The sequence below is a fragment of the Oryzias latipes genome, chromosome 1 (genome assembly GCF_002234675.1).
Source record: "Oryzias latipes chromosome 1, ASM223467v1".
Lineage (NCBI taxonomy): Eukaryota > Metazoa > Chordata > Actinopteri > Beloniformes > Adrianichthyidae > Oryzias > Oryzias latipes.
Window position 1 is genome coordinate 16,052,886 of NC_019859.2, and position 144,179 is coordinate 16,197,064.

General features: G+C 39.5%; 5 protein-coding genes across 12 annotated transcripts; 3 read left to right on the forward strand and 2 right to left on the reverse strand.

Moving 5' to 3' along the window:
- Positions 1–14,836: 14,836 nt before the first annotated feature.
- On the reverse strand, positions 14,837–37,720 carry papss1 (3'-phosphoadenosine 5'-phosphosulfate synthase 1). Its single transcript, XM_023957410.1, has 12 exons — positions 37,463–37,720; positions 36,225–36,339; positions 35,903–36,138; positions 35,627–35,765; positions 30,133–30,251; positions 28,646–28,759; positions 28,328–28,439; positions 23,764–23,969; positions 19,164–19,299; positions 18,250–18,518; positions 17,661–17,890; positions 14,837–15,798 (listed from the first exon to the last, which is right to left on the reverse strand). Exons 1-12 carry the CDS (start codon positions 37,520–37,522, stop codon positions 15,660–15,662), a joined length of 1,875 nt encoding a protein of 624 aa, XP_023813178.1. The 5' UTR covers positions 37,523–37,720; the 3' UTR covers positions 14,837–15,659.
- Positions 37,721–37,773: 53 nt separating this feature from the next.
- On the forward strand, positions 37,774–52,152 carry sgms2 (sphingomyelin synthase 2). 3 transcript variants are annotated; one of them, XM_023957417.1, is made up of 7 exons: positions 37,774–37,859; positions 38,077–38,257; positions 45,760–46,249; positions 47,051–47,168; positions 47,651–47,804; positions 48,028–48,194; positions 50,910–52,152. In XM_023957417.1, exons 3-7 carry the CDS (start codon positions 45,801–45,803, stop codon positions 51,093–51,095), a joined length of 1,074 nt encoding a protein of 357 aa, XP_023813185.1. In that variant the 5' UTR covers positions 37,774–37,859; positions 38,077–38,257; positions 45,760–45,800; the 3' UTR covers positions 51,096–52,152. The 3 variants fall into 3 exon arrangements, with proteins under 3 accessions (XP_023813185.1, XP_023813184.1, XP_023813190.1); XM_023957416.1 differs by having other exon boundaries at positions 37,808–38,257; XM_023957422.1 differs by lacking the exons at positions 37,774–37,859; positions 38,077–38,257 and adding an exon at positions 44,055–44,147.
- Positions 52,153–53,223: 1,071 nt separating this feature from the next.
- LOC101167098 (cytochrome P450 2U1) lies at positions 53,224–59,754 on the forward strand. The gene is made up of 5 exons (XM_020703523.2): positions 53,224–53,769; positions 56,868–57,518; positions 58,360–58,521; positions 58,613–58,780; positions 58,865–59,754. The coding sequence occupies exons 1-5, from the start codon at positions 53,343–53,345 to the stop codon at positions 59,062–59,064; spliced, it is 1,608 nt and encodes a 535-aa protein (XP_020559182.2). The 5' UTR covers positions 53,224–53,342; the 3' UTR covers positions 59,065–59,754.
- Positions 59,755–61,482: 1,728 nt separating this feature from the next.
- On the forward strand, positions 61,483–64,811 carry hadh (hydroxyacyl-CoA dehydrogenase). The gene is made up of 8 exons (XM_004065897.4): positions 61,483–61,647; positions 62,238–62,366; positions 62,444–62,601; positions 63,092–63,218; positions 63,295–63,384; positions 64,203–64,275; positions 64,355–64,471; positions 64,554–64,811. Exons 1-8 carry the CDS (start codon positions 61,531–61,533, stop codon positions 64,670–64,672), a joined length of 930 nt encoding a protein of 309 aa, XP_004065945.1. The 5' UTR covers positions 61,483–61,530; the 3' UTR covers positions 64,673–64,811.
- A 1,990-nt stretch (positions 64,812–66,801) lies between these two features.
- Positions 66,802–106,551, reverse strand: lef1 (lymphoid enhancer binding factor 1). Of its 6 annotated transcripts, none has more exons than XM_011476197.3 (11): positions 105,648–106,551; positions 104,241–104,307; positions 103,017–103,159; positions 85,123–85,255; positions 81,917–82,007; positions 80,990–81,109; positions 80,204–80,366; positions 79,450–79,557; positions 77,208–77,250; positions 76,654–76,695; positions 66,802–68,188 (listed from the first exon to the last, which is right to left on the reverse strand). In XM_011476197.3, exons 1-10 carry the CDS (start codon positions 105,849–105,851, stop codon positions 76,661–76,663), a joined length of 1,107 nt encoding a protein of 368 aa, XP_011474499.1. In that variant the 5' UTR covers positions 105,852–106,551; the 3' UTR covers positions 66,802–68,188; positions 76,654–76,660. The 6 variants fall into 6 exon arrangements, with proteins under 6 accessions (XP_011474499.1, XP_011474507.1, XP_011474491.1 ...); XM_011476205.3 differs by having other exon boundaries at positions 77,208–77,256; positions 103,017–103,141; positions 105,648–106,550; XM_011476189.3 differs by having other exon boundaries at positions 77,208–77,256; positions 105,648–106,550.
- Positions 106,552–144,179: the final 37,628 nt, after the last annotated feature.

A 144,179-nucleotide genomic window follows, 5' to 3' on the forward strand; every position in this document is an offset into this window, starting at 1 on the left:
AAAGAAAAAGTTATCCCGAATTCTTCCCCTGCTGCTACGGGTTCTCCCTAGGGGTGGGGTTGTCTGAAATAGTTTATTAATGGCTAACCCTCAAGGCGGAGGGTTAACCGAGCCCTCCGCCGCGAAGGTGCTGTGCCGTGGAGGAGAAATGCCTTTCTACACTTGGGTGTGCTCTGATGCACAGAAGTTTAAATTTAATTGTAAGTAATGACTTTTTGTTTTAGCATGAACTTTTTAAAATTATGAAACCAACGTTTCTATGTATTTGCAAGCCCTAGTAGCTCTGCACTAACGTAGCTAACCCCTGACTATTGATGACATCATCGAGAGGGAGTAACTCTATTTTTCCATACCTCTCCTTTTGGAGGGCTAAAATTTAGGAGTAGGTACAGGCCGTAGGGGTATGGGAAGAATTTGGATTCGGCTAACAGATTCCACTCTCCACAATGGAGATGTCCTCCAGCTCACATCAGGATCCCTTCTGCTGTGTCAATTTAATCAAAAGTCCAGCACTGCTTTCAAAACCTCTTTTCACTGCACATTCCAGGAAGATCAACTGAAGGCTGCAGCCAGCGGTGAGCACGGCTCAGTTTAAAGGACATGCTGGCAGATAATTGTTCCTATCCTCCCATTTCCACGGAAGATGGATTAGCCCATTTCCGAAGACTCGGACCTTCAGATGGGAGTATGAATGCGCCCTATTGCTGCCTTGAACCGACTCAGATTATTTAATCGATAGCAGTGACCCCTCACTGGCGGAGTGCTGACCACATGAAAGCATCAAACACTCTGGGATGCAGATGCCCAGAAGGCCATTAATGCTTCTAAATCAAACTGTGCCCTCTCTGCCTGGGGCTGTGGAAAACAGTGCAGAGCACTGTCACTGCTCCGCCTGATATTTGAAGTCGTCTTTAAAGATGTGACTCCTTGTCCCCTTTTTTCTTTCCAGCAGAAAAGACAAGCTTCATGGAGGATCATATGGGAAAATAGGGTCATAAATATGAGCATCAAAAGACAATAAAGCGCAGGTATTACACCGAACAATACTTGAAAGCAATCATTTGCTATTTATGTTTTAATTCTGAGATTGCCTGGATCTGAGAGGATTTAACACAATTGTGCTAAGGTTTGCATTCAAATAAATTTCTGTCTTTGGCTCACATGCTCATGAACCATGAATAACAGGCTCCAGGTAAAGTTTTAACAGAACCCCAGAGACAGGAGCCAGAGTTTGGCAACCCACAACCGCTCCCCGAAAAGAGATTTATGATCTGATCAGCATGGGCTATAAATACCATATTCTCACGATAAACTGCGATTTTCTAAATATTTCATTGAATCAATATGGTAAACCAGAAAATTAGATAATACTGACTGTGGATATGAAATGGCACGCCTGGACCTCAGCTATGCGTCGACAGGACAGATAAAAATGTACACTTAATTGTTGCCGCTGAGATCCCATGAGGAGTGTTGATTAGTTCTGACAGTAATAGTGTTTTAATTGGAACCAGCCTCGGCCAAATACATGAGAGCCCGTTAGTGTACATGCTATGTCTAGTGCGGGCGTGCTTTCTGCAGTTTACCTCAAAGTGCTGCTTTAAAATGTCTGCAGTAATTACAGCCGCATACAACTGTTGGCTCGTAACTCCAGGACCTGTCTGCAGACGTTGAGTAACACTGTTTCCTGGTTTCTGGCGTGAAGCTGATAGCTATATCAGTGTGTCAACAAGTTTTAGGACAAGAGTTACACAATGTGCTTTATAAGTGGGCAAAGTGTTTGCAGAAGTCTAAGCTTGAAAGTCTTGGAATCTAACTTTACTTTAAAGTTTGTTTGTTATTTTATTTATTTAAATATATACATTTAAATCAACTACATGTACTTTTCTAAAACAAATGGGCATGTCTGTTTGTCAGAAAATAGTAGGCTACTGCAGCTCTCCCTGTTGGTGTCAAAAAAACAGATTTCAAGTTTTTCCCACTTAAATATCCTTTCTTTGTCAATTTATTTGACAAATATTAAATAAATATTTGGTCATTGTCTTGCCTATCGTTGTGGCCACCCGGCCACATGTCACTGAATTTTGTTTTATTTTTAATTTGATTTAAAACTTTAAATCAAATATTGGAAGAGTGAAAAAATTTCCAGACCCATCTCAAAGAAAATTCTGGTTTTGGTGTTTTTTCACATATTCTTATGTCATTTTCTCATGATGGATGGCATATATTAGGAAAGTTAATCTTAAAATTGCATTTCTGGGTATTACTTTATTTAAAACCCTTGTGCTATCTTAGATGACCCCACCCTTACATTGACGTGTTCTCCCTACCATGACAAAGGTGGATAAAGGTGGACAGATTTCATGTAATCCATGGACACCAGTGAAGATCACAAATCATCGAAGAAAAAAGGTTCAGAGCACTGTCTAGTGGGTCTAGATGACCCAACTCCCAACGTTAAAGTGCCTAGGATAGCACAAGGGTTACACCGTTGTAGTTCAGGAGCAGACGATAAAATGCTGTTTAAAAAAAGTTGTAGCAGTGACATAGGTGATTCAGTTGATGGCCCACAAGCTCCCTGCAGACAAATACATCCATGAACGTCTTTGTTTTTCTCGTCTGACCTGGAATCTGACTCAAAACTCCAATACTGCTCGCCACTTTTGTTGCCCCAGTAATGTTAGGTTGGGTTGTGAGGGACTGTAAGCTAGCGGGAGAGCTTGTAAAAATAATGAATGGTGGGAAGTTGGAGCGGCCTTACCAACATGGGCAAATTTCTAATGAACCACTGCCGCTCTACAGAAATATGTCCTAGAAAACAATTCAGTTATTTTTATGGCTAAAAACAGTATAATCACAATTTTAAAAATCCGTTGGGAACTTTTTGACAATAAATCAAAAGATGATTAGAATGGGACTTTAAAGAATTGGGACTAAAAATCTCTTTTTTATCATTTTGATTTGATGAAGGCAATTAATTGCCTTATTTTGATAACAACTGTATGTCTCTCTTGTTCACATGTCATTTAGTTTACTGTAGGCTGCACACAGAAAAGAAACACATGAGCTTCTCTGGCCTCCTCACACCCGCTGCTTATCCATTCCAGGATTCCAATTTAAATTTTAAATCATTGTGAATCAGAGGAGCAGGAAAACAAATTTCATTTGAAAAATAACTTATTTGTGACAAAGAAAATATGCGAGGCAGTCCTCAAGCACCTTGCTCTGCCTCCATTCTGATTCATCCACTTGTAGATTAGATCCACTTATGTCTTTGTTTTCTTAGTCCGAGCTGGCATCTGGTTCAAATCTGTACGGCTGGATAGCTCAGATATTGCCATTTTTGTTGCACTGGTAAAGATATAGGTTGGGGGTGTGAGGGGCTGTAAGCAAGCGGGAGAGCATGTGGACAGGTGACGGGAAAGGGGAGTGGGGGGGTTTTTCGCCAAAGGTTCTGCCAACAACTCAGAGACAAATTTCTAATGGACTGGTGTCACTCTGTGTCCTAGAAAACAAATTCGATTTTTAAAATGTTGGTTAAAAAAAGGCCTTTACAAGACTACTGGGAATGCTTTTACAATCAAAAGATGGTCAGGGTGGGTCTTTAAATTGTAGGTTTTTTTTGGATTGTAACAACAAAAGCCTGAATGCTGAACTTTTGCAATAAATTTTCAGTTTTGCATGTTTGGACTGTGTGTAGGAATCTGCTCCATTCACATTTGTAGTTATCCTGTTACCACCTCGCTACTAAATGATCAGGAATCACTCAGGTATTCTCTGCATCAAAGACTCTGGTAAAACTACATTCTCTAACTTTTGTTCTCTCATTTCTTCTGTCTAAACCAAGTTTTACACAACACTTAGTTATTCTAATGTGTTCAAATAAAGGTATGGATCAAAGAGAGTATTCGTTTTAGTATGCACTGAGGTTTCAAGTTATCTTCTTCTAACCCTGATCCTGTTCAACTAAACACAACATGAGAATTGTAAGACTCTCTCCTGTAGGCGTCAATCTGACTTGGGCCTGTCCATCCTGGAAAAGTACTTCTTTGTTGTTTCTCCAAGCCGCTGTGGTTACATCAGCTTTACGTGTTAACTTGCTATCAGTGTTACTTTGTTGGCCAGGATTAAATGGCAGGACTACAATGCTCCATTGTGCTTAAACCTGTGATGTTGGTGCACATCGAGGTAACAGAGGTGGACCTCGGAAACACAATGTTCTCTGCAGCTCCTTCTTGTTTGATCTCGGCGCTGAAAGTTTGGCAGACAATTCTTGTAAGATAATAATTCAAAGGGTGTAAAAAAAGAAAATAGTAAGTATTTTACTGCAAAAAAATAGTTTGTCGTTGGGTTTCATGAGAATCATCATTACATTTTTACAACAGCATTTTGAACTGCAACTTAGTCTAGTAACATCTATAAGTGAGTCAAATGAGATATAAAAAAAAGATTCTTGCTTTAATCAAATTACTATTAAACCTAATCTAATGTAAAATTGTGAAAAAAAACTATGTAAATGTTCAAAAATAATGTTGGGAAATGACTATTTTTCTTTTAATGCATTTTTAAGACAAAAAAACGCACATTTGCTCTCTACAATTTTTTAAATTTCAATTAAATTGATACTTTATTTATCCCTCAATAAGGAAATTCTTCTCTGCATTTTGACCCATCCCCTGGGGGGAGCCGCACTTGCAGGGGGCGACAGCTAGCTGGGGAGTGCAGGGATTGATCCACCAACCCTTTGGTTGTTGGATGACCTGCTCTACTGCCTGAACTAAACTGCTGCCCTATTTATTTTATTTTTTTTTTGCTACATGTTCCTGATTTACAAATGTTGGTGGAGATATGATAAAGCTATAAAACTCAGGCTCGTCATTAAAATCGAATTAAGTCAAGTTACGTTGCATCGCATCACAGTGGCGTCTCAACATGACTGCAACCAACCGAGGCGCTGTGGCTCTTATTACTCATTTTATCGAATTCTTATCTGTCTTTTATGTATCTTATTGCTTGTTATAAATGTATGCTGCTCTTTTTAAAAAAACAAAACATTTTTGTTATTAATTTTAAACTTTTCTTTCCTTTTTTTTCCAGAATGCTGGACAGCTCAGTTGGTTAAGTGAAGGACTTGCTCAGTGTTCAACTCCCAGTATGGGTCCTTGGGCAAGATCCACTACTGCCGAACTATGTAGGAAGTCTGGGTCCCTGTGTGCCGGTCCCCAGCCCGGCGAAAATACAAGGTTGTGTCAGGAAGGGCATGTAGAGTAAAAAAAACAAAAAATACTCTGCCAAACCACCCATGTGAATCTGTGAAAGCTGTCAAGCACATCCTCTGAATTTAATCAATTAAAAAGTTAAATAATGACAAACAAAACAAGTGGCATCGTAAAATAATAGCACCGATAAAAGCTCCTACCATCTATTTGTTCTAGTTAAGTTAGATCAGGGGATACCATTTTAGAATGTTTTTATCAACTTTATTTTCCAGAAATCTCACCCACCACTACATTAAATGTCAAAGCTGCTGTTTTGTTTCACGGGTAAAACAGTCTGCTACTGATGTGGCCTGGTACAAACAGAAGTTCCAGCTCTTTTCAACAACTGTTCAAAGTAAAAAAAAAAGAGATACAACTGAATTCCAGGAAATGATTTTTATTTTTAAAGACAGTTTTTGCAATGATGCATCCATCCTAACACCACAGGCATGTGCAACTTCATGTCAGATGCTTTGGCATTTAGTCATGGAACGCTGCGATTTAATGGCTGGTGTTAAAATAGTTCTGGTTTGGACAAGTGTCAAGGTAATCATCTCGAGCCCACATGATTCGACTTGACCACCAATAAACTCCCCGTAAGGGAAGTCTATTGTTCTTAGACAGACAGTTTAAAACACCAACCACTCATTTAACATTTTACTTTTTGCCTCAGAATTTTAAACAAGACATACTCAGATGCCTCAAAAGCAAGAATCTGTTTGTCTCTCATTTCCGGTCATTCAAATATGATAAAATGATACATAAATGATATTTAGTGGTATTATTTAAAAGTGATGTAAATGTTACTAATAGGGAAAAAAATCAAAACGTGACATACCTGACCTTACAGTTTCTTATTGTAACTGTGACAAAACAGCAGACAAAACCCTGTTGTCTGTTTTTCCGTCAAAGCCCAGTGTTGCAGTTCATGCTCAGTGGCGTAACAATGAATTATGGGGCCCTTAAAGGGCTGTTATTTCTCCAGACACCCACTTGTTTTAATAAAATGATCCTCCAGGAATTTCTCTCCAGCTGTGGGCCTTTCCATTGTCATAACCTTTCATCTTTCTTCCATCTGCAGTTACCTGGAGTCTAAGGACCTGACCTATGGACACCTGCTGGGCTGCAGAGATGTGTTTGACGTTCATAAATCACAGAGTGACTGCTTTATACTGTTATTTTTCCTGGTCCTCGCTGTTTTTAGGGGTTTGATGTGACCGGACCATATTCATGGGGGTACGACTTTAAGCTGGAGAAACTCATTTGTCTTAGTTTCACATAGAAATTCCTTTAAAGAGAGGAACAAGATGGTGCATGTTATTTTTGTGTGCTTCCTGCAAGACAAAGTTACACAAATCAATCAGACTTTATTTATGGAGCACTTTGAAAGAGCCACTCCTGGACTAATGCGCTCCCCGTAAAAGGTAAGAATAAAATCACTTACGAGCAACGCAACTCTTAAAAAAAACAGGAATAATCTTTAAAAATGTTACAAAATGCTTGATCTAAGCAGCAACAAACCCTTACTATAAATGAGAACCCTTTACAATTTGACACACCTGGTTAAGTAAAGGATTTTATCAAAAGTCAGTAACAAAAATGTTTGGAAAGAGTATCCAGGAGATTGCACAAAGAAAAGACAACAACGCTGCTCATCCTATAAATGCATGATGCTGACAAATGACCTCTGTTGAGTGACGTCTGTGCCTTTTTATCAAACCAATTGATCTGTACTGTCCTTCATCCTTATATATGACTTGTTTAGAGCAAATAAATAACTTTTATGTGTTACATTTTGCAGATTACCAACCACATGTAACCAACAAAAGTTAGAAGAACATGGAAATTGACAATTAAAACTAATTTTTTCATTGATTATTTTCTGTATTTCCTTAGGCTGAGATGTTGTCAAACCAATGTTACTCTAAAAGCTGTTGATAATTTTGCCCTGTCCTGGTGCAACATCAGACTGCGACAAATTCAGGATTTTTACTCAGAATTTGAGATTTCCATAGAAATTTGCTGAATGCATAAAACCCACTAAAGAAAACAAACATGGTGGTGCCAAACAGATTTGCAATGATCAGTCCATTTGATCAGTGTTATTAAGAAGGAAGTATTGGCTGAATATTTAGTGTTTTTATCTAATGATTGAAGGGGGGTCTAAGGGCAGGGATGTCCAGTTTGGCTTAGTCAGTTTGTTAGTTCAATTTAGTACTCTCCTACTGAATTCTATGGATTCATGATCCTTTTGATTTTATGTTTAACTTTTTCAATCACCGATACGAAGCCCATCGAGACGACTGTTGTTGTGAATTTGGGCTATACAAATAAAATTAAATTGAATTGAATTGAATTAAATGTTTTAGAATACAGTTAACTGTAGTAACTGAGCAACATTTTCTCACTTGTTTTTATTGGACAGTAAAAAATCATTTGGAATGATGATTTTCTCCTTGTTTTTTTGTAAGAAATGTTTTAAAATAAAATATTTCTTCAATCCAGTCATTCCAAAAGAAAAAGGGAAAATAAAGCTTCCCATACGTGATGGCCTTCCAAGAAAGTAGAAACTAAAATACAAGGTGAAAAGATTTGCCGATGACGCCTTGTCAGACATGTGCACGCAAAGAGGAGACCAATGACAAGACTCAAAGTGTGACTCAATAGGAGCCAACAAGTTCTGTGATCGTTTGTTTACAAATTAATCCCAGACGCAGAGCAGATAAATACATATATTACAATAGTTGACCAGGCTTGACAAACAGATTCTGCCCTGATGCAGAAATACACAACAAATGAAACACCAGAACTTCTGTGATATGAAGTGACCCCTCTCAGTACAAGCATGGTTACAGAGGAAGGGTTTGGCTTCATGGAGGTGTGCTATTCACAAGATATTTCAGCCCTGCTAAAGTCAAAAACTTTGATTTTGTCCAAACGAAATGACCCTGGATGTATGAATGTTTGTGAGACAATCCAAAACAATCTCTCCAAACTCTGTTTTTTTCATAACAACAATAATAATAGTACATTTTACTTACAAGACGCCTTTCTGAGCACTTAAGGTTGCCGTAAAACATATATACGGTATATAAAATACAATAAACAGTTAAAACAACAGCAATTTAAATCCTTTAAATACAAAGGATGCTTCTGGAACAGACTTGAGTTTTTATCGACATGCGATCATGTTTCCTTCGTCCATGTGCACTATATTTGTTGTGATGTTTCTGACAGGACTTGCATGCTCCAGAGGTGTTCCTGAAATCGGGACAGGCATGTTGATCCACTCCCAGCAGGCAGCTGGGATGCACATTGGTCTAGTCACCACTTACATGCAGTGGGCGTTTGGTTAGAATTAGGCTTTGAGAAAGGGAAGAAAGTGTTTGCGGTCAGGCTCACAAAGAGCATCCATCCATGGTGAACAGCACAGAACAAAATGTACTTTATTGCCTGTAAATAACATTCAAATTACTTCCTTAAAGCAGCTGCTCATCCTGTGCTTGAAGTAGAAGAATATATGCTACATTCCACCTGACAGGTTTTGCTGCAGTTTCTCAAAAAAAAAAAAACTGAACTGCAGACCTGTTTTCTCTCAGGACTAAAACTGAGCTATCAAATTCAGAAATGTTTCAGCTTCAGTTCTCATTTGAAGCAGACGAACAGGGGGGCAAACTCTCATGAATTGGCCCCTTACACGCTGGCATCTGAACACACCACATCATAAAGTAATGACCCCCCTCAGGACACATACTTGATACCGGCTGCATGCACATTTCCTTCTCTGTGCTCTCAGGATGTTTTCCAATAAGAGAGTTCGTCAACAGAATCCAAGTGTTGCACAATTCATTTGCAAGGCTAGAGTTTATTCTTAGGTGGATGTTCACTTATGTTCTTTTTACGTAATGAGTTTTTCTGAGGAACTGGCAAAGGCGCACTTAAACTTTTGGCCAGGTTCAACAAATGTGCTGCAGCAGTTGAAACCGTCTTTTAGAAACTTTAGTAACAAAACATTTCATCTAAAACTGTAAATTATGGGGTTCAGTTCTTTTAGTTTCTTTTTTGCATCTCCTGTCCCTGTTTGTCTCTTCTCTTCATGACACATGGAAGCCTCTAAAATAAGCAATTCATGAACATTGTTCCAAAAAGAAGAAAGGTAATTTGCAAATCCAATCAACAAAATTAACCTATTTTTTTTCAGAATTTTGAAATAATCTTACATTGTTTCACAAAAATTTTGTAGCAATTTTTATTCAAACGTTATCTGCTTTGTCACATGTTCATTTGTCTGTATCAGTATTTCGGCGGAGCATCTCTTTGTACACAGCAAGAAAAAAGCGACGGCTTATCAGCTTTAGATAAGTGATCTTTTGGAAGTGTTTGCTAGGAAACGGTGGCAAAACCCAGGAAGAAGCAGATCTCACATTGTTCGAAGTTTTATGGTTAAAAATAGAGAATCTTGGGAATTTGTGTCACCATTTTTTTAAAACCTCGTTGAGATTCCATCCTAATATTCCTTTCCTAGAATCAGAGATTCAACAATTTCTGCGGAGTCAACAAGTAATGGAAAAGTGCTGCCGGAGTATGTGCGGTGTGTCAGCTGGGATTCCTGCGTGTTTTTTTGTTTTGTTTGTTTTTTTGACCTGAGAGGACTTGTGAAGGTGGCTCAGCGTGACATTGCAGCAAGTGGAGGGTTAAATCTGCGTTCCTCCATAAAACCCATGGAAAAATAATGAATCACTGTGCAGCTTAGTAAAGCATTCCCTTTATCTGTGCACCACGATCTACTCAGACATTTATGTCAGCTCCAGAGCAAAAGGTTCAAAAGGAAAGGACTACAAAAGTAATCTGGTTCTGTTTCGCTGTACTCTAATTTGTTAAGCGATCCACTGTTAGATGGGTTCAGCTTGACAGTTGTGGAGAAAAAAAATAAAATCAAACTTTTACAGAGATAATTTATCATCTCGTTGGTGGTTGCTCATGTGGGGCGGGGGGCTTTGTGTCTGTGCTTGTGTACGATGTGGCTTCTCCTGTTCCACACATTGTTTCCAGAAGGGAGGATAAGGCCCAAAGTAATTACTGCAATTTATGATCAAAGCTGGAACAATGTCCAAGACAAATACAAGCGTGGCATCGGGTAGCAGCACATCTGAAGACGCGGGGAGAACTTGAGATCGCCTGAGTAAGAAGTGCCAGTGAATGGCTGAAACCACATCACTGTGTTTGTTTGTGAGGAAGAAGCGGCTGGAAGTTAATCACAGGTGCTCATTACGCCCCATGTACAAACTGACCTCATGGGTTCTTAGTGAACTAAGATGCGGAATGCTGAGAAATGAAAGGGATTGGTTTGGGCTCAGTTTCCTGTAGTCATATTTTTTTTCTTCAAATATATATATATTTTTGATCATTTTGCCACTTTACTGTACATTTGACCATTAAAACCTTCTGAATATTTACTTTATCGCTACACAGATCAGGAGAAGCTTGTGCCATTTCTGTGCTAAATGATGCAGAACTCACTAGAAAGCATTTTTATGGCATCAACAAAGCTGTTTCGCCTGATTTCAGAAGGTAAACGGACAAGAAAAACACAGTTGTGCTTATTATTTTTCTTTATGGTAAAACTGCAAAGTCTTCCCTTTGGACCAAAATAGCTATTCTATGTTCTGTCGTGAGATGGGGCTGAGAAAAGGCCTCAACTTTGGTTTCTTCCCAGCAGTAGGTGGTCCTGGTTAACTTTTTAGGGATAAATCATTTCATAGAATTTTCTCCAACAGAAAAAAAAGCAGATGTGTTGATCTGTGTTTAGCACACACCACAACTAAACAGAGAATATTATATATACAGAGTTCATGCAAAGTTATCGTTGCTGTTACGGCTGCTTTCTTGGTTTGTGTACTTTTAGGGAATCAACCAGTTATTTGAATATTTGAAGATCCGCTTCAATAAAAATTGTGTTTATGGTATTTTTAGCATATTCTTACTGCATTTAGCATACTCTTGCTGCATTTTCTCATGACGGAGATAAAAACTGTTGTTCTCAGTATTTCTTTATTCAAATTGTTGGGAATCAGGAGCAGATGATGATAAAAAAGGCCGAAAATGATGTGACGTAAAATACAAGTATCATCCAAGTAATGTTATCTTGGGGTTGTGAGGCGTAGTAAGCTAGCAGGAGAGGGCGTAAACAAAGGGATGATGGGATGATTACTCCGTACCAACAGTCCCGCCCACAACTCAGAGGCAAATTTTAATGAACTCCTGATGCTCTGCAGAAACTATGTCCTAGAAAACGACACAGGTTTTTTTATTTTACCTAAAAAACAACATAGTTGTAATTAAAAGACCACTGGGAACGCTTTCAAAAGAGATCAAAAGATGATCAGAGTGGGACTTTGAGCAAAGAATCTCATTTAGGTGGCCTGAAGATGGCAAGGACTCCAGAAATCAGCAGCTAAGGTCCAAAGAAAGGCTTAAAGACGTTTGCTAAAAAAAACCTTTATCCCTTGTGCTATCCTATGGGGTCAAGATGACCATTGACGTGTTCTCCCTACCAAGACAAAGGTGGATAAAGGTGGACAGATTTCATGTAATCCATGGACACCAGTGAAGATCACAAATCATTGAAGATAAAAGGTTCAGAGCACTGTCTAGTGGGTCTAGATGACCCAACTCCCAATGTTAAAGTGCCTAGGATAGCACAAGGGTCAATTGGAAATAAAAGAAAGTCCTGCTCCTTGGATTAAACAAAAATAATAATAATTTAGGTCATAAAATGTTCACATTTTTTTGCTCAGTATCTCCCACATCTACAAATCGAGGACACATAATGAAAAAGTCAATCACTGGATGTTTAACATGAGACCTGTGAGCTTTTTTTCCCTCCACAGATGAGTTTCTGATACAACACACTGTCAACAGAATGGGAAACTTTGAAACTGAGACTGCTACCGAGCTCCTGAAATGTCTCTCAGTTTGCCTAAGGAGCCCGTTGTCCTGCAGTTGTACCCCACTAAACCTGCCTTCAACTGTACGTGAACCTCTGACCGCAAATATACACCGCCGAGTCCTCCAAGTGGTGACAAGTAAAGATATACAGTTTCCTTTTTCAGACACCCTCACTCTGTATGAAGCGCAGAATTCGTATTAATTTGCTATGAGGTTGGGAAACTGATGCTTTTTCTTTGATGTGTGCACGACTCCACTTTTGATGCACGACCCCTTCATGCTGGGCTTTCGTCTCATAAGTTAATGTCTCAGAGGCTGTCCGGCCTCATCCATAAACGCCGGCTTGACTGCGCCATAAATGGGAATGATTTATCCAGCCCCTGTAAACTTGGAGTAATGAACTGTTGCATGAAGCTTCCTGCACTGCAGCTGTTTGAGTCAAAATGAACATATCCGGAAAGTTCCCCCTTGTCCCTCCAAGGGAGTCCACATTTGGGTCTGTGGGTCTAACGTTTAAAGATACTTTGTCATTTCCAAGTATTTGAAGTGATGAAAGTGATGAAAATTACTGCAGACTTGATGAAAAGATTCATGAATATTTAATGGCTGCAATGCAAAAAGAAAAACCAAATAAGTAGTTTTGTGACGTTCCAAAATAAAAGCATCAATTGGATTAGCCTTGTTATACCAAATCGCTCGTCAGACATCCACTAAACTCTTCATTTTGCCTTTGAAAACCCAAACTTCTTCCTGCAAATGGGCACCAACTCTGCCCCACAAATGCTAGTCAGAGCCAACACAGAGGAATGCCACTTCCCCTGAATTTTAATCATGTCCTGTGTCTTTGAATCGCATATTTCAAAGTAAAGCCTGTTTTTGTCGTGACCGGCTTTGACGGGAACCCAAAACAGATGGAAGGAAATTGGAGATAAATGCAGATGGAGTCCATGTGGGATGGGATGAGACAGTGATGATGTCAATAAAGGCATGATGCTTGCATCTATAATGGTGCACAGGAGCCACATACATAACTTCCTAGGCTGCATTAGGTGATGTATGGAATAAAGATTCTTCCAACTGCAGTTTGATGTCATTGCATTGATGTCTTCTAGCAGCTTTTCGAATCAACCAAATTTTGTTATTTACTGAATACTTAAGTCTAACTTCTTACAGTTTCAGTTCAATCTTTTGACCTGCATAAGTGCAACAAAAGCACAACCTATGAATGATAGGAGGTGGAGTACAGACAGACCCTCCGGCCCCTGGCACCTGTAAGCTCACTCTGTGTAACACCCTCCACAGCAATTAGCCAGTGCACACAATAGCACCACCCAGAGAGCGCATATCCTTTACAGATAATTAGGTTGACATTTATGAAACATCTCTGCCAAAATCGTATCATTTTGATGTGGTACAAAAGTCTATCACATCAAAAGCATATCAGAGATTAAACACAACCTCGTAGAAAACACTTTAAAAAAACTGTTGGGAGTATTTCTGACAGAACTTTTCTCAATCCTTTATTTCCCACTTCTGCATCTGGGAGCCAGCTGTGGCTCTCTGTATACACTGTGTGAGGGGTGTTTAAGCCTGATTGAGGTCAACAGGAGGTTTGTCTAATATGACGGACAGCTGATTGACCAAATGAGAGGTCACCACGGCTTCCAGCGGGACAAAGTGACATTTTGAAGAAGGGGGATGCTGAAATGAGGGCAGCTGCAAGGACAAAGAGATGAAGAGGTGATGAAAAGTCAGAGTTTCCAGTTGTAAGAGCGGGAAGCTGCCATCCCAACAGAAGAAGAAGAAAAAAGATTTTAGTATTTACTAAATAAATTCTGGTATATACAAATACTTTATTGAGCAGTGATACAGTGAAGTTTTCTAATGGAATTGTTTAGTTTGCATGTGCAGACAAATATGAAAAAATTAGAAAACTTTTTTACCTGCAAACTCATAAAAAATGTAACACCTTAAAGCCTAAATGTATTTCCAGCTATGGAAAAAAAATCAGTTTTGTTTTCTTGCTGTCATATAGATGCTGAATTAAGATAATTTTGGAGTAGGTTCATGCATATCTGCATCAATAGGGTTACAGTGTGAAAAAATATATGTAATTACAGTATTTCTGACAAAAAAACAATTTTAATTTATTTTTTTTATCTAAAACAGTCTTAAAGTCCCAGTTTTGCAAATTGCCAACAGCAAATTAAAGATTTAACATATTCAGTTTGTCACTGGATGAAGTTAACCTATGACCCCACCCTTACATTGACGTGTTCTCCCTACCATGACAAAGGTGGATAAAGGTGGAAAGATTTCATGTAATCCATGGACACCAGTGAGGTTCACAAATTATTGAAGAAAAAAAGGTTCAGCGCACTGTCTAGTGGGTCTAGATGACCCAACTCCCAATGTTAAAGTGCCTAGGATAGCACAAGGGTTACCACAAAAAACCTTCCTAAAGACGCGTAAAAACAAAGTTTCTCACATTTTACTTCAGCATTTCAGCTCAGTTTCAGATAAACAGCTTCGTGTTCAAAGCTTTGCTTTTTTTCTAACATTAACTTACTGGATTTGGAGTTATTCCGAGTAAATAAAATTTGAGAAAAATACCACAAAAACTGAAAAAGTGAGTTATTTTTTTTTCTAAAAATTGTTTATTGGACAAGGAATAGAATTACCCCATCTCCAAACACCTAAATATATAGAATACCAGGAAAAATACAGAAAAATATTAGCAGATACAAGAAAAAAAGGTTAAATATATGACATGTAAATAGTTACATGCAGAATGAGGTTAATATGATGGAAGACAATTTGAATTAAAGAACTGACCACTACATGAACAGCTGGGACAAAACAAATAAAAACAATTAATAAAGGTTCTATTTGTTCTTTTTTAAACAAGACGTGACTGATTGTGAAGACCAAGGCACTCAACTCACACTTTTAATACTTGTGCACACATCTTTTGTCTTTTGCACAAGGAAAATACAAAGAAGCTTCTTTGTGCCGCAGGCGTGCAAAAGGTGAACTCCATTAGTAACACTTTAGATGTGGACAAAACTCAAAAGTCATTCCTGAACATTCTAGTACTGTTCAACAGTCCCGTCCATTCAGGTCATCAGGAGCTTCTTGCATCTTTGATCATTTTTGTACAATCGTTTTAAACCAGATGTTAGAAAATACAGTTTAAGTGTTAATGAAACACTAACGCCTACTTTTATAAAATGTCATGTTTGCAGCAAACCGACTTCTCTCATAGTTTTTAAATGCAGATAAATAAAACACATACAGCTAAAACGCAGTCAAGACAAAACTAAAAACAAACCAGAAGCATAGAGCAGGAAAGTGACAGATAAAAGGTTTGTGTTATAGACGTGAGTGGTCCCCTCCTTTGGAGCAGAAGCTGTTCCCATTCTTCCCGTCTTGGTCGTGCGAGGATCAGCACCTTCAGGCCTTCTCCAGTGACTTGTAGTACTCTTTCAGCACAGCCCAGGCCGACGGCGCCATGAAGCCATCCGGAGGGTTCTGTCCCTCACGAGCCAGCTTACGCATGCGGGTGCCTGAGATGAAGTCATAGTCTTGATGGCTGGAGAGGAATAAAAACAAAAAGAAAGAAAGACGATGAATAATAAATGTGGTCAACATGAACGATAGGAGGCAGCTGCTGTCTGACCATTGAATAGCAGGTTCTCACCAACAGAAAACTAGAAAAATAAATTTGAAAAATAAAGACGTCTTATCTAAAAAGAAAGGAATGAACAACTAGAAATTTAGAGAAGTTTTAACAAGAGTGAATAATGTGTTTATAACAGAAGGAACAACAGCTTTAATGTCCATTTTAGTTTTTGAAAATGGACTTCTTTTAGCTCTGAAAACGCTCCATTTCTTTTCTCTTGGCATCCGATTAAACACACAATTAATACTAATTTTCTGTCTTTCTTTTTATTGAAACACGCTATTTTTCAAAGGAAGAAAAACCATTTAGGTACCGCAAAATAAAACACCCATCTGTCAGAGTGAAGAAATTCCATTGGCTTTTATTTTCGTCACCTTCTCTTTCCTGAGTTTAACAAATGAGCCTCTGAGCTTAAAATGAAGAAAAAAAAATGTAACAAACTAAGAAAAGCTATAAGAGGATTTGCAGGCAGCAAGAAGCCAGAAACCTTTGAAATCTGTCCCCAGTGAAGCCCTTTTATGGCTTCTGAAAGTTCCCTCTCTACACTGAAGTTAATTTTGACTATAAATACGATCATAAACTGTGACTAAAAATACGTTTTTGAGTTCTCTAAAAAGTTTAGGGGAAAAAAAACAACATCCATACCACAAAAGCTGGTGAGCAGCTTGCTCTGATCTAAGCATGGACACTTCAGAGAAAGACTGAGAGGTGTTGGTGATTTAGATGCTCATCTATAACCTGCCTTGGAAGAGCCAGAAAGGCCACAAAAAATGCCATAAATTTACTCAGAATGGCGGCAAACGTCTCTGAGATGGAATTTGCTTTGTGGCAGAAGCCACAAGATAAACCGTTTCAGAGCAGAGAATGCACTTATATTCCTAAAAGTTATCCAAAAAAAAAAAAAGGGTAAAAAAACAACACCCATTGCACACTTCCATTTGGTCGGCAAATAGGAATCTACTTTGAATCTTTTGCGGTTTAAAAGACAAATGAAGAGCGATGTACGGCTGAGGGAAGGATTGTAAAGCTGTTAGTATTTTGTTTTTGGGAAACAATCTTTCTTTTAAAATCAGATAAACATATAAAATAGTTATAAATTCCCCTGCCTGATCATTTGGTTGGACTTCAAACAATATCAATAGGAGGTCTTAGTTGTCTCATTTAATAGAAAAGACAAAAAGAACTGATTCCAGTTTGGGGAAACAAAATCTTGAAGATTTGCATCATGGATAATAAAGCTAATCTTTTGATTAATCCTAATATTTCTGGTGTAACACAACTACAGTTGCATAACCCAACGTAGAGCTTTTTTTTATTAGACCTGGATAAAAAGCAAAGAAACAGTATGATTAGTCATTATACACAGTGTCTATGTGCAGACTTTAATCAACGGTAATTTCCTCAAACATCAAAAGTCATACTAATCCTCAAAGCCTTTTAAGTGTATAGGAACGAAAAGCAGCTGCTGTTATTCTTGGCTCAATATTTCAACTCAGACAGCGTAAAAAAAAAATAAAAATGAATGGAGGTCTTTTCTGTAAACAATAAAAAAACAAGAGAATGCCATTTCTGTTTAGGTTGTTCAGCCTACAGTTGAAGTATTAGTGTGGGCTAAATCCATAAATAAGTTTAGAAATTAATTCTGTGCAAGCCAGCACTTCCTGCATACCTCCCCTGTATCCTATTACTTTAATAAATTACCTTCAAAACTACAGGAGACAAAAGAGTCCACTCCTCAAAACGGCCCTTCAGACTATAGAAACAGTGCTTACTTCTTGGGGTCATAAAAGTCCATGGCTCTTTTGATCTTGTTGTAAGCAGCAACCTTGAAGGGTACTATCTCAAGGCTGATGAGGCCCGGAGCCATGGTGAGGACCTTGGCTCCATGACTGGGCTCATACAGGTCCTTTCCTGTGTCGGGGTGAGGCATGCCTGCAGGGTCTCGGCCAACGATGTAGAAATTGGCTCCAGCCACCATGCGCGCTCTGCAGTGCCACTGAACCTGAGACGATGGGTTCAACCGCACGAAAACACATTTAAAAACGTAAATGAAGGATTAGGCAGGAAGCATTTGGTGAATAACAAACAGCATCTATATCCTAAAAGTCAGAAACTTTTACACGTTGATGTGAATATACCTATGTTAGGTTTGTCTGAAAACACTGTAAAGTACGCATCTTTAACCAATAGTAAATTCCTCTTTTTGACATTTGCTTCTCTAAAACAAAATGAACAAACGCTTTGACTCTGATTGTGTTTTACAGAAACATATTTGCTCAGTTACTTCTGAGGAAAACATCAACGCTGTGTTCAAACAAATGTCAGGCATGCAACTGCAAACATCGTGGCCTTGATTATTACCTCGGTTGGCCCCGCATACATCATGGGGGAGGGAAAAATTGCAACAATGGTGGAGTCTGGATTCAGCACGCCTTCTTCCATCACTGCGGCATGCTGCTTCATTCTCCATGGTAGCGGCACGTCGTCGTCCTTGGTCCAGCCCCCCAGCGGGTGGAGCAGCAGGACGGGCCGGCGGTAGCCCCGCTCGATCAGTCGCTTCTGGGTGTCCTGCATTAGAAGGGCGTGGCCGTTGTGCACTGGGTTACGGAGCTGGAAGGCGAAGATGGCGTCTAACAACAGAGGAAAACAAGAAAAGGTTATTAAAGGCAGCCTGACAGTAAAAAAAATGAAAGAAAATTGCTTGTAGCATTTACACGTGGCCGGTAAGAGATCAGTACTTGCACCTTAAGGACGATCAGAGTGAGGCATAGGGGGCGCCATACGACCGCATCACCCGAATGTCAAAAAACGAGTGCAGCTTCCATTTTCCGTACAAATACTTCACAATATATCTACCACACGCACAACGAACATTGTTTTTCCCTTTCAACAATGAATGAGCCCCAAGGGAATTGCAAGACACGCCCCCCCCTTAAGATGTGGCCTGTCCTCTCTACGACCCTCCATGGGCCCAGACAACCCAATGACCTCCGACGGCTGTACGCGGGTCAACCCCATACTGCTACATGTGGCTAAGGCTTTAGTTCCTTAGTTGCCTATTTTTGCAACATATAAAGGATCAACATTCACCAAAGACTAAACAATAAAAGTTAAACTTTCATCTTCCCAAACTGCAGAATTAGTATAAAGTTCTGCTTAGTTGCTAAGATAAAACAGAAAAATCAGGAAAATCTGCTGCATAGTCCTGTTTCTCCTTGGTTCAGGTAGGGTACACAGAATATTCTGTACAAAATAACCTTCTCCTGTCGCCATACCTGCATTCATTTCTTTAAACTTCTGCCTCAGCTCGTTGGGAGTTAGGCGGTACTGGTCAAGACCATCATTCCAACGAATCCTGTCCAGAACTTGCAGGTCTCCACCTACCAGCCAATCTCCACCTTCCATCACCATCTGCAGTAGTAACAGTAAAGGTGATCACAACAGTGAACACAAATCAGACTGGGTTTAGATTTCAAGCATCGCAGACCTTTCATTTCTTTGTTTTATTGCCGTCAAGCTTTCTAATAGGACGATAAAGACAGTATAGTATAAAACAGTCAGTAAAATGACAGAATCTGGACGTTTCTGCTTTTGATTAAAGTATCTATTTTAACTTAATTTTAACTTTTTTTTCATTTGAAAATAAACTTTTACAGCCTTAAGAAGAAAAAGAAAAGACTGCACCTTCTGCCGGGGGCAGACAAAAAAAGACCAAACTAAATTGAACTAAATGTCTTCACAACTAAAACGACTTTATGAATAATATTCATGAATAACTTAGATAAGAAATAAAAAATTACTGCAAATGTGTTTAAAGAAACATGTTTTGCCCTGTCTTCTTAAATGTCCATAGAAAACACATTTTATTGTTTTGTTTCTGCACACCAAATTAATTATTTTTCCCTGCTGTGCTTTGACTGACGTTAAAGAAATAGATTGTGTCAGGTAGGCAAAACAGCATTTTTTTTCCAGAAATTACACTTATTTTCAAATAAGACCATGTTTGGTTTACTAGTTTGAAGTTATGACATGTACAGAAAAGCTAAAGCATGCAGTTGCTTTTTTTCTGTGTAGTTTTCATTTTGTAACATATGCTAAGCCTTTCAACAGTCTTTTGTATGGAAAGCTGAGTTTCTTCCAGTCATTTTGACACGCTGGATGAGAGGACTGGATTTGGGAAGTCGCTTCCAAAGTTATTAAAAACTAATTAAGTCAGCACCCCTTGTCAAGATAGAGTCCTGACTTTCAAATTCTACTCATCAACTCCAAGTAAAATTGGAATAGTGTTATAAATGGAGACATTTTATGAACTTAACACACTGATAAAAGCTTGTGACCACATTCACCAGAGAGCTTCCCCTTGTGGGATTCATCAAACAAAGTCATTCAAGTGCTAAGGAAGCAGGAACCGGCTCCTTTGGTTTCAGGCGCTGTTTCGCCTGCCTCCTGCCGCACTCATGAGACCAAAGATAGAATTACAGAAATCGCTGGCCTGTGCTATTTTAATATGATACAAAGTGACAAACTTACATGGAAAAATCCACCCACGTCGCTGAATTCACTAGAATGTAATCTATCATGTGAAAACTCTTTGATATTTATACTTTAAAAGCAGACGTATTAACGTATGCAATGCAGATTAAGAGTGGTCTGCAGCTTTAGCATCAACACAACTTCACAGAAGGTTGCTTCAATCATTGCACAAATACATTGTTTTTCAAACCTGTTTTTCTTTTCCACGTTGTCCACATCAACGATGAAAGATTTAATCCGTGTGCAGATAAACTGTCATGTGAAGCATGTACACATGTAGCATGTTTAGCAATGCTAAGAGCCTAACCAAACAAACAGCTGCAGCAGCATCGCTTCCAGCAAAAGCAGCTCTATCTGACACACAGGTAAACAGGAAAGAGTGGATTGACTGTTATGCAGAAAAAAAAGCTCTTTTTGTGACTAGAAGGGGGCACAAAAAATAAAGAATAGAAGTTGTAGCTGTAACAGTAAATGAGCGCTGACAGAAAGACTCCACCACACTAAGCTAAACATATACTGATGTGTGCAAACACACAACTTTAATGGGTGAGACCTTCATTGGTGAACTTGGGTTAGGTTTGAGTGCCTGAAAAGAGAAAAACAAAGGTACAGCTTTCTTATCACATGTGCTAAAATACATTTAGCACATGTGCTAAGGAAGCACTGACACATTAGGTCAGGGGTGTCAAACTCATTTTCACTGAGGGCCACATCAGCACAGTGGTCATCCTCAAAGGGCCAGTTAGACATCTAACTGAATGTAATGAAAAATGTATGCAACTATTCCTTAATGTTAAATAACTCATTATTTATTTATTATAACTTTTAAAGTGACAGTTACAGTTGCATAGAAAACACATGTTTACTTGTTACTCTAGCATAAATCCTTTTACATTGGATTCTGTCAGGTTAGGTTATATGGACAACCTTTAAGTCCTAATGTATACCGGTAGTTGCCCAATCCGATATTTCAAGTTCAATTCCCCCTAGATATGAATAAATACACACCAATTTTTATTTTAAGAAATTAAAAACTTTTATGCTCTCGCAGGCCACAAAAAATGACACGGAAGGCCACATTTGGTCGGCGGGCCTGGAGTTTGACACATGTGCATTAGGTGATGACAGTGTAGAGTTATGGTACCAGTATTTGACATTTTCAGATTGTATTGCATTAGAAAACTGCCAAGCCAGATTTTACCATTAGAAATAAGGAAGAATAACTGTAGAACTTGCCGCTTTGTCATCAAACTAATCAGAGTAATTTTGTTACTGTGCTGATGAAGCAAAGTAAAGGTTTTAAAATGGGACAGCATGAGTTAAGCAGGAGTTAAATGTGTTCATTTATGTCAGGTAAAAGCAGCCAACTGAATGTGTTCATTAAAAACCCACTCCAATCATCTTTGGATCAGTTGTAAAAGCATTTTCCCAGGGGTCTTTCAACTAGGATTATGCCGTTTTTGGCCAAAATCCAAAAACCTGTGTCATTTTGTAGAACATAGTTTCTACAGAGTGGAAGTAGTTCATACAAACTGGGACCAAATGCAATTTTAAGCTTAATTTTCTTTATCTTTGTCCCCCATCATCAAAAATTCCACAAGAACACATTAAAACATCTAAGATATCTTTTTCATCAGATTGGATCTTTAAAAACATAGTAAAATTAGCTGGCATTTTACAAACCAGCCTGCATTATTGCTCAACAAGTATTGAATATTTAAAATAAATAAAAAAAATAAACTATTTGTGTCAGTAACATGAGCCACATTCTTGTATAGAAACAAAGCCCTGGCACTTTGCACAGACCGTGGAGGATCATTTCTGGACACCGTCTCCCTAAAGGGTCTACCTGAGCCCCACCGGTTAATAAGAACTGCACTAAAGAAAGAAAAAGAAAAAAAACGGGCTAAATTAGGAAAGCGAATCGCCAAGTGGAAATATAGATGGGTGTGGACAGATCAATGCAATCTCAAAAACATATTTTGGTGCCGGCCGAGCGGGAGAATCGACCTCCAAATATAACACCTTCAAATGTGGGAGGACCAAAAGGCTTCGAGTGATTACACTGAACGTTTGTGCAGAACGATAGAAAAACTGAGCCCTGAAAAGCTCAGTTTTTCCAGAGGTAATATGAAAATAACAGATGGGATCTCTGTTCTAACAGAGGGAAAACTGGGAAAACAGTCTGCTTTCAAATTAAAAGCATGCAATAATTAGGCCGAAAAACTGAAATTACAACAAATTAACTAAATGAAGCATTTTCCATTTTCGGTATTCGTTTTTTGAAAGGTACAAAAGATCTATACATAGAATGCAGTTGGACATCGGTTGTTCAATCAATTAACATCAAAGAAAACAAAAGTTTTCTTTACTTGATGTATGGGAATGGTTTGCAGCTTTGAGACTCATTTCACTAATAAATAATATGTGTAAGCCCTTTCAAACTTCTTAAAGCTTTGGATTAAGTATCAAAATGACTGATTATAGTTTGTTCTGGCAAGCTTTACTCAAAAAAACGAATGTGGCTGCCAGCAGAAAAAGTGTCCACTCGATGTAATCAATAACCACTTGGCTTGTCTTTAAGTTACTCTTAAGAGTTTTTTTGTGATGTCCCACACTCTAAGCAGTTCAACCTGTGTGCAGCTGGCAGCAGGACAGCAATGAAAGATGCTTTGCAGTGTTTTTCTTTTGGAAAGGCCGGCAGCGTAAACAGGCCAGATCTGATTTTCCGTACTAAGAAGAATGGGAATTGCACTTTGTATGAACACAGAAGAGCTTCACCAAACAAGAGATGCTAAAATGCAGTTTATGAAATATTAGATTTTTCTTATCCTGAGCATTCTTTGTAAATGGCTTTAGAACTCAGAATTTAAAAAAAGTATTTGTTTTAGGAAAAGTGGGTTTCAGGATAACTCACTACTGGACTTTCTGTCTGTATTTCAATTCCCACATTTGCTTTTAGAACAAGCTGAACCTAATGCTACGTTACAATGACTGACACATGTCTGACACTTGGTTTTCAATAACTGAACATACAACATGTGTTCTAATGGGTGACATCACACTTACTTGATCCAGTTCTCATTTACAGTCAGTGGTCCAAAACAGCTGTGTGATTTCCCATGAAGCACTTCCAGACTCACACTTTTGCCCCTCATTTTCTTAGCAACTTTGTTTTGGCTACCTTTGCTGCACTTTAGGAATTATTCAGTTTTATTAAAAAGAAGAACAGTAATTCCAACTTTCACAAATACCCAATACTTTTAGATAAAAAGCAAAGCAGGTGCTGTTTGGTGCATCAAGGTAATTCTGAACAAGCAGGAAGTCCCATCAGACACTCACCTTAATGTAAGGGTGGTCTTTACAGGTAGTCCCCCACTGCCGAGCACAGCGCTCTTCTTTCCTGTGTTCATAAAACTCTGGATTACGAAGGATGGCCACTCTTTTGCCCTCGTACACCAAGGCCATAGCGGTGACGCCATCCAAACGCTCCTTATCGGCAGTGGACACCGGCAGCACCACAGGCACAGAAAGATTGATCACTCCACCTGTTGGAGACGGGGTGTTTAACTTATTACTGCCTTAACCCTTGGGCTATCCTATGGGGTCGAGATGACCCAATCCTTACATTGACGTGTTATTCCTACCATGACAAAGGTGGATAAAGGTGGAAAGATTTCATGTAATCCATGGACACCAGTGAAGATAACAAATCATTGAAGAAAAAAGGTTCAGTGCACTGTCTAGTGGGTCTAGATGACCCAACTCCCAATTTCAAAGTGCCTAGGATAGCACAAGGGTTACCGTGACCCTGAAAAACAACTCGGCACTTAACTTTTACAAATACAAGCAGAAAAAATGTGTCCAAATGCTAAAGAGGATATCTACAACAATCTTTCAATTCCAACTTCATTAAACTGTTAATAAAACCCTTTCTTTTCCCCGAAAAAAAAGAGAAGGTTTCCGATCCCAAGTGCCATTGAGCTCATGAGAGGAAAGCCTGGACAGACCACAGGGACAGTCATCCGTCAAAATTTCTAGACTGTGGGAGGAAGGCATAAAGCCTGAAAGGACGACAAAGAGATCTTGAAAACTTCACACAGAAAGAGGCCCAACCAGGAAACAAACCTCCGGCAGTCACGGATGAGCGATTAAGTTATGGCGTCTGCACAGTAGTGAAGGGGAACTTTTTCAAATAAAAGAATGGAGAGTGAGATTCTCAATTCAAAAGGCCCAATAACCAACCAACACAGTCCTAATGTGATATAACTACACCATCCAGAATGCCTAGAGCGACCAAGAAGCAAGCGATTGGTCAGAGGGATTGATGGGAAGTTTTTCAAGTGAACGGTGTCCTTATTTATTCAAAATCACATAAAATACAAAACAACACAGCTGTGATGTTTCAACAGTCTATCAGGTGGTGAAGAGCTTTAATTAATCAAACCTTGTAAATTTTTGAGCTTCGTGTTCCACAGAAATTCAGCTCCAGGTCAGAAAGCAAAAGAAAAATTAAACGTAGGCACACCAGGTAATTAGGTATGCTGTCACTTTTAATGGTCTAACAAATTGTACCTGTTGTTATTAGTACAGTTTAGGTGTTTCCCTTGACCACAGTTGAAAGGCAATAATGTACCAAAAAATACTATATATAAATGTACAGTGTAAGAAAACATGTAAAGCCTTCTTTGTTGTGAAGAATCATGTTGTAGACCCTCGGGCCACAACAAGAACGCACATCCTAAAGGCTGTAATTTAAGAAGCTCAAAGAAGAATGGAAAGAATGGAAACTACACTAGATCTTGTCCCACTACTATGTCATACTTTGTCTGTGTTCTTCTAGTTTCTCAATTTTTCAATAAGGGTGAATAGAAGGTTGAGACCTGAGCACTTTTTACAAGATAAATGATTAAGTATATAGAAATAGGGGTGGATGCCACCAGCTTCTGTCCCAATCTCACAGAACAGCTGGATACAATAAAACACACAGCAAAACGTCAGAATGTGAGAGATACGCGCTTGAACTTGGATGTCTGTTTATGTTTCTTGGCTTTTTGTTTGGCCAGAGCAGCAGTTTTGTGCGTTAGAAGCAGTTATAGAATTATGTTGTGTGTAATCGATCCCCTTCCTGTCACATTCAAAGAAGGAAGTGAAAATGAACAAATAGCGGTGTGTGGTGTCAATCAATAAAAAGCTTCTTCCTCCACGTCTTTCACTCTTAGAACTAACAGGAAACTTAATCTAGACTTTTTAGTCTAAATATATTAATAGATAAAGTATGTAGAAAACAATGTAAGGTACACCCCCTTTCCTGTTCTGGGATTATATATTTTAGAACACAATTTTAAAAAATGCCACACCAGCTCTTAAAAACGTGACTTCTTTATAATAAGTCACAAAAGTTCTAACCAACTGCGTCATGATTGGAGACCATCATAGAATCTGGAGTTTGTGTAAGCAAGTCAAAAATTCATTTCATTGTAATTAAATAAACAAGCGCATGACAGTGCCAAAGATTTGCTTGAGAGGGACTAGTCTTAAAAGGGAGACTTTGACATTTTGTTTTGTTTGTTCTTGTTGGACTGCGACAATGATTGAAAGCAGGGAGGCACAATATTGCCCTTTTTTGCCAAAATCTGATATGTTGATATTTTTAAAGACATGTTGGCCAATACATGGGCAATATTTTTACCGATATTTAGATTAAAATCATACTTGAAACTCCACTTGAAGATATTCCTCCCAAAAAACGGCTTTGAACAAAACAATAAGACAGTTCAGTTCCAAAAAAACTAAAATTCTATTTTACTCATGATTTGCTTCAGCTTTACTTGATCTGTTGTAAAAAAAAAAAAAAAAAAAAAAAACATTGGGGGAAACCAAAGAAGACTTTTTTTCTGCATCTTAACCTTTTTACCGTCTACCAATCCAGTCCAGTCAAGATTTTGGCACTTGGCAAGTTTCGTGATTTGCCAGAATATGAGATGGATCAGATAAAGTAGATTAACCTAAAAGGATGGTGAGAGGATTGATATCCAAATATTTTTTCAATTTTCCTAAGCACAAGAGTTAAGTGTGTACCATTTCATGTTCCTGTCTAGCATTGTTACCTGTGTTCTCTGACATAGCTGTCCACTCTCCCAGTTGGTTTACCCACAACTGTGAGCAAATGTCTGTGCCCCAGGTAAACAAACAAAGGTGTGTACATTTAGAGAAGAATGCAGAGAAACAGCCCACCTGTTCCATGTTTTTCATTCAGGTGCATTGATACATTTCCAATTATCACGATGGCACAGTCAAAGCAGAATTGCACCAGCAAGAACTCTAAGCAGGAATGTTGACATAGGCTGACGTTCTATTGAATTTTTATAAAATGTGCGTAAAATCCATAATTTTCTAAGAGGTTTAAATAGACCCCGTCTAGACTGTAGTTTCCAGCTCAATGAGCTTCATTGATTTAGACTGCCAAACAAACATGTTTTAAACTTTGTCCAGTCGTTGGAGAAAGCGGTTTCACATCAAACCATCACACAATAGGCTCTTTCAAAGTGGGCGATATAAGGTTAGACCCTGTTCTAATAACCAATTCGACGTATTCCAAATATTTTGTCTCAATAACCTCACTGCATCTTATGCTACATTCACATTGGGCATGTGACGCGCTAAATAGCCCACAGTGTTCACACTGGGTGAGCAGGGCAGAGACTTGTTTTCCTATTTCTACGGTTTACCAGCGCATGTCCACCATCCAAAGGTTGGAAGAGGTTTGATGCCAAATGTCAAAGTGGTGCAAATCTTGCGATTTTTGCCCCAAGCTTTTTCTTTTACAGCTCTATTTTAATATATGAAAGACTAAACCTGCAATTAATAATTTCTCCTCCATGATCAATTTTCAAACGGTGGTGACTGAAAACAGACACCATTCATACGTCACTACCAAATCAGAGTCCCTGGTTGGCCAAAGTTCCATCTGGTTTAACTTTTTTCGTTTTTTTTTTTTACTTGTCCTGTCCAACAGCTGAGCAGACAGACAAGAGCTGAAAGTCTCTTGTGTTCGACAGATTTTACTGTCACAATAGGGGTTATGAAACCTTTGACACACTATATGTATATTTAAATAAACCCCTTTTGTAATTTAGCCTAAACTTTATTCATCTTACTCATATCTGTAACAGTCTTTTGTTGGACCGGACGGAAAAGAAAAGAAGGGAAGAAGAGAGAGGGATCCGGGCGGGAATTAAAGAGGAGGAGGCGTAGAACCGTTAAGCAGCATAAAGCAACAAGTTGCTAGATGTTTACAATCATTACAGTCTGGTTTATAAGTTATATAAATCCAAAAGGGGGCGGGGCCTGTCTACACACATACACCCAAATGCCACAAACATACCTGTGGGCTCCGAAAATTCCCACATACAAAACATGTCAACATGTACACAAGACAACTGATGTTCACACACGCATACTTATGCATTTGGATCGACCCATGTGAAATATTTCATTTAATAACTCAAACCATTTGTGCAAAGGTGAGATAGCACCTGTGCTTGAGTGGGTCTTCATGTTCTTCTAAAGTGGATGATGGAATGTAAGAAGACGGAGGGAGAGTACCCAGCCAAATCTAGATTTCATCCATCAATGCAGATAAACTAAAAACATTTTTAAGGTAAAAGAAAAAGTGGAATACATTAAGTAATACAAAGTCCAAAGACTATAATAAACACAAAACATTAAAAAAATACTAACTTGAGTCAAATTTGCTATGAAAATTTAGCTTGTCAAGAAATGTATCCGAGTTTTAGTGCATCCCAAGCCAAAGATACTAAAGTTTGAATAAAACATGCAATTAAGTTCTTTTCACTGTATGTTTTTCATTTGACACAAACTGCTGTTTTGAGAAACATCTTACCATCCAGCAGGCAGTCAAAATGAAGACACTGCAGAAACTCTCTCTCTCTCATGAAGCCATTCAGAGGAGTGGCCCAGCCTTCAGCCAGCACCTGCACCCACTGCATGTCCAGCTGAAGAGGACAGTCACATCACCATTCATGAAAGACTAGAAATAACCAATCGGCCCTCTAATTACAGTACATTTAAATCTTAAAATGTACTTTCAAATCATCATTTGGATGGATGGACTTTACCACCCTTTTTACAATATGATAAAATAATGTCAGAATCAAATAATTCTTCTAAAGTAAAAAAAGATAGAGCCCAACATACGTACTTTTCCAATCTGCACAGCAGGGAGGGTCTCTGCGTCAGCCTTAGCAAGATCCAATTTATTCTCCTGAACATACAGCTCTTTCACCTCATAGGAACCATCAACCGGAACGATATCCTGCACAGATAGATGTCAAGAAACAAGGTACGTCAAAAGAAGTTCATCATAAGTGCTCCTTTTTTTAAATAACTTTATTAACAAACTTTGCTCATACAAAATACCAAACACAAAACTCCACACTGTCTGCATAATACAATTTTCAAGTTTGCCAGGAAAATGAACAAAAAAAAAAAATCAAAAACCCATAATAATAACAATGTAAAACAGGTTAAGCAAAAATAAAACAAAAATAATAAAGGCAAAGGAATCTGTTAAAGTTTCAAAAGAGACCATATTTCAACTGTTATGACAAGGATTTTATACTGTTTACATACAGTACCATTTCTTTCTGGAAAACATAAAATACTGTTTTCTGTTGGCATATATACACTTGTGTTTAAAGTATTTAGCCATAATTATAAGTAAATTCACTACATATATTTTCTCTGCCTTAAGTCTCCCTTGTGTAAAATATCCAAAAATAATGTGCTCATAAAATAATCTATAATCTTCACATAGATGAGTTCTTATAAAATGCATCAAATCTTTCCAAAATAGTTGAGTGAAGGAGCAATTCCAAAAAAGATGAGGCACCGTTTCTGGTGAGGAATGACAAAATGAACAGTTTATGTCCAGATCTTTTTTAACCTTGGTATGTCCAGGTGTTTCACTGGATAAAATGTATGAAGAATTTTGAAAGAAATTTCTCTCATTTTATTGGTGATGAAATACTTTTGGGGCAGGGACCAAACCTTTTCCAACTGAAGTCTACAGCCAAACCTATTCTAGTAGGAGATAACATGCGGTTTTGTGGCAATCTCATTTTGAAACAGAGAACGGATCTTTGATTATTCCTGCTAGCTGAAAAACATATCTTCCTACACCACAATTCTGTTAATTTGGGAGGAGAACATGGAGTATCTGAAGGAGAACTGCTACACAGAAGTCTAACACCAACTGGGATGGCTCCAGTAACTTATAACTGTAATGCAAACTCTGCAGGTGAAACATGCAGACTATAGGTGCACAGAAACTCAACATATGACATCAGGTTAACTTGTGGATTAATCCGCTTGTCTCACAAGAGAAATGTTTTTTTCAAACCAATTTTCAAAAAAATAATCTTGTTTTTGCATAGAATATCTGAATTATTCCAAATATAGTAGCGATGAGGAGAAAGATTTTGTTTGTAGATCAAAGTCCGTGCCATCCTGTGTCCCAAGAGCCATAACAAGAGCAAATATGATGCTCTCACGCTCCCTGGTGGCCAGTGGCAAAATTACAGCACTATTTTAACAATCAGGTCAGAAATTTCTACGGAAGTGAAAAAAACAAAAAAAGAAAGAAAGTACTCAAATGTAACATCACATCAAGCTATTTTTGGCCCTTACCCGTTCTTGAAGCAGGTCAACCAGCTGTTGGATGGACTCATTCACACTGCAGGAGTCAGTCTTCAGCACCAGCTCTGGAGCTTCGGGCTTCTCATACTCTGAGTCGATGCCAGTGAATCCTATCAAAGCAGAAACAATTTCCTTATAGCTTTAAGCTGTGCTACATTCCAAATGTTCCATTCCTGAGCAAACAATTCAGGGAAAAACCCTTATATGATGATCCTTTGTTTGTTAATAAAGTCAGATATATACTGCAGCCGTTTTTAAATGCTTAAAAATAAAGAATCATGAGAACTTTGCTCATTGTACATGCATTTGTGGTTCATAAAAACTTACATTTTTTGGAAACTTTAACTTGTTTCAAGGTACAGAAAACTAGAAGAGTTTCCCATTTTGTGTTTAACAATTTTCAAGCTGGACTTGTATACAAAAGCAGCCAAAATGGCTTGACACTATAAACAATAAACATAAGAGCGACTCCTGGTATAAATCTCTCCACCTGTCAGCACCCACCTCACATTTTGTCTATATACAAACTTTTGCTTCTGTGCCACAACCTAAATGTCCTTGAGGGGTACAAACAAGGTCACACTGGAATAACTCAAAACATTTTTTCGAAGAAAATAAAAGTGGAGAATAGTGCAGCACTAAATGATACTGATTTCTAAAATGTAAGGCCTTCTGCTATTCAAAAACAACATAAAAAAAGCACTTCACTTTTCAGTTCACTGACAACTATTTAAAAATATATAATAATAATAATAATACATTTTATTTAAAAGCGCCTTTCAAAACACCCAAGGTCATTGTACAAAGTTAGAGGTAAAACACAATAAAATCACAACATGTTAAAAACAATAAATAAATTGGATTCATTAGTATAATCAGCTGACAGAGAATGAGTGCCACAAAATGTCTTTTTGTGGTATCATTCAGCAAAACGGCTCACAAAGGCTATATATATTCTTGCAATTAAAGGCTATATTATGCTCCTATTTATGTGATCAATTAATTAATAATTGATAACAAAATCCTATTGATCGTCTTACCACAAGTGAGCAGTGATGTGAGAATGGACTGACAAATATACCTGTGACAACACAACTGAAATAAAAAAAGAGGACTTTTTTATTTATTTGATACGTATAAAAAAAATAAACTCCTGCAGTCAATTTTGTGCACTGTACATAATCATAAATTATGGTATTACTTTACAGTCAGTGTTTGTGTTGTATGTTACGGAAGAACAGTTGTGTCCTTTAGCATGCTCTTCCTGCACATATGTAACACTAATGGACTCTGAAAGAATGACTCTGCAACGCTGTGGAGTGATAAATGTACTCAGTAATAGCAGAAGATGCAAAGTGAAACACCATATTTAATGGTGGCTGTTATCGGTCAGCCTTCAACCACTGAAGGAATTTGGCTGTTTGCATTGTTGATGATCTTTAATCTTTTTATATAGGAATCCTTTCGTTATAACCCTTGTGCTATCCTAGGCACTTTAACGTTGGGTGTTGGGTCATCTAGACCCACTAGACAGTGCGCTGAACCTTTCTTCTTCAATGATTTGTGATCTTCACTGGTGTCCATGGATTACATGAAATCTTTCCACCTTTATCTCCTTTATCATGGTAGGGAGAAAATGTCAATGTAAGGGTGGGGTCATCTAAGATACCACAAGGGTTACAAAGAAAAATGTTCCATTACTCGGCAAAACAAAGATTGCCTTCATTGATATTCTTGTGAGTAAGATAATAATTTAACTATAGTTGTATTGAATGGAAAAATAAAATAAAATGTAGAGCTTAACATCATCTTATAAAATAAAGAATTATAAATTTAGAAAATAGTTTTCCATTAAAATATAAAGAAAAGAAAAAAATGTGTATACATTTTACCGAAATAGGTGAGAAAAACAAACTTGATTGATTTTGCCATCTTTCCTCAATTCATTAATAAAGATAAATGAATTAATAAAGCTGCTCAATATTTTAAACAAATAAATACTGTCATCTATATTGTACAAACTGTAGTCTATATCAGGGATTATTCGAAGCCAAGGAAATGGTTTAGAAACCTCTAAGTCATTAGTCTGGCTGAACTACTAGATAAAAAGTCTTCAGGATGAAAACAAATATGTACTGAATGTTATTCACTTTAATGCAAAACATATTAGAAATACATTATTTTAAAAATGCCTTATGTTTGCAAATAAATGCTAAACATGTTCTCACTCCAATTTAAGAAATACAACAATAAGGCTCCCCAAAAACAAAAGTGTCAAAAGTGTCTAAAGTTTAGAATTGGAAACTTGAAAAATAATAGAAGTGCTTTGTTTTATTGCTACTAATGTGAAATAATAGAACATTCTGTGGGCTACTGACATTTTTTTTTTTAATATTTTCATGCAAGTATTGGAAAATATTCTTGTGGAATACATTATTTTTTAGTCTAGAATGTAAGAATGTCTTACAGACATTGACAAAGACCATCCAGTATAAGGCAGGGCTCCAGACTGCGACCATTTGGTCGCATTTTGCGACCAAAATTTGAGAATGTGCGACTGAATTTTACATCCAGTCGTACATGTGCGACCAGTAAATTTGCCTCCCCCACCCTCCGTATTTTTTATACATTAAACATGGAAGGGGCACGTCAATGATCAATGAAATAATCGATGAGATGCGAGCGCACACGCACACAAACACACACACACACACACACAAACTAGCACACATACTCATGAGACGCGAGCGCGCACACACACGCAAACACACACACTCGCATACATACTCATGAAACGCGAGCACACACTCGCGTGATGCCCGTCTGTGAGGCGGCCACTGCGTGTGAGAAGAATAGGCAAAGCCACTGTAAGTGGCTAAATGCGTGGCGGGGGAGGGGCCTAGAGATAATCGATCGCGCGTAAACATCTGTAGGAAGGAAACGGAGACAAATATCATCACAACCTGATATGTGCGTCTGAGCTACGAATAAGCGAACTATTGATTCGTTCTTCCGACCTGGTACACTGCTAGTGTACCAGTGCCAGAGTCTACAGCAGGGGTCTCAAACTCGCGAACCAAATCACGGCTCTCATGCACGGCTCTAACGGAAGCACACCGCTTCCGCGGGAGATGGTCAGCTGAGGAGCATAAATGTCCCACACCTACATGCGTGAAAGCTAACGGGGCTCTAACATTAAACACGTGTGAGCGACAACACGATTTAGTCTTAGACACATTTAAAACACGTGGGGAAAATGCAACAATAGACGTGTTTAAGTTGAACCAGCTCCGCGTCTGGATTGTTGGGGTGACCGGGGCGGGGGGGGGATGAAGGCGAAGCTGCAGCGAGACTTAAGGAGAACAGGAAGTTGTTGTCCTTAAGATTCAATTTACTTTTAATATGCCTCTTCCCCTTAGTATGATCTGTGATATTATATCTTTTATAATTATTTTAATGTTTTGTAATGTATGTAGCCTTTTTTTAATCAGTTGGCATATTAAATTATTTTAATTGATCACTGAACTACAAAAACCCAGCCGGACACATGTCCCATAATGCATTGTTTTGTAGTCATCAGGGCAGCTTTCATTCAGTTCAGTACTAAATTTCCAGCTGTGTACATGTAGGTTGGGGCCTTGCTCCCACCCCTTTCTCGTGATATTTCTGTTTTGATTGACAGGTGATGTTAGAGCAAAAACAAAAATATGTCTCACACCAGGTGATCTGTGCAGCGTTGCCTCCACCTGGGTGATCTCAAACACGCTCATTGTGCATCTTGGCTGCACCTATTTGGTGTCACCAAGATGAATTTCCATCCCCTAATGTTTACATACATTTAAGTATTGTTTGAAACTGTGAAATGACCGAAAGGTTACTACGGTAATCACTTTGTTACTAACCGCTTTTTTTTAATTCTAAATGTATGGTATTTTGTTTACTATTTGTACTGTCATGACAGCGATGGTGCTGTCAGTTTACCTTGTTGCTGCATCTTCAAAAGTGCAGAATAAAATGTGACACTGAATTTGAAACAGCACATTGTAATTTCTGCATCTATTATTAAAGTATTTATTAGTAATACAGTGGAAATTAGTAGATTTGGTTAGAATGTTGATTTACGGTATGCGCCCCTAAATTTTCTGGTTGTGCCCCTAAAATTTTCAGTTGGGGGCCACAGTGCTCCTAGTGAAAAAAGTTAGTCTGGAGCCCTGTAAGATGTAATTTTGGGAGTATTTAGGGTATGTTAAGTGAAGGAACTTATATGAAACAGCATAACTATTAAAGTCGTTGTCTGGGTTTAACATTTTTACTCCGCCTCTTCCTCCCCGCAGCTACTGCTTTCTAATGAAAACGTAACCAGCAACATAACTATTTCCTAACTTTAGAAAATCATCTGGTCTATAAATTTGCAATCATAGACCCCTAAGCCAAAAGTGCTTCAGGGGTTCCCCCCAGCATGACATCCAGCCTGGTCAAGCAGATCTGGGTTCTTGTGTGAGCGTGGATTTGAATGGACAGCACATGGGGGAAGGTGCTGATCAGTACTAAAAGATACTTTACTGCGGCATGCAGATTAAAAAAAAACATTAATGAGGACTTTAGCAATGTTTTTCCTCCTAAAACCACAATAAGCCAGGAAGCATTTTGGGATCACAAATATGTTAGAGGTTGAGCCCTTTTGGTAAAGAAACTGCAAAAGTTCAGAAAAAAGATGATGTGTCACCCTACCAGTATGAAGCAATGAAAAGCCATGACAGGCATTTCCTCTATGTGAGGTGTTGGTTTGCATTTGAAACTAGGTTAAAAAAATAAGGCAGTAGGATAACACAAGAAATACAAACTGTTTTAAAAGTACCAGTTTAGGGATGCACTGATTTATTTTCCCCACAACATGGTTCAAATTTTAATTTTTGGATCAAAGTTTTCTTTCGGTTGGAAATAAAGTTGTGTACGACAAAACAACAACAACAAAAACTAAAAATTTAGAAGAAAAAAAATGTTTTTCTTTGCGATTAACCAAATAACTACAAAGAAAAAACTGTTAGTTGGTTTAAACTGAGCCTGATGCAAAAACCCAATAAATCCCAGTAAGACATCCTAAATTTAGCACAACATGTATTTAATACTTTCAACATTAACATATGCAAATGAAGTGATGCAACAATTCGCTTTTCTCAAGATTTGGTGGCATGGTATAGCGTACGGTTTGGCTTTAGGCCAAGAATTGTGGGATCCCTACTAATAATATATATTTTTTCAGCCTGAAAAAAGTATTAGAAACATAAATTTCTTCTTAAGGACACTCTCTTATTTAATGCTGAGATGTTTCTGGTATTAAATGCTGTTCAAAAATCAAGATTGTCAGCTACAATGTGACTTTTAATTCTATCTGAACCCGAAAGTAATAAGGATTTTGAGGGCATTTTACTGCTTTAGTTCTAACGTTGAACCGATTTAAAACTTGAGCAGAATTGTACTTCACCTCTTATCTCCCCTGCTCTGGCTCTTTTGTAAAGGCCCTTCACATCCCTCTGCTCACAAACGTCCAGCGGGGCATCTACAAAAACCTCAAAGAACGGTAGTCCCGCTGCTTCGTGGATCTTCCGTGCGTTAAGGCGATCCTGTCAGTGAAACAGCGTTGGACAAACATTTATTAAAAGGTACACTGTCCTGTTGCATTTTTTTAACTTAAAAAAAAAACACATCTTAACACAGCTAGACCATTTCACATGATTCATTTCTCTCCACATTCACTCACTCTGCTGTAAGGAGAAATGAAGCTTGCGATGCAGACCAGTCCTGCATCAGCAAAAAGCCGGGCCACCTCAGCAATCCGCCTAATGTTCTCTTCACGGTCCTCTGGGCTGAAACCCAGGTTCTTGTTCAGACCTTGACGAATATTGTCCCCATCCAGGGTGTAGCAGGGGATACGATGACAAACCAGGTACTCCTCCAGAGCCATGCTGACTGTTGTTTTTCCCGCACCAGACAAACCTTGGCAAGAAGCAAAGCACCACTGTTATGAATGTCAAACAGCTAATTAAGGGAAGAGCCAAATTGGCATTGTAATGTTACCATACCAGTGAGCCAAACAGTGCACCCCCTGAATCCTCCTCTTGTGCCTACAACCTGACCTCGTTTATTTCTGCTTACATGATGAGCCTGATAGGTGACATTAGTTGCACGTTGCATTCCCTGGAATATCACAGATTCAGTGAGAAACTCAAGAGTTCCAGAAACACAAACAAATTCGAATCTAAAATAAGAGAAAAGTCAACAAATGTTTTAATTTTGTTTCCAAGTGAACTATTTATCAGTACCGATTTGCATTACATTCAATATATAATGCAAAGCTTTCATTTCCAAAACCTTGGTTTGAAAACATTTACATTCCTGGAATTAGTTTGCATTAGTCTTAGTCTTTCACCAAGCTAGGTAAAAAAAACAACACAAAACAAAAATAGTGATAAATCAGAGCTTCAATTCAAATTAGGGAATCTGTGGAAAATCCCGGAAGAGCATCTTTACATGACCCCAAATCTCATAACTGGATGTAGTCACATAACTGCAATAAACATATCAAACTAATTTACCTGCAGAAATCACAGAATTAAAAAATGATGCATGTGCATGAGAAGACATTAGCACTTCTTAATGTTCTTTTAACATCTAATCTGAAATTGTTCAACCTTTGTTAACGTTTTTTTTTTAAATCTCTTTCTTGTCAGAAAAAAAAAATCAATGTGCTTTTGTAGCATTGACTGTATAGAATGGAGGACTTGTTTTCTACTCACTTTTTTGCATTTTTCAAACACATTTTAGATGTAAATGAACATATACTGTTTATATTAATTGATATATACGTGCATAAAAAGATTCATTATTGGGGAGACATTTCTTCTGAAAATCAAATAACTCAGTTAAGATTTACAACTGAAAACATATTATATATTTAACATGTTTTTTATGCCTTAAATTAAAGTTTACAGTCAGTGTTAATAAAAATAAATATGTTATGTATGGCATCATTCACTGAGGTCTGAACAAAAATATTGTATTGACTGCGTTGATGTTGGCAGAAAATTCGTGGGATAGTTTAGTGGAATTAGCTAAAAATTAGCAAAAAAATGGCTTTAAATGAGGAGCTAGGCTACAGCTAGCTAACTGGCTAATATTAAAAACACTAAAACATCGCTTCCAGGTTGGCCGAACTCACAGCGCCTTAATCTACAGCTTTTTTTAAGTGAGCACTCATGTTGACAGTATAACTTAGCGATAAAATATCAACACATCGAGGAAAAATATAAAATAAACTCACCCAGCTCTCAGGAGCGTTGCTTAGCTTCTGTTTTTTATTCAAATTACCCTCCGTTTCCATTGCTTAGCGGGGGGGGGAGCTAATTTAAACAAATTAGCACTTAAGTAGGTCAAGCACAAACACTAGAGCGAATGTGGCTTTTTTAACAGTACAGGTGGGGCTTCTAAAGCATGGAATGCAGAAGCCACTGGCTTTGGCACTACTACAAAACGAGGCGCCGGTGCACCAGCAAGCACTACTTCCTTAGCGCCTACGTCACGAGTGACGTAGCATCTCGGAAGAAAAACTGGTCTGAAATCAGTTCAGCATCACCGTCTATCCGTTAGAACTGCGAATGTCCGGGTAACCGACCTGATCTGAATCCGTGAAGGGTTCACACTTGAAAGGAAAATTCCAGGTGAATTGAGAAATATTGAATATATGTAGAAAATATAGAATTTTTACATTTAATACTTGCATTTTTCATGTTTCTTTAGTTGTATTGTAATAAATAAATAATCTGCTAGTGATACATAAGCAGATTTCTACAAAATTGAAAACATCGCACGCCAACTCCAGGAGCAGCAATTTCAAAAGAACATAGTTACAGGGCGACACACATGCGCTGATTACAGGACAGCCGTGAATTACAGAGGGATACTGGCGCGCTCGTGGCGCTTCAGGGAGGAGCGCCTCAGCAAAAGCTACAGACAGCTCCGCGCATTGGAACAGTGCAACCAGCGGCGGACATTCGGGCAGCATCTGGAAGCATCAGGGATTCCGAGGAGGACAGCAAGAAGGCCCAAGCAAGGAAAGGTAGGATGCATAAAAAACACCGGGAAAAATAAAGGAATGGACAAATCTTCCATGCGTTTTTGGCCTATTCGCGATGCGTTTGTAACGGTCGGGATTCTGTGGTGCCCAAGGGATGAAATCCAACTTTTAAGCCATATGGGGATGTAAACTGTACAGAACGTCTACTGCCAAACTCGTGTTTTGTTTAGATTAATGCCAAATATGCCGACATTTAGTAATAATTTGTGCATGATTTACCATTTTCCAATTAAAGGAACAGTCTATTTTATTCATTTACTGAAACCGCACAACTTTAGTTGTGATTTTCTTCTATTTTTAGATTTTCCGTTAACAGTTCTCTTTTTAGACTTGGGATAACCTGTTGCCCCACCCTCCAAGCCTTATGCATAACCTTGTGTTTAACACTGTGTGGGGTCACTGTGCTACACCCCAAGAGTAAACTTCAGAGGTGGCTGTGGTCCAAGCATCACATGTGCCAAATTTCCCACTCTATAATATGTATGTAAGGCATTTAAAAAAAGAAACACCCAGCCATGTCATTGACAGTCCTTTCCAGCATCCCTCATCATTTGTGGCTTTGGTACCCAGAAAAGAATGGATGTAGGGTTCTTGGACTAAGATATATCCAAGCTCCATGAAAAGACTTTCAAAATAGTGACTAAAGCAACCTTTAGTTAACCTAAAATGAATGTTAAGAAATCGACAAAAGACGATGACAATCTCTGAATCCAACAGAGCAATCAAAAATGATCATCTATGCCTATTTCCTGCCATGTTATCTTTAAGATTTAAAGATAAATTATTATGAAAGGTTACACTGTCTTTGGTCGGTTGTTGAGAATCCTCTTGATGTTCACAGAAGTGGTTTACGTTCAAGGCTTTGCTGCTCTGCTAATGGTGGAGCATGGACATTAACAAGTGTGAGAGTGGCTTTTAATTGCTTCCAAGCGGCAGTGGTTCCCTTTAATATCCTGCCGGTCGCCACACACCTTGCTTCAAAAGTGGGCATTGGCTTTTTTTAGGCTGAGCACTACTGTGAAGGGAAACATTGATCTTCAAATTCCTCCATGTGTGCAAAGCCCATCCTAAATTCTTTCTCAGAAACAGAATTTTTGCATTCCATCCCTTTGAATTAGAACATTTTTCTCCAATTTTGTCTTGTGCAAATGACAAGTTGATTTTTTTTAATATGCTGAGCTGACCTCCCTTTAAATTCACCAAGGACTTGCAACAAATCTGAACATAGTTTAATTTTCATCTACGTAGAACTTAAAAAGAACCTTACATATTACATAAATTATATATTTATTTACCTATAAACCTATTTACCTATATATTTATTGACCTATAACACTCCTAAAATATCAAATATGCTTTCATTTCATTGATTGATCTTTTTTTATTTGGCAGTTGTATTTCCTTATAGAATTCAACATGTCTAGGACTGCGCCCTGTACCGGTCCCCAGCCCGGATAAAATACAGTCAGGAAGGTCATCTGGCATTAAAAAAAACTCTCTGTCAAACCACCTATGCGAATCCGTGAAAGCTGACCTTTGAAGGGATAAGCCTATCGTTTAACAACATTGTTATAATCACTATTGATTTTGCTGTTATGATCCCAGTATATTGTCACAAAAAAATTGTGCAATGGGATTCTCCTTTCACTGCTCTAAAGAGGGAGATTCTTTAATGGGAGCTACAGTTTTGTAAACCAATGCAAGTCTGTAAAGAGCTAAAAAGCCCAAGCGGGCATCACGTTACATCTTCCTCACTACTTTTGTTGTCAGCTTATCTTTGGGTGTCACTGGTTCGTAGGAAGCAGGCCCTTCTCTGGGGTAGCTTATTTTTGGCCATTTGATGAAGGCCCTACATGACGGCGAGATGAAAATGAGTAGGTTGTAGGAGCAGCATGTTATTTAGAAGGACCCAGAACGAGGCGAAAACTGTGTGTCCCACAGTAAAACGTAGCCCTCAAAAGCAACTGGTAGACCCGAAATAGCTTGGGTGTGTGGAGGCAGCAGGGTTATTCATTAGTGCAGCTTGCGTCCATGCTGAACAGGGTTTTCTGCCAGCTTTCCATCACCACCCATCCCTTCAGAACACTGGCGACTGGGAAAATACTGTGCACTGTACAGCAGGGAGGAATGGACTGGAAAATTAGCCAAATGCAGACTGTGCCACTGACCTGCCGCCACACTGCACAGGCAGTGCAATTTAACAGTCACTAACCCCTTCCTCAAATTAGTGAGCGCCTCAGTACGTTAAAGCATCATTGGTGTTGTGTTTGTTCAACAAAACTGAACAAAAAAAATGGTGTTTGCCACATCTTTCCTGTTTGGCTTCAAAACAATAAGCTTCAAGAGTGATATGCACAGGACAAATGACGGGGTATTATAAAAACAGTGGTGTTAATTTCCCTCAGGCATTTGGCTCTAAATGGTGATGTAATTGGTGCATCTCTAAAATTCGTCTCACACAGAATCTGGCTCTCCCCTAAATGCCCTTCACTTCGCAGCTTGCAGCATAGCTCATGCAGAGCCACGACATCGCAACCCAGATCCAGCACAGTAATGGACTTATTTTGTCTTCTTGTTTGTTCTGATTTAATTTTCCATCTTGGTCAATATTAACATACCTTATGAACCTAGAAAGGTAGTCAGAGTTTTTGCTCTGTAGCCGTCCAACAGTTACATAACTGGGATTGAATCTGCTCAGTGAGAGTGCATTTTAACTTGAAATTTGACTGTTCTGTCAGGTATGAGCCGTCCTAAGAAAACATTTGAGAGCTGCCCTGTAACAAGCAGTACCTTCCTTTTTTTTTTGCTATTGAGTTTCTTTGCAAGTAAACACATTTGTGCTTTCCCAGAGGACTTTAATCGTAATGCATTCCAAGCGCAAAAGCAACATTTGGTCTATTAACAGTGCTGTTAATGGTACTTAAGTCTTTTTGAAATGGTCAACATCTCTGATGACACAAAGCACTCTACGATTAAAGACTGTAAATATTTCAATACCGAACATTTCTCTGGCTTATTTTCAAATTAGTATTGATTTTTGATTTGATTTTGATTTTATTGATTTATTTCAAGCATTGTAGTCAAAGCAATAAAGAATTTACACATATTTATCAAACTCATTACAGAAATGATGAAATGCATAGATTAAAAAGACAGAAAACAAAACAAAAATGTCATTTAAATCATATTTGCTTAATTAAATACAGTGATCAGTATAAGTAGAGTTGGATTTATTGCTTGAAAAGGAGTGGGAAGAAGCAAGCTTATATAATCCCACCCCTACTGAGTTCATTCATTTGATAGTTTTACAGTGTTTTAAATCCGGTTCTGATCAGATGGATTCTCTTCAAGTAACAAAATCCAGTGCCTAGTAATTCATTCATGATTTCAGTAAACAGTAACGGTACCGATATGTAATAATAATTGATTATCATTAGAACACATGATAACATTAAACCAGAAATTATTGCTACACATTGCAGATCAAGTAAACAAAATCAATAGCTTATTGATTGTAATTTAAACATTTCAGTAATCATTATTGCACATTACAATGTAACACTCTTATCTTCATATCCTGAAATAAGAGTTTCTTTATACATTTTCTTGAATATTTGAATATTTGAACATTTTTTGAGCTCATTACTTAAACCGTTCCATAGTTTAGTGCCACACACCGACACACGGAAACTTTTCTTTGTGGTTCTTATCAATTTGATCTTGAATTTCCTACATTCCTTCAGTCTGTAGCCTCCTTCATTTTCTAAGAACTGTTTTTGGATATTGAATGGTAACGATTTCCAACTGGCTCTGTATAAAAGTTGCGCAGTGTAAAAATCCACAAAGTCAGGCAGTTTTAAAAGTCTTGATTGATAAAATAGATTGTTTGTATGATCAAGATATCCGGCTTTATGTACAATTCTGAAGGCTCGTTTTTGAAGTAAAAAGAGAGAATGTAATGAACTTTTGTAATTATTCCCCCAAATTTCTATACAGTAGATGAAATATGGTAATATTAAGAAGCAGTACAATAAATATCTACTGTTGTATCCTAATATATGTTTAAATACTTTTTGAGACTTTAGTTTGTATGTGTCTGATGTGTGGCTTCCAACTCAGTTTGTCAGCGATAAAAAAAAAACTAAGAATTTGATTTCTGTAACACTTTCGATTAAGACATTATTTATTTCAATTGAGAGCTCTTTATTTGCGTTTTAGTTTCCAAAAAACATCACTTTGGTTTTATCTAGGTTCAAAGATAATTTGTTGTAATCCATCCATAATTTTATTTTGTTTAACTCTGTGTTCACCACCTTGATAAGTTCCCTATAATTGTCTATAGAATAGAATATATTTGTGTCATCAGCAAATAATATGAGTTTCATAAGCTTTGAAACATTGAATATGTCATTTATGTAAATATTGAATTGCAGCGGGCCCAGAATTCATCCTTGTGGGACACCACAACTTATCTCTTTGGTTTCAGATGTATATTCATCAATCTTGACAAATTGTTTTCTTCCCGTTAAATAGCTTTTGACCCAAGCTAGCGCTAGTCCTCTTATCCCATACACTTCCAGTTTTTCAAGTAGGATGTCATGATTGAGATTGTCAAATGCTTTTTTTAAGTCAATGAAAATTCCAGCTGCATATTTCTTTTTGTCCAGAGCATTTGTGATTTCCTCCACAGCATCAATGATAGCCAATGAGGTTAATCTATTTTCTCTAAAGCCATATTGGTTTTTTAATTCATAATGTTGTGTTTTTCAATAAATAAAGCTAATTTATCATTGAATATTTTTCCTAAAATTTTTGAGAATTGTGGAAAAAGAGAAAATATAGTAGTATCTATAGTTTGTAAATTGGTGTTTGTCTCCACTCTTATAGATAGGAATCACTTTGGCTATTTTCATTTGGTTTGGGAATCTCCCAGTTTGTAATGATAAGTTACATATGTATGTTATAGGCTTAGATCCACTATAAATGATTTTTTCATCACCTTCATATCTATATCCTCACAATCTTTTGAGTTTTTACTCTTGAAATTATTCACAATTGATATCAGCTCATTTTCGTTCACATCAGAGAGAAAGATTGACTGTGGGATCCTTTCTATGGGTGGATTATTGTCTTTGCTGGTTTTGCATTTTGGAATTTCCGCTGCCAACTCTGGACCCACATTTACAAAATAGTTATTGAGACCATTTGCTGCTACATTGATGTCATAACTTGACCCTTCTCATCTGTAAGGTAATCTGGATAAGTTCGCTTTTTTGTCCCATTTTTAATGATGTTATTTAATATTTCCCAAACTCGCTTTACGTTGTATTTAGTCAAAGTCAAAGTCAAAGTCAAAGTCGGCTTTATTGTCAAATGTACTGCATCCATAAAGACATACAGCACAGATGAAATTGCTTTCCTCTCACCCCACAGTGCAAGCAGCATATAAAAAATAAAGAAATAAATGACTTAAAAAATAGATAAAAAGACAGCAATAATAAGAAGAATAACAGGAGTCTAAACAGTGCAGAGAGCAATGAGATGGTTAAAGTGGCAGTTTAAAGTGACAACAGTGCTGAGAACAGTAAGTGGATGAGTTAGTGATGGCAGTCTTTGGTGAAAGTGGTGATCTGAACTGTTGTGAAAGTTTTCAGTGTGGGCTTGTAGGACGGAGTGGAGGGGCCAGAGGGGGGAGGGCAGGGAGGGAGTTGAGTGTCCTTATCGCCTGATGGAGGAAACTGTCTTTTAGTCTGCTGGTTCTGGCCTGCAGACTTTGCAGCCTCCTCCCTGATGGCAGCAGGTTGAAGTGTCTCTGGGATGAGTGTGAGGGGTCCCCTGCAATCCTGATGGCTTTGCGGGTGAGGCGGGAGAGGTAAATGTCATTCAGTAGATTATTGAAGTACACTTTTTTACTGTAACGTGTTATTTCAGTTAGTTTATTTTTATATGACTTATATCTTTGTTCAGTTTCTCTTGTCCTCTGTTTTAAGAATTTTTTAAAAAGGTTATTTTTCTTTTTACAAGCATTTTGTAGACCGGTGTTTAACCAAGGGCATTTGGCAAATTTGTTCTTGAATTTATAAATTGGACATTTCTTATTGTAAAGTGAGCTAAATATTTCTAAAAAACATTTATAAGCAATATCGACATCTTTCTCTCTGTACACAGACTTCCAGTTTTGTCTGGACAAGTCATTATTTAGAGCATTCATGGTTTTTTCATTTCTTAACCTTTTGTAGACTGGTTCTTTTATAATTTTCTTTGTCTTCACATTGATGTCAAATAGTGCAAAAACTGGTAAATGATCAGTTATGTCACATATCATTAGTCCACTCATATGAGTGTATTCTATATTATTTGTAAAAATATTATCAATGAGAGTAGCACTTTGCGTAGTGATTCTGCTGGGTCTTGTTATGGTTGGATATAAACTCATAGCATACATCCTGCTGATAAAGTCGTCGGTGGCTTCATGTTTGCTGGGGTTAATCAGATCGATATTGAAGTCTCCACAGATGTATAATATTTTGTTATTTAGAGAGGTAAACATCTTTTCCATCCAGTCACTGAACACTTCTAAGCTTGACCCTGGCGACCTATAAACACAGCAAACAATGACATTTTTCCCTGAATTGTTACATATTTCAATTGTGAGACATTCCAGTATTCCATCCACTGCGACAGACAATTTATCAATTACCGTAAACTTCATATTTTTTCCACATATACTGCGACTCCTCCACCTTTTTTGTTTACTCTGTTCACATAGTTAAGTTCATAGTTTTCCAATTCAAAGTCAGCGTCCTTGTCGCGGCTGAACCAAGTCTCAGATATGGTTATGATATCAAAAGGAATGCCCGATGTTCTGTAAATAGTCCTTGATGTCTTCAAAGTTGGTATACATGCTTCTGCTGTTAAAGTGAATTATTGACAGTTTTTCTTCTGGGTTAACTGAGTTTTTAAAGTCATCTATGCTGTAATATTTGCAGTCCATATTAACAGTGGAAAAGAACTGATCAGGGTCGATGTCTTGAAGGTTGTTGTCATTATCACTGAATATTTGGAGGTCGGTTTGCTCATCATTCAGATCTCTCTGAGAGTTGTGGTTGCGGGTGACTGTTGAAGAAAAAGTGTTGTTTTTTTTAGAAGCCATGGATAGTAGAGTTTGTCTCCTCATTTCGTAAGACCAGGAACTTCACGTATCTATTGTTTAGACTGTAGTGGGTAAATATTTTTCCAAATCTTGCAGGCTCCTGATAAGAACAACCTTGGACTGCTCAGGGGAGCCACAGAGTTTGGCATAAATTTTACAGTCTTTTACCCAGGTTCCTTGAATTTTCCCCTGCTTTTTATACAGTTATCTAAAATATGTTTTAAGGAAAGAAAACAGATACATTTTCATTTTTTCCCTTTAATGCAACCAAGCAATAAAAGCATCCTCAATAATTCCACATCTAACACTTTTTTTTTCTGTATCTTGGCAGCTGGAGAGTGTTTCTTCCTAAGGTGGACTGAACAGACACTCATGGCTTCACAGGAGCTTGGAAACGCCAGGGAGTCTGCCACTGATAATCTGAAGCCAAAAATTGACAATGATGCCGAGCCCAGCACCACGAAACCCTGCCCCGTCCACGCTCCGAGTGGCGAGGAGGCCAAGAGGGGTTTCCGGAAGGGCATGAGCAGACACAATGACTATGTGAAAATCACAGTGCCTGAGTCTAAAGTCAACCGTCTCCCCACCGAGTGGTGGAAGACAGTGATCGCTTTTTTCTACGCTGCTTTTAACCTGGTCTTGACAACCGTGGTCATCACCGTCGTGCATGAGAGAGTCCCACCTAAAGAGACTAGCCCACCCCTGCCTGATAAGTTTTTTGACTATATCGACCGGGTCCAGTGGGCCTTTGCAGTGACAGAGATCAACGGCATGCTGCTGCTGGGCATCTGGATGATCCAGCTGTTTTTCTTCAAATACAAGTAAGAACCATTTGGTTTTCTTTTGATAGATTTGTGATTGAAGGTGAATGACTTCTCATTGTAGATTCTGCTTCCCAAAAAAGGTTTTTTATGTTGTTCAAGTTCTACAGCTCATAAAAGATTAATAATTGATTTTTTTGTATTTTAATGTGCCATACATTTACAGAGAAAATTACAAGTATCATTCAAACCAAACGTATTTAAATAGACACTTAAATCAGGATCCGGATGGTGGGTGAATAGACAAAAAAATATCTAGCGTGGATTTTAACGTTTCCTTGTAATTTAAAAAATAAAAATCATCAGTTATGAAACTTTAATCCTTTTCTTTTAATGACCCATTGCCATATTTGTATAATTTTCAGTCTGGTTTGTTTTTAATTTAATCTAAAATAAAAACAAGAAGTGTTTACTCCACCCTATGATTTATATAGATGGAAATAATAGAAGGATATGGACTATATCAGGGAACCTAAAACTCTAAAGCCATCCCTAAATGTTATTCCCAACATTTTATTAAAGTAGATCTCTGAAGAAACTGCTTTTTAGTCAGGAACCTGATACTTTCAGAAAACCTTCCCTTTTTTAGGCAATTAATAGGATCAGAAACTTAATCCAAAGTTCCTCCTCACCAATTTATGATTACTGTTAAGTAGAAAATAAAATGGCATCAAACCAGAATCAGATTTGGGAAAAATGTGTGATTAGGTATATTACTCAAAGCAAAGTTGTAACCTTCAATAACAAGTAAAGAAGTGGAAGTGTGCACACGAGTGACATGTGCTTCATTTCCATCTGCAGGTCTATTGTGTTCCGAAGGTTTTTCTTCCTCATCGGCACCCTGTACCTGTACCGTTGTGTGACCATGTACATCACCACCCTGCCTGTGCCTGGCGTGCACATGACCTGTGCTCCTAAGGTGAGCATCGCTAAAGCAACATCTGGTATTATTTTTGGACATTCACGCAGCAGATGCTCTATAAATGAAAAAGCAAGAAAGAAAGTCTTTTATGGCCTCAAGTGCACCAGGGATATTGAGGTACTTCCATGTCTGATCTGAAACATGTGCTTTTGGCATTTGCTTGCTGAGTGAGTGGTACAAAAACATCATACAGCTGCACTGCAGGACTTTTTGACCCAATATTTTTTTAATAGAAGCGCAGTAGAGGGTTATATTAAATTCTTTGTTTTCAATTAATTTCCTGTTTTAATGTGACAACTATAAAGTTATCATGCAAGCAGAGAGAAACGGCCAATTTGAGTTGTAAGTCGAGGATCTCGAGGTGTTAAATAGAGACTAAACTCAAGAAATAAGCTTGTTATTTTCAAAATGTTAGACAATTCAGATGTTTGTGTCCTACAGTACTTCAAATAATTGTTTGAGTTTGTTCCTTTTGGCAGCTTCACGGAGACTCCCAAGCAAAAATTCAGCGAATTCTGCGGCTGATGTCAGGTGGAGGCCTGTCCATGACAAACTCGCATCTGCTGTGTGGAGACTTCCTCTACAGTGGACACACAGTGATGCTCACCCTCACCTACTTGTTCATTAAGGAGTGTGAGTACCATTTTAGTTTTGCATCACACAATAATGCATGGTCCTCCTAAATCAACTTGTTTGTTTTAGTATTCAGATCTGAATTTTCTTTGTATATTACTTTTTTTTTGTGGTGTTTGGTGTAAATTGTCTGCTAAAACCCTATCGATACAGGAAATGTGTTGTCTTTGTCATTTCAGTTAAAAGGAGTCATGTTTTTTTTTTTTTTTCCGTTTTATGTTAGACTCGCCGCGGTCGTTTTGGTGGTACCATCTCATATGCTGGCTGCTGAGTGCCGTGGGTGTGGTCTGCATCTTGGTGGCCCATGAGCACTACAGCGTGGACGTAGTCGTGGCCTATTTCATCACATCCCGTCTGTTCTGGTGGTACCATACCATGGCCAACCTACAGGTCAGGATACTGAGCGGCAACATGCACCCACAGCTGCAGGACACAGCTCTTTATTTGGAAGTCTACAACAAGTTTACTATTACTGAGAATCATATAGTTAAGAGTTTCAGATGCTTCACTTTTCAATGTTTTATACTTATAAAATATACCTTTTAATGTCTGCTTTCTTGAAATTACCATTGAGTTTTTGAAGTACTCCCTCTAGTGGAGACTGTAGAAACAAACTGCTTTGCAACGAAGGTCAACTGTCACAATAGTTCAATAAAGAAGAGCAGCTATAAATAGATTTACATTGAAAAAAGTTTTAGCAAAAATGGAGAATAAACCAAAAAATATGCCGATATATATTCAACATTTTTATCACATCCTGAAACTTAGAAATTAAGGTCAAAAGGAAAGCTCAACTTTAGTCTGATTCTGCCTTAAAATATAAGAGAATTTGAATGGGAAATTGATATAAGAAATTGTTTGGAAAGTAGATTTTTTTTTCATTTTGCCTGAAACATCCTTTCTGCTGGTCTAAGATGACTTTGATTTGTTTTTTCTTCTGTTTTGTCTGTTAATGTTCAGTGGCATGTTTGCACAAGTAAGATCAAAAAGTAGCACAGTCTCCTTTTTTACACGTTTTACTAGAGATGGGTAGCAACAAGTTACATTTATTTCAGTAACTTTTTGCACTAAAAGCACAGCTTAGAGTAGTTTTACTGAAACCCACTTTTTACTTTTTGCAGAGGCAATAAACAGCACTCTTACTCAGCTACGATTGTCGATCAAATAACTTTATATTTTTTGCAATATTTGCATCATTTATTAAAAATGTGTACAATGGTATCTGCCGAATAGCAGTATCATTAAAATGTTGCATGAATGGGTTAATAATGAACGGTGGGAAGTATAGAGACTTTTGGAGAATGTCTTCTCAATACAACTGAAGTTTGACTTTATACATTAGCACATCAGCAAAAATATTTCAGTAAAACAGCATGTGGAGGTTAAAGTAACAATGATTTAACACTACAAGCTTGCTGAAAGTTTTTAAAAACGGCAGAAACTTTATGCTGCACTTTTAAAAATGGAAAACCAAGTTTTTGATCGGTTTTCATTTTTGTTTTGTTTTCCAGGTTCCATAAGTTTTAGATCATAAATCAGACATGTTCAAATCAATACTTAAGTTATTTTTTTATACCCGTGAATTTTCCCCCCATCACCCAACAAGATACTGCATTGATTTCTTTAGTATCATTATTTGGGAGTAAAGGGAACTCTTATATGGGTGTTTAGTTACAACATATATTAGGCTGCTTCTTGTAGCTTGTGTGATAACATGCTTTTTCAGTCTCATGTGTGCGGTAAAAATTGATCTGCTTTGGCTACAATGTTCAGTGCCATGTTTTACAAAAAAATTAAAAAAAAACGAAAAGATGGAGATGATGATTTGACTCAGCAGTTATTACACTGACTCTGAATTCCTGTTATATAAGAATATTCTCACATTTGATGCAATCTGATCGACAGCCAAGGCTTGACCCAATTTAGGTCACCGAGCAAATTGGCAAAGAAGAAAAAGGATAAAAATGTTGCAATAGACCAATGTTCAGGGCTCAGCCCAATGCAAATTATTTATTTGTCTGACCCTTGGAGAACTGTTATCAAGAGATATGAGCCAAACTCTTGAAACATGCTTTGTTGCTCCTAAATTTATAAGAAAATATAAGACACTGAGAACTTATTTGTTCATATTTTACATTTTCGCATACTTTTTTTAGTAGAAAAATGACCTGTGTCATCTGGTTAACTGTTGTTTTTGTTACCAAGCAAATACCACAAGGAGCAGAGAAAATAAACTTGATGTAAGCCAACAGAAAATTATGGAGATGTATCTGAGGATGTTTTTGTATATTCCTCTATGCATGTTAAGGCCTTGTCACACAGCCACTATGTACATTTTGCGCATTTTCTACGTATAAAATTTCTGTCTTTTGGGATACGTGCTTGATCTATGTAATTCATACGTGTTTCTTGCCTTCGTCTTTCGTTGATGTGTGCAGACGGGTCTTTATGTGAATTCGATTTTAAGCTGTTCAAAATTTTTTGTTGGTTGAGAATTACACAGTTTACGCGTATTTGACGTAGTTTATACGCAATTTCTACGTAAAACTTACGTAATGATTTTAGTGAGATATGGCTTTCTGTGGCTTTCCACGAGTGTTCCTGGTATGTCCAACGGACTTTTCATGTACCACCAACGTATAACTTTTATATCACGTATACAGCGCACATATCACAATACGTTACATAAATGATGCACTAATCACTAATGAATTGCATGTAAACAGCGCAACAATCACAAACGGTTCATGTTCTACATTGAGTTACGTGTCCTTTGCGCGGTTTATTCGTACCTCTTCCGTGGTTTTAACATGATTCATTCATGATACATTTGCGACAGTTTCACGTAGACCACAACTTTTTTCCACATATATTCACGCTAGACCAATTTTCCTCTGTGCAATTTGGGCAAAATGTATGTAGTGGCTGTGTGACACCGCCTTTAGTAGCAACCACCTACCAACGCAACATCCGAAGGAACGATGATAAAAAAAATGAAAAAGTGCTGTGAGAATGTGTTGGTTCTTTTCTTGATACAAGTCAATTTTTTCACAACTAAATGATTTATTTTAATTTTTCCAATTCTTTTTTTTTTTCTTGTAACAGACCCTAAAATGCTCACCCAACAACTATCTCACCAACACCTGGTGGAACCCATTGTTTAACTTCCTGGAGAGGAACGTGCAAACGTCGGTGCCGTGCTCCTTCATTTGGCCCCTCACCTGGCCGTCTGTATGCTTGAAGAATCCCTGCAAGACGTACTCCATGGTACAAAGCACACGGGAGGAGTAACGCTCCTCAGATGCTGTAGCACCTTTGCCTGTCACCTTTACCACCCTTTGGAGTGGAGTTCACTCAGTCAGTATTGTCTATTGTGCAGGGACCAAAATCTACCTACTTAATCCTCATTCATAGAATATAGGTTAGAGAAAAAGAGAATTACAGCAAAAAGGATGATTAGGAATTTTACCACTGTGGTTTATTTATAAGATAAAGTGCTGCAATGAGTTACAGCTTTTTTGTTACACTAATCTTTTTCTTATTCTCTTGATATCACAACTACTTTTATTTCAACATAGCAGCTTTATTCTTCCAGTACTTTGTTTTAGTAGATGAAAACTGCAAATACTGCAATGTGTCTTTAGTGTGACCTCAATATGATATAGTACTGAGGTCACAAGGTGCCTTAGTGTTTTCAACATCTGTAACTGTACCAAAGCTGCCATTTTTGTCTTAAATTCAACTTTATATTCTTTTAATTTCATTGAGTTTGTGTTATTTGCAGTAGCCATACATTTGTTAACTGTAGTACTCAAGTTGTAGCACTCTAATAAAATATAATTGTAATGATTTACTGCATAACCTTCCTTTTTTTAATTACAATTTTAGATTGTAAAATACATTTTTATACAGATTAAAAGCTGCATCAGACACAACAATTAAAACGGCAGTTGCAGTAATTTTACAATTGAAAAAAATGATCTTTAGATGTGTTTGTTTCTTTTTTTTAAGGATTTCAGTTGTTCCTTTACATTTTCTGGAAAAAAACACTCAATAATGCAATAATGGGGGTTAGAGAAACTAAAACGGAGGCTCAGATTAGGGAGAAACCTGACATTTGACAAAAAAAATGTGTTTTTATCATACATGTGGCAAGAATGATTGTCAAATGAAAGTTCTGAGTTCTTCTTTTGAAGTCCTTTTTTGCTCACAAAACCCTGCTATACTTTTTATATTATACTTTGTTCTATGTGTTTTTTTTTTTGTTCTTCTTTGGTACTGTGTTGGTGACTGCTTCAGTTTTATTCTCCAAGTGGACAGTGACAATAAAGGAATATCTTATCTCTTACCCCATCTTACTGACAGCTCCAACAATGCAGTCATGATTATTTTAAAACAACATTTTTTTGTTGTGGGAATTCACATTAAAGTTGATAATTATGTGTTAAGAAGTCTTTAGTTGTTAGTGTACATTTAAAATCCACCACAAATGAAACATTTGGAATATATGACTTATTTACGTTTTTCTGTTTGGACAGATTTTATTATGATGTGCCAGGCATCTTTTTTTAATCAGATTGTCTTTGAGTACAAATTTTAAAAATAGGTGAAGCCTCCCCAGACCGCACTTCCCTGCTTGAAACGTGTTTCAACCAGGAACTGGAATCTCCCAAACCCGCCCAAATTATGTCCATCCACCTAAAGCTATTTTTACCCACAAAGCTGCCCTATTGGGCAGAAAACAGCCCAGTTTGACAATGCTGCTGTGTTTGCTGTCTAACTTGCAAGTCTCTGCCTTGCTGGTCACTGGAATATACCATTGCTGCTGAAGGACAGGGGAGGACCAAACACTTTTGCACAATCAATCTTATGCCAGTTCAGTGATTTTAGGGTGCTTTTTAATGACAAAGTTAGATAATGATGAATGCAAAATTTATTTTAGGCATTTTATTAAGTGTTCAGCTCGGGGCCCCAAGAGTATCGGGGGCCCCAGGCTATCACCTATGTATGCCTAATGGTAATTCTGCCTCTGTCTTTAGGTATATGAAACCGAAATATCTAGAATGCAATGCTGCCTTGGTACTTGCCGAACGAAATATCTTACTAGGAACTCATCATTGAAAAAGTTTGAAGGAGGTAAACTTAAAGATAGAAAAACATTGAGCTGATCAATTAGACAGACCAAACACTTTGTTAAATTCTGACCATAGGGGGAAACATAATTATAGTTTTAATGTTTTTTTTAATAGATTATAAAAAGAAAAGAAAAACAAAAAAGGGGTCTGTAAAAACGGGAGAGATCCATTCACTGTAAATAAGACCTATGAAAGGGGGCGGGGCACTGTTTCTCTTTTAGTGCTGATAGACCAATCACAGTCTGCCTGAGAACTGTCGGCCAATAGGAGCGCTGTAACGGAAGGAGGCTGTTTTCGTCCTCTCAGAACAACACAGGAAGAGCATGTGAACGGCGCGGACACCGTTTTTTCTTCCGAAAATGCCCTGCTGGCTCACCAAATTTGGTATATTTTAACTCTCGCCATGGTTTCATCGTCGTTTGGACTCATTTGGAGCTCTGTGCTGTCGCTTTCAAACCTTTTAACCTCACTTCTGTTCTTGCTAGTCTATTATTTAGTCCGTTTTTATCAGAAGCAGCGTACAATATACAAAAACATTCCTCCAGGTCCAAAGCCGTGGCCTGTCGTCGGGAACTTCGGCAACTTTTTCGTGCCTCCTTCTGTTAGGACGAAAATCGCAGGTCAGCCGAACAGCACCAACGCTATAGAAATTGAGGCTTTAAGGCAGCAAGCCACCGTGTTCGGGAACATACACAGCCTTTTCATTGGCGGCCAGCTGATCGTCGTTCTGCACGGCTTCCATCTGATCAGAGACGCCCTCCTCAACCAGCCGGAGGTTTTCTCTGACAGACCTGACATCCCTCTCGTCACCATCCTGACCAAACGCAAAGGTAAGCAGCTCATCTATAAACAATACCGGGAAATGAGGAAAGCTGGGACACATTTATCTGATTATTATAGTTACAGAAGAAATATCAAAAGTTCAAATTCATATTTTTTAAGGAACATAAAAGAGGTCAAATTAACACACTTTTATTTTCAGACTCAGATGTGGTCCATAGAAAAAAGATACAAATACAGTATACATAATAAAAAGTAAAAAGATATAAATTAAAAAGAGTATAATATTGATTTAATTATATTATAATTGACTAAAGGAGCTTAAAAGTTTTTTTTTAATGGCATTATTAACATATAAACACATGTATGGGGAAAGAGCAACTTTAACTTGGTTGTTGACACATTTAGAGGCTTGATTATTATTGTATGTGTGTGCAGGAGTTCTAAAGCCTCCTCAGCTTGTCTGCTTCTTCTTTGTGGTCAGAATCAGATTCCAATTCCCATTTTAGAAAATAACGCTGTTTCAGTTGGCAACATTTTTGCTTGAGAAGAAGATATCATAGTTTTGCATATGCCAAATGTTACTGTAGCTCTGCACAGATGAATTATTGAGAAAAAAAGGCATTGTTTTAAGATTTAAAAGAATCTTAGATCAATTCTTTTTCATGGTCCATTTTTCTAAAAATCTACACTTTGATTTGACTTGAAATGGTTTATTTCAAGCAATCAAATAAGAATAATACACAAAAACAAACAATCATCAGTTATACATTCACACAAGGACGTATCAAACTTAGTATAATTAGACATTAAATCAAAGATTGCTTGAAAGGGAGTAGAAGGAAGCAAACTTATATAATCACATCCGTTCTACCGAAACCATTTTATTAAATGATTTATCATTATCCGGTTCATAACTTTTATCAGAAAGAGTTAAGAATCCTGAAGTATCAATAAATCACACTTCAGCTACAAATGATTTGATCTTTCTTATATAAGTTCAGTAATTAGACCCAAAGCACCATAGAGTCACACACACATTCACACACTGATGGTGGCTCCCCTGCCGAGCACTGTCGCCAACATTCCACCAGAGATAAGGTGGGCTTCAGTGCCTTGCCCAAGGACACTTCGACATATGCTGGCAAGGTGGGAATCAAACCTGCAATCTTCCGATCAGAGGTTAAACGGCATATCACTGCACCACTTTGATGAGAAATGACCTAAATAGTTTCAGAATGTGAAAGGTTTCAGTATTTTGATTTAGCATGTCTGACATGTCTTTCACCTACGTTTTCAGTCAGTGGTGTTGAATCTGCCATGTTTTTATGAAGTGATATATGCCAAGACATTGCAATCAAAACTTTCTATGTAGCAAATGAAAATATGAAATATTCCTTAAAAAACTTTTTTTTTTGCTTTCAAAACCTTTTTTTTCCTTAAAAACGTTTTTGTTTTCAAAAACTTTTGTTTTTCTCAAAAGAAAAAAACCTTTTGTTTTCAAAAAAAAATTTCCATTGCAACACAAATATTTTCACATGCGTTGTGTCTCATCTCCCTTTTTTCCCTATCTTTGATTTTGCGTTCATACCTTTCATCTTAGCGTGACATAGCTGCTGCTTCATACCATCAGGTCAGATGGAGTGTTGGATGTAACTAATTATAAAGGGGATGTTTCACAGTAGCATATTGTGTTATGTTGTTGTTTTTTTGCTTTAACAGAGCAATATAAAGGATTGCCAAAAGTAATTGTAATAATAAATGTAATTGTTCAAAGCAGTGAGGTCATAAAATGTTTGCATTAAAAAAATCTCCTACATCCTTTTTCTGCATGTGGTCGATCACTTAGAGCTTTTTTTGAATACATATGGACAGATAGACAGAAAAAACTCACCATCATAACTTAGCAGATAATAACATTTTCTATTTATATGGTGTGTTTATGTGTCTGGACTCATTTCATTCTCCCATGTCATCAGTCAGCCAATATTTGGTGGTTTCATTCAGAGCTAACTCCTCCTGTCGGCTAAAACAGCTTCAGATGATAAAAATATGAAAGCCAAATTATTACAAAATACTGTGGTTATGCCAATATTATTGGTATGATGATGCAAATAAGTGCTAATCAGCTTACTATAGTGGGAAAGCCATAATTAACTTAAGAAATTGGACTGACTTTGATGTCATCAAAATTAGCCTAAATTATTAGAGCACAAAGTATTTAGCCATCTTAAAGCTAATGGGGGGGTACTTCCATCCAGATTCTCATTTTCAGGCCAAAATCCAGTAAAATGTTGCATCCTGGCCAGACTCAGGGATCCAGACCATCTTCGTCTTACGGGTTAACAGAGGGAGGGAGGGTTTTTTATTTTTTTATTCATTTTTTGATGCATTCCATAATTCTTTTATACATGTTTGCGAAAAAGATCTTTCCGAGGCAAAAAAATGGAAATGAGAAATACAGGAAGTAGATCAGGAGAGAGCAAAGTGGGGAGCAGACATGGAAAAGCCGATGGCTGCAGGAAGAGAGATGAGGAGGAACGAGAAGTTTCAGCTGCAGAGATGGAGGGATGGAGAGCCCGAGCTCAGAGCAGAAGACCACCTCCTGATGTTTCTTGTAAACAAGTGATATGCTCCATGCTTCTGTCTCTGGGTTTTACTCTGAAAGGATCGTGGGTTTTCCTATGTAAATACCTTGCGAAGCTCCAAATGTCACAATATCTTGGTAAATCATAGCAGAACCGGTTCTATTCAACTGTAAGTTGAAGTTTTAAGTTGAATTCATTTATATTGCGCTTTAAAATAAAATATAGCCTGCATGTTAAAAGCTCAACAAATGAAAACAACATTTTATCAGATATGATCAGTATCTGCTGGTCCAGACATCACACAGTAAAACAGAGATCAGGTGCCTTGAAGAAGGCCCTGTAGTGGAGTTAGCTTAAAGAACAAAGGGATTGTCAAAATAAACGTGACCATTATGCTCATTTTCAGTGAAAATAGCTAAACTAGCTTTATATCAAACTAAGAATGAGGTAATTTGGAAAAATCCATACCTTAATCCCATGCTGAGTAATATATTTTCATAAACCCATGGACAGAAAACAAACCAAAACAAAAGCTGATGTCTTGAAATCTCCAATTTCAGGAATCGTTTTTGCCCCCTATGGACCAGTATGGAGAAAACAACGCAAGTTCTGCCACACCACACTTCGGAGCTTTGGCTTGGGAAAGCTGAGTTTGGAACCTTGCATACAACGAGGCCTGGCCGGCGTCAAAGCAGAGCTGCTCCGGCTGAACGAGGAGCGTGGCAGTGCCGGCGTGGACCCAGCCACCCTGATCGGCAACTCTGTGTCAAACGTCATTTGCTCCCTGATCCTGGGCCAGTGCTTCCACCACCACGACGTGGAGTTCCGCACAATGATACGCCTCATGGAACACGGGCTGAAAATCTGCATCAACAGTCCAGCGGTCCTCATCAACATCTTTCCGCTGCTCTACTATTTGCCTTTCGGCGTTTTCAAGGAGTTACGGCAGGTGGAGCGTGACATCACCGCGTTCTTAAAGAGGATTATTGCGAAGCACCGTGACACGCTGGATCCCGACAATCCAAGGGACCTCACAGACATGTACTTGATAGAGATGTTGACTCAGCAAGCTGCAGGAGTGGAGGACAGCAGCTTCACAGATGACTATCTCTTCTATGTTATAGGAGACCTCTTTATTGCTGGCACAGACACCACTACCAATTCCATTTTATGGTTTCTGCTATACATGATCTTACACCCTGACGTCCAAGGTAAAAGCAGCAACAATCCAGTCTGCGTAATGCCTCAAAAATGTCCTACTATTGTCCTCTAAACTGCAGATTTTACATTAACCCTAGAACACTTCCGCTAAAATAAGTTACACCATCACTTTTGCCGTTGTTTTTGGTACCCGATATAATATACCCAACAAAAAGTAGTTGTCAAAAAATAGATCCAGACATGACAACACATGATAAATTGTAGTGATTTTCTTTTATTTTCAACTGTGGTATGTATAACAAAGTGAAAAAGAAAAACAGGAAGTTCCTAAAGCATGCTCAAAAATTACTGAAAAGTAGGAATTTGAGAACAAAAGATTTTTAATAAATAATAAAATGATGCTAGGAGGTTGGTCTTTGGTCTCCCTTTTCCCGGACATGTCAGACTTCCCTGGTGAAGACACAAACATGGTTAAATTCATGTAAATAGTTTTGCTCGGATGAAAACCACCCGGTGATAGTGCTCTAGGGTTAAATCCTTATAAATACCCAATAGGAACTGCAGTAATATTTATTGGACATTATCACTTGAAAACCATAACAGACTGTGAAAAATAGTTGTTTTTTGCATTGATAGTAATAGTAATGCATTTTATGGATCAGTATCTTTGAAACATGTAGATTGTACTTCATTCTTTTGGGTTATTTTTGGCAAACATTGCCTGCATATAAAGAGACTGTAACATTTTTAAAGGCTTAGAGATGTTTTACTGATAAAATACAAAACATCTGTAGAAAAAGAAAGGAGTTGTCCAACTCTAATACAATGACTTTTTGACATTTAGCCACTTCTTACATTTTGTTCTGATTGGGTTTTGATGTCCGTTTGAAGACAAAGCTCAGGCCGAGATCGATGGAGTGGTGGGAAAACATCGGGTTCCCTCCGTGACGGACAAAGGAAGCTTGCCGTTCACGGAGGCCACCATCATGGAGGTGCAGCGGCTGCACTCAGTGGTTCCCCTTGCCATTCCGCACATGACTTCAGAGACAACAGGTAATCAGCCTATGGGTCTTCACGCAACAGAATCATGTCACAACCATCCACTTTTTTCTTCTTTTTTTTTAAAATATTTTTCCTCCTTCAGTGTTCAGAGGTTACACTATTCCAAAGGGAACAGTTATTTTTCCCAACCTGTGGTCCGTGCATAGAGACCCAACACTTTGGGAGGATGCTGACTCGTTCAACCCCTCGCGGTTCTTGGACAATGAGGGGAATCTGCTCAGGAAAGAGTACTTCATACCATTTGGCATTGGTATGCTTTTCTTTTACCCGTACATTAAAGATGACATGTATGCCGATGCAAGTTCACCTCTGGTTCCACTCATGTGCCTTCCAGGTCGCAGAGTCTGCATGGGAGAGCAGCTAGCTAAGATGGAGCTGTTCCTGACGGTCACCACTTTACTGCAAGCCTTCAAGTTCAGACATCCTGAAGGAAATCCTCCACCTACCGTGAAGGAGCGCTTCGGCCTGACCATGGCGCCCTGCCCTTTCAGCGTGTGTGTGACTCCTCGAGGTGGACCAAATTTAAATCCCTGAAAAACTAGGCAGATGGACAGAACCATTGAAAATGGTTCCTGTTAGAGCGCCACAAAATGCGAAATCATTGTGACGAATGGATAATCCATTGGTCTCTAGCACTTGAACAGTAACACATAACAGTGTTATGCTTTTATATGAAAAGTGCTTTATAAATAAAGTTTGATTGATTGATCTCTAGGGCATATTGAAAATGTGGTTTTAAGTTTTCCATACTAAAGAATTTAGTTAGTTGATTCTTTTTGACTAACATTTTTACCTGTGTTTGGTCCGGTTTCTCATTTCAGATCAAAAACTATTCAATCATGAATATGCTGCTGACGCCTTGACGCCTGAATTTATTTCCAGCAATAAAAAAAAATCACTTTTTGCTATCAAAGATGCTAAATTAAGGTAATTTTGGAGCCCAAGTGGTTGGATCCATATTTGCATCTATAGGTGTCAAGGGATTCATTTTTTTCCAAGGAAAAGACCATTTCAATAGTTGAATTTCAGTGTTAGATCAAAATGTTAAAGAATATAAGGACTAGTGGATCAGATCTGAGTTGATTTTTTTTTTAAATCATTGTTTTGATTCATGAATGTTGAAATGTAACGAGTAGTTATAATTTTTTTTGTAAAAACATGTAATAAGCACAGTTAAATTATGTAAGATTATTTGAATTTTAAATAAATTTTAAACGAAATTCACATTGTTGGTGGTGGTATCATTTTTTTTTCATATACTGTATTTTTATTGGATATGTAGTTTCCATCATGTAGTAAAAGTGCTAAACAAAAGAAGTTTGATTGGATTTGATTTGATGACTGTAGGAGCTAAAGGCGTAGAAACTATTTAACTAAGTTCTAGCTCCTTTGATACACTGAGATGTGCGACGCCAGAGTTGATTGACGCGCCAAGCGGGCTGTCGTTTCCTTATACGACGAAGAAAAATGAGTCTTTTACTCCGATCAACTTTGCATTACTTTGTTTCTTTTATTTATTTACACTACTGAACGGATTGGACTACTCTTTTGCTTCATTTCCCGCACAAGCGGTCAAAAACCATTTCTCCATCTGGCTCATGCACACCTGTCTGTGGTCAGATAATCAACAAATTTATAATTGACAGAAAAACATGAAAACAGCGACACCCACAGGACATGTTTCTCAATAGGGCTCCTACAATGACATTTTCTAAAATGGAACGATTACTTCTCAGACTGTTTACATTTTTTGCAATTATTTAGAAAACAGTATAGCTAGAATTACTGTGAAACTAAGCAAAGTCAAAGGTTAAACCTGCACTTTTATCAGTTCGAACTGATTTTTAGTTTGATAAAAGTTTTCTCTATAGTATGTTTTGTGTAGTTTGTAGTTAAACGACACCTGTCACGGAAGACACAGTTTACGGAGCGCCATGACCTTTTTTACCATAAATTGTAGTGTTTCAAAGGTTGTTTATTTTAAGCAGAGACAGTATTCAGTCATTTGTTATTTTTAATGTTTCCTAACGCTATTCAGTAACATTTACTGCAGTGGTTGAGTTGTGTCTATCTTTGAATGTTAAAGTTCTTGTGTGTCAGAGTGACACTACATTGTGTAGCACCACTGGGCCTGTCGTTTGCGCATCTATCTTTTTCAAACTGGCTTAACGCAACTAAATGTTGAACAGTGTTGTGACCACGGCTTTGACACAAGGCAAAGGCTAAAAGTTTCCTTTTAGAATGTTAGTTTTATTTTGGAGGGAATTGTTTTTTTTTGGGAGGGGGGGTTGTCATGAAAAAATTACATTTTCCTCAAATTGAGAAGCAGTTTCTGAACTTGCCTAAATACTATCCTCGATTGTATCTCTTTGTCTGAATGTTTGAATAAATCAATGTTCTGCTGCACAGTACTAGAAAATGATTTCATGATAATTAGGGAACCCCAGAAGAGTGACAGGATATTCTTCATTTTATATGTGTATTAAGTAAATAGGAATACAATTTAGCAAGTGCAAAAATGTGATTTAAAAAAATAAAAGAAAATAAATCACTTGTTATATTTTTTAGATAAAATGCTATATGTTTTTGTAAAATTATTGTCCCATACATTTAAATCAATTTTTGATTTGTGGGTTTGTGAAATCATTGTTTTTTTAATGTGGCTAAGCGTTAAAGCTTTATGCAAACAAAAAATGTCAAACACTTTCGTACGGAATGCACGTAAAAATTAAAAATAAGCTGTTTTTTCCTGTTTGTCTTTTGAGGGCCACCAATTGATCAATTTTCATACACTAATAATATAACAATGGCTTTGTTTTAATCAGTAAAAGCAGAAACGTCTAAATGTATTTTAATGATAAATTTCCTCACGGTCAAATTCTGCACCAGACCAGTAGGTGGCAGCATTGTATCCCAAAAAAAGCAGCGAGGAGAAGGAGGCTCAATTAATTTGCGTGATGACGTCATCGCTGTCCGCGTCCTTCTTGGTCCGAGGGAAACATGGCTTTCTTCACTCATCAGATCAGAAGAGGTTTCTCTTCCTCGATTATCAAGAACGGCGTCATTAAAAATGTTACGATTATCGGAGGGGGACAGATGGGGGCCGGGATTGCTCAAGTGAGTTTTATCGTTATGGTGGACATTTTGGAGACGTCTCCAGGGCTTGAGTGGGCTGCTGGTTGGTTGGACCCGTGGTTGTGTTTAGCACATTTAAGACTTTCATAAAAATATTTAAAATGTGCCAAATAAACTTTGTTTTATACACCTAAAAATGTGGAACTCCGTGCATACATTCGGATGTTGACCAATTTTCCGAATTTGCACTTTGCAGACCGTTAACGAGTCAAAATAATTATTAAAATACCACTTTTGTCAAAGGTTTCTTATAGAAATTAAGTATAGTGCACGTAGAATTGGATGAATCCTTAATATATGTACCTGGGACACTACCTAGGTCACTGGGACAAAGGTCAAGCTCACTGTTGTTACGTCATTACGTTCAATTTATTCAAAGAGGTTATTTCAGTCAGCCTCTACATCAGGAACTGAAATGAAGTTGTTTTTTCTTTGTTTCTGGTTCAGTGTTAGGATATGTTTTATTTCAGTTCCTTGAGTCACCAATACGCCTTTAAAAACAATCTAAGAAACTGTCTATGAAGATCGTCTGACTGGTTTTTGGAAGATCCTAAGTGGTTTCTGTGTTAAAGGTCGCCGCTTCAACCGGCCACACTGTGACTCTGGTGGACACTTCGGAAGACATCCTGAAGAAGTCGAGAAAGGGGATCGAAGGAAGTCTCAAAAGAGTCGTGAAGAAGAAGTTTGCAGACAAGCCAGAGGTGAAACACCGCCAGATTATCAGCAGCACTAAGTGTGTCGCAGGGTAACTGAAGTACGTCTGCTTTTTCCCCCCCAGGCAGGCGAGGAATTCATCCAGAACGTCCTGCAGAACGTGTCCATCTCTACAGACGCTGGAGCTTCGGTTCAGGCTGCAGATCTCCTGTTGGAAGCTATAGTGGAAAATCTAAAAGTCAAGCAGGACCTTTTCGGTCACCTGGATAAGCTGGCACCAGCGTAAGCTCTGCCTCCCGGCTCTCTGTGTGTCTAATCAGTTGCATTGTCTCATCCCCACCAGAGGCAGACCTGTTTAATCAACATCTGGACGAGTCTCTTTAACATTTTTGAACTCCTACGTATAGTTAAAAGTATAATAATGCACAACACCAAAATTGTCTAACTTAAAATTTGATTTGTTTTACATTTACATTGAGAGAAATCTGAAAGATGACCTCATTGCTCATTTACAGCATAATAGATCATACAAGAGGCCAAATGTCATCATGAAATAAATGATAAAAGTAAGACCTAGACATTGCTTTTCAGGGTACTGTTGACCAAAATGGGTGGTGGTAGTGTCATAATGTGGCTGTCAGTAGGCCAAGCATCCCAGACTGAATAATAAAGCAACTTTTAGAAACTGGAAGTTTTAAGCTATGGCTAATTCAAACAAAAGAATTTATCAAACCGTACCATTTCCGGTGTGCCATTACTGTACTTCCTGTAGGAACACCATCTTTGCCAGCAACACCTCCTCCCTCCCGATCACCGACATCGCCAGCTCCACCAGCAGGCTGGACAGATTTGGCGGCCTTCACTTTTTTAACCCCGTCCCCATGATGAAGCTGGTGGAGGTGGGCTCCGTTCCTGTTGGCTTTTTATTTGTTTTCTTTGAGATTAAAGAAGCATTCACGTGTTGGTCCCTGTCAGGTTGTTGGAACGTCAACCACCAGCCAAGAGACGTTTGATTCCCTCCTGAACTTCAGCAAGGCGCTTGGAAAAACGCCGGTGTCGTGCAAGGTGAGCTGCTGCTGTGCGAGACGCACATTCAGGAACGATGCAACCCAGAAGAAGCAAAACATGTTACATGTTTTGTGATGGGATCAGGCTGGATCCAGTCAATGTGAAGTCTAGTCCAACAATTCTGAAGTTTGTTTGCAGCATCAGTTCTTTCCAGGAGTTTGTGCTACAGCTATGCTCAATAACAGCTAGATTTTGTTTAATGTCAACACCTCCTTCCTAATCATCAGAATATAAAAGCTGATTTATTTTTGTCCCCCCCCCCCTATAAATCTGAGTCTTTCTGACTGTTTGAAACTGGAGGAAAAATCTAGAAGTTCAGTCCTGCAGTCATTGAGAATTATAAATATGCCCAAATAAAATGATGTTTCTGGGCATGCACCTTATTTATCTTTATTTAAACATGACCTTTGTGTCACTCAGATCTTTTTCTTTTTTCTCTCTTCAGTTTGTCTACATGCTTCTTTTTTAACCGATCAAAGTTTTTCCTTTTTTATGAAGTGTGTAGCTTAATGGCTCTAAAGGAAAAGCTGATGCCTTGCTTTTTTTGGATTTGGCCCTCTGGTGGTTCAGTGAATATTTCCTCCTGTTGTTGGTGATTCCTCTGTAATAAGTATATTAAATAAAAGTAGAGCAGCAGCGTCAAAAACAAAGCATTTCAATAGATGATCATTTTTTTCTGAATTCGGCACATTGTGCTGTTTCTGGATAGCCTGAAGCAAAAACTGGAGACGAATGTGGGAAAATTATTCCATTTAAAGACATTTTGAGGCTCTTCCATGTAAAGATCTAGAGCTAACACCGTTTCTCTTCTTCAGGATACACCCGGATTCATCGTGAACCGTCTGTTAGTCCCTTACATGATGGAGGCTCTCCGGTTGCATGAGAGAGGTGCGTTCGGATCTAGTGTTTTTTCTTCTATAAATGTAAATTATTTGTACATTTTGAGCTGCCCCCCCCCCCCCTGTAGGTCACGGATCCAAAGAGGACATTGATATTGCCATGAAACTGGGTGCCGGTTACCCCATGGGCCCCTTTGAGCTCTGTGACTACGTAGGCCTGGATACAGTGAAGTTCATCATAGATGGTGAGTACTGAAGGCAGGTTTTTGTGGTGATGAAAAGAGTCTGGTTTTAGTTGAAAGTACTTCCCACCTCTTTGGCTTCCAGGTTGGAGTGCAAAGGATCCCCACAACCCCCTCTTCGCCTCCAGTGAGTTACTCAACAAGCTGGTGGCTGAGGGCAAATACGGCAAAAAGACAGGAGAAGGGTTCTACAAGTACAAGTGATGTGACGAGGCTGAGCGGTTCTCTCTGTGAGAACAAGCAGAGATCTTTAGAGTCAAAAGACTGTTAGGAGATTCACACTAAGAAGTGCCTGGGGTTTCTGTTTGGTTCTCTCACTGACATGTTCATGTCTGAATAAAACTAATGTGGAAAAATAATGCTGTTTTTGTTCCTTGATGATTAAGAAAGTGCTCATGTTTGCATTATCAGATGATTTTGTGGAGACAAACACTCCAAACTGAAACAATCAGTAAAACTGCTGAATTTGATTTGATTTTTTAACCCTTGTGCTATCTTAGATGACCCCACCCTTACATTGACGTGTTCTCCCTACCATGACAAAGGTGGATAAAGGTGGAAAGATTTCATGTAATCCATGGACACCAGTGAAGATCACAAATCATTGAAGAAAAAAGGTTCAGAGCTCTGTCTAGTGGGTCTAGATGACCCAACACCCAATGTTAAAGTCCCTAGGATAGCACAAGGGTTAAGAGGCTGAACTCACACACGCCATGATTTAAAGCACATGTACGACTGTTTTTTTTTTTTTTTTTGCATAAAAGACAAACAAAATAAATGCGAAAAAAAAGAAGAAACTTGATCATTAAAAAAAAAATATTAAAATGTAATTGTCTTCCAAAACACTGGGGATCAGTGTCTTATTTTCCCAATATATTTTCTTACTTTTCTACCTGCTTGTTTCTTTGAAGATTCGTTTCAAAAAGATTGTTTTTGGAAGAATTCTCGTTGGCTCTGCCTGAGTTTCTGCACTTTTTCACCCAAACCTGGACACTCATTCTAATTTCAGTAGAAGCTACTGAAAGAGCTCTTCTAGAAAATTGAAGCAATCTGAAAATCACATGTAAAGGGACCGTTTCTATTTCTAACCTAGTAGCCTATTAAAATTATAAAACTCAAATTTAACCTGGACGGCCTGTTCTTTCAATTTTCATGGACAGATAGATAAATGGATAGATAGATTTTTACATTTCAACTATTTCTGTCTTTGATCTCTCAGTTGTAATGTGCTCTATAAACACAGATAGACAGAAATGGATGAAATCACATTTTAGTCTGCATCTGCACAGTCTCAGCTCTTCTCTTCTGGATCTGAACTACAAATTTTGAAAATACAGACATTTTTTTAAAGTTCAATTAAACATAAAGGTGGAATATAAATGAATTTTGTTACAGGAAGAGCTGCATTCGCAAACACTTAAAGTACTATAAAGTATAACCTACTTTCCCCAGTTTTTCAAAATAAGAGTGGGATGAGGCTGTTTTCTTTCGCTATAGTAAAATGGGACTGGGGGGGGGGGTAATCAAAGTTACTGGTTTAGTGTATTATTAAATGGTCATTAACCCTTGTGCTATCCTAGGCACTTTAAGATTGGGAGTTTGGTCATCTAGACCCACTAGACAGTGCTCTGAACCTTTTTTCTTCAATGATTTGTGATCTTCACTGGTGTCCATGGATTACATGAAATCTTTCCACCTTTATCCACCTTTGTCATGGTAGGGAGAACACGCCAATGTAAGGGTGGGGTCATCTAAGGTAGCACAAGGGTTAAAGGGTGGGGGTCGTCTAAGATAGCACAAGGGTTAACAGAGTAAACATCAACCTCATTGTCTCGTTCTTTTTCTGATTTTCCCTTAATGCATGTAAAGTTTACTTCTGTACTTTCCCTTTACAGAGTTTGACTAACAGTGTTCATGTGTTCTCATTTTTGATCAAATCAGAGCTAAAAGCCAATAGAACCTTTCTATATGTATTTTTTACCATCCTCTATATTCAGATTTTAACATGAGCTCTTCCACTGCCTTCTGATCTCCAAACACAAGGTGGTGCTGTTTCACCAGACTGTGCTTCAGACTGTCTATAAATAGAATGTTCTTTTGATCTCAGCTCTTTAATCATCACACTTCCAACGTGCAGTCACTATGTGAAAGAATGTTCATTTTCTGAGCAAGAAAAAAAACACAAATCTGATCTTTTTTCAATGCACAGGGATGAATTTAAAAAAAAAAGGTCAAACGTTAAGCCTTGTGGGGATAAGTTTAAACATTTTGAAGGTTTTCATAAACGCAAGAATCAAAAAAACAAACAAAACAAAACTCAACAAAGACACACAGACTGTAAAATGTGGCACATTTAGCTCTGGCCTTTTCCACCACACAAAGCAATCCTGTGAGCCAAAGGTGCCTTTTTATTTTTCTTTAAAAAAACAGAACAAAACAAAGCATGTTGAAAACATTCAAATATGACCACTTGGGAAGCAAAATGCCAAACCAAGATGACAGTGACCCAAAAAATAATAATAATATTAATAGAAAAAAAGGAAATCATCAAGTAATACTAAAATAGAGTGTTCAACGCAAAATATTACAGAGATGTTTGCATGGAATAAACAACATAGCTAAAGACCACACTATTAGCTACCAGAGAGAGAAGACAAAGGTCCATCGCAGTAAAAGAAAGACTGTCAAGTGCTGGGGTAAATATATATATCTGCATCATGTTTTAGATTAGAACAATAAAATATAGGCTTCTGGAGCTGTGGCTCCTGCCTTTGTCCTAATGTAGCCTGCAAAAATACCAAGAAAGTTGACGTGTCCCGACAGTTTGAAAAAGTACACATACTGAAGAATTATTTAAATCTGAGCAAGACTCGAGGTCACTATTTGTTACAAATAGTTATCAAAAGAAGCCTTAAGTTTCAATTTCTGCAAGACATTACAACAAGAAAAAATGGCTTTCCTGTGTTCAAAGCTTATTTTCATATATACCACTATATAAAAAAAACATTTAAAAAAAAGGAAGTCACTAAAATATACACCAAGAAATTGAAACAAGGATACAAAATAAAAGCATTCAAAAGAAGGAAATGATAATCAGTCTAAGATGATGTTTTTTTTTTGCACCAACTTGGTCAGCAGATAAGAAGTAATTCCTCCATCTTCCTTAGTGCAGTCTGAAAAAAAAGAGGTGTTTGGTCGGTGGGTGAGGGGGGGGACCCCCAAATGGTCTTCTAAATCCAGTGAGAGAAGGTGGGGAGGGTGCTGGGGGAGTGAATATCAGCCTAGTAAACTATACAAAAGGAAAAAGGTGTCGAATAACTTAGAATAACTTAGTGACAGGTGTGGGGAGTGAGTTGGGGGTGCGAGTTGTGCGCACATCACAATTGCTGCTGTTTTTTTCAGTGCAGTGCCTCGGGTAGCCGTGAAGCTGACATTGAAAGGAAACACGGCGCTGCTTCTACAAATTCATGATTGTCTCGTTCAGTTCAGTGTCTGCAGCAGCGCCTTTTCCGGATGGGGACAGAGACATTTGACAGATGGTGGTGGTGGGTGTGGGTGTGCTAGAGGGTGGGGGTTTCGAGGGGTTCCTCTGAGGACCGGAGGCTTCATTCTGGAGATTTGAAGGGGGTCTTTGTGGGATCTAGCAGGCCTCCATCTCTAGCAGAGGGCCCGTAGCTGCTGCCTTTGCTTTGCATGTGGAGAAACCGTTCCGCTTTCCTCCTGCAAAGACAAGATCCTAACAGGTTAAAAACCGCCGGACTGAATTCAAACGGAAAACTCAAAGGCATCCATTCAATCACTCATTGCTTTACAGCTCAACAGATGATAGAATGAAAGCATTTTGGAGCTCCACAGAGAGGTTAAGGGTCACTGACAGGATGTTGGCCGGTCCAGCTTTGATGTGTTCTAACATGGGGGTTGCCCTGACCCAGCTGGCAGCGCTGCAACCCTTTTCTTCCTCTCACCCTCACCCAGCTTCCTGGTTTAAGTCGGAGCTGCAGGTGGGCGATGGGGGCAAACGAGAAAAGGAAATTCTTTGTGCGGCTTTGAGCACCTGAATGTGTGCTGAGAGATCTGTGGGCTGCACTCAAGAAAGGCCTAGACGGGAGAAGTGCCAGCAGCCTGAGCGCTCCATCCACAAATCAGGATTGGAAATGTCAAGGACTTGGTCTTAAGATGAGAAGGTGTTCCTCTGGATGTATGCGAGTGGACCCAACTAAGTAGCAGCAAGGAAACAAAGAATTACTTAAAGCTGCGTGGATCCATACTTTGTGATGCGTTGAAAAAAGGAAGACTTCTGATGAACCAGATCATCAGCTTCAGCCTCAGACATGAGCAGTCACAGGCGGACCCCTGCTGTGAAATGGATGTTAGAAGTATTTTGTTGGTTGTTCTGGCATTCTGGCACGACAAACTAGTCTGACCATCCTTCAATAACCCCCCACATCAGTAGGGCGTTTAATGAAGCGTTGGGTGTGGAAATTCAAGTCAAAGAGTTTCAAAAAACTCTCAAACCGGATCGTCTATCTCAGATATCTGTTCAAAGTTGGCCTAATCACCTCTATCACTGCTCTGAAGCTACGTTCACACAGCCCACAGCAACGCACGTTCAAGTGCGTTGCCCACAGCAACGCACTTGAACGTGCGTTGCATAGACATAGAGTATGTAAGGGTTAATGGCCAACGAAGTGTGCGTTATCATTTTTTAACGCACACCGTGGAAGCCTGAACCGTCCGACACGAAGCGGAGGCTGCAAGTATTCAGGTTACTTCCGCGACGTGCGTTGAAAAGGGATAATGCATACTTTGAAGGCCATTAACCCGCTTATACCATGGTCACTTACAAAAGAAATAAATATTAACCAGTTTTTAGTCCTTAATTCTTGTTTTTTTTTCGATTTGAATCACTTTTCTCACAAAAAGCAGACTATTTGTTACGTCGCGCCGCACCACGTGACAAATAGTCCGCGTTGCGCCGCACCACCGCTGCAGTCAAGATTCGGCGATATAAATACTGATCTTTCCGATGGGTTGAATAAAGCATCAGTTCAGAGAGAAAGTTCACCTCTTACCGCTTGTTTTTGTCCAAATGATGAAGCAAAAAGTTGTTTTAAAGAAGCCGGCACAGTGATACAAAATATTTAAGCTAGGTGACCGGAACTTTTTTTTTCACTGTGCAGTTATCCTGTTGTATATCACTTTTTAACGCACACCCAGCAGCCAATCAGAATCGAGTTTTCACTCGGACCATGGTGTAAGTCAACATAAACATTGTCTATGCAGACAATGTCTATGTCTACATAAGTCTATGCAGACACGCATACGTGTGTATTTCAGACTTCATATAAGTGTATTTCAGACGTTCAAAACTCATGTTCCCACGTAGCTATACAAGTTTCTACGTACAAAATGTGCAGCCATTGAACATGCATTAAACCAATGGGGGACTTGGGTTTGGTAGTGTATGTATGTACGGTAGTGTTCTGCATGCCCAAAGGCCAAAAGCTGCTGCCGTGTGATTGGCCAAACACTTCCAACTCGTTTTCCTATTTTCAAACTAATAATGCTGTGTAGCCCTTAAACTAAGATGAATGTCACAAATGAAGCCCACTTGACCTTTCTTTCAACCCATTAGAGGCTCAGCTCACTGACTCAGCCTGGTGTTGCGTTCTGTGACGCGGCTCCACAAGCAGCCATGGCTATGATGCAGGTCAACACAAAGCTGGAAGCTTTTCTCCCAGGGCATCCTTGAAGCTCTTCCAGGTTCCTCACAGGAACGTAGTTCTTTTCCCTCCCGTGATATGGGCATGAACGACCATAACAGAGTTAGCTTCAGTTATTGACAAGCCAAGGAGAGTTATTTTAGACCCGAGCAGCATCAAAAAGAATCTGTGATCAAAGTGGAGAGGCAGAGACAGAGGTGGCTAGATGCCTCCTGCAACTAAAAAGCTGAATCTTTTTGTGAGAACGGAAAAAAAACCCAGACTATATTAGATTGCTTCTCTCTTGAGATGAAGTGAAGTGTGTTTTTGTGGGAGAGAAGTCAGCTGAGTCTCTCATTTAGAAGCATTTAGAAGTCTTAACACACCGCCCTGAATGCTTTACCACATGTGGATAAAAGGGAGCGGGACAAAGGCCACCTTGCCTGGGGAAGGCCGCCCTCTGGCTCCATGAAGAAGAAACCGAAAGGAGCGCCGCACTCCGACAAGAGAGAGACCCCCCCCACCCTCCTGTCGCTTTTATTTACCCCCGCCGCCCTCCGTCTTTTCATCCCAGGATCTCAAATTCGGCCTGCACGCCCGGCCCTGCACCCAGTTTCCTGGGGAGCTTTTTTTTTTCCTTCCCCCACCGCAGACATGAAAAGCCCCGGCCTTCCTGCCTGGGGAAGAGACCTGAGGGGGCTGCGGGCGGGTGTGAGCTGGAGTGTGTTTGTGTGCAAAAAAAAAAAAAAAAGAACGTTGGGCCGAAACAGCGGGGCTGTGTGCCTATGTGGCGATGGTTGTACGGGGCAGAAGGCCAGAGCTTCACAAGGTCCTGCCGACACAAACACTGGGATTCAGAAGCAACTTGACCCCTCACTCCTGCTCACCTCCCGCCTTCCCCTCCATGGTCTCCTTCTACATTAGAGCTCAGGAATGCTGGCGGGATTCCTTTTTTTTTTCTTCTTCCCTCTTTGGAGGAAATGAAACACTCCTCTGTTCAGAGTGGTGAGCAAAGGTTCAGTCTACTCTCCTCATTCCCCCCACAACTCCTCTATGTGACGGAGGGAGGGAGGGAGGGAGGAAGGAGTCGAGCAAGCTCTCACCCAGCTTTTGAAGTGTGGGAGGTTAAGATAACTGGCACAGCCTCTCGCGTCTCAATCGCTGCTTTCACCTCCCGGGCCAGAATCAAAGCGCTCGCAGCTGAGGCCCCCGCACGCCTTACAGCCCCTCTAACCTTCATCCTGGCAACACCATCCACCTCCTCCGCTCCCCTCATGCCCCACTCTCAGCCCCCCTTTATTTTTTCCTCGCTCTTTTTGAGCCACGAAAAAGAAGAAGAAGAAAAAAACAACGCTGCCAACAAATGTCTAAAAATAAGTGGAGGTGTGTGCAGCACACTCCTGACTTTCCTGCTGAGGGTGAGGTGGGGGTGCTGGAGACAAATAATGCAAAAAGGGAGGAAAAGTGGGAAAAGCAATGTGTCATTAAAGGAAAACATCAATAAATTGTATAAGACTGAATAGTTACCTAAATAAATGAACTATAACTACACCGCTCCATCTGAGCTGTGAGATACAAACTCCTTCTAAAGCTTGGTGAACAATCAGTGAGATGAATGAAGCTTCCCCATTTGCCATTTTTAGGTTCTTGACTATTTGAATCAGCCTATTTGAAAAAAGGTTTCTACATGTAAACCTTGTTTCATGGAGCATTTACAGACAATAAGTAGCTTTAATGCTGAAGGGGTTTACATAGTTAAATCTCTGCAGTGCCCAAGGACAAGTTTACTTCATTACTGCAGAACCAACCACAGCAGAAAAACTGTGGTGCAAACAAAAAAACCCCACTTGTGCTGAGTTCTATCCAACAACTAAATTATCAGCATTGCTGAGCAGAACAGTTAAGCCTGGTGTTCATGGGCACTGCATTTTTGTTTTTGAATAGTTTGGCCGGGGGTGCGACTTATATGTGATTTTAATTTTTGTTTTTAATAACAACAACCGCTAGAGGGCGCTGCAAGTGTGTGTTTCAGTGTATATATTATATGAAGTGATATATTAGTGTTGTTGACGTGTTAGCATGTTCTTTATGCCACGGTTAACTGAATAATTGTTCATATATACTAGATGCTAATATACTAGATTCTTTCTATGTTTCATGAAGCTAATAATCATCTTCTATTCCATTATTAGGATTTACCTTTCAAGGTGAAATGTCAATTTTTGCTCCTGTATTTTGTTAAATAATTTTCTCCCAAAAGTGTAACTTATACTCCATTGAGACTTATATAATTATGCATTTTGTCACTGATAGGAATGAGTCGTTCTGGAGAATAATTACGGTACAACAGCCCACATTTGGTGACTCCTTCTCAAAGGCACCTGCAGTCGGTAGGTCACAGCAGTCCCGCCTTTAGAGACGAAAGGGAGAAATCAGACAGAAACGCCTTTTTTTCTTCATTTAAATCCCCTTGAAAGAGTTTGAAATGTGAGCATCGTCAGCACTTTCTTCAGCTCCCAGATGTTTGGCTCTTGAATTCTATCTGTCAGTCAAAAAGAAGATCCCACCAGAGAATTTTGTGGGGTTCAAGGAACCCTGGTAAGACTTAAGCAGAAGAAAAAGGAGAGGTAAGGTCTTTTTTCCATAGTAGGGAAGGGTGAGGTTTGGTTGTGGTCAAAAGAGGGGGAATGGGGCTGGGGAGTCACCAGCCCAAAACCTCAAGCATGCGTGGGTGAGACTAGGGGAGCACAGGGGAGTGTGGGAGGATGGGGGGGGGGGGATTGGAAAGAGCCGTCTCCCACATCTGAAGCAGCGTCACTGGGGGCCCGGGCAGCTAGAGTCTGGCCCTGTGCCCCCGCACGGCTCAGTCTGAGCCACTGCAGGCGGGAGGACGTCGGGAGGGAGGGCTGCGGCACATTCAAAGAGACTTTAACCGCTGCGGTCTCGCTTCAAAAAGCTCCTGCTGCCATGCATATCCTGGATCAGAGCGGAGGAGGGAGGCGGGAAGCACAACAGTGAGGAAAAATGGGGAGGAAAAGAGGCAGAAAATGAGAGGAAGAAGAAAAGCGAATTCAGGTTTGCCTCTCAACAATAACAAATCCCATCCCTTCACCTCTAGAGTCATCTTCCTTCCTGCAACTGCACTACCTGCAGATTCAGATCTGGAGAGGGCAGCGTTTTAGAAGGTCGTGAATTTCCTCCTCTGGAAAGACTGCAGTGAGGAGGGGTTTGGGGCGGGGGTGGGTGGGTAAGAGACTGAGTGAAAGACAGGAAGTGGTGAAGACATCACAAATAGCCATGACACTGGACCCTCATACTGTTACTGCAGCTGGTCCAAACCACAACACAATGGGGCTGTGACTCAATCAAAACAAATTCTGCACCCCAGTCTAAACAACTGGAGCACCCGCTCCGCATTTCCTCCAGCGCAAACAGATTTGGAAGAGAGCTATGCCCCCCACCCCCCTTCTCTTTCCCTTGTAGTGTCAAATAAGGTTGTCGGGGCAGAGACTGAGCCAGTACTCTAGAGGTCAGAGGAGGGAGAGAACATTTCCCACTCCGTGTAACATTAACTGAGGTATTACTCAAGTTTAAGCCCAAATTTCAACCTCTTACCCGTAAAAGCCCCCCCCCCCAAAAAAAAATTCAGGATTTTTTTTCTCCTTTCTTTCTTGGTGAAGTAGTTTTATAAACATCCTCTCATTTCCCCTCTGCGCTGCTCAGAGCGAGGCCCACAGTTAGTTTTTAGCGATCCGGATTTCTTCTCCAATTATCTGAGGTCACTAATAAGGCAGGGTGTGGAGGCACTGGGCTGTGCCGCTGTGGCCTCCAGGCTCAGCGCCAAATTGAAACGACTCGGGAAATGGAGGCAGACGCTGAATCTTGGCTAATTGCAGCCGGAACGTGCGGCTGGCGGGCTCTGATGTTTGTGTGCACGTGAAAAGGGGAGAAAGGGGTTGCAAGTGATGAGGGTCTGAAAGATCCAGAGAGGAGGGAGGGGGCTGTTTGTGTGTTGTGTGTGTGCATGGTTAGAAAGAAGGAATGGAGACACAGGGATGAGTGGCAGATGAGTGAGACTGTGTAAAATCTGAATTCCTGAGAATGAGGGGGGGATTTTCTTCTGGTCCTTTTCTTTCCCTGCCTCTGTCTGCTAACACACCCGCTTCCCTCCATCTTCCTCCACCCTCATCGCTCATCAAAGAGTTTTGACAGCTGACTTCTGGCTGCACACATCAGAGGGAGCAGAGCTGGGGCACGGCGGAGACGAGGAGAGCTGGGGAGGAGGGGGCTTTGGTGGCCACCAATGCTTGAACAAGACTTTCTTTTATGTTTGCGGACCAGAGCATGCAGTTAAAGATGACCCTTGACTTTCATCATAATCATCGAGTATCAATCCAAAAAGACATCCTGGATCTCCTGAATAATAAAAAAAAAAAAAGAGACAGCTCTCACAAGCGAGGGGAGGGTTTGACTGGAAACAAAACAGGATTGGTATGAAAAGTGGAGAAATGTGACTCATATGCTGCTTCGTGGGGAGTGTTTGCAATGCTGCGGCTCCTGCGCGGCTGATTAAAAAGCCACCTTTGTTAAAAGTGTCTCCCCCCAGTGAAAAAAATGTGCAGTGGCTGAGCTGAGAGGGAGCCTGGAGGGCGCGCATGTGTCCCAGTCAGATAACTATCTCCAAGGCTGTGAATCAGCAGGCTCAGCCAGACAAAAGGCTGACAGCACGAGAGGAACTGAGAAGACGGAGGAGACAAAATAAAGAAAATGTAAAGGGGGTTAATGACGGAAGGGCAGAAGGGAACGTTTTCAGGGAGCGGAGGGGGAAAGGAGGCCGAGGCGAGGACCGTCAAACTTTCATTTTACAATGTCAGAGTCCGCAGAGCAGTGGGAACCAGCTTTGACACGCCAAAGATAACAGAGGAGCAGAAAGGAGCCGCTGAGTGCTGCCCTGGAACTCAGCACCTATTGCATCACAGGCAGAAAAAACTCGCCCAAAATCCCAACACAAAGACCGACTTCTTTCTTTACCATGAGATCTAAAAATAAACATCTAATTTACCAAATGCTTGAACTGTCATTTACAGCTGCTTCAAGGAAATAATGCAAAAAAAAATCCCACATCACCAAAATATCTCTAAATATTAATTTCCGTTATTTTTTTTAAACAGATGAGAAAGGCTGATGGGGTGGAGGCTAGGACAAATTAGAAGAAGTACACACACGAGTTCATTTAAAGATGTTTTTTTGGCGTCTGCAGCAAGCTAACCTCAATCCGGCTCTTTGGGATATGCATAAATTGTGGGCTCGGGGAGTTGTGGCAGTATCCTCGGTATTATGCATATTAGTTTAAGGCTGTCACTAAGAATCAGCAAGGGTGTCCATCCCGCTGCGGCTAGGCACTGCTAATTATTGGATCCAAGATAAAGTTCTTTTTTAGCACTTGCACTCACTGTGCTTTGAAAACAGAGTTTGAGAGAGGGGGCAAGAAAAAAAAAAGAAAAAGAAAAGAGAGCCACGGGGTCAAGAATCGATCAAGTGGAAAACCTTTGTCTGGTTGGGTTCAATTTTGACGCAAGAGCAGATTTGTCACATCTGCCTGGCTTTTTCTGCTGCCAAAAGAGAGCGGAATAACAGGATGCTACCAGACTCCCAGGGAGGGAGAGAGTGGTGGTGGGGGGGGCAAGAGGATGCAGAGAGAGCAAAAGAAGAGTTGGCTCTGCACCACAGACAGAGGAAAGCAGGTGACAGTTCAGCAACATTCAATAAAAATCAATACTTCTGGATCCATCTTTCATGAGTTCAAAAAACAGAGCTGTGCCTTTGTTACTGGAGCATTATAGACGCTCTGAGACCTCAGATACCATGAAATCTTATTAAGGTATAGCATCTCATTAACTTCCTGCCAAACGCTGCTGAATCCTGCTCTGCTTAACCAAAAAAAAAAAAAAAAAAAGCAAAGGAAGACAACACATGTAGTCCATATGGAGCTGGGCTGAAATCCTAGCCTCCACCACCACTTAAGAAAAAAAAAAAAGCTCTGGGCCAGTTCAAGTGTTTTCAGATGTAATATTTAGTCCGTGTGCAGAACCCAGGGAGTGGGTGAGCTGTGATTCATGGAAGTTTTTCCAACGCATGGTAGGAGGCAAATAAGCTTCAATCGTCTGACGCGACATGTTACCCTTTCATCCACGCAGTGCTTACACATACACACACACACAGAAAAGTTCAGAATACTTCCACATGCAGCGCACACACAGATCCAACACGCAGTTTGCTTAGGCCTCTGAGCAAACTCCACACACAAAGAGCAATCCCTCTTCAGGCCTAAACACTGCTGACACAATGACTATGGTGAGGTTAGGGTGGACCCGTTTAGGATTAGTCTGTGAGCACAGGCTCTCAAGTGTTTAGCAGTTTCAAAAGAAAAACTTGACATCAAAAAGTGGAGTAGACAGGGAGGGCATAGAGGGGTTGTCTTACCATATTCTCAGATGTACGCCGTTTTCATTCTCTGGCCTGTACCTGCAGAAAATTGCATCTTTTTTTAAACATCTGAGATATACCTACACAGCATGGATCATTTCTGCCAATGAGCCAAAAATGACCAAAAAAAAAAAAAACAACTACCAACATTTTGACTTGCGATGTAATTCTCAGTGGATTACAGTAAACGTAGGCTCGAAAGTGCAGCTAAACAAAATCAGCAAAAAGACATACGGTTATGCAGCAGGCAAACAAATAATGCAAAGCCCAGGATTTGTAAGTAGTTGTAAGAATGGACAGACTAATCCCAAAGTAGGTGTAAGATGTGAAAGCAGAGATTTTAAATGGACAGAGGACAAACAGATGAAGGAATGTGAAGTACACAAGGCCAGACTGGAATATCGCTCGCTGAAGAGGAGTCATCTGTCGTGTTTCACTAAAAGGCATGCAGGAGTTGTGCTGCCACTGGCAGTATGTGTGGACTCCTTGGAAAGATGCTGGGAACTCTCAACTTGAAGATGCGAGGAGCTGCAGACGGTGGAGGCACTTACCTGTGGCCGATTCCTGCATCTTCTCCCTCTTCCGCTTCTTCTTCTTCCCCTAAAACATATACAGGGGAACGCATAAAGTGTGGCTCCAGCACTCACGCTCACTAGACCACTCTGATATCATGCTGCTGACTGCCATGTTCACTCATCCCCTGCTGGGCATTCAACTAGCATCCCTCAGTCTCCAGACTCCACGGCCAAAATCCAACACGCGTAGGCATCTGGTCTGATGCTAAGTGGGGCCGTTAGCTTCTTTTTGCGGTTGTGTCCGCTTCAAAACAATCTACGAAATCCCTGAAACCATCAAGTGCAATTATCAGTGCTCACAATAATTAGGCCAGACTGGCTCATGGGTTATGAGGAGCGCCACTCTTCCTCCAGTGAGGCGGTGGGGGTGCCCGGGGATTTATAGCTTACGCTAAATCCCCAGGGGGGGAGACTATAGGTATAGATAGCAGTGTAGAGTCGTTCTAGTCAAATATGAGCAGCACTTTGGTTTCCTGCTGCAAAGTCTGCTAATCCACTTATTCATGAGCTAATCTGCCTTCCTCTGCTGCGGCAGATGGGAAAGAGGCGACCGAGAGAGTGTGGGTGAGAGGCAGGATGAGAGCCGCACACTCTGCGTCCCAACGCGTCGCCTGTTTTCCAGGAACGATCTGCCTACAGCTGATGAGATAGATGAGGGAGCGCCGGAGCAGAGTGCTCGCAAGGAGAAATAATTAGGTGTTACTTCTTTATCTCTCTCATGTGAAACACTGAAACTCGTGCGCCGTTTCCCTCTATGTGTCATTAAAGATCAGGACTGACTTGGTGACTAGGCTGCAAATCTGTTGCTTCTGTGTCGCCCGTTTTGGCAGTGGAGCGCCAGAGACGGAAAGAGGAGGGATGCTGCCGGTGTCCGAGGGGAGGCAGATAAACACCACATAGCACTTTGGTGGTGGAGTGAATGTGAGTGCCGGAGCCACACTTTTAAGAAAAGCTGGTGCTCTCTCTTTCAGAAATATTCGCACAGCACGCTAACACACACAAGTTTGGACGACTTCCACTCACATTGTCACCTACACACACACATACGTGTTGAAATATTGGTCACAAAACAAATAGAACAACACAAGGGTGTAACGAGTAATCCACCTACGATTCATATTCCTATGATCCCGCCAGACTGATCTGTTTGAGGCATTTCAAAATGGTCAATCAAATTCACCTATACCATTATAAAATGGTTTTCAAATTAAATAAATCGATTCTATCAAAAATGGGAAAATACCATTTGGATTGAGACACATTAGGTTTATTTTACTATAATGTAAAAACAACCATCACAGCAGATAACACACATGGGATGGCAGCAAAAAATGATCAGTCAATCATTCCAGTCCAATGTGTGGAAACACTTTGAATTTAGCAAAGACCTGTGACCATGCAGGGTGGCAGAATGTTCTAGTGATGTTTCCTTTGGATTATTTTGATGAGGAAAAACGACAGTAGATTGATCTTTATGAAGCTAAAATGTGAATGGATTTCACATTATTTCTAATTTACTTGTTTGTACACATATTTAATTAACACCTGATTATCTTGCAAGAAAGAAAATGAATCTGGAAAACTTCAGCTGCACTGTTCAGCACCAGGTATTTATGTCTGAGTCACACTGGTGGAGTTTGTGGCTGAAAATGTCCTGGATTGATTTTAGGTCAGTGAATCGGATCGTCAACCACAAATTGTGATGTGAATCAAGTATCTGTTCAAAAGAATCGTTACACCCCAACAATAACAGCCTGAATTTGGCCAGATGGATGGCTGGGGGACCAAAGGTTGCTGCTGCTGCTGCTGCTGCTGCTGCTGCTGCTGCTCTGCTGCTTAATGGCGAGTGAACAATCCAGCCCCCACGGTTCAGTCAAACAGCTGCCTCTGCATTCAGAGCTCCACACTGACGTGGGACATCAAAGGCTGGCATGGCCATTACCGAGCAATTTTCACTCACCGTAACCATAATGGCGCTGCAATCCATTTTAGAGCGGAGGGTGCTAAAACAATGTTATGAATTACACATCAGGGCAAAATAATGGGCCCTATTAGTATGGAGGAGGCCAGAGAGAATTAGGACTGCATAGTGAAATTTTAATATTATTATCATTCTTTTTTTGGGGGACGTCATTTGAGGAGGAAGTCTTGCAGCACAAACACAACAACACAGATACACACAAGCGCACCTCTGCCAGTCTGTTCTGTTGATACTTACATAATTGTCTCGAGCAGACCAGCCTGGGTAGAGCTGCATGTGGAGCTGCCGTTCCTTGCGAGCTAGCTCATAATACTTAGCTTGCTCTTCCCGAGATAAAGCATGCCACTGGGAAAATGGGAAAAACAGTCAATGAGCCATTGCACCAGTACTGTACATTACCTGCATATTTGTCTTTTGAGAATTTTTTACAAGTGATAAACAGAAAACCCGATTAAACATTTACTGTAGAAGCAAAAAAAATGGATAAAAGACGGAGAAGAAATTGGGATGTGGAGATGAAAATGCATATCAAAAACACTGGTTCTAATTGAGCGGAGCTTTTTACTCTAACTGTGTCAGCAAGCAATTACTTTCTGCAGGCCACAAACTAGGCTTTGCTGTGGCTGGCTGCCTAGGCCTGTTCGTTAAGGCTTTCAACATGGCTCTGTGGTTCCACTCTGCTCCCATTCCTCAAAAGGGACACATTTCAGCCATGCCATTATCCCGGCATATTTTACTGAGACCATTTTGATTAAATGTCACTCACACACACTGCATTTGTGTCGCCAAGAGCGGCGTAATTGGCACGGACAATCATTATGACAATCATCACAAATGGTTTTAGGCTAATTGACAGGCAAATCTTTGTACTTTTCCCACTAATTGGGCTCGGTAAAGGTCCGTTTGGCCTGAACTCTTAAATGAATCTGTGAAGATAAGCTGAAGTTGAGAAAACAAGTGAGACGAAGTTTGCATCAGCGATCTGACCTACCCTCCGTCCCAGGATCTGATTGATGGCGGCGCTTTCCTTCAGCGTGCACTCGGCGACCACATTTGCACGCATTTCTTTCATGTAGAGCATGAAGGCGTTTAGCGGCTTCTTGATGTGCGGCTTTTTGGGCTCCTGCTCCTTTCTCTGTTCGTGCTGGGGCTTCCTGTTGAAAAGAAAACGCAGATGCAAAAAAAAACCGGAGACTGAAGAGTTTTAGAGAAAAAAAACAGGTGGATAAAACGAAGAGGAAGAAAGCTGTGGTGCCTGGCGTTAAAATCATCGGAGGGTTCCCTTTTAGCCAATCGTGAGGCAGCGCATGGGGGCTTTAAGGCCATTTCCTCTTTAATCATGTGCAGTTGCGCCCCGTCATGTGGAGGAATTCTTCATCCAATAGTAGCAGCCACAGAACCCTGGCTTAAAACCAAATGCTCAAACTTTCAAAGCGAACGACTGATTACTGTGGACTCACTTTCTGACAACCTTTTTGATACGAGTGCGGTCCCGGCTGAGGATGGGCATGAATAATGGAAATGTCAGCCACAAGCACTTCAGAGTCCTGCCAACAGTTTCCAGCGCATTCACTGTGGATGCTGCTTCACTCGAGTCAGACCTGTGTGTGCTGTCGGTGTTGTGAGGCCCGAGGCCAAACGAGGCATGGGGATGTTATCAGAGGAGCACATGCCCTCACTGATTATCTGCTCCAATCGGGAAAACAAGAAGAAGGGCCCGACTGCGGGTCTGTGCAGAGTGTGACCGAGGGAGAACTTTTGTGCTTGAAGGACTCACATGTGCATGATGTCAGTTTCATGCGGAGGCTCGTGTTTGATCTGTGGGTTGACGATGGCTGGGTGGGGAATCCCAGTTGCGTGAGGACCAGGGGGGCCGGGGACCATGTGGTGTGAGAACCTGCAATGAGAATTCAAAGGTAAAAATGTGTTTGCTTTGAACTCTTACAAGCCTCTTGACGTTGTGTGTTGCTTCACTTGGACACCATTAAGACATGCAGAGGAATGCCTCGTTCAGACTTAGAGAGAAGAGACATTTGTTGTTGCGTGGAAGGGTATGAGAAGAAGAAAGCTGCTCTCTCTGTTCATAGTAGCAGAGATGTCTGCTTCTGTGTGGACTGAAGAGGAGGAGCTGTTGGTCTCAGAAGATTCGAGAATGTAAGGGATTTTTAAGAGACTGGAGAGAAGTAGAGAACAGAGACTTTCTATGGCATCCAGTTGGATCACATTTAGGGCCTTCTCTTGTGTTTAGCGTGCAAACCACCCACACAACATTGCTTTCAATTCGGGTGATGTGGTTGAGATCAAGCTGCGGGAATTTCTGAGTTTGAGGCCAAATGTCTCACTTCTAGTGACCAAACTTGACGAGAAAAGAAGGAAATGGAACAAAAGAAAACATAACGTAAATACAAGGATGAGGAGAGAGTTGATGGGGCTCAAGCAGACATATGGTAATGCAGCAGCACGTATGTGTTCATGGATTTGAAGGTGCTGGACACAGAAAGGTGACCTTAGGCTGAGAACACTGCAGCCCAACAGAAATAACAAAGAGGAGCGTCTGCAGAAAGTCAGACTTTCTTCTACAGACACACAAATAATCTACTGTCTGTGGTGTCTGGGTCCACGTGTTGAAGACCAAAGATGGTAATCCCTGATCCTCTGCAATAAACAACAACAGTTGCTTTGCCGCTGTCCATTTGTGACTCACCATCCCAGTGGTGGTGTGATTTGCCCCACTCCTCCAGGGGATAGGGAGTAGAAGTTGGGCATGTCTGGTCCTGGATGATGCCTGGGCATTCCTGGAAAACAACCATAAAATATGTGGCTAAGATACTTTGAGAGTATACAATACAAAGAAAATGTCTTATTAGTCTTTTTTTTTTTTTACACAATATATGGCTGATGCTGACAAAGATAATCTCAGTTTTTTAAATTTTAGGTGGGGTTTGCATTTTAGTCACAAGACTCCCTTTGCTCAAAGACAGCTGGGATATGCTCCGACAACCTTCTTGATCCATATCATAGCAGAGTAGGTGTTAGTCATAAATAGAATGGGTTTTCATTATGGTTGTGTAGCTTTCCCTCTCACACGATGGATATGCATCTCAATACATAAAAGATTCAATTACCTTTGTGGCAATACATAACAGTGCAACTCTCATACCTATGGTTACAATCTAAATATGTATTATTCATCTGTCATTTAAAATTATACATGAAACAGCTTTAAACGTATAAACTTGGCATTTTTGGGTCTTTTAGATCATTTTGATATTTGCTTGGATCAAATGTACATAAAAAAGCAAAGAAAGCAGAGGACACAACAGGAAGAGAAACTGATAAAGTACCATAATCTTGTTTGTAACTGTATTTTTAACGGATACTGCCGTTACTCTCAGTACTGAATCCATTTTTTTTTCATACGTTTCTGCATCCTTTACATCTCTAGCTGTTTGTCGCTGGTGGTTCACAACTGGTTAATGACACAAGTGCAAACACAAGCTAGCAGCCAATGACAAAGAGGAAAAAAGGACAAGGAAATAGTTTCACGAACAGAAGAAATAAAGCCAAAATGACATCAACAGGACAAACTCATCCTAAAAAACTTGGATGGGAGTGTTTCCTTGGTTTGAAGAAGCATAGTCCTCTACAGTTGTAAGATTTGTGATTGTTCAAAAAGACCAACTCTGACCTCAATATTTAACAAGGAGAAAAGGAGAATCATTTGTTCTTTGAGCTATGTTCCTGTTAGTGTGTTTCAGCATCTTTAAGCTGCATAATTGCAGCTTCTTCTTAACGGTGGAGGCAGCCGTGCTCCCTGTAGGCACGGGATCGGCTCAGACTGACTGTTTGGACTAACCTCTCCTTTCTCCACCTCCTTCTGGGCTTCAAGGTCAGGAGGTCTATTTTCCAAACAGAAGGCAGTGAAAACGGAGCTGCAGGATGACAAAAATCTGTCTGACTTGAAAATCCCTTCTTCTCCTAAATCAATTTGTTTCCTGGTCTTTCCCGGCAGGTCAAGCAGACATCAGGAAATGCTGTTCATGCACAGACAAGTGGAATGCAGCTCCTCGCAACCCAAAAACACACCAAAAAAAGGAAAGGGCACATGCGTCCAGATTAGCACCATCTTCCAAACCCCGCTGGAGCCCGCCTTTCCTCCCCTGCTTCTCTCATCTCTGGTCCTCCTCCTTCTCTCCCCAGGCTGGGATCTGAAGGGGCATCCCTCCTTGGAGAGGCAGCTTGAGAGGGAGGCTTATATCCCCAAAGCCAATGTTGCGACGCTGGATTCATGGCGCGGATAGTCCTGCTTCCTCCTCACTAATCCACCGCCTAACACTCCTTTAGGGCCCTCCCAAAGGGAGAAAGGAAGGAGGCGAGAGGTGAAGCAGCAGGGGAGGAAGAGAGAGCCCCAGCGTGTTAACCTTGTCACTCACACCTCTATGATGCCTAATTACACCCGCTCGCTCCTCATTTTACACATTCCCGTTGGCGTCCAACGAAGCCAAAACAAGACACACACTAGCTGGATACAGCTGGCGCTCATATTTAAACTCTGAATGTTAGATTTGCCTTTATACACGCAGAAATTAGCAACAATTCTCCTCCACCCCCTCCCTCGGTGCGACCTTCCAGCCCACATAGAGGCCCTCTGCATTTTAGAGCCCATAATGAGAAAATCCATGATTGTTTTTCATAATTAACGAGCGGATCAAAGTCAGAGCCCGCTAAAGGAAGCAGAGCAGCAATTGGTCGATATGAGAGAAAGAACTAGAGGGACAGCAAACGAGGAGAATGAGGGGAGATTTGGTTTTCAGCGTGTTCGGCCCAGCTCTACCCATACATGAATATGCCTAGGGAAATCATTTGCAGCTAATTTTGCAACTGGATTGCTTGGACATGGATTTCTGTTAGGCTCTGAATGCCAAGATCAAATGCTAAGGAAAAGGCCCCCCAGGTGCTTCTTTCCACTCTTCGCTGTCAGAAACAGGGCGAATAGGAAAATGAAAAGAAACTGCCGCTGAATTCTACGTGACAAGAACTCCTCAAACCCAGCGAGTGCACCTCTTGCTTTGTTACCTGTTTGTTCTTTTTTACTATGTAGTTGGAAGGTAAAAATATCCCAGCACGTGTGTCAGATGTATGACATATGTGGAGCTTAAATCTCACAGGGCTGCATCCCTTGTGCTTACATCCTTATTTATAGTTGGTCCCTCAGAACTCCTCGTCTTCATCGCCTACATCATCCCCCTCCTTTTCAACTGGCAGCCACAGAAGAAGAAAGCAAAGAAAAGCGAAAACGGTGCAGGACAAAACTATGTTTGGCCCGCGTCTCTGTGGCATCAAGCGAAGGAGCTGCCAAAGTTTCCAGCTGCGCGGGGCTGAAGAGCCCGTCCAAACAGCAGAGGAGCTTCTCCGCAGCTGTCAGAGCTACAGCTTGAAGTTGTTCCCAAGAGGCAAAGAGTGCAGAGGGAGAGGGCATCAGAGCTCAGCGTGCCATCCCACAGGCTGCTTCAAATGAATTCTCACTCAGAGATGTTAGGAGGATGACTTTGTTTTGACATATTTTTAGCAGGAGCATCTCTGATTCTTGACAGAGTTGACAGTTGTAGTTAAATAAAAAAACACACACACCAGGTATCAGCTCAGTCACATGTAGATCTAGTTTGACAAAATCCTGCATCTCGTGCTTTATTTCAGACACAGAAAACTTCAGGGCAGTGAGATAAACAGGTTTTTCTTTTGGGTAAAAGCCCTTTGGGGGCCACATGACAGCACTTACACCTAAATATAGTGAGACGATGCTCAGAAAAAGTTGCATTGATCTGTAAATAGCTCTGCCACAACATGAGCGGCTTTCAAACGAACGCCATGGACATGCCGCTCACTGTGCAACACGCCTGCTTCTCCTACCTTGTTTGTTGTTGGCATCTTGTGGGTGGAGGCCCGAATGAGAGCCTGGGGCGAAGTGCTCGTCGCTGTACGTGATCAGCGGGGTCAGTGGGTGGACTGCATGGGACGGCTGCACCACGGGGACTTTGTTGGACTGCGGAGACAAGTGCAACTGGATTTAGGAACGGTGTGTAACTCCAATATAATGCATGGTAGAGAACAGGTGAACTATTTCCATCTGGCTTTAAGACTTTGCTCAAGAAGACACTTTAAAAAATGTTGTTGTTTTTTTCTCTGTGCGCCCAGCAGTTCAGAACTTTGTTTAGCCTAGGTCAGCAGGACTACAAAATTCCACTCCCTGAAGACAAGAGGGAAAACAAGCCAAAGAGGGAGCGTGTGCAAGTTCTGATAGAAACAGAAAGAAAGATGCACACAGAAGGGAAGCAAGCGAGCAGTGGAGCAAAGAGTGGAGGGGGGGGGGGAGATGAGAGACTTGCAAGGTAGTGTTAGAGCAGAGGTCTGAGGCGGGAGATCAAAGGCAGTCATTAGCCGGTGAATAAGGGGAGTTCATTACAGAGCAAGAGCTGGGGGAAGAAGAGATGAGGGATGGAGGAGGAGGAGGAGGAAGGGACGGGGGGTTGACTATAGAGTAGGGGTGCAATGGATAACACGACTCACGGTTCGGATCGTGTCACGGTTTTAGCGTCAGGATTCGGATAATTTTTCGGATCAGTTAAATGGGAAAAAAAAACACGGGAAAAATGATGAGCGAGGTGCGTACGAGGAGGAGGGTGGGGGTGAACCATGGCTAGTGTATCACTGATAATCCGGGATCTGTTGCACCCCCACTATGGAGAGAATGCGTGAGTAAGACAGATGTCTGCAGTGGTGCCTAATGTAGGGGTAATCACGTCAACAGTGGCTCCTCATCCTGCGATGACTCAGAGGGAACTTGCAGTACCTCCTGACAATTAAAACCGACCCAAACAGGCACAGCAGAACCTCAGCCAACAGCTCTCGCACGCTTAATCTGGACGAAACACATGGGAGTGTTTAGTACGACTAAATCTGCTTTAAAAATTTGAACCCTGAGGCAAGCTGGAGTCCAAATATCACCTTAAAGACCCACTAAGATGAAGGTTGTATTTTTGGTGTTTTTAGCATGTTATTGTCTCATTTTTCTGATGTTTAAAGAAAAATAAGCTTAAAATTGCATTTCTGAACATTTCCTCTATTCAAATCGTAGTGAATCAGGAGCAGATGAAAAAAGATACTCTTTATAAAAGCTTGTAATTGTTGCGTACAAACTCCAATCGTCAGGCCACATGGTCCCTGCTCTGCTCCATTCCCATGCATCCACTTGCAGACGACTAGATCCGTGAACGTCTTCATTCTCCTCCACTGATTAGCTGCAATATTGCTCTGCATTTTTGTTGCACCGGTAATGTTAGGTTGTTAGGTTGTTGCAGTTGCTCCACAATAACGGTCCCGCCCACAACTCGGAGGCAAATTTCTAGTGAACAATTGCTGCGCTGCAGAAATTCTGTCATAGGAAACAACACCTTTTTTTTAATTTTGGCTAAAAATAGTATAATCATAATTAAAAGACAACTGGGAATGCTTTTACAGGAGATCAAAAGATGATCAGAGTGGGACTTTGAAGACATGGCTATAATTTCTTCCCAGGTCTGACTCATGTCAAAAATACAGCTGTTTCTAAAATTAACAAGGAATGCACATTATGAAAGCTAAACTTTTTTCCATACGGTTGCTGTGTTTGTCCTCATAACATTTGACTGACAGTGACATTCCTGCAGGACTGAGTGGGAACTGGAGCACATTCTGGCCCACTCCCACAATACACACATCCACCCCACCCAAATGCCAGCGAGGTTGGAATGTCTGGGTTTGCCCGAACCTTGCACAGACTGGCACCCGTGAGACCTCCCCCTTTGCCCCACCCCTTCCTCTTTTTTAATTCCTTACATTTGCGCTCACACCAGCAAAACGACTGAACGTGTGGCTTCATTTGTTTCCGACCCCTCATCTGCTGGAGTCCCATCTCTTCTGCTAATTCAGCTTCGGGTTTCTGCTCTGTTGTGAGCCACAAACTGAATCATCAACCTCAGCAAACTCTTAAATCTGAGTCACTGACATAAAAGAGGAAGCTGATGGGACTAAGCGATTTAGCCGAAATGGGTTTTTGACCCCCTGGTCACCAAGGGTCAAAGGTGATGGGATAATCTGTGATTGAGGGAGTGTCCATCCCCATCCTACAGAAAGGAGAGCTGGTTAATAACGTGACCAAACCCAAAAGAGGGGGCTATCCAGGGCTGATGGGGGGCTAAATGCATGCCCACACCACAGGCCAAATAATAGCTTTCTCACCCATGTTACTTTACGCCTCTCCACTCCCATTTGTTATTCTGTGGGAAAGAGATAAGAACCACGGAGATTACTGCTTCTTTCACATTTTCTTCAAAGTGTAGTAGAGGTAAAATAATAAAATATATTAATAATAACTGCCAAATGACTGTTACTTTCTGTTAATAATATAACCGCTTTTTGGGCTCCATATGATATAAAAATAAAAATGAGAAAGAGGGAAAATTGAAGAAACTTCTCCAGTAACCCCACCAGTTACAGCTGTCAAATCCCATTTTTCTCAATTTCCTGATAATCTGCCACCATTGTGAAAAGAAGAAAAAAAATCCACCGTGGAAAAACCTGCAGCTTTCTATTTGGGTGCATGCTCCATAGTTTTCTTTTAGAAGAGCAATCTATTCTCAATTGAAATTTAACAGCTTCACAGGGTTATAGATAAAAATAATAGTTTTTTTTTTTTTAAGTGTCAACAATCATCGTAGAGGTGCAGTTTTAGCACAGAGTCCAAAACACTTTCCAGCTGTTGAAAAATTCCCCAAATCACAAAACACTTAACCAGTTCCCTGGACAAAGTGGTTGGAGACTCTCAGCTGAGTGGAGGTCACACAACCTTCAAGCTATTTCATCCCCTTTTCAACTCCTCCCTAACTCCACAGACCTTCAGTAGCAGCAACCGTAGCTATGAATGGTAGATATACTGGAAAAGTCCTTTATTTTATAGGAAAAAGAAAAGGGTTTATGATCTTTTTGTTTCCAAACAAAACACAAGCAAAGAGGTGGCAATAACTAAAAAAATGTTCAATTTTTGGAATTTTAAGTCCTGGTCTTTTAAAAGAACCCTTCATGTGGTTTTGTGAAACTCATGGTGTGGAACTGGAGCTGGCAAAGTCCTAAAAAGCCAAAAAAACATCACTCCGTTTCAGCTGGAGAACCAGTGACTTGCTGCCTAACTGGAAAACTTGAACCCAAATGTGAGACACCACGCCAGGTGTCCGTGAGCTTTTGTTTTGTCATATTACCACATCCTGTCATGGTGGCTAAGCATGAATGCGTGTGCTTCCATGGGTTTGCGTGTCACGCCGAGACTATCCCTGCTATATTGCCTTTTTAGCACCACTCTTCTCACGCCTTACAGCCCAGCTTTTGTACTCCCCTCAATTATACCACTTCTGCAGAGTGGAGTGGGGGGGGGGGGGAAAAGGAAAAAGCAGGAATTTTATAATCACTTCCCACTTCTGTAATTTATATGCAATGAGGACTCTTTGCGCCTGCAGCTACAATCAAGTGTGTAGAAACCATGTGAGGTGTTTCACAAACAGCTGGGGAGATGGCACTCAAGTGGTGGCTATGGATTCCCATGCTGCTCAATCTATTCAATCAGAAGGCCTTCTCGCCCCAAAACTTCACCTCACCCACACATAAGATTTTCTGCTCACTAGAGAGAAAAGGCTCTAGGAAAAAAAAGACCCATAATAGACGAAAAATATATATATATAAAAAAAAAGATGAGGCAAGAAACTGAAACCGTAAAACGGAATTATTCTTCCTGCAGATAATCATTTTAAATTACATCAGGTTGATCACTAGTGAGAGCACACCCTTAATATATGTAACCAAAAATTCTTTTGATTATTTTCTTCTTACTTACAATGTGCACATAGAAGGAGCTTATCTGGACAAAGCCACTGCAGATCCTTCGAACTTGAGTATGAAGCAAAGGTGTGTCCAGTACTGGATTCCAACAATCAACCCCAGACCAGGTGTTCACTCTCAGGTGTATTTACGAGCTAGTTGTCCAACCTTTACTCAACAAAAGAGAGCAAACATCTGCTTAAAGCAGTGCAAAGAACAGCAAAGAAAGGGCACTGTACCACCCTGTATACCAAGGACTATGAGGACCAACCTGTGGAAGCCTAAATAAATAACCACTTATCAATCACTGAATACAGCCAGATTTGAATGACAAGCTAGAATACGTACCTCACAGGAAAGACTCCTGTGGCCAGAGTGCTTATTATAACCAGGGGAAAAAGCTTCTACTAATGACTGGTAACCCATGTTTTTCCCAGAGTACAGCTGATAGACTCAAGCAACCACTGTGACCCAGATCAGGATAATATAGGGGTCACCAAACACCCGGTACTGAGATCTGACGCAAAGCCATGTAATCACAATAACTAATGGTAGCATTTTGATTTTTCCTTACAAAAAGACATGCCACATAATTAAAGTTCAAAATGTTGTTGTTGTTGGCTTTAAGCTTGAGTCATAAAAAATGGGTCATGTTTGGAGTGTGGTGTTTCATCGTTCCCATTGCACGTGCCTCTGTTACCTCGGTAACTTGGATTGTAACCCTGACAAATTTTCTCTGTTCCAACAGTGCAACCTACTAGAATGCTAGAGGATCTGCAATTTGCCCCAACAGCTATACTACTGTCACCATCTTGTATGGCTTAGCGTTCTGTTGTTTTAGTGGTGAGACTATGTTTCTACCATGTAACCCTTGTGCTATCCTAGGCACTTTAACGTTGGAAGCTGAGTCATCTAGACCCACTAGACAGTGCTCTGAACCTTTTTTTTTCAATGATTTGTGATCTTCACTGGTGTCCATGGATTACATGAAATCTTTCCACCTTTATCCACCTTTGTCATGGTAGGAAGAACATGTCAATGTAGGGGTGGGATCATCTAAGATAGCACAAGGGTTAAATACCCCATTAAATAAACTGTAACTCCAAACAAAGTCTTTTCCAACTGGTGCTTTCATAAGGTTACATCTATGATATGTTGTGCCCTTCAGTCAATCAATTTATGAAGTTATTTTTGGTAAGTTAGAGTCCGTCGATGGATTGGCAAACTATCCAGGGTGCACCCTCCCTTTGCCCAACAGTGCATGGGATAGGCTCCAGCCACCCTGTGACCTCAAAATCATTATGCTCCAAATACTCTCATGTCAAATAAAATCTATAATCTGTAAAATGTCCCACAATCTCCCAATTCTTTATTTACCAGTCAGATAATTTACAGTAAACATGCTATAGCACTACTTGTGATTCTGTAAGCCTCTCATACATAAATTACATACATAAACAGGAAAACCTAGAGGTCAAATATGTTTGAAATTTCTTCATGGTGCAGGGACCAATAAGAACTGCAACACATACAGGCTGCAAACAAACACAAATAAAAGCTAAAAACAGCACAGTCTTCTATCCCACCACCAAACTCGAGTGAATAAAACAAGATGGATTACCCATCATCCTTCAGCTGGCATGAAAAACATGCGCTTGCAGCATCCCATCACGTTAGCTCTGCTGCTGACATTCTACACATGCAAGGCAGATAATATGTGTGAAATGTGCCTGCCCCAGATTAAAAGACTTTCTTTTTTATAAGCGTTCAACTCTTAATTTCTGTGCAGCACGGTACTAACAAATGGAGGGAACAGATCATTACAAATAATACAGTTGCTATTTTCCCTCACATGTTAAGAAAAGGAATTAGCAACAGTACAGGAACTTCCTGTGAAACAACAAAAAGCTCCATGTAAAAGTTCCCAAAGCTTTAAAGTGAGCTGTTGTACGAAAGCTTGTTATAACACATATAACAGACAGATATTATGGATATAATGTGGATATAAGGGAATCGCTATTGTATTAGTTTTACAAAATGACTGCTGGTGCAACCTCCAAAATATTAGGAAGTCATGGTGATGGGGCTTAACTCTAAGTGTTAGAATTTTTTGTGGGTTGTAGCCATCTTGATTCTTCATAATTTAACATGATTTTAAAAAGCTTTAAATGAGTCAATTATTTACCACAAATGAATATGAACAGTTTAGCCAGGGGTGCTACTTTTCTATGTGTGTTTACATTTTTTCCTCTACTCTGAACTTTATCTGAAGGCTCAGAAAACAGCAGGGTGGAACCCTTGATGACATTCATGAACATATGAGATGTAATATTCTCAATGATTGTTGGGCTTTACTGATATCCTGATCCACAACTCAAACACACAATGTATCCGTAGCCTTCACTCCGCTTTTTACCTCTATTTAAGTGCTGTGTTTAAAAGATTGAAAAATAGAACCAATAAACCAACACCACAGATACAAGTTTTGTTTTACGATTTTGCTCTGCATGTTCACCGCTATCACACCCGCTCCAACAAGGAAAGCACAAAACAAAAACAAACTTTGTTTGGATTACATAGCCCTGATGTCACAAGTTACTGTTAGTTTTAATAATTAATAATATTATATGACAAACAGAAATTTCAGAGCCCTTAAAGTAGCTTAAGAAAGAGTACAAGCAACTGACTGACACTCAGGTGATATATTGTAGTTACATTTCTGCATTTATCCACATAATTATCAATCATTGTAAATACCTGAATCCACGGTTTACTATGTCTGTCATGTGGACAGTCCACATAGACATCCGTAGAGACTTAAGACTTGAATTGCTGCCAATCCACAACAATCCGTGCTCTAAATGGGACTCAGCTTCTTCACGGTTCTGTTTGCCGTGTGCATGTATGTGCGTGTAGTGATGGTGGGGGCTGGGCTGCTGCTATGGCCCTGGGCAAACTGCAGGATGTTCACCTTGCGGCGGGGCACGGGGCTCATTATCACAGCAGGACCTGGTCACATCAAAGGACTAAGGAAAGGGCAAACATTCTGCTGAAGTGCCACAGTCAGCAGGCCTGTGAGCACATAGGCAAACGCATATAGCAAAGGCAGACCGCACACAAACATATGTGAGCACCGAGTCCAAACCTTCTCTCACTTGAACACCAGATTGAAAAAGTTAAAAAATTCGAGAGTAATTTTTTATGAATAATAGAACACATAAAAGCTACGTTTTAGCTTTACTGAACTTGTTTTTCTAAACTGCTGTAAATTAAAAATAAAACCAGGAAAAACTCATCATTAAAGCTGACCAAAATCGGAACATTTTTGGAATATCTTTCTTCCTAAATCAATCTCCATCCCGCTTCAGTAACTATTTATAGCAGCCTTGCTGCTGCATTAACACACTGCATGATTTATCATTAGCAGCTACATTCATGCCAGGAAGAGCAATGATGCCAACATCCACATCCAAAGACAGTCTGAGGCCCTGAGACATGTATACAAATAAAATCGCAACACAAGCTAACTTCGGGTAGCAGGAGCGCCAAAACCTTAGCCTCCGTACAATCCCACACAAACAGGGAGAGAAAATGCAGTTCAGAATGGGAGGAAAAGTGCTGATGAATTGCCTTATGCAGGAGCTTCATAGAACTGCCGAACAAGAGCGGATTTGCCTGCAACACCTAGATAGTGTTTCCACCCTCAGCTTTCACCCAGGTATTCTGGGCATGAATGGCTGTCAGTTTGGATTTGGGAGCTCAGCGTTGAGGGGAAAAATAGAGTCTAGTGGGGGTCTTTGTGTGCATCTACTTGCAGAGATGAGCGCTAAAGACAGTGCTCTTCGCACTAAGCCTGGACAAGCTCAAATGCAAAATTTCCCATTTGCAGAAAAGATGGAAATGGATGGCATAAGGACTGAAAGTGGACCAAGCAGCTGGCAGTGAGAGCACTGCTGTGTTTGCAGGTCAATGGTACACACACCAGGAAATGTGGATGGGGAGGTGATTCAAATGGAGGCTCCTGCCTGTGCTGAAGAGAGTACTGACCTAGTTTTCGTCTGTAGTTCCCTCAGACGGAAGCACACCCTCCCACATGATGTTCAAGAATAAAATGAATAAAAATAGAGATCAGAGTTAACTGCCAGTGATGACTTGATGCAACCAGAACAGGCTCAGGTTTGAGTTGTGACAACTGATTCAGTTTGTACGGTTATGTAATCCTAAAAAAGTAAGTGACGCTCTGCTCACCTGCATCTGAACCTTTGACTCTGACATTATTTGAGCCAAGTCTTTTGTAAATAGGATTGAAACATTCAAAAAAAATTCTTAAAAATTGGACAGAATTGATTTGACCGATTTCTTTGTGTGTGCAGGTTTGTAAAAATGCATCTTCCTTCCAGTGCTAATGAGCTTTCATAGTTGTGGATGACACTGCAAACATTTCATTCACATCATGGATCAAACAACAATACAGGCAGCCCACTGCTTGGGTTCAATTCTCCGTTTTAAGGGATTAACTGGTAAAGTCTACCAACAACTGCCTTTCACCATGGAATTAGTCATTAATCAAACCACACATTTCAGGATTTCTTTCTTGCCTGGCGCACACGCCCCTGCTAAGGTCTGAATAGAAAGCAAGGAGCTATTCAGATCTGATCCCCCTTCGAACAAACAGCTTTTCTCCAACCCCACAGAAGAAGGGAACTCTTAAAGAACCTCTCCGTGGATCTGGAGCGGTCACAAGAAAACTCCTCCCCACCAATTAGCTTTGTAGCTGGGTTTAGTGGGCTTAAACACAAACAAAACAATGACCACGTACATGGCAAAGGGTGTCTGCTTATCCCTTGATATGTCTAAAGATATGGTAATTTTTGGAATACAAAAGGGACTTCTTAGTCCTAGGGCATATGGTTGCTGCGCCATTATATGGCACACTCATGCACCTGATGCCACAAACCTGAAGTGTTAGCTATATAAAGAAGGCAGCACAGATCTATTTCAGCTGGACTCATTCATGAGGCACAACTACAAGGGTCATAATTGTTTTTCTCCTAAGAAACCAAGGCAACGCAGTTTTTCCGTTTTGAGGTAAACTCTTAAACATGTATTCCAAACAAATTAGGTAAATTGAAAACAGGATAATTTCAAACTGGCTGAGAAAAGAGCGAAGTAACAGATTAATAAATGTGTTCAGGATCTGTCAGAACTGTAGCCCGTCTCTGCCAACTTCTACATGATACAAAGCGTTCAACTTCAGCCAATGTGTCTCAATAAGAAATGTTCCACTTTTGCTAAGGGTTGTAACAATGCTATGAAATGTGTGTTCAGACTGTGGTTCAGAAAATGATCCTTCGTTCCGGATGGAGTCCGCTTAATTTCTTCCGAATCAAGCTCCGAACATTGCAGTTGGTCTGTAGTCTGCATCAAGCAGACCATTCTGTTACGGACCAAAGTTTGCCAACAAAACCATGTGACTCAAGATCTCTTCAGTCATTGGCCAGGAATTACAACGACTAGTTTAAACAACAAGAGAAAGACAGACGTGCTGTGCTTTACAATCCCTATCAGGACAGTGGACTTATAACTTTATATTTTGATTACCAGTTTTGACAACAACACCTTTTACTTTTTACTTTGGTAAAGCCGAGGCATGCTGCAAGGCCAAAACACGCAAGTGTTTAGGGTATAAAGGTACGCCGCTAAGTGTTTATGACATATTGATTATCGGGGAAACACTGTGTAGCACTGCAAGTGTGGGTCTCACCAAAAGATGTTTTATGGGCCTGCATTTATCTGACCACATTTAAATGAGTTTCTGTGTATCATCGTGGTGTTATGGCATTTTTTTTAGAGAATTCTGTTCAGGAAACTACAAGGTAGGAGACACAAAAAGCATTTTAAACACGCTTTTAACGGTGTTAAAATAAACGTTTTTTCAAGTAAACAGTTGGACTCTTTTTCTGTTTGATAACACAACAATCGTTAATTTATATTTGTCCGCGTCTCATCTATTGCTTCATTCCTACTCTGTTCACGTCGGCTACTGTGGCCGTTTTGGTCCAGTCGTTCCGCTCCGAGGACAGATTGTATTCAGACTGAGGAATCTCAGAGCAAATCGAAGCTCAGTCCAATTGGAAACGCATCGAGACCACCTCCAAAGATGGTTCCTGGTCCTGCATCAGGGTCCGCTTGGATGTATTCAGACTGAAACTTTGTTCCGGATTATCAGGGGAAACGAACTATGTTTCACTTAAAGCGGACCATAGGTCCAGTCTGACACTTAATGACCCTTAAAGTCAATTCATTTATTTTATTTCAGTTTATTTTGCACAGTCATATCTTGCTTTCCAAAACAGGTAGTTGACTTCGATGGAACTTGGAGCAATTATGATCCAGAAATCGGTTTAGGTTGGAAAAACGACTTGAGGTGAAGTTATTTCTGTCACCACTTTGTCTACTTGTAACCGTAGAGTGAATTTAGAAACAACCATTCAGTTTTATGGCAAACAGCAGTTTGAGTGTCTGCCCTGCCAAAGGGAGACCTGGAAGTAAACCCCTCCCCTCAATATGTTTCATCTCAAAGATATAGCCATAGAGTGGGGGTGGATTGATTTGATGTTTTGATGCATTGTTTGATGACGGGCAGCTCAAAGTGGAGGATGCTTCTGTGATGTGTCTCCATTGGAGGACATGAAAAGCATCACCTGGCCCCTGCGTCGAGGGACTGTGGCTGATGGTGGATTTAAGGGTTCCTGTGGAGCTGGACGGTGGCTCCATTCATGCCACATAATCCTTTCAGCATGACCTTTATATTTTTAGAGACAGTTCTACCGCTCTGTGTCAGCCTAGCATTTTAAAACCTGTCGCAGACTTTAGAGCACTGATCACATCTGCATTATGTAACTCATTTATTTATATCCTACGAAAAATCTGGATTTTTCCATCACCGACTGTGTTTTCTGATGATCAAAAGAGACCTGGTACAGTGTGAGCTCTTCACGTCAACAAAAATATTCTTGCTAGATATCTTTGTGCGTTTCATCATCCAGCATGGAGCGACTGCAGCAGGGGGAAAAAACCAAAAAACACAGCTTGTTCTCTCTGCTGTGACACCAATACCTACTGACAAACTGCAGTCAATGAATTGTTTTCCAAAAATGCAAGTCTGCACTTTCATGACTGACCTCCTTTTGACAGCTTTAAATACCAAAAATCCAAACAGCCATGAGCTTCACTCTCCCAGCATGTTTTGGAGTTCCTCACACTAAAGAGAAAACACGATTGGAATGAGTCTTTCTGAGGTAGGAGCCGCATGAAAAGGCAGGAGGGTTCAAACGGCGTTGCTGCGTATTAAGACGCTGAAACAGTTGCTCAAATTGGATGAGCTGCAGCAGGGAAGCGAGCTCTGCTGTTCTCCTTTGTGACTTGGGGCCACAGTGTTTCTCCAGCCATAGTAAATTGGGCGCCTGGGGCAGGAGCCTCAGCCAAGCTTGCATTTTGCAGCCGACTGTGGAGGGCATGAGGGATAGAGATATGGCACTAGATGGGGGACAGCGCATGGACGGGGCAGAGGGGGGGTGGGTACTGGAAGAAGTGGAGGTGACAGTGCACACATGTTTAAACACAAAGGGGACCTGGCTCGTTAGCACACTAACTAGCAAGCTCCATGGCAATCAGCACTCGCTATTCTTTCTACTCCCTCCATCCATCTCGTCATAAATAAGGCTACATCTGCAAGTGTAATCACTCCATTGTACTCCGATTTTCTGCTCTGCTGGGCAGCAGCATGGCAGCCTGCTTTTCAGCACCTCTCCCCTGAATCCCCTCCTCTTTCCTCAAGTGCCTCTGCCTGCTCCTGGCTCCTTCTCTGTGGCTGGTGAGGCCGGTGTGTCTCACAGATTACAGAGCTCTGGTCGCTCAGGTAACAAGAGTCACTAATCTGGCTGGGGTTGAATTACACATAATTGCTTCGGCACTGTGATTGATTTCAGCCTCGGCTTGGAAAAGACGATGCCCCCTCTACTCCCCCCACCCCCTCCCCCTATCACCCCCCACCACTCCCTCTCTGCTTCTCTCCAGCGTTCGCGAGCAGCAGCCAAGACTCTCCATCTAGTAGGAGGCAGGAGGCTTTGAAGAGATCAAAGCCAAGGCCGGGAGCAGTTGCGGGCCCTGGGAATACGGGAGAGAGGCTTTCTGCTCCTCAGCCCCATTTTCTAGCGTCATGTTGGATTGCAGCTGTATTGCATTTCGCCAGTTTTCTTAATGCTCTTGGTTTTGACTTTGACATCAGTGATCCCCCTCGGTTTCTTCAAAAAAAAAAAAAAAACAAGAAAGGAGGAGTTAAAAAAACCAAAAGAAAACATGAAGAGTGTGGAAAGGGGAGAAAAGAGGGGGAAAGTGGAGAGAAAAGAGAAGGGGTAAAGAGATCCACAGACTGATTTTTTTTTTTTCACAACTCCATAATTGGCCAGTTCAAAGGAGAGGAGGGGAGAATGTAGCATTTGTTTCCAATTCTGCCGCCGATATGAAAGGAGCGGCAAACTTTTATGGGTTTCCCAAAAATTAAAGACAGGCCTTTTTTCACAGTCAAAGAACAGGGTGTTTTTATGGGCCAAGACCACACAAAATGAACTGATAGCAAAGCTCTCCTCTTTGTCCTCCCACCGAAATCTATGTAGTACAACTCTCATATGTTGGCACACATGCCAATCTGATCTGACGCTTAATTGTGTTGGAAATGGTTAGACCAAAATAAAGTGGTTTGATGTTTAGCAGACGAACACTGGAGGAGGCGTTAAAAAAAAAATGAGTGCAAGCTATACCCATCTATTCATTTAATGGCTTGGCCAATAAAGCCTGGTGGCAAGAAGGCACCCTTTGTACTGCAACCATGCAGGCCCTATACCAACCTCCTACACTGGGGACCATTAATATTTCAGTGCTGTCAGATACACATTGCATGTTAGCCTCTTTAGCACTTACACCCACAGCAGAAAGAAATAATGAGCTACTGAAAAATATAAAACTGCACAGAGGGGGTGGGGGGCAGAGCACGCCCTCGACTGACCAGAATCATGCAACAGAGCCGCTATTGATCATAGCTCCGTTTCTTTAGCCGGACAAAGTGAAGGCTGTTTCAGCTTTCCTGAAGTCTGACGCGGCCGTCAGGATTTGGAACCACAGTTCACCCCTCTGATCTTTTTGTTCTCGCTTGCTGCAATTTAGCACACTGAATGCTGCTCACCTCCTTCCAGACCTACAGGCTGTCAGGATGAGATCAAAACAAGCTATTCATGCTTTTACTTATTTTATGGCTGCATCAGGGAACAGTGGGATACTGTGAGACACATTTGTAAACTACTGCTAAGTTAGTCATGACTTACAGAAAAACTTTTAAAGGCATAAACAGAACATTTTGTGTTAATATAAAAAAAAAAAAAAAGCTTTAAATCTGACATGTGTTTAACTGCATATTCTACCCAGGTCTAAAATTGCAATGAGAAATATCAGATATTCATTTAATCTGTTCCCAAAGCAGTAGGACAAATTTGAAATAATAATAATAATAATATTAATAATAAAATCTCCATTTTTTTTATCCACTTTTTCAGGAAGTCCACACCCCGGCCTTTTAGACAAAGTGGGCATCGGGACGACCTTGGAAAGGACCTGCGCTGACCCATGGAGTTTAGTGGCAGACTTCTGGTGAGGAGTGAAGTCCTCTGAGCAGGTGCTGAGGCCCAAACACAAGTCTGTTCATACAAGTCTGACTGGCTGGCTCCAGGCTGCATGAACAGTTAAGCTTTATTCAATTCAGTGGGAGGACTGGGAACCAAGAAAATGTCATCATCTATGAGCGCTATGCTCAGAGCAATAGCACGCGCCCAAAAATAAGCATCAGCAGGGTTTGTCACGTGTACGGGGATGTGGGCTGTGATGCAACCGATTTCTTTCAGGAATGTAAAAAACTTTTTACAAACACGAACCTCAAACAATGATTCAATGTTTGATGCCTTTCCACAAGTATAAAAATGATCAAACTGGAACGACAGATTTTAACATTTACCCAGGACAATTTTAAAGGTCTTTCAATGACAAAACTGCCTTACAAATAAGAAAAAAACCAACATATCCCATACCATAACAGTGCCAAGAAAGAAACAAAAAATGTTCAGCAGCTCAAACTTTGATTGTCTTCTCCTTGTTCTCATCTTAAACAACAGCAACACATACTTGCTCTGCTAGCAGACAATTACTCTGCTGAGCTCCATTTAGGATGATGAAAACGCTGATAAGAGAATTGCAAGCACATGGCGTCATTAGAAATGTGCATGCTGAGGAAATGTGTCAACCAGCTTCACCACACCACAGCAGACGACAAAAAGGGGGGAAAAATGGCGTTAACGGCACTGTTTATGAAACCCTACAACACAGAGGCAACAACAACAACAAACGCCAAATGATTCATTTGAGTGGTGGAGTCCCTGGTGAAGATTTTGCACAAACACGTTGCAGTGTGAGATCAGCACCACAGAGGACATTGACATCAGCGTGACAGTAAGAGGGGGGGACACAGCAGGAGAAAACAAATGCACTTCCTCCTGCTGCACAAATACAATCACTGGAACATTTTTTAGCAGCCTACATTTATTTTAGATGGTCCTCAGCTTCCTAAAAATCCCCTTTCAGCTATCATAGAAGTTCCCACAACACGTCCACGCTGTAGAGACACTAAAGGAACCCCTTAAAGTGCCAGAAGCTGCCATCTAAAACATGATGTGTGAACATGGAAGGCAGCTGATAGATGCAGTGTTCTCTTTAACAGGGATCTTCCACGGTAGCACTGAGGGCATGAGCTCAGGACACACATGGCACTGAGGGACACCAGAGCAGTCCCACCAAATCCCGTTAGGTAAGCCTGGGTTAGTGATTCCACGCTGCGAGACGCTGGCTTGCAGATCCGTCACGTTACCAGTACATCAAAGGAGAGCGCAGTGGTGCGCCCCCCCCCCCCCCTTTTTTTGCCATGAGGATCTGCAATTCAGGGTCCAAAGGCACTAAAAAAAAGGAGCGGCTCCCTGAACACTCACCAACAACCAGCACAGCAAACAAACCTAAAAAATCAGCAATGCTTACTTCTGTTTTTTCCCTCTTCAAGCTGTTACTCAAGACCCCCAGCATTGTTCTTACACAGCAGGAGATCACAAGCATCTTCAGCATCAGGTGAAAGTCCTGAGCTGCATCTCCACTCAAAAGACTGACCTGAAGGAGAACTTTTTCTCCTCTGTGTGTCTTCACTGAAGGAAGCCATCCCACTCTTCAGGGAGGCCTAATGCTATAAAACTGAAGTGTACATGCTCTAAACGTGACAGAAGTATGCTTCAAGCAGATTTTTGGATTTTTTTAAGTATAGACTGACCCTTATTTTAAGGTTAATTCTCTTTTTTAGAAGCTGTTTTTTAAAAATTCTAGTCAATAAGGCAGAGGGTGTTTTTGAAAAAGCTGCCCTATTTTAAAAACAAGTTACTTTCTTTTGAAAAAAAGGTTTCCTACAATGTTTGATATAAAAATGTATGTATTGATACATATGGTTTCTTCCAGTACCCATCAGGATAAAAAAGAAATAGAACAAATATGTTTCATAAAATGTATGTAACCTCTGTGGACCCCAGCTAATATTTGAACTAACCCCTCAAAACACACAGGGCCCCAGTTAAGCAGAAAAACTACTGTGGTAATCTAACTCAAAACGTGATGTCCACGCATGTGGACGCCAGGTCTAAAGAGGTTAAACAAGGAAAGAAATAGCCTAAACGCAAGCGTCTTTACACCCAAATCTGAGCTCTTCTGGAGAAGTCAGCTCATTAAGCCAGAGGTCCTAAAATCTGCTGACAATCAGCAACTCCCAAAAGCTCCATCACGAGTAGACGGCATGTGCAGGAATGTCATGGTCAATGGAAATCAATCTAAACTGCCGGGATTGGGGGCGGTGATAGGGCTGGGGATGGAAGAGAATGAAAGAGAGAATGTGCCTTTGATCTCAGTGAAAACTGATCCCAGGCCTGCAGATACTATGGCTGCGGTGGCCAGCAGCAATGGCAACAAGCTGACATCAGTGAGAAAGCCAGAGGACTTGTGTTCCGTGATCCTTCCACCAAGCCTTGGCTCGTGTTATTTGGTTAAGTGAGAGAAGAGCGTAGAAAGAACTACCGTTTTATTGAAGACAGGGTGAGAGGAGGGGGTGGTGGTGGTGGTGGGGAAGGGTATCAACCACAGAAACTGAAATGAAGCTTGGGCTTCAGAGGTTCTGGGAACAAGTGAGACGCCTAACCGCCTGGCCTACAACATCTGTGCCGGGAGGTAATTTCCTTTTACAAAGTCAGCTGGTCTCCATACAGACTTTGAATTTTTTTTTAATACCATCAACCAGAAAACAAGCCATAAAGACAGCTTGGAAAGTATCCTGAAGCACATTTCAGAAGGTATTGCAGTTTGGAAAGTGAACCAGTCATTTCTTCTCCAGCATGTTGCATAGTTTCATGCTGGAGCCTAGAATGCAATTTTATCACCATTTGATAAGAAAAATTGCATATGAAAGGAGATTCTTTACACGCAGCATGTGGCATCTGCAATTACATCCTCTGTTAAAAAGTGATTAAAAGCAGGATTACTCCTGCTGTCTGCGTGCACTCAAAGGAAACAACTTTCAGTCATTCACGTTGCAGTCTTTTCCTTTGTGTGGGGGACCCACCTATGGACAGACTGAACATCTCTTTGTCCAACCATGTCAGATAGTGAGACGTGGTCCAAACAGGATTACGGTGGACAGCTGCTGGTACACTTTGTGTTTTATGTCTGCCTTGGGAGGAGAAATTTGCAAATGGGACAGACACAGGAAACTGCCAGCGAGAGACCTGCAGCTGGCCTGAAATGAATACCACCATCTTTTTTTCCAACATTCACCAGACAGTAGGAGAAAATCTTCTACAAGGGAATTTCAAAACATGACTTTTTGCACTCAGGCCTACTGAGTCATGAGCTATTTAAGAGGGTTTACTTGGGGTATAACGGTCGCAAAAGCATCACTTGACTTGGATGGGAAATATTGTAGATCACTTGGTAATTTTGTGGGCAAAAAAAGAGTATTTGATTTGCAGTTGTGCGGAGTGGTTGACAGGACAGGAGTCAACACTGCTAACAAGTAAAGCAGAGACCAAAAAAAGCTTTTTCAGTGAAAAGCTATTTAGTTAAAAAGCCTAGCTGAATTTCTAGCAACACATTATTAGAAAAAAATTAATGTTTAAGCTTTTGTTTTGACCTAGCTAAAAATATTGGCAAAATGGTGGAATGAAAACATAACAATAATACAAAAAGGAAATATTTTAACGATTTTCTCTGGTGGTTTTTAAAGCATACTGAAAGTAAAGTTTCAAAAAAATAGGATTTTAGCACACAACCAAAACTGTAAAATTCATAGTGGTGCCTCACTTTTTACTTGAACGGCTGCAAAATGAAGTTAATTCTTTGTTGGTCAGTCACAGCTACGCTTCATTCTTTTTTTTTCTAGTGTTTTCTCCTTTTTTTCTTTCAGAGAGGGGAAAAAGGTGACAAGCCCCTGCTTTCAGCATTCAGTTATTAGCTTACAAAAAAGTTGTAGTGAAATAAAAAAAATCCCTTTATCTATAAGTATAAAATGTTTTTTAACCATTTCCTATTATAAAAGAATTGTAAACCATCTTTCTCATAGCTATAATATTTCACTATACGCATTGTTAAAACTCAAGCTTGAGTTTATTGTATAAACAAATCCAAAATGATGTGTGGATATTATTTTCTCTAAGCTGTTAAACCATGATGTGGTATAAAATAATATAGACAAAGTAAAAGCCGGTACTTACCGTTCTGGGCATGGGCGGTGAGAGGGAGCCATTGTTCATGTAGGAGTCGCTGTTCATGTTCATCATGATGTAACCTGGGTAACTCGGGTACACGTGGCCTTTACCGTACATGTCCGCATGTTTTCCTAAAAAACAAGAGTCCGCTTAAAAAAACGGATGAAAAGAATCCATAAAATACAAAGACAAAATATTTGCAAAGAGGACATTTTAATTATATAATATATATTTTACAGTGGAACATCAAAAACAACCAAATCCAGGACAACAAGATGTTCTAAAATGCGCTTGGGCTCAATATTCTGAACAGAAGTCTGGTTCCGAGCCTCACCTGGTGTAAAAGCTGTAATGATATTACTGCCTATTGCTTTAACCTCTGCCCCATATTGCCACAGCCTTTTGTTTGTGCCCTTTCTCCTCCATGTTGGAGAGGAGTGTCGTATTATGCAGAGGAACAATGGAGCCCCTCTGTGCCAATTAGCGCCAATTAGAAGAACATACAGACTGTGTCAAAACAGGAGACGCCCCAACTGTTCTTCAATGACCTAAGAGGGGGAGCTTCATACAAGAGGCCTCCATAAAGCGCCACTCGCCTCTCAGCTGTGCAATAAGGGGGGGTGGGGGGGGGTGGGGGGGGGGGGGTGATGGCAACATGGATCTTGTTTTGAGAAGAAGCAGGCGTTGGTTTTTATGGGGTCCTATTCAAGAGTGAAAGGGAGACCAGAGGAGGACACACTCCTCCTCTAAAGCCCTAATGATGACCTGGAGCAGCAGGGTCAGACCACAATAGCCAGGCAGGAATGAGTCCCAGGGGCCCGAAGCAACATGTTGCATGTGATAGCGTCGATCCATGTGAGAGGATGTTGGGCATTATTATAAACAACCAGGTGTAAATGGGATTGTGGGAATTGTAGGCCTGAACTGCAATCATTTATTTTAAAGTAGTCACTTCCTTCTTTTTTTAATTTTTATTTTCATTTGATAAATTGTTTTCAACAGGAAGCCTCACTGGTGGAACCGGTAACAGGTAGCTCTGTTTATGAATGCAAGGCGTGTTCTGACTAGACCTGGATCAGGACAATCAGCAGTTCTGATCCAAGGGGGCCCACAGCATGACCCCTATCTGTTTGGGTAAAACAACTGTGACGCCTTCTGTCCCCTTTTTTTCTTAACTCTTTCTAAAAATAAAAGGTTTGCACTGCGGCTGAGTGAGTTGCTGTCACTTACCATCTTCTATGAGGTCTCTGTGTTTTTCATGATATGAATCTGGTGGTATTTGGGACTGCCTAGCTGCCTGTGAAAAAAACAAAAGAGAAGAAAAGGTGAAGAAAAAACAATTAATATACAATGAAGCAACGAGGCCCCCCAGTTCCATCCACATGTTCATGTGGGCAGACACCTCCGCCCCCCCCAAATGCTTCTGGGATAAAGTGCATCCTTTCTGCTTTTCACTATTTTGCTCAAGCACACACACTCACACATAGCGGGGATGGTGCAGCCGGCATCAAAGCTTCAGAAGGAAACACTCAATTAGAAATCCTGTCCTTTAAAGAGGTGGAATTGAAACCTCAATTGAAGTCGGCTCTCATTTATTCATTCAAATAAAAATACAATTCCTTTTTTCATTACAAGTTTTGCAAAAAGTGAGGTAAATTTGTTTCATTTTTTTTTCTCTCCATCAAATAGAAATCAATCTTTGCACTTTGAAAGACTTTTATTTCATATTTGAATTAGGAAACCAAACCTGCCTTTTGGGGATTCAAGCCCCTCAGGAGGGCTTTTTTTGAGCTGAGTGAAGAAATTCCATGGGATTCCTAATTAACATTCAGCCTCCATCCCGCTGCTTCTAAAGTGACGACTGTGTACTATTTCAATTTTTGGACGTTGCCAAAATTTCATTAAAACTTCTGCTAACGACAAAACAGCCGACCGACTTTGTGTGAGGAGGTGGGGGGAGCAGAAAGCCACACAGCCTCAGGTGCATCATGGATGGGGAGCTACATATAATAAAGCAGGACCAAAACACATGCTGGAATTTTTTTAAATCTCCTGTCAACGTGTGTGCGGATGTCTTTACAGCATGTTTGGCTTTATTATGTTTCTTTCCAAAAAATGTCAAAATTTTCATTGTCGTTTGAAATCTGTCAGCAATTCTATGAGATATTTTAAACAAAACAAGAAAAATATAGACATGTTTAAAATGAAATAACATTTTTAAACGGTTTTTCACTAAAGAAAATACAGATGCAAGTGCATCAAGTAAACATCAGTTTAGGCTGCACTCAAGGCCACATATTTTGCATCATTCTCTCTCTCTCTCTCTCTTTATTCTACACATTTCATCAGAATTTGAAGGCCTTTCATTCACACACATTGGGGGGATATGGAGGCAGAGAAGGATGAATTTAGAGAAGCTTCATCCAGCTGTCTTAAGGTTGAATGTACAACATTTGTTTCTTAGTTCAAATGTGATCAGAATAAGACAGCAGGTTCAGTCAGTTTGATTCAAAGCTTAAAGCTAGATCAGGTGATGGTTCGGATTAAATAAATAAATAAATAACCTAATGTTGTGGGGCTGCTGCCCCCGCCCCTCCTCAGTGATGGAGTTCAGACATCTCTGCACACATGACTCACATCGTGGTTGTTGCTGTTGGGGCTGCTCTCAGACTCGTTGACCAGGGATGACTTGATGTCGGCCAAGTCTCCCTCCTCTTCGGAGTGGCTCAGCTCGGCGAAGATCTGCTCCTTGTGCGGGTCTCCTTCGTCTTTGAAGGGGATCATCTCATCTGTGGCGCAAAGCTCCGGGTCCCCGCCACCGCCGCCCGATAACTGTGGCATTGTTTTAAATTTCAAAATATATATTTAAAAACAAAATATGTTGTCTCGCCACTGAAGACGAAAAAGACTCCAGCACTGACTGTAAAGGGAATAAAAATAAAATTGAAGGATTAACTCCCACGGAAGTCCCCAGAAAAACCTCACTGCACTGAAGGAAGCAGCGTTCACGCACGCGGCGGCGGCGGCGGAAGGTTTTTCTTTTTTACGCTGAAGCAACAGGAGGAGAGCGGCTGCTGTCCGCCTCCTTCCTCACCATCACCGCTGCACTAAAAACACTCAACCTGTTAGCTAAAAACTGGAGAGAAAAAAGTCCCACTTAATGTCACGGAAAAGCAAAAATAACACAAGTTAACACCTCCTCATTTTTTCAGTCAACTAAAACATTTGTCCTTGAATTACAAAAAAAAAAAAAGAAAGTGAGAAAAATATCTCCTCGGTGGTTTAGCCAACCAAAGTAGGCTAAAAAAAAAGTCAAAAAGACGCCAGGAGATGAGACGGACGGCCGACTAAACTTCGAGGAGTTCTACAGAAGTGATGCTTTAAAAATACATCCTCAGAGCTGGACGAACGCGGCGAAGATAAAAGTCACCAAACAACAAGAAAAAAGTAAGATGTGCTGTGAGTGGGGTGGGGGGAAAAGAGAAAGACTTCCCACTGCTCCTGCAGCGCTTCCACGGCGTAATGTAACCAGCGCGTGCGTGTGTGTGTTGGTAATGTAGCTGCGCTTCCTCCTCCTCCTTCCCCTCCTTTTTTTTCCTCCCTCTTCAGTCACTGGGAGGAAGGAGAGATGAAAGGGAAGCCGAGGCTCTGATTGACACCACACCAATTGACACTCCTCCTGAGAGAGAGATTTATACAAAGCTCACAACAAATGGGCAGACAGGAGGGGAAGAAGGAGCAGCCATGGCTGACACACGCTGATTTAAAGCAATTAGGAGAAATAAAAAAAGATTACACAAAAAGACACCGGAGGAAGCTTGTTTGGCACGAGCTTCAGCGTGAACGCAAACCAAATAAAAATAATAATAATAAAACAATATTTATAGCTATCAAAAATTAGTGTTAATCAAAATATAAAACATTTATAATTTTTAGAATTTTGACAACATGTTATCACAGAGCTATGTCATTTTAAAACCAAACAAATGTATTTATAACATAAGGGCCTACAGAGAATAATTATGGCAAAAGCAAATACATTTGACTTTTCTGAATGTCTTTTATTTTGTAAAAATAATACACACACCAACACGCAATAAGTGTTTTTTTTATGTTTTTCAAAATCGGAACTATTTTATTAGAAAATAATGTAGCCGGGCATATTTCGTGTTCGAGCGGCGAGTCCAGGATTGCGTGAGAATCAGAGCTGGGACAGGGAGGCAGGTCTTTATAAAGCGCGGAGGTGGGGTTAGGAAGGCGGGGCCGCGGCTTCTTTTGATCTTGCGGCGGCTGGTTCTTTCATCCCCAGCTCCCCCTCTCTCCCTCCCTCCCTCCAGCCGATTCCCCCACCGCCGCTACCTTCCTCTGCCCCCCTCCTCCCTCCCTCCCCTCACTCCCTTGCCTTTGTATGACTAAATTTGGTCCGAGTGTGGAGCCGAGCCAACATTTCCACGTGTGCGTTCATCCCAGCTGAGAGAGGGGAGAAAAGGAGATGAGGGTGGGAGAAGGGGTTCTCTTCCGGGTAGGGAGACCGAGAAAAAAAAAAAAAAAAAGATCAAAGAGTTTTGGGTTTTGGAAGCCGAGTGTGGATTCAAAAGAGACTGGCTGCATTCCAGAGTATAGCGGAAAGCGCACCAACTCTCATGCACGCGGTAAATACGGCACTATAAAAGAGAGGGCTAATTAGACAGATTTCACCCTGGCAGACAAGAACAACCGAGCCTTCTTATTTGAAAATACCCTTCAACAGTTTAGCTTTTTTCCATCCTTTTCTCCAGCCTAAATGTGCGTAATGGTGAAAGCTCTGTCTGTGTTCCTTCCCTGTGTGTAGAAGGTGTCGGTTCTTCTACCTCATCACGGATCCGTTTAATTATCCGGATGTTTTATTTGTTTGTTTGTTTTTTGGCACAGATTAAAAATGATGACACTCAATCAACAACCAGCCTAAAATCAACTCCTTCACTTTCATAAACACTGTCACAGCGTTTATAATAATAATAATGTAATAATACATTTTTTGTACCAAGACCTGTTAAGAGAATGCAGGCCACAAGAAATGAAAGATATTTTAATATAAATGTATATTAAATTATGTTTAAAAAAGGGTAGAATGCACTTAGCTATTGAAACAAATGGATTGCAATAAAAAAGATAAGTCCTTAGAGGTCTCCTATTTGCCTTTTGTTTACTTTGATAGGCTAATTTTTTTAGTAGATTAAGATCGTTTGATTGAAATAAAAACATTTTAGGATATTTCTAAACACAGAACATAATTTAAAATTGTGCTCAAAAATATATATCAAATTATTTCTGTTTTGTCTCTCAAATGCATTAGCTGAACATTTGAATTAATGCTTGTATCCAGCACACACACATTGAACATATACATAATAAAATATTCATGTTTTGCAGACAACATAAAATACCAGCCTCTAACGGAATTCTCAAGACAAAAATAATCCTCTTAAGTTCTGGCACAAAAAAACAGAAATTACTTTACGTCTGCTCCTGTTTGGATGGGAAAATGAACGTTTGCAAGCACTTTATTATGGTTTTTTTTTTTTTTTTTGCAACAAGGCTTATTGATCACTTCTTTCAGAATAAAAGTCTTAACTCTCATCATAATTGTTTTTGTTGCAGGATATAACAATGATGCAAATAGTTTCGCTTATTTTGATGGTATAATTAGATCATGACTGATAAAAATCCAACACCAGTTTATGATTTAACAATGCGTTGAACCTTTGAATGCACTTTCACTTCACTGATATATACGCTCACAGGATAAGCTGTACATCACTGGTCGAACTGTTAACTGGGAAAGCTGAGCTAGTGGAAAAGCTAGAGAAAAGGGGAGGAAAAAAACAACAGAGCCACATTTGCATTTTTCTCCTAATGAGTTCATAAGAGTGACCCCTCTGGATCTCACATGAAAAGGGAGATTTCCTGCTGTGTTGTGACCTGAATTCGCTTGTCTCTCACTTTAAATACTCATTTTTTTATGTTATATAAAAAGGGGGGGGGGGGTGCATCTATACACACGGCATAATTTATCGCCAGCACACTGTTGATGCTTGGTTTCCCCTTTTTTCAAAATGCTAGTTGATCTCATGGATAAAATGAAAATGAGTGTTTCTCCAAGTGCTGATGAACAAAAAACTGCACATCTACTTTGAGATCACCTTTTTTTCATGATAAACTTGGAGAACTGTATCAGTTTATCAGGTATGAGACAACATTCAGTTGATCTACAGCTGTGTCCTTTTTTATCTGCACAAATTGAATGTTTCAAATGGAAATGACCTCCTTTACCTCTCCTTTCCTCCAGTGTGCTGCATTTGCTAAGTGAATACGAGTTTGCGAGTGTGAAACTTGCTTTCTGTGAGGTTTTTAACTGCTAAACTCATCCTGCTGCTGTCTATTCCACCTGCTACTCATTCACAAAAAAAAATCTTCCTTGATGTAAAAATTACAGCCTTTGTGCTCATAACTTTGACAAAAATACAGGAAACCAACATTAAATTATGATGAAAAGAGTCTGCAATTAAAGCGGAGCGAAGACACATTTATCAAAAGCATAAATCAAAACCAGAGGAGATCCAAGGTGGGTGATTATTGGTGCCTCCCTTTGATTGGTAGAAGATGAGTCACCTTCTTAAAGGGGAGGAAAGTGTCTGGAGGGTAAGGTGCAGAGGATGGGGGGACAGACCTATGATCTGTTGATTTATGGCAGTGCTCCTAGGAGGCGGTGTCAGACAAACTGTCGTTAAATTTAAATGATCTCCTTGATGGAAAAAGGAGGGGAATTTGTCAGACTGTGTATTTATTTTGTAATTTGTGTATCTTTGTTGGCAAGTTGACACAATTGTAAACAACACAAAAATTAGAAATGTGGTGTTCTGTCTTAACCACTGTACATACATATATATATACACATATATATATATATATATATATATATATATATATATATATATATATATATATATATTGCATTTAGTTCTGGATTGTTTATTCTTAAAACATTTTTTTTCTTGAGCTCAAAGCTCAATCCAAATGGGTTGTTCATCCCAATCCTGTAAACTTTTAAAGTGTAAAAACACCAACTACAAAAAGGTCCAATGCCTCAGTAAAGCTCTGTTTTGCTTACATGTCATTTTGAGAGGCAACAAGCGATGCAAAAACTGTCAACCTGGAATGCCACAGGATGCTGCTCCAAATAACAAAGTTCCTTTTCATAAGCTGGATCCACAACACCAAACTTGTATAGGGGGCAAATGAGAGCAGCAGAGAGGAGGGCCATTGCAAATAAAATGATCAAGCACACGTATTTCAAACAGTTTTATTATAGTTATTATTATTATTAATGGTAAAACAGCAATTCCTTAAGCTGAGGTACTATTACTAAAGCAATAGCAAAAAAATGCTGAAAATCCTGAAAGATAAATATGCACCTCTATAGAATTTAAGCACAATAAGTATGACAAATAATATAATGTAATGTTTTATATAATAATTTATCAACTATATCCACATACTAAAGTTTGAGAAGAACAGGAACATTTTTTTTAAAAGTCTAAATATTCTCTAAACAGCATTTTCAAAATTCAATCTTCAATATTCATTTATTTCCCTTTGGCAAAGCATGGAAACAGCGTGGAATTTGGTTAAAGCAAAGGTACTGTGTGGATGGTTTCTTAATGTTTGTCGATAATTATACTAAAATAGAAAAATTAGAGGGGGGGCGCCCTCCTTGCTCCCCTGTAGCTCAGCCCCTGAGCTGGATCTACACTACAGAAGATAAAGTTAGAAAAATGCACACCTATTACTTTAGATTATATTGTGTATTGTGAACACAATCAAGTACAATTTTGTAAGCAAATCTGGAGACAATTTGATTTTATATTCTTCCAAAATGTGTCTTTTATTTTTACCCACAGAGTGAACATGAACATCTAATCTATAGGCCATAAATCTCAAAAACATTAGTTTTGCAGAGGAAATATGATAATTTCAGTTGGCAGAGGTCTTTTATTACTGTTACTGCTTATAAAATATGGATTATATACTAGACATGTGCATGCTGCAAGGCCAAACAATAAAATAAAATAATAAGATTGTAAAATTAAGACAATTAAAATACACCCCTCTCCTTGCATTTCAGAGATTTAGGTTTGGTCCTGATGGGAAAATTCTTCAATGGCACTTTTTGTTTTGAATTCCTTAAACTATACCTCCTAAATGAGTAGATTAAAAAAAAAGACCAATACCCCAAAGGATTGAAATTTGTAAAAATAAAAGAACTCTTAATGATTTAAATCTTGTTTAAACTATGACTATTAATGCAGATTAAAACAATTAAATGTGAATCAAAACTGTACAATGTTAAAATTCCCTCTCTAAAAGTTTTTTTGTGGGTGGAGATAAAAAGAAAAAAGGGAAGTATTTCTGCATTCATAATTTATAAAAATATATTTATTTTATAAAATCAACTGTCTTACTGTATTCTTTATATCATACAGACTCTAGAATCGGCTGTATTGTTTTACTCACAGAGAATCATTCAAGTGTTATGTGGCTTCCCCCTATTTTCTTCAGCCAGTCATGCAGATAAAATAAAAAGTCTGGAGCTCCAAGCAAGAGATCACCTTTCCCCTGAGACTTGGCTGCATCTCACACACGAAACAGGAACATATAACCTTTAAAACATTGCCAGACACCATTAGACAAACATGTACAGGCAACAATTTTATCTACCGGGCCATCTCTCTTGTTTAAACACACAGCAAGAGGATGCTCAAAGGTGCTACCTCACTGCAGGCAATGAAAAATCCTCTGGGCCGTCTAATTTCATAACAGGCAGCCTGTCTTTTCTCCTTTTCTCTGTGCGTGCATGCGGCCCTGTCCCGCTGTCACTCCAGAGGACTAATGAGAAGATTAGCATTTGGCTCACTCAGGTGTCTGTGAGAAAAGGGACTGTAGGGGTGTTTCCCTTCAAAATCTCATCTCAGCTGGGACATCCATCTTCTCTTCACTGTCACAAGCAGTCTGTGGACATCTGCTGATCTTCTCCATTTGGCGTCCTTTGTTTTCACTGGAGCATAAGTTTGAAATGCCAAAAAAACAACACAGTGATTTATTATACACACAACCATCTGAGAAAAGCAGTTTTTTTAATTTGTACTGAAAGATCAGCCAAAAGAACATAACGCATCAGTTATGCATAATGGGATTTTTGTGGAACTTTTTCTTGGAGATTTGTATTTCTTTTTTTTTTTACAGCTCAGGAGACTTCATTAGGTCAGACGAGGAGCGTTGTTCTCCGCCGTGCCACATGCTCCTCGTCCACGGAGGAAGTTGTCCAGTGTGTGCTCGCCACCGCTCATCTCATCCCACTGTGTTATTGGAGAAAGTACTGAGCAGTGCATCAAGGCCTGCTGTGTAGGAGTCAGGGGTCAGGACAGACCTGCTAAGAGGTCACAGGGCCCCCATCCAATCTGTAATCAAGCACACAGCACACCTCCCTGACCCCACTCCTGTGTCTGCGCTCATCTCCCAGCCTTGGGCCGCCTGAGATCAAACACGGAGCGGCAGTACCTCTGGCCCTGTGTTATCAGCTTGGATGTCCCATCACATCAGCTCGCAGGGCTAAACAGTAAACACAGCTTGCCTGCTTTGGCTTAGTGTGTGTTTGTGTGTGCGTTTGTGTGTAAGTCTATTGTGATGTCTGTATGGAAATACAGATATCACAATAGACTTCACAAAAGCGCTGCCATTTTTTTTCCTGCCTTTTATACGAACAACAAACATTTTCTCTTGCCTTTTAGTGTGCTGTGATGCTGATATAGTAGGACAGCACAAAAGTCTGCAAGCCTCTGATTTATCTGATTCCTTATTAATTTTTATGACACTGTAAGACAAACGGCTGTTTTAATAAGCTAAGAATTCAAATGATTTTGTTGTTTAAACTTAACGCTTACAACAACTTAAACAGTGTTTCACCTTATGGGTAACTGCAGCATGAAAACATTTAATTGCAACAGGAAACCCCATCAATATATCACAATTTTAAAACGTATCAGTCTCTATTTGTTTAAATTGCCACTTTTGCTGCTTGAAATTGAGGAAATTATCACTCTCTAGATTTCTTTTTTAGCAGCAGTTTATATGGATGGAAGTGGCACAAACATACAGCTAAATCGACAGAATCGGGAAGCACTTTGATTAAAAAACCTGAAAAAATAAAAGTATACCCAGCTTTCTCTTTTGTTTCTGCTTTTTGTGTCAAATGAGAAGATTATTTCATTTCTTCTCCACATTGATTTCATCATACAAGTCCTGAAGATGATTTTGAGCCAAAAGATGCTGCATTAGCAGGAAACGCTGCAATCCAATCAAGATCATCCAGCAAGTATTACTTGAAGACAACAACCAGTTCAAAACTTTTATATTGTGGGAGAAAAATTTTACTATTGCCCTTTTTGAAAGATTCCTAATTTCTAAAACCCACACACATGCACATACATAAATTGGCCATTTTATTTAAGGGTCTGCAACTGAGGCCGGTCTGTGTAAAGAGTCTAAAAAGGCTTTATTTAACCAGGCCCAGAGCTGATTTCCTGTGTGCACCATCAGGATATTAACTGTTAAAACCACTGGAGTGTAATACTTACTCATGCTGATTGATTTCTCCTGGTCTCAGAGGAAAAGCTTGTAATTCCCAGGAGGTGCTGCCAGAGAGTGAAGCATTTCACACAGGCACACATTGCCAATTTAAAAGGTTAGAGGCCTTGCTGTTACTCCATAGCTGTTATAAAATCCATTACATTTTTTATTTGTTATTTGTTTGTCAATTTTGCTGTCAACTATATAGTTTCTTTCCTATTGTCCTCTAACGAGTGTTTCCCAGAGGAAGCAAAGCATTTTTCTTTTGACAAGTTTTTTCTTGGTTCTTCCAGAAATTAATGAATGGATAAAGCTTTTTTTTTCTATTATGACTACTTTTTAACATTACTTTTCCAATAGGAAATATTCTGTGATACAATCAGTGATTGTACATGTTGAAATGATTTTAATAGAAAAGTTTATTTGAATTTTTTTTAATCTAACATGTTTGTTGTACAAACCAGACAATAAAGACTTGACCGGGATGTGTGTGAAGAAAATGTTCAGGTTTCTGCTTTCTTTGTTTGCATGGATGACTTCATCCGAAAGTAAATAAATGTGTTATTGTTCTCATTGGCCTGGAAAGGAAGATCAAAGCCCTTCTTTCAGTAATTGACCTTCATTTCTGGGCAGACTCTAAACCAAGAATGTCACATTTTCCCCTCCCAGTTTCTTTTAGCTCAAGCATGAACCTGCAGATATTACTTATAAAAGTACAATTTAGAGTTTAAAGAGCCAGCTCAAAGAGTCACTGCTGTAAAGGGACACTTTTTTTTTGTCATGTTGCATCAGAGCTTTAACTGGTTTGCAGGAGAGAGTCTTCACATCCAGTGGTGGGTTAATTTTAAAATCTTAAAATCCCAAAGAAAGAATCGTAAAGTGGCTGTGCCAAACACATTCTTGTTCTGCCATTTGATATTTAAAATCTAATCATGAAAATCTCTTAAAAAAGGAGAACTGCTCTTTCTCTCCTAAAAACCCAATTCTTGGGTTATTCCTGTTGGGATACAGTTTACGGTTACTTTTTGGGGTAAGATCAATTTAAGGGGTGACAGTGGTTTCATTTAAATCCAATTATGATATTTTTCTTGAGTTACAATGATTCAGAAAAAAGGTGAATCCCTTTTTAAACTTAGAATTGGGTAAAAAAAAAAAAACTGGTTATTTTTAACTGAAATTTCTAATGTGTTAGTATTTTTGAAAATCTGAAAAAAGTTCTGTTGATGCACATTTCTGCAGATTTACACGCATGAAACTTTGTTGATATAATCTGCTTCAAGTTCTAGATCCACTAAATCCACTGGATAGCAGATTAAACCAGATTTTACATTTTTTCTATCATGTTTTGTAAAAAAGCTTTATCATCTGTTGTCTTTACCGCGCAAAAGTTCTCTCTGAAGTTCACTCACTTAAATTGTTTCTACTTTTTGCTCACCATTTTTCAGGTCACAACACAGTTGGATGCAAAGATAAGCAGACTGATGGATGTCAAAGAGAGTCAGTCCCCATGAGTCAGGAGATGTCAATCCTCTGGAGATAACGCTCAAACTGTTCACACATTTCCGTGGGCAGAAATCCCTCCCACTTCGAATAAAACATGTGAATGTTTGCTCCCTTTGAAGACTGTCACTGGTCCAGGTTCAGACTTTAAAGAAATTCCCAAACTCGACATCAAGCCCTTGAGCCACATTTTTGAATCACCCCTTGCTTTAATCCAACAGTCAAAGACTGTTTTCATGTTTTGAGAATTTCCCAGATCAGTAATAAATGTGCATCAAATTAAATATTGTCAGTTATGGCAACTGCAGCCAAGTCTTTATGGTTTTATGTGGAAAACTACCATTAATCATTCTAAAGAAGATGTCATTTTGATATTGTTTTATTTTTGTCAGTGATAATGGAAGATCAGCTCTGGAACAAAACACATTTTTTAGACCACAGATGTCAAAAAATAGCAAAAACAAATCTTTCATTTACTAATAAAGTTATTTTTGTATTATGGTTTTTGTTGGCAGTGTTCTATTTTTAAGTCAAACTTGTCCATATTTTTCCTTGATTTCCTGTCTTTGAGTTTGAACAAGCTAACCTATTTCTATTTGTAGCTTCGGATGCTTATATTTAGCTGACAGATGGAAGAAAATACTGTTTTTCTCTGCATCGCCTACCTTCACATCCAATATTCACGACTCATACTTTCAACAATGTCATAGCATTTTTTCTAAGTCTTATTGGAGATTAGGTAACATTTCTGCACCTTGTCAGGAACTCATGAAGCCATAACTTTCAGATCCACTTGATACAAGAATGTGTCCCAGGTTGCTGACGGACCACTTGATGCATGATTCATTGTCCTGCATCAAAAGTCTTTAAAGACCCACCTTGATGAAAATGGTCTTTTTGGTGTTTTTTACATGTTCTTGTAGCTTTTCCTAATGTTATAAAACACATATTTAGAAAGTTAAGATTAAGACTTTGAGTTTTTCTTTATTCAAATCGCGGTGAATCTGGAAAAGATGAAAAAAAAAAGTTGTTGCTTACAAACTACAATCGGTAGGCTGCACGGTCCCTGCTCTGCTCCATTTTGATGCCTCCACTTGCAGACAAATAGATCCACGTACATCTTTGTTTTCCTCATCTGAGCTGGCATCTGGTTCAAAACTGTACGGCTGGATAATTCTGATATTTCTCGTCATTTTTGTTGAACCGGTAATGTTAGGTTGGGGTTGTGAGGGGCAGTAAGCTTGCAGGAGAGGGTGTGAACAAAGGGATGATGGGAAATAAGGAGATGCTTATTTCCATGCCAACGGTCCCGTCTACAACTCAAAGGCAATTTTCTGAGGAAGTCTTGCTGGTCTGCAGAAACTATGTTCTAAATAACTGATTTTGCCTAAAAACAGCCTGAACACAATTAAAAGACCACTGGGAACACTTTTTCAATAGATCAAAAGATGATCGGAGTAGGACTTTAAAAAATGCATGACCCTGCAAGATGTTTAATTGATGGTCTAAAAAAATATTCTCTTGCATTTATTAAAAATATATATTATTATGTTACACCCCTATTTAGTTCTAGGGTTACTTGGAGGAGCATAACATAAAAGTAATGGTTTTGGCCAAGAATTTTAAATGAACAAAAACACCAAATGAATGTCTCCATACAAATCTAACAAATGCATTTACAAATTAATAAATAAAAACCAACAACAACTTAAAGTGATGCAAAAAGATCTCAGGGTGAACCAAGGCCAAAATAACAAACAAAACCCCACCTAACTGGGGGATTTTCCAGAAAGCAGGTTATGCTCCCACAGTAAGTTTGAGGCTAAAGAAGTGTACAAACACCGCTTTCGGTTCCAAAAACAGAGGTATGTCTGAGGTATGCTTAGTTCCCGTAGCAACTCATGCTCTGAACATAACCTGGTCTGGAGCAGGTTTAGTTGAAGGTTAGTTTGTTTTCAGAGAGGTGAAGCAGCATGGCGTGCCCATTTGAAGATGATTTAGTGGATGAAGAAGCTCAGATAATACTTTTTCCCCCATGAGAGGGTGATAAGACCACACATGGATGTTGGAAAGATAAACCTTTTTACTTCGATCTAACTTTAGTATTTGCTTTAGTTAAGATAAATCAATTCTTTTTAGTTAAGTCATCTTAAAAATAACACGTAGTTAACAGACATTTATTTTACTTTTATTAAAATTAATTCAATTAAGTAGGTGTAACTTTGGTGCTGCTGTTAGATCGGCACCGCAAAGGATTGTGGGATACCATTCTCTTTGCCTGTCTGGGCGGATTTAGGTTCAAGTGTGGGTTTTTGACCAAATGTGTTTAGTTGTTTAGCTGTTCTAGTGTGTTTTGCCAAGTTATTTGTCCTACTATGTTTAATTCTTTCTGCACCATGAGTGAGAGGGAGGGAGAAGAGGATGAGTTTATATCGCACCCCTACTGTATCATGGCTGATAATTTATAGATATGGTATATGATTACATGACGGGGAGCTGGTTTAGCTCGTGCTGGTTTGCGGCGCCTTCCGTCCAAGAAACCAGGGTTCAACTCCGGGCTGCTCCCTGTTCCCCTCTCTACCCCTGTGCCGGTTCCAAGCCCGGTTTGAGAAGGTTGTGTCAGGAAGGGCATCGGCGTAAAACATTGCCAAATTTACCATGCAACTTGATCGCTGTGGCGACCCCTGATGGGAGAAGCCAAAAGTGGAAGAAGATATGGTTACATGATATCATTCCGTTTTGTTTCATTCATTTTATTGTTATAAAAGTGAGAATATCTGCAGGCTCAAATTTAGACATATGAGATATGACGTATGTTACCAATTGAATTCATTTAAGTTGGAAAAGTTATATACATATGCGTCACAATGACAATAAGATCAGAAACTCTTGCGTTTATTTTGCGCTTTTTTTTCCAAGCAGAAACTCTTTCTTTTGATGATAATGCAGCCGGAGGAAAATCATTTCTTTTTTGATGGGCGTATAATCTTAATACGCCGTCATTTAAATCTCCGACTCTGTCTCACTGAAGGATAGCGCTCTCTTTTTTTCACCACGGGTTTCCATGGTGACTCCGGAAATTGGCAATCTGTCTTTATGTACCTGCTGTGCACGTGCATTAACCCAGGGTTACCAAGTGGAGTGCGTTTACGCTAACTCATATCCGGTCTTTTGGAACCGACATACCCAGAGTAAGCAAGTTCAGGCAGATTTCAGCCAGAGTTCAGGGTTAAAGTCAAGGTAGTTTAAGCATGCTTCCTGGAACACCCCCCTGAAATCTGTTTTCTTACCTGAAACAAAAGAAAAGGGAAAACAAAGACAAACACTAACCTTCCTGGACTAACATAAACAGGAGAAAATAAGTACTGGTACTAAAGAAAATGGCAGTTCGCCCCTACAGCTTCCCATAACCCTTGTGCTATCCTAGGCACTTTAACATTGGGAGTTGGGTCATCTAGACCCACTACACAGTGCTCTGAACCTTTTTTCTTCAATGATTTGTGATCTTCACTGGTGTCCATGGATTACATGAAATCTTTCCACCTTTATCCACCTTAGTCATGGTAGGGAGAGCACGTCGATGTAAGGGTGGGGTCATCTAAGATAGCACAAGGGTTAAACAGAATTAGACCAAACAAAATTAGAGTGGGCCCAAATACAAAACACAAAGAATTACAAAGTGCAACACAACAAAACAGGTGGAGAACTACAAAACAAATGGAGAAGAGCGCCAAGCTAGTGGAGACCGGTTGCAGCAAAGCTCCCTTCTCACAGGCTGGAGGTCCACATGGTGCCTTTGAAGGCTGTCTCCATCAGCTAGGGTCCAAATGGAGGCCACACCCTTTCCAGCACAACACCTGAAAATAATCAGACATAGACATACACACACAAAGATCCACAAAAACACAGAAGTCCCGCTCTGATGGACATCAAATACACAAAAAACATTAAGATTTTTTAAGACAGAAACAGATTTTTTTTGCAGTAGCTGTCATCAAGAACTGCTCAGAAATTCTTCTGCAAAGTCCAATTAAAATTCACCTTTTGATGTATAATTGAAATTGTTTAATACATACCATAACATTGCATTGCATTTGAGCATGATGGTTTAATACGGCTCTTGTTAAATTCTCTGACGAAAAATTGCAAGTGATCACTAACATGCTAAATATAAGGAACTCAGAAAAAACAACAACAAATGTTTGAAATTGTAGGACTTAGGGATGAAGCTTAGGAAAGACCATGGATGTGCACAGAAAGCCTCCAAAACTCATTAACTATTTATGGAGACAACAAACAAAACCTTAAAACCAAAAAACATGCACTACACATAAGTACAATGGGGGAAAAGAAAGGCAAAAAAACTTGTTTCAATTCACAATATAATCATTTTCCCATTCTTCAGCTTTCCCTTTAAAAAAAGATGACACTGCTGTAGCATGCATCACAGATGCATATCATCTTCACTAATCGGGTTGCCACATTGCAGTGTTGCTTAAGTGGGAGCGAGAAGGTGGCTCCTTTGTGTCAGAGCTAATGATGTCCCTTTGTGACAAGGGTGGGTAAGAAGGTTGAGGACACTGGCGTAGACTCCGAAGAGTTGCTGCATGGGTCTTAGTGTGACTGGCAGCTGCAGTAATCCCCTCTTTGTGTCTTCAACAAGGCCCCACTGAGCTCCCTGACAGCGACCGATGTTCCCAACTCCAGCAGACAGCCCAGATGGGCTGAGCAGCACAGGGAGAGAGGAGGAGGAAAGAAGGGAGGGCCACCAAGAGCATCCTGATAAATAAAGGAGGAATAATCAGCTCAAACAAAAAAACAAGAAGGGAAGAGGGTGAAAAGAGATAACAACTATTCGGGTAGAAAGAACATCTAAAAAAAAAAATCAAAACAATGTACTGTTAAAAATGTGGTGACCCAGTGAAACACTCTGGGTGACAGGTTTTGGATCCTGACCCGCTCATTTGCATGCTTTTTGTTCCTTTGCGGTCACCCTGAAGCGTGCCACACTAATCCCTCTGATTGGTGAAGGCTTCCTTAGGGTGGAGCCCAATTAAAATCCACCCCGGCATATGATTACACTCACTCGTTGAGTTTCTGCCCAGTTTGCTTATTTACATTGCCCTTTTAAGTGGCTTTTTTCATTGTGTCTGACAAGACCAATGTTTACCTCTTGTAACTTGTGGTTTGTGTTCTTCTGTGATGTCGTGATTTCTCAATTGTAAAGTTCAGTTCGAACATGATGAGACGTCTTCTTCTCCCTTGCAATATCCCTGAAGCATGGGAAACATGGAAATTCTTCAGAAAGAGCAGGTATAAGGCATCATCAAAATCCATTAAGGATTGGTGTCCCTTTAGTTGCAGTATTTTCGGATTATAAATTGCTTTGGAGTATAAGTCGCAGCAGGAAAAAAGGGTAATAAAGAAGAAAAAAATCATATACAAGTGAAATTTTTGGGAATTTTTTCCCCAATAAAATACAGAAAATACAGCAAAAAAAGGCAACTTATACTCCAAAAATACAAAATAGTGTCTATGACTGAAATTCTTCCCCTACCCCTCCGGCTTCTCCCCACCCTTCCAGTTGTGGGGGCGTTTGAGGGAGTAGGGCTGCCCGTCGCGCTGTGCCACGGAGGAGAAACACATTTCTTTACATGGGTGTGCTCTGAAACAGTGTAGGTAATGACTTTTTGTTTTAGCAGGAATTTTTCAATGTTATAAAACTTATATTTTCATGTATTTCCGAGTGTTGGCAGCTATGTGCTAACGTAGCTCACCGGCCACTATTGATGACGCCATCGAGTGGGAGTGACATTCGGATGAGGAGACAATATTTTTCAATGACCCTCCGTTTGGAGCGCTTAATGTAGTGGTAAGGAGAAGCTGTAGGGGGAGCATTCAGATTCTGCCTTTGATTCCAAGGTATGGCATTTGCAGCTCTTTCTTCCAGCTTGAACTCCTAATCGGTGCTGAAATAAATCCATAAACAATTGACGTGCTCACCTGCCACCAACACAAAAGGCTCACATTCTCACGAGAGAGATCTTATCTGTCTGAGCATATACTTCCAACAAAATTTATAGTGCATTCCCAGGCAATAACAATCAAATCACATCATCCGTTTTACAAATCTCACAATCCATGAACAACAACAATAAATATCTAATTTTAAGCAGTACTTACAGTGCTTGTTTCAAACATGGCTTAGTTTTTGATTGCACCTTATGTGGTGGCTGTGGTGCAGAGCTGGAAGATCACAGGTTCACTTCCGGCTTTACATACCCATGTGCCAATGTGTCCTTGGGCAAGACAGCAAGACTCTGAACCTCACATCACTCCTGGTGGTTAGAGGTTGGTGCCAGTGTCAGTAAGCAGTGTATGTAATGGGACTCACCATTCAAAAGCGCTATTTTAACTCAATCTACAGTGGACTAATATATACATTTTTTAAGTGTTAAATTTAACTCAATGAGAGATGAATTAACTAAATTAAAATTTGTAATAAAGAAGAAAAGAAATCATATACAAGTCACTGTTTTGGGAGAAATGTATTTAAGAAAATACAGAAAAATACAGCAAACTATACAAGAAAATGCAACTTATACTCCAAAGAGAATTGAATTAACACTTCTGTTTTGGGTGGGATTTTGCACATAGTAATAATGAATTGATTAAAATTTAGCTCTTCTAGTTGTGATAAACACTTCTTTATGGTGCCTACAAGCACAGTTTTTTTGAGAAATTCAGACTTCTTCCTCTAAATTCTGCTCTCAACCTTTTATTTAAAAAAAACAATTTGGCTCAGAATATTTATTTTTCAAATGTGGTTTCATTCTAAAAATAGGTAAAGTTAAAAATTAATCTTAATCCAACTTGTTATGATATTTCCAAGTTGCACAAATTGAAGTGCATTAAATGAAATGTGTGAAATGACTTCAGGCTTGACGACAGACAGCATAAAAGAGCAATAAATCTGGTGGCCAGCAAGCATCACAGTCAAAGAAAATCCCAAGTAAACCTCCCGTTGGAAACAACAATTTCCTGAAGGCTTAAAACAAACTCCTATAAAAAGTCCCACAGAATTATATGAGCTGCTCCTTTAGCAACCAAGATGGCAGGTCTTTGATTTTAGTGTGAACGAGCTTCTCACTTAAGACATCAAACAAAGCTCAAAGAACCAGGGATTTAAGAGTGACAGAAAGCTCACTGATGTTTCCGCTTTCTTATTAATTATATTTAACCAATTGCTTGGGACCAAATAAAGAAAATGTTCATAATCATCTTATATCCTTCATTAATGTCTTTTTTCTAAGCCCATGCCAAACAATGACACAAACAACGTTAATTTCATGTTAACTGCATGGTGTTCTCATCACTGGTCTCTTGAACTGGACTGTCTTTGCCTGCAATGTGTTTGTACAAACAGTTGGAGTTAAAGGTTTGAAATTCACAAGAAAACTACTGCAGGAAAATAAGTTAAAAAAAAAAGAAGTTTTAGTATTAGTTCACACACATTAACCATTTTTAACTTTTAAATGTTGTGTTTGGACATTTGTTCTTTTTGTTAGGCTGCTTTGCAGCCATTTTATTTAGAAAATCTGTGTTTACTTCTTGGAACAAATTGGTCTCTGTCTTTTTCAATAAAACTAATTTTAATTATGTACTTTTGATCTCTCTTAAAAAGAGACACATTTATTACAAAGGCCTTTTTTAAACTTATGTGAAATATTATATCATTGATAAATGAACAAGTTCTGAATTTCCTGTCTTAGATTTCCACTTTAACTCATGGCATCGCCATACAAGGCCTGACAAGAGCTTTGTCACTCAGTAAAGACAATGATCCATACCATACCAGTAAATCCACTGGATAAAAAGACACAGTGCTGCAGTGGTCCTGTTTGAAGATGCAGTGGGACCACCGGTTGTTACACACCTGGGTGAGTAGGGGTGTAAAGATTCATTTTAACACTGATTTAATTCATGATAATTTATATGATATCGGTTCATTTTGAATGATCCGATTTACTGACCTAAAATCAATCCAGGACCTCTTTAGTCAAAAATTCAACCAGTGTGACTCTGAGATAAATGCCTGGGTACTGAACAGTACAGCTGAAGTTTTCCAGATTCCTTCTTATTCTTGCAAGATATTCAAATGTAAATAAAATATGTCTACAACAAACAAGTAAACAAGAACTAATGGCAAATCCATTCACATTTTGGCTTCCTAAAGTTCAGCCCACTGTTGTTTTTCCACATGAAAAGAACAAAAATGGAACATTAGAACATTCTAGAACATTCAGGTTACATCTAACTGTAATCCGTATGGTTACACGTCTTTGCAAAATTCACTTTGGACTGTAATGATGGCTTGATCATTTTTCGCTGCCAACACAAGTGTGTTGTCCGCTGTGATGATACTTGGTCGTTTTTATTTCATAAAATAAACTTATAGTTTCAATCCAAGGTATTTTCCAAGATTGATTAATCGATGTACGCGAATTTTGAAAAACTTTCTCATGTTACAGGTCAATTCGATTGGATTAACAGTCTGCTTCAGACAGATCAATCTGGTTGAACCAAAGGAGGATGTCAATTCATCGATTATGTGGATTAATTTTTACACCCCTATGGTTGAGTGAAATTTTGTTCCATGCTTTTGACCCATCCCCTAAGGGGAATGGTGGGCCGCAGTCACAGCTGCTGAAGGAAACCATGTGGAAGTCCAATCCCTTACGAGAAAGGTTGAGCTTATCCTGAAATAGACTTAAAACTAAAAAAACGTGTTCTTTTTGTCATCGTACACACACATCTTTTTAATTGACATTTCACCGCCACACGTCCATCAACCCAGATGAGTTTGCACAGTGAACGTCTCAACTTCTGGCGTCTTGCATCCCAGATGATGTGGCTCTCTGTCAAAGACTTGTCAAAAGGAAATTTTGAGTTTGATGTCTGTCAACATTCAGTAACTTTGTCTTTTCCTTGAACAAAAACGTCTGTGAAGATTGTGGGGAAAAAAAGTGTAAGACCATAAACAGACACCACAGCTCGATCTCCACTGCACAGAAAAGTAGTATATATCTTTTAGGGTGTAGCACAACTTTCCAGGGAGTTTATGCTAGTTTCACATAAGTCATATTTGAGCTTGGTTTCAAGTTTTGCTTCATGATCTGATGAAATGGCCTTTTTAAGTATTCTCAGAGGACCCAACACTTCAAGGCGCTCTTAGAACCCACACCACTGCCTTGTATCACTCCAGGAGAGGGGGAGAAAAGAGAGCAAAGGAGAAATGAAGAGAGAGAGCTAGACACAGCGAGTGAAAGCAAGAATACTCCAAAACCAAAAATGCAATACAGTCATTGCTTCTGAGATGAGCAGAGAGCCCCTGACAGTAAAGAAGAAGAAAAAAGCTTTAAAATGAAAGTGAGCCGAACAAAAAAACAGAAAAAACTTTTATTCTGAACTGATCCTTAGATCAGATAAGATAAGAGCACAGTAAGTTCACTTTTCTGCTTGCAGCTGAGTTCAGGCATTTCTTTTTCCAACTTACTGAATGTAGGACTAAAAGGAGGACCAGAGGAAGACGAAGGCAGGAGCAGCATGAGCGTACCCACCAGCTTTTAGTCAGGAAGCCTAATGAGCTCCTGTGGGATGGGGGCTGGCTGTCAATCAGCCTCATTCTTTTCCAACTGTACACCATGTCGTACTGTACACACAAAACCAAGGGGCATGAAATAATTAGAGGTGGCCAGCCAGCCACAGCTTAGTTGTCTGACAGAGGAGGGAAGTCACAGCGAATCTCGTCACACGAGGAGACATTTGAATCGGTTGGACTGCAGCTTTGAAGGGTCCTCTGCCCGCCTTTGCAACGATGCTAAAATCTGACAATGAGGTAATAGCGTTTCAGTTTGTTGCGTAATGTCGCCAGGATCCCTCGCTCACTGTGGGGATGATGAAAGAAGGAAAATGGTGAGATATGGATTCAGCACGATGAAAGAGAACCCCTGCTGACAGGGCAGCTGTGAGGCGTTATTATGTATTTCACTATGAAGGAATGTTAAAGAATTAGAAAGAAGGGGTATGGTCGGAAAACTTATATGCATATATATATATATATATATATATATATATATATATATATATATATATATTATATATATATATATATATATATATATATATATATATATATATATATATATATATATATATATGTACATATATATATATATACAAATGTTTTAAATAAAATTCTTATTGCAAGATGTATTGCTTTCCTTTCAGCATCTTGCTAAAAAATGTTGGTTTTGCCGTCAAATACTATTTCTGCAACAACCACAAGTAGTTCTAACTCAATAAGAAGTGGAAGAACCTTTATTAGGAGGAGAAAACGAGACAGCATTGATATCAGCATGCACACGTGTTTATGAGGCACATGAAGAGAAGTGGAGGGAAAAATTGCTCTCAGCTTACAATCTGGCCAGGAGTGGCCCAGAGAATGAGACCAATGTAAATTTTTAACCTTTAAAAGAAAGTTGCCTCTGAAAACAATTATATCTTGGGACTCACTAACATTTTGAATCAATGTGATGTCTATTGTTTTGTTCATAACTTTAATTAGAAATGTTAATTTTAGATCAAGGGATGCATTTTTCAACGTGCCACTGTACGTCTTTTTTGTTGCATTTATTGTCTATTTTTTCAATGCTTTCTTTGCTAGTACATTTATGATTATTTCATAGATGTAGCTTTGTTTTGTGCTCTTTACATTGAGTCGTTATCTGTAATAATGAATATATTTTTTTATTTCTTGAAATAAAGAGAAGTTTATTTTTGTAAAAGGTGTTTATGCTGTGAATTTGTCCACAGAGAATGGGGCGAGCTTTTGCCCATGCTCATTTGCCTGTTTGTCATTTGAAGCTTTTTCTTTGATTGCTTTGCTAGACCAGAGAGCTTTCACCTGTGTCTTGTTCCTTAATTAGTCTTCAGTGTATTTATAGTTCCATCTCTTCGATCCTTATAAGTCTGTGATCCTCGTCTACGTCCTGCCAGTTTAGTCCTAAATTAGACTCTGCTGTTTCTTATTTTAATTTTCTTTGTTTATTCTTGGACACTGACTTTTCTCCACATTTGATTGATCACCAAGATGACTTTTTGGACATTTTTTTTGGCAATAGTAGGGCCTGCATTTTACCTGTACTTTTCAGCTACACAAACAAAACATTGATGAGCAAACTCCTAGGATTGTGTGGCGTGTTACGACACGCCAGTTTTACTGACAGGTGAGCATATTAACACTGCCGCAGGCCTTAAACCTTTCTCACCTCTCTCTACTCTGGCGTTTTTGATCTAGTGACCTTTAAGGGCAGGATGCCTTCTGACACATAGCAAACATTATTTATGAATTCTTTAGTTAACCTTAACTCTGTTCGCATTACCACCGGTTTTTGACAGGCATGCATGTGTCACACGTACATTTCAGCAAACAGCAGTTTGTCAGCATGTTGAACTTTCAATCACAATGGACCACAGACACTTTTTGAAAGTTATAGCTTAGTTGTTGTGCATGGTCAGAAGTTGCAGCTTTACAAACAGAACTGTAAAATGGAAACTTGTTTGCAACAATTAGCCATAGTTGTAACAACATAAAATCATAGCACGTGTTAGAAGTAGTAAAAGCTGTCAATATTAAATGGCAATAAAACCAGATGATAAAATGCAAACATGAATATAGCTGAAAGCATATCCACAGAACATAAGAAAATAATGACTAAATGCAATTTAATGATTAAAAATTCTCATTAGGTCACAAGAACTCCTCAACAGTAGTTGCACATCAAAAGGACTTCTTATTGTTTGTCACATTTATTGCGCAGAAATTATGCAAATATTACTATTATATGCTTTTGTGAAGCAGAGTCTTTCACTTTGTGTATGTTAATGGATATTTTTGGTGAGCATGACAATAAATTAAGCAAAAGTGATGAGCTGCTGTGGTACAACTGGAACACTATTTGTCCTCTTTGTTTCCCACGAGTCTCACAGAGCTCACAATGTTCCATTCAGGTCTCAGATATTTGCCGGCACTGACGAAAGATGCAGCCTTGGATAGTCAGAAAGATAGAAAAAAACCCAGCATGGTCTGTGCGATATACTTGAACTACACTGTACAACTTTGTGTTCAAGCGTCCTGATTTTTACAGAACAGGACCTCAGCGCGGATCAGGGAAAAAGCGAGAAACAGGTAAGTGTTTTCACTTAAAAAAATGAGGCATCGTAAAATATGACACTTTCAAATTTTTGAAAAGTAATTATTTTATGTTTACCCCCCCAAAAAAACAATTATAATTGATTTACACCTTTAAAAAGCAAACCAAATTATAGACATGAATATTAATATGATACACTGTCACCTCGCTTTTTTTCTCACCTTTTCCACAATTCACCAACATTCATGATCGTTAGCTCAGTCACATCTCTTATTTTTTACTGTTTAAGTGTAAAAAATATATATATTAAAAATAGAAAATAGCTGGTGGCAAATGTAGAAGTTGTCTGTGCCAGGGGTAATGGGCTGGGCACAAGCTCATGGGATGGAGTTAGAGCCCACAGTGAGCAGCCAAGGCTGACATTTGAGGCAGGACAGGAGAATTGGCCCGGGATCTGAGGCAGGAGGGTAAGGACGCTCTGGAGCAGTTCTATCCGTGGGCAGCACGCCAGAGGTAATCTACTGTATTTTCCTGTCAAACTGTCGACTGACCTTCTGATACTAAAAACCTAAAAAAAGAAAGCTTTTTTCTTTTTATGGTCATACAGAAAAAAATTTTTGTTCTTTTTTGTACTTAAGATTTGAAACACTCCCCAAAAGTCACAACAGTCAAAGTAGTTGGGTCAGGTTCCAGACTTTAATCAGAATGAGTCTAAATTGACTTAATAAAGTCTGATTCCCATCCATCCAACAGCTCCACACTGTAATGTTTATCCAAAAAAAATCCACAAGGGACAGGTAGGAGTTCGCAATGATCTCTGCATGATCCACTGACTGCTCATCTACATAAAAAAGAACTCACCTGTACTTTTGTGACTCATGAGTGAAGAAAATAAGCTCTAAGAAAATAATCCCTTTCCTCAGATAAATAGGTGAGGTTTATGACAAAATTAAGAAGCTTGTAATGCTTTTTGTAGTGTCTTGTAAAGTTAAAGATACACTAAATTTTCTCTAAGTGTGTGAAAAATTGTACTTAAAAAATGTTTATAACTCATTTTCAATTGTTATGATGTCGAAAGATGTTTTTTCAAAATCAAAAATTAGAAAATGGGAAGTCATGTGTGGTGGTATTGCAGAGAATTTTGTAAATGTGTGTTTTTAGTCTGTACAGCTTTGTTAAATGTGATTCCTTTTTGGCATATAGTTTTACAGCTTTTGCCTTATTTGTCTCTAGATGAGTGCTTTAGTAATATTGAATGGTACATAAAAAATTCAGAAAACCATCTAACTGTGAATTTAGTCTAAGTAAAAAAAAACACATCAAACTGGCTTTAATTAAAACAAACCTTTCAAACATAAACTACTGAGTTGTACTGAAGTGGAAACTTGGTTTTTGGTCTATATAATTGAAGTAACTGATGTATAAAATAAAACTAAAATAGTTGTGTGGCAGAGAGGCTGACATTTGTAAAAAATGCCATAAGCAATACATGGGGAAATGACATCACACAGCCTGAATCAGGTGCTTCTTGTATTTTGTTTAGAGGACAGATTGGTCAGAAACTTTGAGTCATAAAATAGCCCTGCAGAGCGTGCTCCTTTTGCACTAACAGTTCTGTCTGCTGCAGCTCAGAGTTAAAGAAGCTCATCTTCATTTTGATTCAGACTGCACTCTGAACTTCACACTAAAGTGGCAGAAGGATTCAAGAAAACAATTCTTTAACAGCTACGTTTGTTGGAGCTCATAGAAGTTGACCCAAGCTATAACCCAGAGGTAGGCAAACTATGGCCTGGAGGGTCGTTAAATGTATTCCCACCAAGCTTGAATAAACTACATTAATATTCCTTGTTTATGTTTTATTTTCGCTGTATTTCTGGGGTCTCCTCATAGATGCTGCACTACAAATACATTGACCTTTATGCTTGGTGCAAAAAAGTATCCTGCATTCATGTAGTGTTGGAAGACATGTTGTTTTTCTGACAATTGTGTGGGTTTTCTGAGTTGGACAGTCATTCTTCCAATCATTCCAACACCACATGAATGCAGCACGTCTCTAAGTTTGCATTTATTCCCTGTGGGACATCAACCCAGTGGCACAATTTGCCGCTTAAATGAAAAAAATGAGTCACACTTTTGACATAAAAACTACAATCAAAATGCACTGTTTTAAACAAATATGCTAACTCCAATCAAAGTTAAAGCATGTTTTATCAACATTCCATGTCATTTCTTTCTCTCATGAGGCGGATTACCAAAACACTCCATGCATTTGTTTCTGGTCCAGCCCTTCTGTCAAATTTTAGAACCCTTTGTGGCCCACGAATCAAAACGTTTGCGCACCCCTGCTGTAACACAGGTAGTTCACACGCTTCAGAATCCATCTTCAGTCAGCTAAGTTATCCTGTGCTGCAGCGTTATCTTTAGCATCTGAGGAAGCTGAAAGCAGCATCTGGGTGGACTTTTTTAGTTAATAAAGCAGTTTGTTGCAGTCCTATTCAAAATGACCAGTCCTGATTTTAAATGGACTTTGAGGAAATATCAACAAATACAGAACAAATAAAGATTTCCTCAAGTTTTCAAGTGCCTTAATAGTACTGCACTTAATAGTACTGTTAAGGCATTTGTACTGTGGTACTGTTTAATTGTACTGTGCTGGATTTCAAGTGGCTTAACAGTACTGTCCCTCAAACAGACTTAATCTCACTGTAATTCGTTTAATTTCTACTCATATCCCTCCCCTTTCTTCTGCTTTTGTCCCCTTTTCCTCTCCCCTTTCCCCATCCTCCTCTATTTTGTCTCCTCTTCTTCAGTCCTTTCCCTCATTTCTCCATTTCTCTCCCCGTTCTCCTCGACGCCCGCTGCCCCCAGGGGGCATGAGACCAGCTCCCTATGTGGCGCTGTCACAGCCTGAGCTCCCCAGTTGAGGAGCCTTTGATGGTGTTGGGGATTATTCATCCTGTTCGCTGGGTCGTGTTCCACTGTCATGCAGCAGCAGCATCACACGCGCGCACACACACACACAAAGGCACACTCTCAATTGATATGACCGCACCATTTTCCAATTCACTTTGATGTTTGCGGAGCCACTGTTGTTATCAAGATAGGGTAAACTTATAATGTACTGCTGATGTTTAACTCCTGAAATGGTGCTATCATTATTTTCTAGATGTCAGACTTCTAAAAGTGCATGTTTTTTTTTCAATAACACCCTTTATTTTCTTCTTATAGGTGCAAAAATTTGATTTTTAAAATGATTTTTTGTGCTTATTCAAAACAAAACAAAAACAGACTAATAGATTTTATCTGTTCACGTGCTAACTTTTATGATATAAAGTAATGATTTAGTGCCGCATCAACCATTCCTCTTTTTAACCACAAAGTATAAAAGTGTTCCTCATTAGCTCAGTTCATCAGAACAAATGATTTGTCCTACAAATCAACAGAAATGAGGCACAATCACAAGGTTTTGAATATGTACATCAAATAGTCTCCTTTCGTGTTTTAAAAGACCCACCGGTATGAAAGCCATGTTTTTTTCTACAGGATTTTGTGTCATTTTTCTCATGATGATGCAATTCATGAAGAAGATTCAGTTTAAAATTGCATTTCTGGGTATTTCTTTATTCAAATCTTTGGGAATCAGGAGCAGACAAAAAATGCTGTTGAAAAACTTCAATCGGTGGGCCACAAGCTTCCTTTTCTGCTCCATTCTGATGCATCCACTAGACAAATAGATTCGTGAACGTCTTTTTTTTTCTCATCTGAGCTGGCATCTGGCTCAAAACTGTAGGGCTGGATAGCTCCAATATTGCTTGCTGTATTTGTTGCATCGCTAATATTAGATTGGGGTTGGGATGGGCTGTAAGCTAGTGGGAGAGAGTGTACACAGATGGATGATGGGAAATGAGGAGAGGCTTACTTTCCATGCCAAGGGTCCCCCCCAAAACTTAGAGGGAAGTTCTATAAAATTACTGCTGCTCTGCAGAAACTACAGTCTGTCCAGGAAAACAACACAGGTTTTTTTATGTATCATTCTACCAAAATACTTTTTAAAAAAAAGATCCAAAGGGGATTGGAGTGGGACTTTAAATAAACTTTTAACAGTTTTTTTTAGTTTGTGTTGAAATGCAAAAACTGAATACAAATCACTTGACCAAAACAAAATTCAACATTATTTACAAATGTATTTCATTTTGGTATTATACCATGTGCTCTAAGGTGTGACTAAAGTTGTCAATAAAATAGAAAACCTGGGCAATTACATAAACTGAGAGAGAAAAATAAAATACATTTGTGGGCTTAGTGGACCAAGACAGAGGGAGAGAAAACTGGAAAAATTTTAACTTTACCAAGGTCTTCCCACTTGCTGATAAATAATTTATGCATGGTTGTTCCTACTGTGTTTTCTCTTATTTGCTACAAAAAAACTTTTTTTCTCACAGTCTAAATTTCTTTTTTTTGTAAAAAAAAAAGGTGAAACTATTCAGAATTTGCTTTGTTATTTTTAACTTGTATTAGTTCGGATAATTATTTTTAATTATTTAAGGTTTCTCAAATGAAACTACCAATAACAGTGAGTTACTTATAACTTTTGGAAAGTCCTTAAAACAGTGACCTTTGATCCGGCACAAAGTTTCTTTTAGGTGGGTTTTACTTAATTGTCAGGCTTCCATATCAACTATAGTTTTGTCATCTACTCCAAATCTCTTTATGAAGAAAAATCTCAACTCAAATATGCTTCAAATTTGGCTTGAAACTATGGTTGTTGATGGTGAATAAGTTGTGAATGTTGCAAGAAGGGGAAGGTTTATGTCACTGTCACTTCAATCCACCTCTCTGCAGTTAATTGTACATTTTCTTTATTTTCTTTCATCTTTTTGAAATATATCTAGAGAAAGCAACAGCCATGGAAAAGAAGCAGGAAGGGATTTACTCCACATCAAATGAATGATGTGGAGTGAAATCAAACTGCAGCATGATTTGGGAACCTGGTAATATTCTTTCTTGTAGATTTAACCCATTAACTGCAGACCAGCTGTCAACGTGGGGTCATGGTTTAACATGCATCTGCCCTAAGCAAACACGTGCAGCCAGCCGCTGAAAGCTTGATAACAGTTTGCACCTTCTTTAAACTTTAGCTTGTCATTCCACAGGACTTTTTTGGGGGGGGTTTCCCCCACTTTATGATCTTTGGAGCTTAATGACCCCGAATGGTGCAGTGGTGGCTGCAGCAAAACACAACAGCACCAAAATTCCAGAACTGGAGCCACAATAAAGAAAAGCTATGTCTTTCTACAAGCGCTGACAGGTTCCCCTGTACATCTTCTATCCATACATCCACAAAATGCAACCGGGAGGGAAGACACTGTTTACTTTTGCGTCAACCCAACTTTTTTTTAGCTAAACGCATTTGAGAACTTTATCGAATCTGTCGCCACTGATGTTGACTTCTCAATTGTACAAGTGACAAGACGAAAACAATCTTGGTGATAAATTCTCCTCAGACTTTTAGCGCAGACGCTCCTTTCTCTTGAGCCGGCCAGGCAGGGATCACTGTAATCCACAAAAAGCCCTCCACCTCTTCATGCCTTCAAACGAAGTGGAGGGAGCTCCTCTACTCTCTGTGAAGTTTGGCTTTGGAGGCTTCTCAAGGTCAGACCCATTGTTATCCTTGTCATACTGATGAAGCACCCAGTTCGCCGTTGGTCCGCGGCCCGCCCAGACGCCAACTCCTGGCCCAGACGCCAGCTCCTGGCCCAGACCGGGAAGTAAAAGGGAGCAAAACATACTGGGTATGATATCCAATCCGCTGTGGGAATTTTTGCATACATGTGTTTGCTATCTGTGTTTACAGTTTAAAGGGTTTTGCTGTAAACAAGCGACCATAAGAGAGCTGTTTGGATGATATGGGAAAATGCTTTTCAAGTGGTGGATATCAATATCCACCATAATCATAAACATGAGGGCATTAGAGTGATGCTCTACCCTGTTTGTAAGGACATACCGCATGTCATATTAATGCAGTTTATATCAATTAGCTCCTTGCTGGGCGGGCCATAAAAACCCCAGAGGGAAATTTTGTTGATGGCGTACAGCAAAAAAAAAAAAATTAAAAGAGTGGAGTGAGGATTGCCAGTTAATGTGAGGATACGATGGGAATGTTTGGTGCCCTAACAAGCAGCAAACTGCAAAGTTTTAATTAAAAGCAAAACAAGCCTGCGATCTTTCACACAAAAACTTGGCAAGACTGAAAGGGGAGAGACCCTAAGGTTTCATAATTGATTGAAAAACGGTTTTGGATGAAAGTCATCATCAAAATCTGCTTTGCAGTTTCTGCTTCTTGCTGTAAGTTAAAAAAAAATAGAAAAAAGAACCCAACAAACAAAAAAAAACAGCATAAGCAAATTTTAGAAATAAATGCTGATTTTTCACCACACCAAACTTTATTAGAAAATAAAACCCAGCACAAAAGACAGCCTAAAGGGTTTTCTGTCATTGGTGACACAGGCGGTTAGTTTGATATTTTCACCGTGTTTCATTTAAGTTTCCATTATGTGTCTTAGGAATGAATATTTGATCTTTCTCCCCCAAAGTTGTCACTGATGAGCCTTTGAAGCCGCGCGTCTCTGCATTGTTTGTCACACTGCAGGTTATATGAGAAAAAAAAAAAAAGATCAAACTCCTGTGTGTGTTGCAGGCACAACATAAAAAGGTAAACACTGTGTCCTGGTGGTTTACCTGTTCAGAAACTGTCTTTGTTTCGACTGTATGGCCATAAATGTTCAGGGGCAACAGAACTGCACAAAGTTTGCTTTTTGGGAAACAACTGTCTGCTTTATTGTTTTATTTTATTTTCTTTCCTTTCTTTTTTTTCCTGCCTCCGATTGTGTTTGTTCTCTGAGAACTGCTGCAGTTTGCAGAAAACTTTTTCTTCCCCCTGAGATCTTTCCTTTTCTCTTTCTTTTTTTTAAGCCCTAGAATGCAAGCGCGTTTGATTGCATGTGTGTTTGGTTTAAGAAATAAGCAGCTCTGGGGGTCTGTGTAGTAACTTGTAACTTGAGGAATTCCCCTACCTGGGATCAAACAGGAAGATGATATATGGACTTTTATTGTTTCCCAGTTAATTCATAAGCTAACTTGAAGTAATGGGACAGTCAGAAGCTGATGGAGAGTAAAAACTGTTTTTTAACCCTTGTGCTGTCCTAGGTACTTTAACATTGGGAGTTGGGTCATCTAGACCCACTAGACAGTGCTCTGAACCTTTTTTCTTCAATGATTTGTGATCTTCACTGGTGTCCATGGATTACATGAAATCTTTCCACCTTTATCCACCTTTGTCATGGTAGGGAGAACACGTCAATGTATGGGGGGGTCATCTAAGATAGCACAAGGGTTAAAGAAAGTGTTCACATAGAAAACATATGAACACATGGACATAATAATGAATAATAAATCTAAATCTAACAGGGGGACAATGTGTGGCATCTTAAGGGACTAATTTTCCCACCGCTTATTAAATGTTTAAATAAATAAATAAAATGAGCATCACAGTTTTTTTAAGCTTTTCTATATCAGATGTTTGGTAAACTACCATGAGAAAAATGTGAGTCTATGTGTAAAAAAGTGCTCTGTTGGAACCAATCACCAATGTCAAAAAGAGTTTGACACACGGAGGTCATAACCTATAGAGACTGAAGCTTATAATGTGCAAACCAAAGTTACAAAATGTGTGAAATAAATCTTCATTCTGATGATAAATGTCAAATTTAGAACAAAAAAATTAATATAGTTACAACTTAATTTCAAATGCACTTTTAGCATCTGTTGATAGATTTTTATTCTTATGACATACATGTATTTTTAACTTAATAATGTATCTTAAATTTTCTGTGAATGAATGGTATGTAGAAATAGAAATCATCCTTACTCTAAATTTGGGTTCTAGTTTATGCCTAAAAATATACAACCACATTAAGAACACTTGAAATGGTCATTTTTAACAAAAGAGCAAAAAGGAAGGCAAGACTTACTGGTTTATTTAAATATGCAGCTTGTTTCACTTATACGCTATTTTGTTGAAAATATGATATGAGTTTGATTTCTGTGTGGTTCAGCTTCAACATAAAGATGAATTTGTAAAAATACAGTTCAACCCTGAGAGACTGAGATTTTTGTATTGATCAAATGATACAAATGCCCTTTTTAATGTTATTTGCAGTTGCCGTTTCCATGCATTTAACAGGTTTGGCATTTTCCAGATTGGAAATAAGGAACAGAGCATGTAAAATCCCAAACAGTGGAACCAAAGCCAACTGGGAAATGTTGGAATACAATCAAATACTTGCTGTGATGTATTCCACTTAAAATGAATGGAGCTTTTATATGATGAACCACGAGGTCAGAAGCAGAAGAAAAACAGACAGACCACAAATTTATTAAGACACCTCAAAAGCAGGACTCCAGTTTACACCAGGTTTTCCATCATTCCAATTAGACACACAAACACACAGACACGAACACACAGCCCAGGGCCTGGAAATTGCCTTTATGTGTCCAGAGACAGAGTTCACATGAAAATGTTTGAAAATGCATCCACAAGGACACAGAAGTCCTCTTCAGGTCTGAACCTTTGATCCTTAAGAGACCCCCACCTTTCTTTTACCCCTTAGGTACTGGCATCAATGTAATTGAAGATCATTACTAAGCCACAATGGAGCCCTCTCAGCGACCGTCTCCATAATGGAAATGAATTGAGCAGCACAGCAGCAAAAACAGGAGAAAATGGAAGCCAAGAGGTAAAAAGGAGCGAGGGACGTATTCCAAATTGAAATGAAGTGGAAATATCCTGTCCATGGTGTCATTGGTTAGCCAAGGAGCCGAAACAAGCAAGATTACTGGCTTACATTTGTAGCTCCTCAGTGTTTTTGTTTTGTTTCGCTGAAGTGGGGTGGCAGGGGTGGGGGGTGTGGGGGGGGGTGCACTTCAAAAGAATTTGTAACAAACCTAATTCATCTGAAGCGTAGGATGAGCTGGTAAGAAAGATGAAAGATGAAAGTGAGTTGGCATGGAAACAGAAAGCACATCACTGCTCGCTGGCACACAAAAGGGCTGCCTGTGTTGCATGTTGTATTTCTGCAGGAAGGGATTCAGAGAGGCTTTAAGTGCTATCATGACCTTACAAACAAAATTAGCCAATTATGACTAACTAGGATGCTCAATTTTCACTTTTCATTAGACCACGTTTACCATGCTTTTCCCTAGTTTTTTTTTAATTCAACAAAGGTGCATAGTTTGGAGGGTAAAACGCATTTTCATCAAACAACTTTGATTTTTTTTTTCTTCACTTGGAGATTAAAGAAGTTCAGAAATTCAAAGTTCACTTTAATCTTGAGCCATTCCCAAGGAAATATCTAGAAAACCTGACTGAATATGTAATACATAACTGTTTTAATGCTGCATCCCAATTTCACCTGCTTGGTCCTGCCCTTACCTCTTCAGAAGTGAGGTTAAGAGGCAGGAATGCTAAAACTGATACGGCACCAGACTACACTACACTCTTGCAGATTGAAAACAAGTTTATGTAAGAAGAGTTACTTCAACCTCAGAAACCACTCTTATTTTTGGCCTCTCATGCTTTCAGGTTTCTCTCAAATCCTTGGTTGAAACACAAAACAACAAGTGGGAATAGTGGGAATAAACACAAAGATAAAAATAGAATAAAAATACTTTTAAAATACACATACATATTTACAACAGAAATAATATTGAAATGTGTAATTGTACTAAACTGCCATACTTAACTGCAGTAAATGCAAGAATTGAGCAGCCAAAAATGCTGTGGTACAGGACCAAAGGGTAGATTAGGGTTTGTCCTTGTTGCTATACCTGAATTCACACTGTGAAGGTTTCTCTAGGTTTAGAACAAATCGGCTCCAGATATGCATATGAGACCTCTTGTCTAAATTTAGTCATGGGATCATTTTGGTCCCTGCTTAAAATAAGAACACAGGAGGCAAAAAAACAAAAAACACATGAAACATTGGAGGAATCTAGTATGTTAGCGCAACATATGAACAATTACTCAGAAAACCATAGCATAAAGAACATGTGAACAAGTCTACTAAATTCTTTTTATCAATTCAAATCCCTAAATCCATTAAAATCTTCATCTTCTGTGTCACTTTTGAGCAACTCTGCCAAGCCTGGCTTAAGACTGAGCGGCACTTCTTCTTCTGCACTGCTGTCAGTAGCAAATACTGATACACACAGCACCCTCTAGTGGTTGTTGCTATTTATTTTGAAAAAAAATCACAAATAAGTTGCACCCCCAGCCATGATATGCAAAAATTATACTCAGAAAAATATAGTACTATATGCATATTTTGTTTCTAAGTTTCACTTTAAAGTAGCTGGGACTGATTTGCTTGGTTATCAAAACCTTGTTGTTACTCAGTAAACTGATCTGACTGCATTTTGGTTTTCAAACATGCTTCAGTCTGGAAGTTGAAGGGCTAATTCATGATATCCACAAAAAGTGAAAATAATTTTGTTTTAAACAAACAGGAACAATAATGTTAGTGTCTTATTTTAATCTTGGACCTGTATCACAAATTTGCAACAAATTCTTTTTATTAGGCAACTATACAAACTTTTACAAACTAAAGAAGCATACCTATTATTTGTTGGTCATCTGTATTTTAAGTGACAAATTTCTAAAGGTAATGTTTCTGTATACAGACACTGTCATAATATTACTATTTTTAGAGACATATGTGAATTTAAATGCAAGTATCCAAAATAATGTTTCTTTAAATGAAGATGTACAAATTAAGAAACATCAGTTTTCAGTTCCTTGAACTCCCAAAACTCGCCATACTAACCTATAATGTTGTTGCATCACCTTTTAACAAGAAATTATCAGTCAATTTAAAACACATTTTAAGATGTTGTAATATCAATCTCTTCATTTTTGCAAATCCTGATGGGAGTAATTAGAAGCCTCTGGATTTGCGGTCCATGAGTTTTTCATTTTAACCAAATGCAGCAGATAATTCAAGGATTACTTGATGTATCAAATCTTTAAAGCCTGTTAACAGCAGCAGCTGCAAACAATTAAAATCAGCAATGTTTGAACCACATGATAGAGAAATGTATTTTTCTTTGTGGTTACTCATTTAAAAACTTTGTGGCAGAAACCCAAAACCCTCACAGTCTCTTAGCAGGCAAAGTTTTTCCTTCCTAGAATGTTCAACAGTAAATGTGCAACTAATGCAGGGCAATTAGAAATGTAAAAAAACATCCCTTTCAAACACAAATGCTGATGTCTTCTACCTTTATATTGAATTTTTCACCTTTTCATCTCCAAGGTTTACATCAGTCTCAGGTGTAATATTTGTCCCGGTGACATCAAACGTTTTTGGGTGCTCTTTTGAAGTCCCTCTGACTCAAGAAAAAGATAAAGAATGTGCAGTCAGTGGTGTCAGATCCAAAGTAGCTGGATGTACTGGATGTGCTGCGGAGCGATAACCTCTGCCTTTGGTTCTCTTGTTGTTTGTTTGATGGTTTGTTGTAACTCCACAACATGAATGAAATATGTTAAAAATATGTTTCGTTTGCACTCGACTTTGAATAAGACCACAATATGTGGTGGGAAGCTGGATGCATGGAAGGACATGGCAGACGAAAGCTTGAAATGTAACGTTTTGTACTGAACGTTAAAGGCTTAAACTGAAGCATTTCACCCACAGTGCTCTCCAAAATGAGTTCTATCTCTTGTTGTATGAATAAATATGGGGAGGAGTATATTTTTTACTGTTCTTTCAGGAGTGATATGAGCAAAATACAGAGTGAAACACCCTTATCCCTTCTGGCCACCCAGTGGTTGTTAGAGGAACTGCAACAGTTTGGCTTCAAATTTAGAAAATAAATATGGGAGTTTGGACTTTATATTATTGAAGCTAAACTAATCATTTGTAATCAGTGTGGGTATTGTTGTTACTATCCCACTGATGATTATTAGAACTATCTTATAATAATAGATGCTGTCAGTAAATATCACATCGTGATACCAGATTTGTAATAATTGAAATTTGTTGTAAATAATGGTAAACTTGTGATGGCAATATTTATTGCACAGAAGCTGTAACTGAGAGGTGTGCCAACAAATATATTGCATTTTGGAAAAAAGACATATGAAGGTCATAAAAAGGTAAATATAATAGTGTGCTTGCTAATATAGCCATTGGTTTTGCTGACACACTTAAAAAATACTTTAAAATGTGTGCAATTACCTTGCATATTGAAATACAGTAGTGCCCTAAGTGCAGTTGACTTCTTTTTAGAGAGCAGATTTTTTATCAATGTTTATTTACATAATTTTGCACACCGGTACAAACTTTATGTATACTTATCTGTTATTATTTGTAATAGACTAAATTTTGAGATGAAATGTTTTTAATTTTTAAAACATACTATTGTGCTATTTTGATATTTTGTGACACTAGTTTTCATTGATGCTAAGTTTTTTATTTCAAAAGAATGCTGGGAGGAGGGGCCCCTTGGTTACCCTATGCCTGAGGGCCCCAGAAACTCTGACAGCACCCCTGTGTATGGACATGGCTGAACTGCTGACACGATAGAATAAAGCCACTGCCAAATTCAATGAAAACAGACACTAAAGAAGACATGTAAGGCATTTAAATGTGCACAAACCATAAACCAAGATCATCTTATGAAAGGCCTGATCATTTGCAGTGGTATGTTGCCCTAAATTAGAAGCAGTACAAATTTCTTGGTCAGCCTTTCAGAATACTGTGGTAATTTGCTTGATTGGAATACAATTTGATACTCAACGAATTCCATGTTGGTTTGTTATGTATTACAGAAAGACTGATTTATTTAGGTTAAGCTGCCATTGGTGCCTTGCAGAAATTTAAGGAGAATGGTGCTTCATACAGCGAAGAAGTGAGAAATGTTCAAGCCTCTTGAAAAAGCATTTAAGAAGCATGAAAGGAGCCATGTGTGATAATATACCCCTACAACATTTGGTTAATTGGAGATTGGTCACGGGCTGTAATATTTGACTGTAATCTGAAAGGCCTGTGAAAGCAGAAGTGTGCAGTGAGAGCGAGAGATCAACGCAAGCTGTGAAGAGCAGCCAGTGATAAGATTAAACCCTTTTACATCTTATATTGAAATACCAGCAGCTGTAGTTTCATTCATCGGACTAATTTTCAGAAATCCTGTCTTGGGCTTGTTTTCTTGTAAATATAAAAATACGAAATTCTGTGAAACAAGCTTAACAATACTCATGGCACACAACTCTAACGCAAATGCAGTAGGGCATCAAATACCAGGAGAAATCAGAGGTGTAGAAATAGGAGCATAAATATCAGCCCTGGCCTTATTTTTGCCCTGCTCCTCTGTGTAACCAAACTGACTCATTACCAACTTCAAAGACACAGATAGGAGTTTTAATTAAGAGAAATGCTGGGGAACAGTGGAGATAAGTAAAACGCTCCCTCCCCTTCTCCTCCATGCACCCTAGATATTCCCACCCCTCGGTGCTCAGACAACATCATTAGGACAGTACAGAGGCTGCCAGTGCGCAGCAGCCAGCCGTCATCCCACGACATCCAACCAAAAGCACCTTGTGGCTTCTGTGCTGTAATCCTTCCATCACAAGTCTTCTGTACTGATGTGGACTGACACTGTTTCAGGACACAGATGCAAACATAAACGAAGGATTATTTGGCACCACACGAAGCAGCACTTCCACATACTATCCTCTAAATGTAGGACACAAGATTGTAGAGGGGAGTAAACTAATGAATCTGAGAACAGAAAACTTTTTTTGCTGATGTTCTCATGAACCCAGAAGATGTTTCTTAGTATCCCAACGCATTTTGCCCCAGCAAAAAAATGTCAGCTTAATATATTTAATGTTAATTAGAATTGTTTTGATTAGCAATGCTTAAACCTCAATTCTTCCACATAAATGTGCTTTTTTTTAAAATAAAAGAAAAATCTAAGACAAACATTTTCAGGCCAGTTATTATTTTTTTATTTTTTTAAGAATTAAAGGGGACATCAGTATCTTACAGTAAAAACATGTAAAAGTGGAAAGTAACTTTTTAATGCTTCAAACTGAAAATACCTGCTGGATGATTACACAAATTAAAGACAAGCACTTCAAAGGAAACTCCTGTCATAAAGCAGTGTGCCTTTTTCATCTCTACTTCATGTTATGTGGACATTTTATTAGAAAAAAGGTCAATTTTGAAGTAGTTCTGTACTTTTAAGGTACTTCAAGAAACTAACAAGACCCGTTTTGTTTGTTTTTTTTGTTACTGTCAAAATCCTAGACAGTCATAATGACTTTGTAAAAATGACAAAGAAATGTTCCTTTGATCTCTGAAAGGTAAAAGTTATTCATTAGAAAAATTCAAAATTATATCTATCATTGCTTTTTTGTGCTAAGATGCAACCAAAAGGAGAGTCTCTTTTTTAAGTTTCCATGATACCTATGATACATACAGGACCTAAAATAAGATGACATGGATAAATTTTAAAAGAAAGTAAGACATTAGTTAGGTATAACTTTTAAATTAATTTTTAGTTTTTGTCAGCCACTTATCCAATTTTTACAATGAATTTGTCCTCCTTTCAACTCTTTCTGGGTATTATAAGTAAATGATTTTTACCCAGTATCTGATATAATGCAGTATGTGAATAACTATATATATACATATATATATAAAACTATATATATATATGCTATAACTTTTTGTCAATTATCATCTTTCCTTATCAGAAGTTAAAGTTTTATTTTCTTTAGAACTTAGCATCTTGGCTTGCTGTGTTGTCACTTCCTGTGTTTTGTAATCCAGCAGTTTGAAGTCAACTGTATACTTTATACCAGCGGTTCTCAAAGTGTGGCCCCAGGGCCAATGGCGGCCCACTGGAAGATTTTTGTAGCCCTCAATAAAAGAGAGCCAGAGCAGGTTCCTTTGAGAAAAAACATTGTGTTGGCGAGGAGAAAAGGCGCTTTCAAGCTAACTGGACAAATGCTTACTTTGTCGTGCCTCATGTCGTACCTCATGGGCTCGATGAAGTCATGTGCCTGATTTGCAAGCAGGTAAATGCAATGCTTAAAATATTCAAAATAAATCGTCACTATGTAACAAATTATAAAAACTATGAAAAATTTACTGGCGAGGAGCACAACAATAAGCTCCAACAACTACAACAAGGCTATGCTGCACAGCAGATGTTTACAAAAATGGTTAAATCCAGTGAAGCTGTGACAGAAGCTAGATATGTTGTGGCAGCAAAGCAAGCCCTTAAGTGACGGAGAGTTTGTAAAAAGAATTTATGCTGAAAATAGCTGACATTGTTTGTCCAGAGCAAAAGAAGTCTGTCAATTGATACAAATACAAGAGGAGTAGTAGATCTGGGCAGCAACCTCCGACCGCAACTGGGAAAACATCTGGAGGGCCTGGTAAATTTCACAAATGACACTTGGTCAATAAAGTTCTTAAAAAAAACGTTTTCTGTTGATCCATTTTTTTTCACCAAAATTGGCCCCCAGTCTAATGTCGAGTTCCAAATTTGGCCCTTCGCTACAAAAACTTTGAGAAGCCCTGCCTTATACTAGCAAAACTAAGGCAGTTTCTATTCCTTATATTTTTTATTTTCTTCTGTTGTGTGCTAATTGCGGGGAATACTGCCCCCAATGAGCAAATATTTTGACTTTGGGACTGTTCAAAGCAGTAAACTGAGTTAGCCAGAGTATCCTAGGATGAAAGTAGCCTCAGCATTCAGTTTTTTACTCCATGCGTATGACGTGGCCTTCTGGTCTAACAGAGCCATGAGCTCATCTTGCGATCTAAATTGAGTTCTGTTCTAGTTTGGAAGCACCCTAAAAAGTAGCAACTCTGCAAAAGGGGAAATCAAAGAAACACAATCCTCTTTAAAGTACTGATTACTCACAATTAGCAGACAATCAGAACTACAACCAACACACTTTCCAGACAGGTAGGCTGCATTTCTCCTCTTGTTTGTGTAATTTTTTCTCTATTAGAGTCGAATGGGTGAGCTAGCAGTCTGCCTAAACACCCTCCAGCCCTGCCATGTGGTGGAGATCAGCAGAGAAAAATCTGCCCCCTCTGGGGGGAAGGCCTGATGTCGGAGAGATTAATTACAGACTACGGAGCTGCAGCACGCTGGGAGCACACATTGCTTGCGGGCGAAGATATATTCATCTGTGCACTAACAAACACGCGCAAGCTCCGTCTTCCTTCCCTCCTTGCAGGCAGGATCCATCAACATGTTGAATCCCACATGAACACTGACTCTCCTCCTCCCCTCCACAAAGGTGCTGCTCCTTTGTCTCCAGGTAGTGCTGCCTGGCTCTCAGCCCACTGTCTCCTGCTTTCATGTGGCCAGGGGAATTATCCACCCCTATGTGTGTGTTGGTGTGCAGGGTTTTGCACAAGCATGTGACACCCATGCAGATACTAGCTTTCAAATCTGTTTTCTGCTTTGGCAACGGGCCAGCCAGCCACCTGTGAGGTTGTGCTCCTGGAGGCTCCTGAGCAAGGCAGCGCTGTGGCTGCAGTCAGCCAACAATTATGAGGATAGCAGTCAGAGGAGGAACATAACTCTCAGACTGCTGCACTCCAGTTTGTGGTGAAGGGTTAGGAAGTGGTTCGCCATGTATGTGTGTGTGTGTCAGAGTGTTGTAAATCACAGCGGTACAGGATGCCTCTGAATCTAAGAGTTTCCCTGT

Excerpts from the sequence above, each read along its gene's own strand:
- papss1 (XM_023957410.1), bottom strand. The coding sequence starts at position 37,522 with ATGGAAACGGAGGGTAATTTGAATAAAAAACAGAAGCTAAGCAACGCT. Across the intron at positions 36,139-36,224 it reads GTGCACTGTTTGGCTCACTG|GTTTGTCTGGTGCGGGAAAA; the intron begins GTATGGTAACAT and ends CTTCTTGCCAAG. Across the intron at positions 30,252-35,626 it reads CAGAGCAGGGGAGATAAGAG|GATTCACTGGCATCGACTCA; the intron begins GTGAAGTACAAT and ends CTGCTTTGATAG.
- sgms2 (XM_023957417.1), top strand. The coding sequence starts at position 45,801 with ATGGCTTCACAGGAGCTTGGAAACGCCAGGGAGTCTGCCACTGATAAT. Across the intron at positions 47,169-47,650 it reads ACATGACCTGTGCTCCTAAG|CTTCACGGAGACTCCCAAGC; the intron begins GTGAGCATCGCT and ends TCCTTTTGGCAG. Across the intron at positions 48,195-50,909 it reads ATACCATGGCCAACCTACAG|ACCCTAAAATGCTCACCCAA; the intron begins GTCAGGATACTG and ends TTCTTGTAACAG.
- LOC101167098 (XM_020703523.2), top strand. The coding sequence starts at position 53,343 with ATGGTTTCATCGTCGTTTGGACTCATTTGGAGCTCTGTGCTGTCGCTT. Across the intron at positions 58,522-58,612 it reads CATGACTTCAGAGACAACAG|TGTTCAGAGGTTACACTATT; the intron begins GTAATCAGCCTA and ends TTCCTCCTTCAG. Across the intron at positions 58,781-58,864 it reads CTTCATACCATTTGGCATTG|GTCGCAGAGTCTGCATGGGA; the intron begins GTATGCTTTTCT and ends TGTGCCTTCCAG.
- hadh (XM_004065897.4), top strand. The coding sequence starts at position 61,531 with ATGGCTTTCTTCACTCATCAGATCAGAAGAGGTTTCTCTTCCTCGATT. Across the intron at positions 61,648-62,237 it reads TGGGGGCCGGGATTGCTCAA|GTCGCCGCTTCAACCGGCCA; the intron begins GTGAGTTTTATC and ends TCTGTGTTAAAG. Across the intron at positions 64,472-64,553 it reads AGTGAAGTTCATCATAGATG|GTTGGAGTGCAAAGGATCCC; the intron begins GTGAGTACTGAA and ends TTTGGCTTCCAG.
- lef1 (XM_011476166.3), bottom strand. The coding sequence starts at position 105,851 with ATGCCACAGTTATCGGGCGGCGGTGGCGGGGACCCGGAGCTTTGCGCC. Across the intron at positions 79,558-80,203 it reads ATCAGATCCTGGGACGGAGG|TGGCATGCTTTATCTCGGGA; the intron begins GTAGGTCAGATC and ends CCATTTTCCCAG. Across the intron at positions 77,257-79,449 it reads GGTCTGCTCGAGACAATTAT|GGGAAGAAGAAGAAGCGGAA; the intron begins GTAAGTATCAAC and ends TATATGTTTTAG.